At 42.0% G+C, this 144,179-nt stretch overlaps 7 protein-coding genes and 1 non-coding gene across 17 annotated transcripts; 5 read left to right on the top strand and 3 right to left on the bottom strand.

The window, feature by feature from the left end:
- Positions 1 to 5,190: 5,190 nt before the first annotated feature.
- Positions 5,191 to 30,532, top strand: lrrc2 (leucine rich repeat containing 2). Of its 5 annotated transcripts, none has more exons than XM_029722264.1 (10): positions 5,191 to 5,379; positions 7,767 to 7,802; positions 8,712 to 8,856; positions 13,949 to 14,079; positions 15,351 to 15,412; positions 15,529 to 15,685; positions 15,873 to 16,006; positions 23,639 to 23,784; positions 24,316 to 24,468; positions 28,791 to 30,532. In XM_029722264.1, exons 3-10 carry the CDS (start codon positions 8,723 to 8,725, stop codon positions 28,975 to 28,977), a joined length of 1,104 nt encoding a protein of 367 aa, XP_029578124.1. In that variant the 5' UTR covers positions 5,191 to 5,379; positions 7,767 to 7,802; positions 8,712 to 8,722; the 3' UTR covers positions 28,978 to 30,532. The 5 variants fall into 5 exon arrangements, with proteins under 5 accessions (XP_029578124.1, XP_029578125.1, XP_029578121.1 ...); XM_029722262.1 differs by lacking the exon at positions 5,191 to 5,379 and having other exon boundaries at positions 7,684 to 7,802; positions 28,791 to 28,915; positions 29,105 to 30,532; XM_029722265.1 differs by lacking the exon at positions 7,767 to 7,802 and having other exon boundaries at positions 5,192 to 5,379.
- A 3,403-nt stretch (positions 30,533 to 33,935) lies between these two features.
- Positions 33,936 to 52,334, bottom strand: mfsd14bb (major facilitator superfamily domain containing 14Bb). The gene is made up of 12 exons (XM_029722266.1): positions 52,101 to 52,334; positions 44,333 to 44,425; positions 40,419 to 40,481; positions 39,643 to 39,770; positions 39,067 to 39,181; positions 38,731 to 38,949; positions 38,004 to 38,117; positions 37,342 to 37,413; positions 37,078 to 37,190; positions 36,795 to 36,892; positions 36,350 to 36,504; positions 33,936 to 34,554 (listed from the first exon to the last, which is right to left on the bottom strand). The coding sequence occupies exons 1-12, from the start codon at positions 52,170 to 52,172 to the stop codon at positions 34,339 to 34,341; spliced, it is 1,458 nt and encodes a 485-aa protein (XP_029578126.1). The 5' UTR covers positions 52,173 to 52,334; the 3' UTR covers positions 33,936 to 34,338.
- A 17,625-nt stretch (positions 52,335 to 69,959) lies between these two features.
- Positions 69,960 to 74,984, top strand: spinb (spindlin b). 2 transcript variants are annotated; one of them, XM_029722267.1, is made up of 6 exons: positions 69,960 to 70,099; positions 71,199 to 71,404; positions 71,566 to 71,614; positions 71,746 to 71,996; positions 72,205 to 72,438; positions 73,147 to 74,984. In XM_029722267.1, exons 2-6 carry the CDS (start codon positions 71,353 to 71,355, stop codon positions 73,344 to 73,346), a joined length of 786 nt encoding a protein of 261 aa, XP_029578127.1. In that variant the 5' UTR covers positions 69,960 to 70,099; positions 71,199 to 71,352; the 3' UTR covers positions 73,347 to 74,984. The 2 variants fall into 2 exon arrangements, with proteins under 2 accessions (XP_029578127.1, XP_029578129.1); XM_029722269.1 differs by having other exon boundaries at positions 70,097 to 70,183.
- Positions 74,985 to 76,869: 1,885 nt separating this feature from the next.
- Positions 76,870 to 76,965, top strand: LOC115167772 (small nucleolar RNA U13). The gene has a single exon (XR_003870569.1). It is a non-coding gene; the product is annotated as a small nucleolar RNA U13 (small nucleolar RNA).
- Positions 76,966 to 83,011: 6,046 nt separating this feature from the next.
- On the top strand, positions 83,012 to 86,750 carry mak16 (MAK16 homolog (S. cerevisiae)). Its single transcript, XM_029722274.1, has 10 exons — positions 83,012 to 83,209; positions 83,794 to 83,843; positions 83,998 to 84,107; positions 84,242 to 84,306; positions 84,394 to 84,545; positions 84,725 to 84,779; positions 84,959 to 85,033; positions 85,178 to 85,282; positions 85,996 to 86,061; positions 86,160 to 86,750. Exons 1-10 carry the CDS (start codon positions 83,195 to 83,197, stop codon positions 86,364 to 86,366), a joined length of 900 nt encoding a protein of 299 aa, XP_029578134.1. The 5' UTR covers positions 83,012 to 83,194; the 3' UTR covers positions 86,367 to 86,750.
- On the bottom strand, positions 86,698 to 92,772 carry tti2 (TELO2 interacting protein 2). 4 transcript variants are annotated; one of them, XM_029722271.1, is made up of 8 exons: positions 92,683 to 92,772; positions 91,395 to 92,103; positions 90,998 to 91,184; positions 90,791 to 90,883; positions 90,437 to 90,621; positions 90,119 to 90,262; positions 89,868 to 90,024; positions 86,698 to 86,973 (listed from the first exon to the last, which is right to left on the bottom strand). In XM_029722271.1, the coding sequence occupies exons 2-8, from the start codon at positions 92,090 to 92,092 to the stop codon at positions 86,890 to 86,892; spliced, it is 1,548 nt and encodes a 515-aa protein (XP_029578131.1). In that variant the 5' UTR covers positions 92,093 to 92,103; positions 92,683 to 92,772; the 3' UTR covers positions 86,698 to 86,889. The 4 variants fall into 4 exon arrangements, with proteins under 4 accessions (XP_029578131.1, XP_029578132.1, XP_029578130.1 ...); XM_029722272.1 differs by lacking the exon at positions 92,683 to 92,772 and adding an exon at positions 92,210 to 92,638; XM_029722270.1 differs by lacking the exon at positions 92,683 to 92,772 and having other exon boundaries at positions 91,395 to 92,639.
- A 13,912-nt stretch (positions 92,773 to 106,684) lies between these two features.
- On the bottom strand, positions 106,685 to 115,691 carry slc18a1 (solute carrier family 18 member A1). The gene is made up of 16 exons (XM_029722275.1): positions 115,665 to 115,691; positions 114,476 to 114,644; positions 113,774 to 114,110; positions 113,571 to 113,629; positions 113,297 to 113,380; positions 113,076 to 113,168; positions 112,696 to 112,785; positions 112,169 to 112,212; positions 111,643 to 111,703; positions 111,333 to 111,428; positions 111,161 to 111,239; positions 109,240 to 109,291; positions 109,090 to 109,153; positions 108,883 to 109,002; positions 108,590 to 108,723; positions 106,685 to 108,106 (listed from the first exon to the last, which is right to left on the bottom strand). The coding sequence occupies exons 2-16, from the start codon at positions 114,600 to 114,602 to the stop codon at positions 107,999 to 108,001; spliced, it is 1,548 nt and encodes a 515-aa protein (XP_029578135.1). The 5' UTR covers positions 114,603 to 114,644; positions 115,665 to 115,691; the 3' UTR covers positions 106,685 to 107,998.
- A 14,775-nt stretch (positions 115,692 to 130,466) lies between these two features.
- Positions 130,467 to 135,161, top strand: LOC115167659 (dickkopf-related protein 4-like). 2 transcript variants are annotated; one of them, XM_029722277.1, is made up of 5 exons: positions 130,467 to 130,495; positions 130,806 to 130,860; positions 130,997 to 131,122; positions 133,769 to 133,850; positions 133,961 to 135,161. In XM_029722277.1, exons 1-5 carry the CDS (start codon positions 130,491 to 130,493, stop codon positions 134,260 to 134,262), a joined length of 570 nt encoding a protein of 189 aa, XP_029578137.1. In that variant the 5' UTR covers positions 130,467 to 130,490; the 3' UTR covers positions 134,263 to 135,161. The 2 variants fall into 2 exon arrangements, with proteins under 2 accessions (XP_029578137.1, XP_029578136.1); XM_029722276.1 differs by lacking the exon at positions 130,467 to 130,495 and having other exon boundaries at positions 130,690 to 130,860.
- Positions 135,162 to 144,179: the final 9,018 nt, after the last annotated feature.

Here is a 144,179-nt window from a genome sequence, read left to right on the forward strand (position 1 = left end):
AAAACCCTTGAATGAGTAGGTGTGTCTAAACTTTTGACTGACCTGACTAGTTTCCCAGTCCATGCCGATGAAAAAAATGTCCACAGCATGATATTGCCACCACCATGCTCCACTGTGGGGATGGTATTCTAGGGGTGATGAGAGGTATGGGGTTTGCGTCAGACATAGCGTTTTCCTTGATGGCCAAAAAGCTCAATTTTAGTCTCATCTGACCGGAGTACCTTCTTCCATATGTTTGGAGAGTCTCCCACATGCCTTTTGGTGAACACCAAACGTGTTTGCTTATTTTGTTATTTAATTAATGGCTTTTTTCTGGCCACTCTTCCATAACGCCCAGCTCTGTGGAGTGTACGGCTTAAAATGGTCCTACAGTATGTACAGATACTCCAATCTGCGCTGTGGAGATTTGCAGCTCCTTCAGGGTTATCTTTGGTCTCTTTGTTGCCTCTCTGATTAATGCCCTCCTTGCCTGGTCCATGAGTTTTGGTGGGCGGCCCTCTCTTGGCGGATTTGTTGTGGTGCCATATTCTTTCCATTTTTAATAATGGATTTAATGGTGCTCCGTAGGATGTTCAAAGTTTCGAATATTTTTTTATAACCCAACCCTGATCTGTACTTCTCCACAACTTTGTCCCTGACCTGTTTGGAGAGCTCGTTGGTCTTCATGGTGCCGCTTGCTTTGCGATGCCCCTTGCTTAGTGGTTTTGCAGACACTGGGGCCTTTCAGAACAGGTGTATATATTAACTGAGATCATGTGACACTTAGATTGCACACAGGATGACTTTATATAACTAATTATGTGACTTCTGAAGGCAATAGGTTGCATCAGATCTAATTTTGGGGTTCATAGCAAAGGGGGGGAATACATATGCATGCACCACTTTTCCGTCTACATCTTTTTAGCATTTTTTGCAACAAGTCCTTTTTTTCATTTCCCTTCACCAATTTGGACTATTTTGTGTATGTCCATTACATGAAATCCAAATAAAAATCTATTTAAATTACAGTTTGTAATGCAACAAAATAGGAACAACGGCAAGGGGGATGAATACTTTTGCAAGGTACTGTATACAGTAATAGAGTGGGGATTGGAACCAGGTGTGTGTAATGATGACGAGACAAGTCCGGGGTTGATGAGTGAAGGGCGTTTGCCAGCAGTAGGTTCAGCAGCAGCTAGAAAGCCGGCGGCGCCGAACGCCTGAGCTGGACAAGAGGGGGAGCCAAAGTGAAGGCTGGTGTGACAGTATCACTCTCCTTGGTCAAATAGCCCTCACACAGGCTGGAGGTGTGTTGGGTCATTGTCCTGTTGAAAAACAAATGATAGTCCCACTAAACGCAAACCAGATGGGATGGCGTATCGCCGCAGAATGCCGTGATAGCAATGCTGTGCCTTGAATTCTAAATAAATCACCAACAATGTCACCAGCAAAGCACCCCCACACCATCACACCTCCTCCTCCATGCTTCATTTAAGATGGCGCCGAAGAGGATGGCTGACGTTTTACATGCTCCTAACCAACTGTGCTATTTTTCTTTTGTGTTGTTTGTAACTTATGTTTTAACTTATTTTGTACATAATGTTGGTGCTACCGTTTCTTACGACCAAAAATAACTTCCAGACATCAGAACAGCGATTTCTCACCTCAAACAGGAAGAAGCTTTTTCTTTAACGAGTCCGACGAGAAGGATATACTGCTTTCCCGGGAACAGGCACAAATCCCTGTCATTTGCATGAAGAAACGACGGAGGAAAAGGGGGCACAGGTCAGGCTGCCTTCTGAGAATCTGTAGGCGAGCGAGTAAACTCCCACTGGCATCCGTTCTACTGGCTAACGTGCAATCATTGGAAAATAAAATTGATGACCTACGATTCCGATTATCCTACCAATGGGACATTAAAAATTGTAATATCTTATGTTTCACCGAGTCGTGGCTGAACGATGACACGGATAATAAAGAACTGACGGGATTTTCCTTGCACCGGCAGAACAGAGAAGAAGCTACGTCTGGTAACACGAAGGGTGGGGTGTGTGTCTATTTGTCAATAACAGCTGGTGCGCGATGTCTAATATTAAAGAAGTCTCGAGGTATTGCTTGCCTGAGGTAGAGTACCTTATGATAAGCTGTAGACCACACTACCTACACAGAAAGTTCTCATCTATTTTATTTGTAGCCATCTATTTACCACCACAGACCGATGCTGGCAATAAGACCGCACTCAACCAACGCTATAAGGCCATAAGCAAACCAGAAAATGCTCATCCAGAAGTGGCACTCCTAGTGGCCGGGGACTTTAATGCAGGCAAACTTAACTCAGTTTTACCAGCATGTCACAAGTGCAACCAGAGGGAAAAAAACTCTAGACCACCTTTACTCCACTCACAGAGACGCATACAAAGCTCTCCCTCGCCCTATATTTGGCAAATCTGACCATAATTCTATCCTCCTGATTCCAGCTTACAAGCAAAAACTAAAGCTGGAAGTACCAGTGACTCGCTCAATTGCGGAAGTGGTCAAATGACGTGGATGCTACACTACAGGACTGTTTTGCTAGCACAGACTGGAATATGTTCCGGGATTCATCCAATGGCAATGAGGAGTATACCACCTCATCAGTAAGTGCATCGATGACGTCGTCCCCACAGTGACCGTACGTACATATCCCAACCAGAAGCCATGGATTACAGGCAACATCTGCATTGAGCTAAAGGTTAGAGCTGCTGCTTTCAAGGAGCGGGACACTAATCTGGACGCTTATAAGAAATCCCGCTATGCCCTCAGACGAACCATCAAACAAGCAAAGCGTCAATACAGGATTAAGATCGAATCCTACTTCACCTGCTCTGATGCTCGTCAGATGTGGCAGGGCTATGACTACAAAGGGAAACCCAGACGCGAGCTGCCCAGTGACGCGAGCCTACCATACAAGCTAAATTCCTTTTATGCTCGCTTCGAGGCCAGCAACACTGAAGCATGCACGAGAGCACCAGTTGTTCTAGGTGACTGTGTGATAACACTCTATTGCCGATGTGAGCAAGACCATTAAACAGGTCAACATTCACAAAGTCGCGGGGCCAGATGGATTACCAGGATGTGTATTCAAAGCATGCGTGGACCAACTGGCAAGTGTCTTCACTGACATTTTCATCCTCTCCTGTCTGAGTCTGTAATACCAACATGTTTCAAGCAGACCACCATAGTCCCTGTGCCCAAGGAAGTGAAGGTAACCTGCTGTAACCTCAATGATTACTGCCCCGTAGCACTCATGTCGGTAGCCATGAAGTGCTTTGAAAGGCTGGTCATGGCTCACATCAACAGCATCCTCCCTGATACCCTAGACCCACTCCATTCGCATACCGCCCCAACAGATCGACAGATGACGCAATCTTAATCGCACTCCACACCGCCCTTTCTCACCTGGAAAAAACCTATGTGAGAATGCTATTCATTGACTACAGCTCAGCGTTCAACACCATAGTGCCCACGAAGCTCATCACTAATCTAAGGACCCTGGGAATAAACACCTCCCTCTGCAACTGGATCCTGGACTTCCTGACGGGCCGCCCACAGGTGGTAATGGTAGGCAACAACACGTCTGCCATGCTCAACTCAGGGGTGTGTACTTAGTCCCCTCCTGTACTCCCTGTTCACCCACGACTGCATGGCCAAACAAGACTCCAACACCATCATTAAGTTTGCTGACGAAACAACAGTGGTAGGCCTCATCACCAACAATGATGAGACAGCCTATAGGGAGGAGGTCAGATAACTGGGAGTGTGGTGCAAGGACAACAACCTCTCCCTCAATGTGAGCAAGACAAAGGAGCTGATTGTGGACTACAGGAAAAGGAGGGATGAACAGGCCCCCATTAACATCAACAGGGCTGTAGTGGAGCGGGTTGAGAGTCGAGAACTATCATGGTCCAAACACACCAAGACAGTCGTGAAGAGGGCACAACAAAACCTATTTCCCCTCAGGAGACTGAAAAGATTTGGCATTGGTCCCAAGATCCTCAAAAAGTTCTTCAGCTGCACCATCGAGAGCATCCTGACCGGTTGCATCACCGCCTGGTATGACAACTGCTCGGCATCTAACCGTAAGGCGCTACAGAGGGTAGTGCATACGGCCCAGTACATCGCTGGTGCCACCAAAGTCATAGACTGTTTTCTCTGCTACCGCACGGCAAGCGGTACCGGAGCGCCAAGTCTAGGACCAAAAGGCTCCTTAACAGCTTCTACCCTCAAGCCATAAGACTGCTGAACAATTAATCAAATGGCCACCGTACTATTTACATTGCCCCCCCCCCCATTTGTTTTGTACACTGCTGCTACTCGCTGTTCATTGTCTATGAGAGAATACCAAGAGTGTGCTAAGCTGTCATCAAGGCAAAGGGTGGCTACTTTGAAGAATCTCAAATATAAAATATATTTTGATTTGTTTAACACTTTTTTGGTTACTGCATGATTCCATATGTGTTACTTCATAGTTTTGATGTCTTTGCTATTATTCTACAATGGTGAAAATATTACAAATAAAGAAAAACCCTTGAATGAGTAGCTGTGTCCAAACTTTTGACTGGTACTGTAGGTCAGAGAAGGTAGGACAGAGGTCACAACATCCAATGTGAAATACCATTCATGCATGCATCCTGAGGGTTGAGTATTCATGCATGCAAGCACACACACATATTTGCACGCACGCACATGCCTATGTAGGTTTAACATTCCAACTGATTTCTTTACTGATGTAGAATGTATAGTTAAGCAATAAGGCACAAAGGGGTGTGGTATATGGCCAATATACCATGGCTAAGTGCTGTTCTTATGCGCAACGCAACAAAAAGTGCCTGGATACAGCCCTTAGGCTTGGTATATTAGGCTTGGTATATTGGCCAAATACCACAAACCCCCGAGGTACCTTATTTCTATTATAAACTGGTTACCAACATAAATAGATCAGTAAAAATACATGTTTTGTCATACCCGGTCTATACGGTCTGATATGCCACGGCTGTCAGCCAATCAGCATTCAAGGCTCGAACCACCCATTTTATACCTTGCAATGTATGACTTCTAATCACTTGTAACCACTGCAATATGAGAGCTTTTTGGTATCTTAACCACTGAAACTTGAGAGCAGTTTAGTAGAACAGTTTCCATAAGAGATTCCATAAGGTGACAGACGGTAGGGCTCATGCTGTAATGTTGGTACTCATGAGAGTGCCTCCATGTGACCCATGGAATCATATCTCCAGTGTAAAAATAGCACCTTGGTCACAGAGAGGCAGACAGTTGTTAGTCATCTGTATTTTAGCCTAACAACTTTGTAAACAACTAAACAAGCAGTTGAAGTTACACAGAAGCGGTCAATTTACACAGGTAAGAAAATGTATTTGTTGTACGCATTGTCTTATCAATAATCGTACCTATGGATGTCTTCATTGTTTTCATACAGGATTTATAGCTTAGATACATCTGGTTATTTTCACACAATAATAAATGTGTGTTGTGAAATTCAAGGTACAGACAAACTACAGCAAACAACTGTTTTGGATCTAAAAGTAGAGAGAAACCAATATGTTTCCAAGTGAGATTGATGAAGGACCATTCAGACTCTTGAGCTGAAAGTAATATATATGAAGACATACATTTATGAAAGCATTCAATCCTGTTCAAGTGCTTGCTACCATGACTTCAGTTTTTATATCAATAGTCAGTCACAGCAGTCTGTTCCTAAGTCTAAATATAAAGTAGAATTTTACAAAAATAGCACCTCATGGCATAACTCCACAATTACTAATGTTATTCTAATTTACATACTTATATAATTTTCTGACTTTTAAAGTGGATGTTCACCATTCTTTGGTTCCACACCCTCCTGTAGTCTATGGACCAGGATAAACTATCACCAATGGTTTGTTTTTCTTTAAAACCATCTAAACCATCTAACATCAAGTTGTACAATCCTGAACTTCCCCATTAATGATTATTCAGTTTAGACTATTCAACAGGGTTAAAGTCACGTCACAGTCTAGGTTTCAGTGTGGTATGACTGTGATCAGAAACCAAATGTGTCAGTGTGGTCAAAGGCATTAAAGAGCGAGGTGAACTTAGCAAAGCCGACTGCTGTGACTGTTCTCATCAAAATGCTGTGGTGATGATTGATGTGCTCCACATATAGGGAATGGTTACCTTTAGTGTATATAATATATAAACAGTTCCAGTCAAAAGTTTGGACACACCTACTCATTCAATTTTTTTATTTTTTGAGTGACTATGGAATGGAATCATGTAATCATGTAGAATCATGTAGTAACCAACAAAGTGTTAAACAAATCAAAATATATTTTAGATTTCAGATTCTTCAAAGTGGCCACCCTTTGCCTTGATGACAGCTTTGCACAATCTTGACATTCTCTCAACCAGCTTCACCTGGAATGCTTTTCCAACAGTTTTGAAGGAGTTTCCACATATGCTGAGCACTTGTTGGATGCTTTTCCTTCACTCTGTGGTCCAATTCATCCCAAACCATTTCAATTGGATTGAGGACGGGTGATTGTGGAGGCCAGGTCATCTGATGCACCACTCCATCACTCTCCTTCTTCGTCAAATAGCCCTTACACAGCCTGGATGTGTTTTGGGTCATTGTCATGTTGAAAAACATGATAGTGGGACTAAGTGCTAATCAGATGGGATGGCATATTGCTGCAGAATGCTGTGGTAGCCATGCTGGTTAAGTGTGCCTTGAATTCTAAATAAAGCACTGACAGTGTCACCAGCAAAGCACCCCCACACCATCACACCTCCTCCTCCATGCTCTGCGTCTCACAAAGACATGGCGGTTGGAACCAAAAATTGCATATTTGGACTCATCAGACCAAAGGACAGATTTCCACCGGTCTAATGTCCATTGCTCATGTTTCTTGGCCCTAGCAAGTGTCTTATTTTTATTATTGGTGTCCTTTAGTAATGCTTTCTTTGCAACAATTCAACCATGAAGGCCTGATTCACGCAGTCTCCTCTGAACAGTTGATGTTGACATGTGTCTATTACTTGAACTCTGTGAAGCATTTATTTGGGCTGCAATTTCTGAGGCTGGTAACTCTAATGAAATTATCCTCTGCAGCAGAGGTAACTCTTGGTCTTCCTTTCCTGTGGTGGTCCTCATAAGAGCCAGTTTCATCATAGCGCTTGATGGTTTTTGTGACTGCACTTGAAGAAACTTTCAAAGTTCTTGAAATTTTCCACATTCACTGACCTTCATGTCTCAAAGTAATGATGGACTGTAATTTCTCTTTGCTTATTTGAGCTGTTCTTGCCATAATATGGACTTGGTCTTTTACCAAATATGGCTATCTTCTGTATACCACCCCTACCTTATCACAGCAAAACTGATTGGCTCAGAAGCATTAAGAAGGAAAGAAATTCCACAAATTAACTTTTAAGAAGGCACAGCTGTTAATTGAAATGCATTCCAGTTAACTACCTCTTGAAGCTGGTTGAGAGAAAGCCAAGAGTGTGCAAAGCTGTCATCAAGGCAAAGGGTGGCTACTTGGAAGAATCTCAAATATAAAATATATTATGATTTGTTTAACACTTTTCTGGTTACTATATGATTCCATATGTGTTGTTTTATAGTTTTGATGTCTTCACTATTATTCTACAATGTAAAAAATTGTAAAAAATTATAATAAATGAAGCACTTACTGTATATAGCATGATCCTTTTTTTAATCAATATCATCTGCATCAAATGTTTTTTTACAGGAGAAATAGAGACTTTTCCTATTCAGCGCACTGAAAGTAAGCATGGCAAAGCATGTTTGTGCTTGTCCAATCTCGCTTGGGGAAGCCTGTGCTTCTGATGCTAATACATGTCTAAACAACTGTAGAGTAAATTATTTGTGTATGATTTTCTCCCAAAGCTCTAGAAAATACAAGTCAAGTCGCTCTGGATAAAAGTTTCTACTAATTGACTAAAATCTAACGTACACATAAAAGACAAAGGGCACAAAACCAAAGTTTGTTTTTCAAGGCACTTCCTGCACTATGGTATTAATTAATACATTTTTATTTAACTAGGAAAATCAGTTAAGAACAAATTATTTTTTACAATGGCGGCCTACCCTAATGGCCAAACCCTAACCCGGACGACGCTGGGCCAATTGTGCGCCGCCCTATCGGACTCCCAATCAAGGCCGGTTGTGATACAGCCTGGAATCGAACTAGGTTCTGTAGTGATGCCTGTAGCACTGAGATGCAATGCCTTAGACCGCTGCTCCACTCGGGAGCCCAAAAAAGGAGTGTCAATTGGTAACAATTTCAATATGGAATCAAAGATCTACAACTCTACATCTGAACTTGTACAGTGTCATTCATATTGGCAGACACATTTAAAACACATAACATGGAATCAACACTCAACTGTGAGATTCAACCTAACAGTTCCAGAGGTAAGATCGTGGGTCAAACGGTTAGATACAGTTTTTGGATTACCCTTGTTTTATGGTAGATTGTCATCTGATTTCTAACAAGATATTACATTTTACCCCCTTGATGCTGCTTATCTGTTAGCTAAACCCAATCCTTTTTTAAATATAATTTTATAACAGATTTTCTCAAAAGGATAGAGGCTTGTAGTGAAATACCTTTTTGTTTGTGGGTATAATGTCATGTTTTTTACTTACCCTCAATTTCTGTATTTTTCCAAAGGGGAAATCAACATGAGGGTGGACAGGGTTGATATACCAGTTTATGACATCTCACTGCTCAGGAACATTTGGGAAGGCAGAGAGAAAAAATACAAAAACAAGCAGAAGAAGGAACACGAGCGAGTACAGAAAAGCGCTCTGGCAAAGTATGTTTATTAATCAAAACTCAGAGGTTTGACAACCATATTCTAGATATATTCTCATATTATTTTTAACTTAAAGGAACATTAAACCCCAAAACTATATTTAAGGTATTTGTTTCAGTAGTCCATTGTTAATATAGTCCCATTTTTTTATGCATGACAGCAATCACGTTTATATACAACCATGTATATCCCTCCTCAAGCCGATACCATGACGGCCCTCAAGGAACTTCACTGGACTTTATGCAAACTGGAAACCACATATCCTGAGGCTGCATTTATTGTAGCTGGGGATTTTCACAAAGCAAATTTGAAAACAAGGCTACCTAAATTCAATCAGCATATTGACCGTAGTACTCACACTGATAAAACACTGGATCACTGCTACTCTAACTTCCGCGATGCATACAAGGCCCTCCCCCGCCCTCCTTTTGGCAAATCTGACCACGACTCCATTTTGCTCCGCCCTTCATATAGGCAGAAACTCAAACAGGATGTACCCATGCTAAGGGCTATTCAACGCTAGTCTGACCAATTGGAATCCACACTTCAAGATTGTTTTGATCACACGAACTGGGACATGTTCCGGGTAGTCTCCGAGAATAATATCAACGTATACGCTGATTCGATAAGCGAGTTTATAAGGAAGTGTATTGGAAATGCTGTACTTACTGTGGCTATTAAAACCTACCCTAACCAGAAAACGTGGATAGATGGCGGCATTCGCACAAAACTGAAAGCGCGAACCACCACATTTAACCATGGAATGGTGACTGGCAATACGGCCAATTACAAACAGTGTAGTCATTCCCTCCGCAAGGCAAACAAACAAGCAAAACGTCAGTATAGAGACAAAGTGGAGTGGCAATTCAACGGCTCAGACACAACACGTATGTGGCAGGGTCTACAGACAATCACAGACTACAAAAGGAAAACCAGCCACATCACAGACACCGACGTCTTGCTTCCAGACAAACTAAACACCTTCTTTGCCCACTTTGAGGATAATACAGTGCCACCGACACGGCCTGCTACCAAAGACTGTGGGCTCTCCTTCTCTGTGGCCGACGTGAGTAAGACATTTAAACGTGTTTACCCTCACAAGGCTGCCGGCCAAGGTGGCATCCCTAGCCGCGTGCTCCGAGCATGCGCAGACCAGCTGGCTGGTGTGTTTACGAACATATTCAATCTCTCCCTATCCCAGTCTGCTGTCCCCACATGCTTCAAGATGGCCACCATTGTTCCTGTACCCAAGTAGGAAAAGGTAACTGAACTAAATGACTATCGCCCTGTAGCACTCACTTCTGTCATCATGAAGTGCTTTGAGAGACTAGTCAAGGATCAGTCATATCACCACCACCTTACCTGTCACCCTAGACCCACTTCAATTTGCTTATCGCCCCAATATGTCCAGACGATGCTATCGCCATCACATTGCACACTGCCCTATCCCATCTGGACAAGAGGAATACCTATGTAAGAATGCTGTTCATTGACTGTAGCTCAGCATTAAACACCATAGTACCCTCCAAGCTCATCATTAAGCTTGAGGCCCTGGGTCTCAACCCCGCCCTGTGCAATAGGGTCCTGGACTTCCTGACGGGTCGTCCCCAGGTGGTGGCCACCACTTCACTGATCCTCAACACTGGGGCCCCACAAGGGTACGTGCTCAGCCCCCTCCTGTACTCCCTGTTCGTCCATGACTGCGTGGCCATGCACATCTCCAACTTAATCATCAAGTTTGCAGATGACACAACATTAGTGGGCTTGATTAGCAACAACGACAAGACATACATTTACATTTTAGTCATTTAGCAGACGCTCTTATCCAGAGCAACTTACAGTAGTGAATGCATACATTTCATAAATTTTTTCCCTGTACTGGTCCCCCGTGGGAATCGAACCCACAACCCTGGCGTTGCAAACACCATGCTCTACCAACTGAGCCACACGGGACCAGCCTACAGGGAGGAGGTGAGGGCACTCAGAGTGTGGTGTCAGGAAAACAACCTCTCACTCAACGTCAACAAAACAAAGTAGATGATTGTAGACTTCAGGAAACCTCAGAGGGAGCACCCCCCTATCCACATCAACGGGACAGCAGTGGAGAATGTGGAAAGTTTTAAGTTCCTCGGCGTACACATCATGGACAAACTGAAGTGGTCCACCCACACAGACAGTGTGGTGAAGAAGGCGCAACATCGCCTCTTCAAACTCAGGATGTTGAAGAAATTAGGCTTGTCACCTAAAACCCTCACAAACTTTCACAGATGCACAATTGAGAGCATCCTGTTGGGCTGTATCACCACCTGGTATGACAACTGCACCGCCACAACCGCAAGTCTCTCCAGAGGGTGGTGCGGTCTGCACAGCGCATCACCGGGGGAAGATTACCTGACCTCCAGGACACCTACAGCACCCAATGTCACAGGAAGGCCAAAAAGATCATCAAGGACAACAACCACCAGAGTCACTGCCTGTTCACCCCACTACCATCCAGAAGGTGATGTCAGTACAGGTGCATCAAAGCTGGGACCGAGAAACTGAAAAACAGCTTCTATTTCAAGGCCATCAGACTGTTAAACAGCCATAACTAACACAGAGAGGCTGCTGCCTACATACAGACTTGAAATCATTGTCCACTTTAATAAATGGATCATTAGTCACTTTAATAATGCCACATGAATAATGTTTACATATCTTTCATCACTCATCTCATATGTATGTACTGTATTTTATTCTATACGATCTATTGCATCTTGCCTATGCCGCTCCGTCATTGCTCATTCATATATTTATACAGTTGAAGTTGGAAGTTTACATACACCTAGGTTGGAATCATAAAAACCCGTTTTTCAACCACTCCACACATTTCTTGTTAACGAACTATAGTTTTGGCAAGTCGGTTAGGACATCTCCTTTACGCATGACACAAGTAATTTTTCCAACAATTGTTTACAGACAGATTATTTCACTTATAATTCACTGTATTACAATTCCAGTGGGTCAGAAATGTACATACACTAAGTTGACTGTGCCTTTAAACAGCTTGGAAAATTCCAGAAAATTATGTCATGGCTATATAAGCTTCTGATAGGCGAATTGACATCCTTTGAGTCAATTGGAGGTATACCTGTGGATGTATTTCAAGACCTACCTTCAAACTCAGTGCCTCTTTGCTTGACATTCAGCCAAGACCTCAGCCAAGACCTCAGAAATAAATTGTAGACCTCCACAAGTCTGGTTCATCCTTGGGAGCAATTGCCAAACGCCTGAAGGTACCATGTTCATCTGTACAAGCAATAGTACGCAAGTATAAACATCTTGGGACCACGCAGCCGTCATACCGCTTCTGTCTCCTGGAGATGAACGTACTTTGGTGCGAAAAGTGCAAATCAATCCCAGAACAACAGCAAAGGACCTTGTGAAGATGCTGGAGGACACATGTGCAAAAGTATCTATATCCACAGTAAAACGAGTCCTATATCGACATAAACCTGAAATGCCGCTCAACAAGGAAGAAGCCTCTGCTCCAAAATCGCCATAAAAAAGCCAGACTACGGTTTGCAACTGCACATGGGGACAAAGATCGTACTTCAAATGTCCTCTGGTCTGATGAAACAAAAATAGAACTGTTTGGCCACAATGACATCATTATGTTTGGAGGAAAAAGGGGGAGGCTTGCAAGCCGAATAACACCATCCCAACCGTGAAGCAAGGGGTTGGAAGCATCATGTTGTGGGGGTGCTTTGCTGCAGGAGGGACTGGTGCATTTCACAAAATAGATGGCATCATGAGGAAGAAAAATGATGTGGATATATTGAAGCAACATCTCAAGACATCAGTCAGGAAGTTAAAGCTTGGTCTCAAAGGGGTCTCCCAAATGGACAATGACCCCAAGCATACATCCAAAGTTGTGGCAAAATGGCTTAAGGACAACAAAGTCAAGGTATTGGAGTGGCCATCACAAAGCCGTGACCTCAATTATATAGAACATTTTTGGGCAGAACTGAAAAAGCGTGTGTGAGCAAGGAGGCCTACAAACCTGTCTCAGTTACACCAGCTCTGTCAGGAGGAATGGGCCAAAATTCACCCAACTTATTGTGGGAAGCTTGTGGAAGGCTACCCGAAAAGTTTGACCCAAGTTAAACAATTGAATGGCAATGCTACCAAATACTAATTCAGTGTATGTAAACTTCTGACCCACTGGGAATGTGATGAAAGAAATTAAAGCTGAAATAAATGATTCTCTCTTTTATTATTCTGACAATTCACATTCTTAAAATAAAGTGGTGATCCTAACTGACCTAAAACAGGGAATTTTTGCTAGGATTAAATGTCAGGAATTTTGAAAAACTGAGTTTAAATGTAGTTGGCTAAGGTGTATGTAAACTTCCGACTTCAACTGCATGTTTATATTCTTATTCCATTCCTTTACTTAGATGTGTGTGTATTAGGTAATTGTTATGGAATTATTAGATTACATGTTAGATATTGATGCACTGTCAGAACTAGAAGCACAAGCATTTCGCTACACTCGCAATAACATCAATCAATCAAATGTTTTCATAAAGCCCTTTTTACATCTGCTAACCATGTGTATGTGACCAATAAAATTCGATTTGAACGCAGCATTATTTGATGCAAAATGCATCATACCAGCTGTATTTTGAAAGTTACATATCTTGTGATTTCTGGCATGCAAAACATTTTGGGACTATACCAACAATGTTCTAATGAAACAAATACCAAAAGATAGTTTTTGGGTGGAGTTTTCCTTTAAGTCACCTGGATTACCAGTCTGTTTGTGCCATCATGCAACTCCTTGTTTGGAGCGGCAAAATATTTGGTATGACAAGAAGACGAGTAGCATGATGGCACAAAAAAAGACTGGTACCCCGGTAAACTAGATTCACCTCAGCTATGTGATAATAATGACATCCAACAGCAGTGTCTTTCTCGTTGCTCTCATCCAGACAATGTATTTTCAACAATTGATGTTGCTGTGATGATCTGGTCGAACCATGCCTTTTGTAAATAAGCTACTACACAAATGTCAACGTTTCCAGAAAAACGTGTAAATATTTTTCCCAAGGATCAATCAGCAATGGCAGTATCGCATAGCATGCAAGAAATTGAAGTCCAACGAGGTGGAAGTGCTCCAACACTACCTGACGAGAACAGCTCTGACTGAAATTCAGCCCCACCAGGATATACCAAACACAGGCAAGCTCAGCAAAACAATTAAATCATTAGGACAGCAATCCAACATGTCCCGTGAAAATGTTGTAAATATATACAAATATAAAACAAATATACATTTACAAAAGTATTCAGACCCTTTACTCAGTACTTTGTTGAAGCCCCTTCGGCAGTGATTACATCCTTGAGTCTTTTTGTGTATGACGCTACAAGCTTGGCACACCTGTATTTGGGGAGTTTCTCCAATTCTTCTCTGCAGATCCTCTCAAGCTCTGTCAGGTTGGATGGGGAGTGTCGCTGCACAGCTATTTTCAGGTTGCTCCAGAGGTGTTCGATCGGATTCAAGTCTGGGCTCTGGCTGGGCCACTCAAGGACATTCAGAGACTTGTCCTGAAGCCACTCCTGCATTGTCTTGGCTGTGTGCTTTAGGTCGTTGTCCTGTTGGAAGGTGAACCTTCGCCCCAGTCTGGCCACTCTACCATAAAGGCCTGATTGGTGCAGTCCTGCAGAGATGGTTGTCCTTCTGGAAGATTCTCCCATCTCCACTCTGGAGCTCTATCAGAGTGACCATCAGGTTCTTGGTCAACTTCCTGACCAAGGCCCTTCTCCCCCGATTGCTCAGTTTGGCCGGCGGCCAGCTGTAGGAAGATTCTTGGTGGTTCCAAACTTATTCCATTTAAGAATGATGGAGGCCACTGTGTTCTTCGGGACCTTCAATGCTGCAGACATTTTTTGGTACCCTTTCACAGATCTGTGCCTCGACACAATCCTGTCTCTGAGCTCTACAGATAATTCATTCGACCTCATGGCTTGGCTTTTGCTCTGACATGCACTATCAACTGTGGCACCTTATATAGACAGGTGTGTGCCTTTCCAAATTATGACCAATCAATTGAATTTACCACAGGTGGACTCCAATCAAGTTGTAGAAACATCTCAAGGATGATCAATGGAAACAAGATGCACCTGAGCTCAATTTCGAGTCTCATTAGCAAAGGGTCAGAATTCTTACTGTATGTATTTCTGTTTTTTATTTGTTATAACGTGCAAAAAAACCTGTTTTTGCTTCGTCAATATGCGGTATTGTGTGTAGAGTACATGTTATAATTTAATCCATTTTAGAGTAAGGCTGTAATGTAACAAAATGTGAAAAAGGGAAGGGGTCGGAATACTTTCCGAATGCACTGTATATTTATCTGAATAAGTACTTGTGCCATGGTTACTATGCTCTCTCTCTTCTCACTCTCAATCAATGCCATGCTCCACTCTTTAACTGACTTTTTTTTATCCTACAGATGAAAATCCCATAATTGAGGGCATCAAATTCATTTTTGAACTGGATGGTGATAAATGGATAGTAAGTTGGCTCATACCATCTCATTCTTTTTCATCATGATTGTTTTCAGATAAAATCACTACCATTGTATGTATCCACACTATCGTTGTTTTCATGTTGTATTACTTTCAATGCAGGAACTTCCTGATAATCTTCTTGATATGACATACCTTCGAGAATGGCACATAAGAAGAACTAAAATCTGCAAATTACCAGAGTGGATTGTGCAGTTTCCGGACCTCTGCGTATTGGATATACCCCAAAACGGAATTGACAAGCTGCCTGTTGAAATAGGTAATTATTATGTCTCGTGCATGTCCTCCTATTTGAAAATATGAAAGTTGAAGTCTCTCCTATGACTTTGTCTTTATTTGTTACATTAGCTCATTAAACATCCTTAATTTGAATTGAATGTAAATGGGATTTAGAACATATCTGTTTCTTCATTCCATTACATGTCTTCCCTATGTTTTTTTGTAAGGTCAATTAACAAAGCTGAGGGTGCTGAAAGTTAATTACAATAGGCTGTCCAGTATTCCTCCAGAACTTGGTGAATGTGAGAATCTGGAGAGATTGGAGCTAACTGGAAATTATCTTGAACAGTTGCCTTTTGAGGTAAGGGGTATTTGTGTGAAATGGCTTGTGTGGTATGATATCTTCAAAAGCTCAGTTTATACCTTGTTCTAACATGCATCCATTTTCCTGATTTCGTCCAGATTCTGATTGTGCCCAACATTTTTTGACAGGGGTAGACAATCAAAATATACATTGTGATCTGATTGTGATCAGATCGTCTTGCCCACCTCCGGAGTTAGTCAGGCACACATTGGATCTAGATATCTTACAATTGTAGACAGATCTGGGCCTCGTTTCCCAGTTTTGACACAAATTAAGCATTACGATGATAGTACCAGATGCAGTGCTTCCCAAGTTATTTACTTTAAAGTGTTTCCCAAACAAGCACGTAGAGTGAATCTGTAAGTGTGACAGCTAAGAGCATCATTGGGGCCATGTTCGGTTTTTCACGTGATCCCCTCTAGTTCTCTGGTGCTGAAATCGCAAACACAACTAATAGCCCACATTTCATGTGAAATGTAAGCTATGCCAATACATTTCACACATTAGTTTTTATGAATGAAAATAAATAACAAAAATAAATAACAAACAAACCATTGATTTCAAGATTTGAATATGTCGTCTTCTTTTCTATAGTGCTTAAGCTCTAGTGCTGAGCTAATTGAATTTTGGTATTATTTTTTTCTGTGAGCTCAATACGCACATTGCACAGTTTCTCTAGAGATCAATAAAATCAAGCAGATACACAGTGTAGTCGCAGCTTGTATGTGAGTGGGTGTGTGTAGAGTCAGTATAAATGTGTGTGCATATTATGTGTGAGTGAGAAGATTATGGAGTGAGTGTGTGTGTGTGAGTGTGTAGGGCCCTGTGAGAGTGCAGTGCAAAAATAAAAAATTAAAGGTCAATAAGGATACAAGGTTAACTCAGATAGCTATTCTGTTACAGTGAGGGAAAAAAGTGTTTGATCCCCTGCTGATTTTGTGCGTTTGCCCACTGACAAAGAAATGATCAGTCTATAATTGTAATGGTAGGTTTATTTGAACAGTGAGCGACAGAATAACAACAAAAAAATACAGAAAAACGCATATCAAAAATGTTATAAATTGATTTGCATTTTAATGAGGGAAATAAGTATTTGACCCCTCTGCAAAACATGACTTAGTACTTGGTGGCAAAACCCTTGTTGGAAATCACAGAGGTCAGACGTTTCTTGTAGTTGGCCACCAGGTTTGCACACAACTCAGGAGGGATTTTGTCCCTCTCCTCTTTGCAGATCTTCTCCAAGTCATTAAGGTTTCGAGGCTGACGTTTGGCAACTCGAACCTTCAGCTCCCTCCACAGATTTTCTATGGGATTAAGGTCTGGAGACTGGCTAGGCCACTCCGGGACCTTAATGTGCTTCTTCTTGAACCACTCCTTTGTTGCCTTGGCCGTGTGTTTTGGGTCATTGTCATTCTGGAATACCCATCCACGACCCAAGGAGGTTCTCACTCAAGATTTGACGGTACATGGCCCCGTCCATCGTCCCTTTGATGCGGTGAAGTTGTCCTGTCCCCTTAGCAGAAAAACACCTCCAAAGTATAGTGTTTCCACCTCCATGTTTGACGGTGGGGACGGTGTTCTTGGGGTCATAGGCAGCATTCCTCCTCTTCCAAACAGGGCGAGTTGAGTTGATGCCGAAGAGCTCCATTTTGGTCTCATCTGACCACAACACTTTCACCCAGTTGTCCTCTGAACCATTCAGATGTTCATTGGCAAACTTCAGACGGGCATGTGTATGTGCTTTCTTGAGCAGGGGGACCTTGCGGGCGCTGCAGGATTTCAGTCCTTCACGGCATAGTGTGCTACCAATTGTTTTCTTGGTGACTATGGTCCCAGCTGCCTTGAGATCATTGACAAGATCCACCCGTGTAGTTCTGGGCTGATTCCTCACCGTTCTCATGATCATTGCAACTCCACGAGGTGAGATCTTGCATGGAGCCCCAGGCTGAGGGAGATTGACAGTTCTTTTGTGCTTCTTCCATTTGCAAATAATCGCACCAACTGTTGTCACCTTCTCACCAAGCTGCTTGGCGATGGTCTTGTAGCCCATTCCAGCCTTGTGTAGGTCTACAATCTTGTCCCTGACATCCTTGGAGAGCTCTTTGGTCTTGGCCATGGTGGAGAGTTTGGAATCTGATTGATTGATTGCTTCTGTGGACAGGTGTCTTTTATACAGGTAGCAAGCTGAGATTAGGAGCACTCCCTTTAAGAGTGTGCTCCTAATCTCAGCTCGTTACCTGTATAAATGACACCTGGGAGCCAGAAATCTTTCGGATTGAGAGGGGGTCAAATACTTATTTCCCTCATTAAAATGCAAATCAATTTAGAACATTTTTGACACGCGTTTTTCTGGATTTTTTGTTGTTATTCTGTCTCTCACTGTTCAAATAAACCTACCATTAAAATTATAGACTGATCATTTCTTTGTCAGTGGGCAAACGCACAAAATCAGCAGGGGATCAAATACTTTTTTCCCTCACTGTATCTATTTATCAGTCGTATTGCTCGGGGATAGAAGCTGTCCAAGAGCCTGTTGGTGCAAGACTTGATGCACCAGTACCGCTTGACGTGCAGAAGCAGAGAGAATAGTCCTATGGCTTGGGTGGTTGGAGTCTTTAACAATTTTCCGGGCCTTCCTACTACATTGCCTGATAAAGATGTCCTGGATGTCAGGGAGCTCGGACACAGTGATGTACTGGGCTATCCGCACCAACCTCTGTAGCTCCATGCGATCAAGGGCGATGCTATTGTCAAACCATGCAGTGATGCAGCCAGTCAAAATGCTCTCAATGGTACAGCTGTAGAACTTTTTGAAGATTTGAAAGCCCATGCCAAACTTTTTCAATCTCCAGAGGGGAAAAGAGGCGCTGTCGCGCCTTCTTCACAACTGTGCTCGTGTTTGGACCATTTTAAGTCTTTAGTGATTTGGAAACCGAGGAACTTGAAGCTCTCAACCTGCTCCACTGCAGCCCCATCGAGGTGGGTGGGGCGTGCTCGCCCCCCCGCCCCCCCCCCCCCCCCGTTTCCTGTAGTCCATGATCAGCTCCTTGGTCTTACTGACATTAAGGGAGAAGTTGTTGTTCTGGCACCACACTGTCAGGTTACTGACCTCCTCGCTGTAGGCTGACTCATCGTTGCCGGTGATCAGGCCTACCACCGTCATGTCATCAGTAAACTTGATGATGGTATTGGAGTTGTGCGTGGCCACGCAGTTGTAGGTGAACAGGGAGAACAGGAAGGGACTAAGCACACACCCCTGTGGGGCCCCTGTGTTGAGGGTCAGCGTGGAGGAGGTGATGTTGCGTACCCTCACCACCTGGGCTCAGGCCGTCAGGAAGTCCAGGATCCAGTTGCAGAGGGAGGTGTTCAGACCCAGAGTCTTAAGCTTGGTGGAGAGCTTGGAGGGGACAATGGTGTTGAATGCTAAGCAGTAGTCAATGAACAGCATTCTGACATACAGTATGTATTCCTCTTATCTAGGTGGGTGAGGGCAGTGTGAAGAGCAATTGAGAATGCGTCATCTATGAATCTGTTGGGGCGGTATGCAAATTGGAGTGGGTCTTGGGTGTCTTGGTGTCAGCCTCAAATAATTTGATTAAGTCATACAAAAAAATAATTTCGTGTTTTTTCTTTATTTTGACTATTTTCTACATTGTAGAATAATTGTGAAGACACAAAAACTATTAAATAACATATGGAATCATGTAGTAACCAAAAATTGTTAAACAAATAAAATACATTTTATATTTGAGATTCTTCAAAGTAGCCACCCTTTGCCTTGATGACAGCTTTGCACACTCTTGGCATTCTCTCAACCAGCTTCATGAGGTAGTCACCTGGAATGCATTTCAATTAACAGGTGTGCCTTGTTAAAAGTTCATTTGTGGAATTTCTTTCCTTCTTATTGCGTTTGAGCCAATCAGTTGTGTTGTGACAAGGTAGGGGTGGTATGTAGATGATAGCCCTATTTGGTAAAAGACAAAGTCCATATTTATTATTTTTTTTATTTCACCTTTATTTAACCAGTCAGGCCAGTTGAGAACAAGTTCTCATTTACAACTGCGACCTGAACAAGATAAAGCAAAGCCGTGTGACAAAAACAACAACACAGAGTTAGACATGGGAGAAACAAACGTACAGTCAATAACACAATAGAAAAATCTGTATACAGTGTGTGCAAATTAAGTAAGGAGGTAAGGCAATAAATAGGCCATAGTGGCAAAGTAATTACAATTTAGCAATTAACACTGGAGTGATAGATGTGCAGATGAGGATGTGCAAGTAGAAATACTGGTGTGCAAAAGAGCAGAAAAAAACAAATATGGGGAGGAGGTAGGTAGTTGGTGAGAACAGCTCAAATAAGGCAAGAACAATATGGCAAGAACAGCTCAAAAGCAAAGAGAAATGACAATCCATCATTACTTTAAGACATGAAGATCAGTCAATACGGAACATTTGTGCAGTCACAAGAACCATCAAGCACTATGATGAAACTGGCTGTCATAAGGACCTCTACAGAAAAGGAAGGCCCAGAGTTACCTCTGCTGCAGAGGATAAGTTCATTAGAGATACCACAGAGTTCAAGTAACAGACACATCTCAACATCAACTGTTCAGAGGAGACTGCGTGAATCAGGCATTCAAGGTCAAATTTCTACGAAGAAACCACTACTAAAGGACACCAATAATAAGAAGAGACTTGCTTGGGCCAAGAAACACGAGCAATGGACATTAGACCGGTGGAAATCTGTCTGATGAGTCTAAATGTGAGATTTTGGTTCCAACAGCCATGTCTTTGTGAGACACAGAGCAGGAGAATGGATGATCTCCGCATGAGTGGTTCCCACCGTGAAGCATGGAGGAGGAGATGTGATGGTGTGGGTGTGCTTTGCTGGTGACACTGCCTGTGATTTATTTAGAATTCAAGGCACACTTAACCAGCATGGCTATCACAGCATTCTGCAGCGATACGCCATCCCATCTGGTTTGCGTTTAGTGGGACTATCATTTGTTTTTCAACAGGACAATGACCCATAACACACCTCCAGGCTGTGTAAGGGCTATTTGACGAAGAAGGAGAGTGATGGAGTGGTGCGTCAGATGACCTAGCCTCCACAATCAACTGACCTCAACCCAATTGAGATGATTTGGGATGAGTTGGACCGCAGAGTGAAGGAAAAGCAACCAACAAGTGCTCAGCATATGTAAGAACTCCTTCAAGACTGTTAGAAAAGCATTCCTCATGAAGCTGGTTGAGAGAATGTCAAGAGTGTGCAAAGCTGTCATCACTTTGAAGAATATAAAATATATTTTGATTTGTTTAAAACTTTTTTGGTTACTACATGATTCCATATGTGTTATGTCATAGTTTTGATGCCTTCACTATTATTCTACAATGTAGAAAATAGTCAAAATAAAGAAAAACCCTTGAATGTGTAGATGTCCAAACTTTTGACTGGTACTGTATGTATTTACACACAAAAACAGTTGAATAATAAAATATTTAATCAATTGTCTTCCTCAAACAAAGGGGGTGATGACACAATCTTTGCAAGAGGGAGGTATTCTGATTTCATTGGTCCTAAACTCGCAGCTCAAACACTTCATTCAGGATAAATGGAGTTAGCCCTGAGTTAGTCTGCCCCAGAGCAGATTAGATCTGAAGGATTTGTTGCCATAGAAATTGACCTGACTAAAAGGTAAGCCATATTCAAATGACTGGTTATCCCGAGTTGAACTCAGAGTTGAGTCACTTTCTCCTCAAACCTGATTTGTATGATACCACTCTGGTCTCATAGACTAGATGTAACATAGTAAATGAAAATCCAAAATTAACCCTAACCCTTTAACCTAATTTCTAACCTTATCCTTAACCCCTAGTCTAGCTAACGTTAGCCACCTAGCTAATGTTAGCATTAGCCACCTAGCAAACATTTGCCACAACAAATTGGAATTCGTAAAATATCTTATGTATTGCATATTTTGAACATATTGTACGAATTGCAATTTCTGACATAAACAGATTGTAATTTGAAACATATCATACTAATTGTAATTTGAAACATATCATACGAAATGGATGATGGACATCCACAAAGTAATGCATACAAACGTAACATATCATACTAATTAGAGTGTCCCGGATTTTTGTTTACTATGTTACATCTACCCCTAAGCCCAGGTTGCAGCACTCAGGCAAAGTTGCAGTATGTTGGTGTGCTGATTGAGGGAGACACAAGGTCAAGCAGTCTGATTATCTCCTCTCGTGGGACCCTGTATTTTCTAAGGAAAGCCCCATCATTGTGAGTCTGCAACGGGCTCAGGTTGTTGTGAATATGCACATTTATATACACCAACCAACTGCGCGGCCGTCGCTGCAAGCTATGTTACAGAGCAACAATCCTCTGAATAGCAGCCATGCTATATTACTGTTGTTCCGCTGATCTCTGACCTCTAGCTGGGTGTTTATAGTGTCCAAGGTCTTTCCAAAAGTGTCTGGGACTCTATTGGAGGGATGCGACAGCATTCTTTCTCGAGAAATGGCATAATTTGGTGTTTTGTTTATGGTGATGGAAAATGCTGTCTCAGGCGCCTCTCCAGAATCTCCAATAAGTGTTCAATTGGGTTGAGATCTGGTGACTGAAACTGCCATGGGATATGGTTTACATCATTTTCATGCTTATCAAACCATTGTGACCACTCGTGCCCTGTAGATGGGGGCATTGTCATCCTATGGGGGCATAGCCATGGTAGCCAAAATAATGGCCTATCCAGGATTTTTATATACGACTCTAAGCATGTTGGGATGTTTGTTGCTTAATTAACTCAGGAACCACACCTATGTGGAAGCACCTGCTTTCAATATACTTTGTATCCTTCATTTACTCAAGCTTTTCCATTATTTTGGCAGTTAACTGTATTAGAACCAGGTATTTCCACTGAGTGTACAAAACATTAAGAACACTCCTTCCATGATATAGACTGACCAGGTGAATGCAGTTGAATGCTATTATCCCTTATTGATGTCACTTGTTAAATCCACAGTGTAGATGTAGGGGAGGAGATCGGTTAAAGAAGGATTTTTAAGCCTTGAGACAATTGAGACATGGATTGTGTATGTGTGCCATTTTAAAGGGTGAATGGGCAAGACAAAAGATTTAAGTGTCTTTGAATGGGGTATGGTAGTAGGTGCCAGGAGCACTGGTTTGTGTCAAAAACTGCAACACTGCTGGATTTTACAAGCTCAACAGTTTCCCGTGTGTATCATGAATGGTCCACCCAAAGGACATCCAGCCAACTTGACACAACAGTGGGAAACATTGTAGTCAACATGGGCCAGCATCCCTGTGGAACGCTTTCGACACCTTAAAGTCTGTGCTCCTATGAATTGAGGCTGTTCTATGGGGGGTGCTACTCGATATTAGGAAGGTGTTCTTAATGTTTGTACACTCACTGTGTATACTGTACAACAAGCAACAATGGCGAACCACAACCATGCGAAAACTTAACGAAAATGCAAAAGGTCTCATTCTGTGATGATAATGTTTTATAAGGCCTTTATTGTAGGGATTTGTTTTCTTGCTACTGCTCTTCTATGTAAACACAGAATAAATCAGAGTCTTTGTTTCAGTTAAGCAATCTCAAGAAAGTCACACATCTGGATATAGCAGAAAACCAATTCGCCAGCATACCCATCTGTGCTCTTCGTATGACAAGCCTACAATTGTTGGATATGAGTATCAACATGTTGACGGATTTGCCTGAGGATATGGACAGGTATGTGAAGCATAGCATTAATGCTATAACAGATTACCATTTCATCATTCATCACTCGCACATTACCATCATTGATTATCATCATGATCATCTAATGATAAAAGTTTCATATTCATGAATGATATTAAAATGGTTATAATGAAGTACTACATGTTTCCACTCTGGGTGGGGGCAACCTTCTGCCTGGAGAGCTACTGAGTGTGCAGGTTTTTTCTCCAGCCCTGCTGAAGGCTCTGTTAATCAGCTGCTCATCAGGATCTTGATTAGCTGGGGTGTATTTGCTAGTGCACATCATAGCAAAGTATTTGGCAACGAAAAATGTTCTGCAAGGAAAACTAGTTAATTTTTGGACAAATTTAGGTAGGACCCTCCACGTTTTGTCACATTTGCTTTGGTTTAGTTCCTAGTGAATACACCCCTGAATTAGATGTGTGTTGGGTTGAGGTAAAAGCCTGTACCTTGTAGCTCTCTAAGAGGAGGGTTGGCCACAGCTTCTTTAACTATTCCCAATATCTCCTGTGTCCGATTCAGGTTGGAAGAATTGGAATCCTTGTTTGTTCATAAGAATAACATGTCATATTTGCCAAAGTGTTTGGTAAATATCACTACACTCAAGATGATTGTTGTTAGTGGAGACACATTGATCTGCTGGCCTTCAGGGCTTAAAGAAAATCCTGCCATCAAGTAAGTCTGACGAGATGACTGAGAGTGTATAGTATCATAATATCCCTGTATAACTATGCCTGTTGGTCACATATACACTATATATATAAAAGTATGTGGACACCCGTTCAAATTAGTGGATTTGGCTATTTCAGCCACACCCATTGCTGACAAGTGTATAAAATCGAGCATACCGCCATGCAATCTCCATAGACAAACATTGGCAGTAGAAGGGCCTTACTGAAGAGCTCAGTGACTTTCAACGTGGCACTGTCATAGGATAAAATTCTATTAAATTGTATTGGTCACATACACGTTCAGCAGATGTTACTATGGGAGTAGCGAAACGCTTGTGTTTCTAACTCCAACAGTGCAGAACTATCTAACAAGTAATATCAAACAATTTCACAAGAATACACACAATACACACAAATCCAAGTAAAGGAATGGAATTAAGAATATATAAATATAAGGATGAGCAATGTCAGAGCGGCATAGACTAAGATACAATAGAATAGAATACAGTATATACAAATGAGATGACTAATGCAAAATATGTAAACATTATTAAAGTGACTAGTGTTTCATTTATTAAAGTGGCCAGTGATTTCATGTCTATGTACACTACCGTTCAAAAGTTTGGGGTCACTTAGAAATGTCCTTGTTTTTGAAAGAAAAGCACATTTGTTGTCAATTAAAATAACATCAAATTGATCAGAAATACAGTGTAGACATTGTTAATGTTGTAAATGACTTTTGTTGCTGGAAACGGCAGATTTTTTTATGGAATATCTACATAGGCGTTCAGAGGCCCATTATCAGCAACCATCACTCCTGTGTTCCAATGGCACGTTGTGTTAGCTAATCCAAGTTTATCATTTTAAAAGGCTAATTGATCATAAGAAAACCATTTTGCAATTATGTTAGCACAGCTGAAAGCTGTTGTCCTGATTAAAGAAGCGATAAAACTGGCCTTCTTCAGACTAGTTGAGTATCTGGAGCATCAGCAAATGTAGGTTCGATTACGGGCTCAAAATGGCCAGAAACAAAGAACTTTCTTCTGAAACTCGTCAGTCTATTCTTGTTCTGAGAAATGAAGGCTATTCCATGCGGGAAATTGCCAAGAAACTGAAGATCTCGTACAACGCTGTGTACTACTCCCTTCACAGAACAGCGTAAACTGGCTCTAACCAGAATAGAAAGAGGAGAGGGAGGCCCCGGTGCACAACTGAGCAAGAGGACATGTACATTAGAGTGTCTAGTTTGAGAAACAGACGCCTCACAAGTCCTCAACTGGCAGCTTCATTAAATAGTGCCCGCAAAACCCCAGTCTCAATGTCAACAGTGAAGAAGTGACTCCGGGATGCTGGCCTTCTAGGCAGAGTTGCAAAGAAAAAGCCATATCTCAGACTGGCTAATATAAAGAAAAGATTAAGATGGGGAAAAGAACACTGGACAGAGGAACTCTGCCTGGAAGGCCAGCATCCCGGAGTCGCCTTTCACTGTTAATGCTGAGACTGGGGATCTTTTTGGCCTTACCGTGACATCGGATGCTGTAGGTGTCCTGGAGGGCAGGTAGTTTGCCCCCAGTGATGCGTTGGGAAGACTGCAACACCCTCTGGAGAACCCTGTGGTTGTGGTCAGTGCAGTTTCCATATCAGGCGGTGGTACAGCCTGACAGGATGCTCTCAGTTGTGCATCTGTAAAAGTTTGTGAGGGTTTTAGGTGCCAAGCCAAATCTCTTCAGCCTCCTGAGGTTGAAGAGGCGCTGTTGCGCCTTCTTCACCACACTGTCTGTGTGAGTGGACCATTTCAGTTTGTTAGTGATGTGTCTTTTCGATGTGGATAGGGGAGTGCTCCATCTGCTCTTTTCTGAAGTCCACAATAATCTCCTTTGTTTTGCTGACGTTGAGTGAGAGGTTGTTTTCCTGGCACCACACTCACAGAGCCCTCACCTCATCCCTGTAGGCTTTGTCACTGTTGGTAATCAAGCCTACTACTGTTGTGTCATCTGCAAGCTTGATGATTGAGTTGTAGGTGTGCGTGGCCACGCAGTCGTGTGAACAGGGAGTACAGGAGTGGGCTGAGCACACACCTTTGTGGGGCTCCAGTGTTGAGGATCAACGTGTTGTTTCCTACCTTCACCACCTGGGGGCGGCCCGTCAGGAAGTCCAGGACCCAGTTGCACAGGGCGGTGTTCAGATCCAGGGCCTCAAGCTTAATGATGAGCTTGGAGAGTACTATGGTGTTGAATGCTGAACTATAGTCAATGAACAGCATTCTTACATAGGTATTCCTCTTGTCCAGATGGGATAGGGCAGTGTGCGTGCAATGGCGATTGCATCATCTGTGGATCTGTTGGGGCAGTAAGCAAATTGAAGTGGGTCTAGGGTGTCAGGTAAGGTATAGGTGACATGATCCTTGACTAGTCTCTCAAAGCACTTGTGAGAAGTGAGTGCTACGGGGCGATAGTCATTTAGTTCAGTTACCTTTGCTTTCTTGGGTACAGGAACAATGGTGGCCATCTTGAAGCATGCGAGGACAGCAAACTGGGATAGGGAGAGATTGAATATGTCCATAAATACATCAGCCAGCTGGCCTACGCATGCTCTGAGGACGCGGCTAGAGATGCCATCTGGGTCGGCAGCCTTGCGAGGGTTAACACGTTTAAATGTCTTACTCTTGTTGGCCACAGAGAAGGAGAGCCAACAGCCCTCGGTAAGCGGGCCGTGTCGGTGGCGCTGTCTTATCCTCAAAGCAGGCAAAGAAGGCGTTTAGCTTGTCCAGAAGCAAGACGCCGGAGTCCGCGACATGGCTGATTTTCATTTTGTAGTCCGTGATTGTCTGTAGACCCTGCCACATACGTCTTGAGTCTGAGCCATTGAATTGCGACTCCACTTTGTCTCTATGCTGACGTTTTGCCTGTTTGAATGCCTTGCAGAGGGAATAACTACACTGTTTGTATTTTGCCATATTCACAGTCACCTTTCAATGGTTAAATGCAGTGGTTTGCACTTTCAGTTTTATGCGAATGCTGCCATCTAGCCACGGGTTCCTTTTTAGGGTAGGTTTTAATAGTCACAGTGGAAACAACATCTCCTATACACTTCCTGATAAACTCAGTCACCGTATCAGTATATTCATCAATGTTATTCTTGGAGGCTACCCGGAACATATTCCAGTCTGTGTGATCAAAACAATCTTGGAGCGTGGATTCCGATTGGTCAGACCAGTGTTGAATAGTCCATAGCACGGGTTCTTCCTGTTTGATTTTCTGGCTATAGGAAGGGCGGAGCAAAATGGAGTCATGATCAGATTTGCCGAATGGAGGGCGGGGGAGGGCCTTGCAGGCATCTTGGAAGTTGGAGTAGCAGTGGTCAAATGTTTTAGCAGCGCGAGTACTACAGTCGATGTGTTGATAGAATTTTGGTAGCACTTTCCTCAAATTTCCCTTGTTAGAAATCCAGCTACAATAAATGTGGCCTCAGGATATGTGGTTTCCAGTATGCATAAAGTCCAGTGAAGTTCTTTGAGGGCTGTCGTGGTATCGGCTTGAGGGAGAATATACACGGCTGTGACTATACCCGCATTTGATTGTGGGGTATTCTAGGTCAGATGAACAAAAAGACTTGAGTTCCTGTATGTTATCACAATCACACCATGAGTAGTAAATCAATTTAACATACACCCCCACCCTTCTTCTTCCTGGAGAGATATTTATTTCTGGCTGCGCGATGAACTGAGAACCCAACTGGCTGTACGGACTCAGACCGTAAATCCCAAGAGAGCCATGTTTCCGTGAAACAGAGTATGTTACAATCCCTGATGTATATCTGGAAGGAAATCCTCAGCTCATCAACTTTATTATCCAGAGACTAAACATTAGTGAATAATATACTCGGAAGCGGTTGGTGGTGTGCGCGCCTCCTGAGTCAGACTAGAAGTCCACTCCGAGTACCTCTTCTCCGCTGGTGATGTTTTGGGTCAGCCTCTGGAATCAGTTCAATTGCTCTGGGGGGTACAAACAAAGGATTTGATTTGTACCCGGCTCATGCTCTTGTGGTTGAATGGAAGCAAGTTCCCCGCAGCAATGTTCCAACATCTAGTGGAAAGCTTTCCCAGATCAAAATGAATCAAATCTGTAACATATCACATCATATACTACAACAAAGATCATGTTATATGATCCCATGACATTTGTTCTAATGAAGGGGGAACAAAATCAAATGGTGGAACAAGATTGGGACAACACAGGATAATTTTTTCTGTATTAAAAAAACTGGGTCCAGATGATAAATATTAAATTAAAATTGAAAATATGTGATATGCCTTTTTCTTTTCAGATTCATTAAGCTATATGACAACATGGCTGATGAGATAATGGAGGGGGATGATGAGATATTGGAAACAAGGCAAGACCATCACAAAGAATTTATGAAGACATACATTGACACAGTGAAGGACAGAGGTAAGACATCGCTTTCATATTTGTGGGTTGTTTCACTGTTGGACAAGTTAGCAATCACTTAGCAAGACATTAGATCCATCCACCACAGACTATTTATTTACCACTTAAGGCAGTCATATGTCTAATAATGTATTATTGTGTAGACTATAAATGCAGAGTTGGACATGTAAATGTATAATTTCTCTCCAGAAACTGCCCCAACATACACCACCAAAGTGTCATTCTCATGCTGTCTGTAATGGAGATTCAGATGACCAGAAGAAAACGGACAACCATGCTGCTGTGCATGCATTGCATGTCAATCCTCTGAACACTTGTAAACAGTGGCCGAGTTCCAGGCTGACTACATTGCAGATGCATGCCAAATCTCACATCACCTGGATAGATGTTTAACACTGGGGCGTAGACATGTAATGCTCTTTACTTGTCATTGTTCTAAACGGGATATTATTTACCTACATACAAACACTATCAGATAGAATTCATAGCAAGCAGTGCATTGGGTTAGTCAGATTTGAGTAAATATAACAGAAGAGATGAACTGGAATGACATTTACTCTCATGGGATGGGTTGCCAAAACTAACTGGAAGCCACACACCCAATAAGCCACGAATATGACTGCAATGAAGCTTATGTCCTTGTGCTTCTATGCCACTGCCTATTTCATTTGTTCATTTAGCAAACAAGACAGCTCATATTCCAGTGCCTTTATCACAGTCAACCACCTAAATTTGATCTTTAATTAGCTATAAAATTGCAGGAAATTAGCTTTAAAACAGCAACATTTTCTCTCAGCCTTACGGCAAAATGTATAGAATAGCATGAGATTAGCTATAAAACAGCAAATTTTTCTCTTTGCCCCATGAACATTTTTTGGGCCAAAAAACACAAAATTGGCCCACGCCACTGTTTTAACATATAAACTAATCCATCATATGATTTTGCAATCTGATGCCGACGCAGTCGATGACATGTCACGCAACCATTGGTTGATGCAATGCAATGTCTGCAATGAAGTCGACCTGGAACTCTCCCAGTAATTGCACCTGGTAATGTACTACTTTAACAGTTCAAGTTAGTTTTTTCAAGATCATGGATGGGTTAATGTGCCATGATTACTAGTCTCTGCTGGAGTGCAATATCATTTTAAAATGTTGCAATATAGTATGCTGTGTGATTTTTACTTGATATATCAGATGCCTTTTGTGGACCTTGCATTTTGCCATGGTCCCCCGCTTTTTAATCCATGATCAATAAGGCTTGTAAATGACATGACCATATCGATATACATTTGTTAAGTGTAAAATTTGTGCAGATTGGGCTAGCACTAGCTTCAATATTTACAAAATGGTCTCTCACATGTTATGGGAGACCATACGGTAGTTGTAATATGGTATATCTGTTCTGATGTGACCAAACACTTGTTGCAGTGCAATAGTGAAAGCCCTGAATGTAGGTAGGATTATATTTTTCTAACTTTTTCCTCAAAGACAATGATTGTCAATCAAGTTTACTGAATGAGTGTCTGGGATGCTGAGTGTTTTGCAAGTGAGCAGTTTGTATGATTTGTTATAGACAATGCTGTATGATTAAACACTTTCGAAGTCTGCATGATACCAAGAGCAAATATGAGGAATCCTTATCACATAATCAAATTTGATATAATACCCACATAATGGTCAATGTGTGGATTATAAAATCCATACATACTAGTATAAATTATGTAATGCAGACATCCAACAATTGCTATACATTTCTTTATTATTGTAGATATTATTCAGAATTATGATTTAAGATAAAACAAAGCTGTTACAAATGCACAACCCATGAAGAAATAATTCAACATCATTTAAAAAAGACCTCAAAATACATTGAGCAAAAATATAAAACGCAACATGTAAAGTGTTGGTCCCATGTTTCATGAGTTGAAATAAAAAATCCCAGAAATGTTCCATACGCACAAAGCGTATTTCTCTCAAATTTTGTGCACAAATTTGTTCACATCCCTGTTAGTGAGCATTTCTCCTTTACCAAGATAATCCATCCACCTGACAGGTGTGGCATATCAAGAAGCTGATTAAACCGCATGATCATTACACAGGTGCAACTAGTGATGGGGACCATTAAGACCACTTTAAAATGTGCAGTTTTGTCACACAACACAATGCCACAGATGTCTCAAGTTTGTTGGGAGCATGCTGACTGCAGGAATGTCCACCAGAGTTGTTGCCAGATAATTGAATGTTACTTTCTCTACCATAAGCTGCCTCCAACGTCATTTCAGAGAATTTGGCAGTGCGTCCAACTGGCCTCAAAACTGTAGGGGATTAGAAATATTACAGTCTGTAATAAAACATTTTGTGGAGAAAGTCATTTTGATTGCCTGGGTCTAGTTCCCCATTGGGTGGGCCTATCCCCTCCAAGGCCCATCCATGGCTGCACCGCTGCCCAGTCATATAGGGCCAAATGCATTCCTTTCAATTAAATTGACTAATTTCCTTACATGAACTGTAACTTAGTAAAATCTTTGAAATTGTTGCAAGTTGCGCTTATATTTTTGTTCAGTATATTAACATGTATATATATATTTTTAGGCACACATTTTCATTGAAATTAAGGTGCAGTACTCAGCAAATGAATGCATAATTTACACTGCAAGAGTTGAGTAAATGACTCGTTCATGTAGAAATAAGTATATTTTAACTGCAGAAGTGAATAGTTTTCTTTAGCAATAACAATGGCTAAATATATTAACCTTGTTCTTAAAATATACAAAGTGCTGCATTACGAAAGTCCAAAAGACTTGGGTCTTACATAAGTTATTGAGCAGATTCATACTGTTTCATCAACATGTTTGTAGAGATATGTCATAAGTTAGATTCAAACCTGCTGGCAAAATGAATACAGTACACAATACAGGGAAAATGTAACACTAAATTCCACTTTTACAGGTTAGTTATGATTGTATGCAAAAATATAGGTTGTATTGTGTTTATTTACACCAACTATCTTTGAGAAAGCAACATTTAAAAAAATCTTAAGATCTGACAGAGCAACATCTTGGTCTCAATTCAGTCTGTGGTCATAATAGATACAGGCAACCGCTAAAATAAAGGAAACACCAACAAAGTGTCTTAATAGGGCATTGGGTCACCACGAGCCGCCAGAACGGCTTCAGTGCACCTTGGCATACAATAGATTCTACAACTGTCTGGAACTATATGCGACACCATTCTTCCACGAGAAAATCCATAATTTGGTGCTTTGTTGGTGGTGGAAAACGTAGTCTCACGCGACGCTCCAAAATTTCCCATAAGTGTTCAATTGGGTTGAGATCTGGTAACAGACGGCCATGGTATATGGTTTAAATCGTTTTCATGCTCAGCAAAAAAATTCAGTGACCATTCGTGCCCTGTGGATGGGGGTATCGTCATCCTAGAAGAGACCACTTCCATCAGGACAGAAAGGATTCACTATAGGTTGAAGGTGATCACTCAATAGCTGTGTATTCATTGGTGTTTACCTAGTCCTCTAAGGGGTTGAGTGGAACTAAACCATGCCAGGAAAATGCACCATAAGAGCGGCCAGAGCCCTCATTTACTCAAGTGTATCCTTTATTTTGACAGTTACCTGTACCATACCACAAAAAAAAGCACTTTCCAACTAGTTGCAATAGTTATGAGGCCAAACAACTGTTCTCCGAAAATACATTTTTAAAGTACCACAATATGCCACTATCACGGTTTTAATTTCAATTCAGGATTGGCAGTTAAAATGTTAAAGTCTCAAGTTAAAAACTGAGGAGTACAACTGTACTGTGGGTCTCAAATTAATCCATTAATACTTCACTGGTAGCCACAATCCCACCAGACCTTTATGCAACACAAGAACTAACACTCAGATATAAAAGGTAACAGTTGCTGTAAAAGTGATGATTTAGTTTTTAAAGGTTATGAGAAGCTATACCAAATCAGGGGGCCTAGATTTGTCTAAATTTACATTTTATGAAGAGGTAAACATTTGAGGTAGCTGACAATATACTCAGGTTGGGATTTATAGGGTGGATAGGCATATTTGGAATGTCATGTTCAACTCTTTCAGCAACTATTTCTGTAACATTCAAGTCCAAGTCAAGTCTCACTCGGCTGATTCAACAATGCATGAAAAAAAGGCAAGAATAAAAAGAATATATGGCACAGCATTTATAATAAATTGCATCACCTTTAAGGTACATACACTATATATACGCAGACGCATGTGGACACCCCTTCAAATTAGTGGATTAGACTATTTCAGCCACACCCGTTGCTGATAGGTATATAAAATCAAGCACACAGCCATGCAATCTCCATAGACAAACATTGACTGTAGAATGTCCGTACTGAAGAGCTCAGTGACTTTCAACGTGGCACAGTCATAGGATGCCACCTTTCTAACAAGTTAGTTTGTCAAATTTCTGCCCTGCTAGAGCTGCCCAAGTCAACTGTAAGTGCTGTTATTGTGAAGTGGAAACGTCTTGGCGCAACAACGACTCAACATGACAACGCCCTCGTGCACAAAGTGAGGTCCATACAGAAATGGTTTATCGAGTTCGGTGTGGAAGAACTTGACTGGCCTGCACAGAGCCCTGACCTCAACCCCATCGAACACCTGCACTGTTGGAGCTAGAAACACAAGCATTTCGCTACACCCGCAATAACATCTGCTAAACACGTGTATGTGAAAAATAAAATTTGATTTGACACCTTTGGGATGAATCAGTGCTCTACCTCACTAATGCTCTTGTGGCTGAATGGAAGCAAGTCCCCGCAGCAATGTTCCAACATCTAGTAGAAAGCCTTCCCAGAAGAGTGGAGGTTGTTATAGCAGCAAAGGGGGGGACCAACTCCATATTAATGCCCATGATTTTGGAATGAGATGGTCTAAGAGCAGGTGTCTACATACTTTGTCAGGTAGTGTATTTACCTAACTATACACCAATCCGTTTACAATCTAGATTGCACAGTAACTGATGAGATACAGGTCAATATTTTATTAACATAAAGCTGGAGTGGGCATTGATTGGCCTTTAAAACCCATTAATAGGAGGGGGGTTCTTTAAGCATATGAGAAACCAGCAGAGCTTACGGTCATCTCTTCAACTCCACAAACACTGTCTAGGCCAATGTTAAACACCAAAACACATTCTCACTCAACCCGGTGCATTAAGAAGTGTTTCTGTCCTTGTCGCAATGTAAAATCACAGTAAACGATAAAACCATCTCGCTGGACAAAAGACCGTTCCCTAATCGTAGAAACAGAACTGTGTGTTTTCAATGTGGTTGAAGGATATACCCTGAATGGCTCCATGTCGGCTGCTGCTGGTTGAGGTTGTAGTTTGGGGGTCATTAGGGGGGCTCATGTTGGAGTCCCTTTCAGACAGTCACATGCTGCTGTCCTGCAGGAGAGGCTCTATGTCCTCTTCGCTGGCAGGCAGGGGGTTTAAACTCTGGAGGTTGTTGCTGGTGCTGATTTTGCGAGTGTCCGTGTAGGTCTTTACTGCCATACTGTGGTGGTCAGGGATGAAGATGGCCACAAGGAGAGCCAGCAACACTAAACAGGCTCCGAAAAGGAAGGGCGGCCCGGGAATGGTCGGTTTCTGAAAGGAAATTCACAGTAAATGTTACCAAAATGAACCGCTTGCATGTACAGTGCATTCGTTAAGTATTCAGACCCCTTGACCTTTTCCACATTGTATTACGTTACAGTGTTATTCTAAAGTGGATTGAACTGTCCCCCCACCCTCAATCTACACGCAACACCCCATAATGACAAAGCAAAAACAGGATTATATTTTTTTCAAATGTATCAAATAAAACGTAGACAATTTTACATAAGTATTCAGACCCTTTACTCAGTACTTTGTTGAAACACCTTTGGCAGCGATTACAGCTTCGAGTCTTCTTGGGTATGACGCAACAAGCTTGGCACACTGGTATTTGGGGACTTTCTCCCATTCTTCTCTGCAGATCCTCCTCTCAAGCTCTGTCAGGTTGGATGGGGAGCGTCGCTGCATAGTTATTTTCAGGTCTCTCCAGAGATGTTCGATCGAGTTCAAGTCCGGGCTCTGGCTGGGCCACCCAAGGACATTCAGAGACTTGTCCTCTAGCCACTCCTGCATTGTCTTGGCTGTGTGCTTAGGATCGTTGTCCTGTTGGAAGGTGAACCTTCACGCCAGTCTGAGGTCTGCAGCAGGTTTTCAAGGATCTCTCTGTACTTTGCCTCAATCCTGACTAGTCTCCCAGCGCCTGCCGCTGAAAATCATCTCCACAGCATGATGCTGCCACCACCATGCTTCACCGTAAGGGTGGTGCCAGGTTTCCTCCAGACGTGACGCTTGGCATTCAGGCCAAAGAGTTTAATCTTGGTTTCATCAGACCAGAGAATCTGTTTCTCATGTTCTGAGAGTCCTTTAGGTGTCTTTTGGCAAACTCCAAGCGGGCTGTCATGTATCTTTTACTGAGGAGTGGCTTCCGTCTGGCCACTCAACCATAAAAGGCCTGATTGATGCAGTGCTGCAGAGATGGGAGAACCTTCCAGAAGGACAACCATTTCCACAGAGAAACTCTGGAGTTCTGTCAGAGTGACCGTTGGGTTCTTGGTCACCTCTCTGCTCAGTTTGGCCAGGCAGCCAGCTCTAGGAAGAGTCTTGGTGGTTCCAAACTTTGCTGCAGAAATTGTTTGATACCCTTCCCCAGATCTGTGCCGACACAATCCTCTCGGAGCTCTATGGATAATTCCTTCGACCTCATGGCTTGGTTTTTGCTCTGACATGCACTGTCAACTGTGGGACCTTATATATAGACATGTGTGTGCCTTTCCAAATCATGTCCAATCATTTGAATTTGCCACAGGTAGACTCCAATCAAGTTGTAGAAACATCTCAAGGATGATCAATAGAAACAAGATGCACCTGAGCTCAACTTCGAGTCTCATAGCAAAGGGTTTGAATACTTGTGTAAATAAGGTATTTCTGTTTTTGCTTTTTCATTATGGGGTAGTGTGTGTAGATTGATCAGGATTTTTTATTTATTTAATCCATTCTAGAATAAGGCTTTTACATAACCAAATGTAGAAAAAGGGAAGGGGTCTGAATACTTTTGGAATGCACTGTATGTATTGATGATAGGTTTTACTTTGATAATGATTATTTTAACCATCATCAAAAAGTAGATGAAGCTTCTCTTAATGGGATAACTTTTTGTTGTACTAATCCAACGCCATAAAATAAAACTACTGTTTCTTAGCCAACAGAAGGGTTTTTTGTGCTCTTTGGGCCTAAAGCAAACTGACTATCACATTCACCATCACACGAACACAGCTGTACTCATATGATCTCATCAGAGTTACACAGCCATGAAATTAAAGATGTAAGCGTATTCTGGGCTCTGTACCTCGCTGGGCTCCTGAGGTGTGCTTTTGTTTCTTCCTGTCATAGGGTCAAGCTCGTTCAGCTCCACGTTGAACAGGAAGAATATGAAGCCGTACAGAGCTGGACCCAGGCCATTGCATAGGCCTCTGATACCCGTAATCATTCCCTGAACACATCCTGTAAACGTAACAAAGACAGATTTTACTCTGACGGCACAGATAAACTCACAATTCACCTCCTTTCAGACACCTCAGGTAGACAGGGTATAAAAAGCATAATGATTCCTGCCTGTTATGGTGAAAGGGAGGGCAAGGTAGAGATTACATAGACCAAGGCTTGAATCAGTTGTCACATGTCAGCTGTTGCTCTTTAGTTGGTCAGTGGCAGTGACCTCTGCAGCTCTGTGTAAGGGCAATGTGTGGAGGGGAAAAGGTAGAGCCACAGAGAGGAGACTGGTGTTGTCTTACCTTGCTGATCAGAGGCTGCTATCCGGGACACCAAAGCACTGACTGCAGGGAAGGTGATACTGGACATGGCTGCGACTGTGCCCGCAGCCCACATCATCCTGAAAGGCAGGAGGTCCCACAGTGGGGTTAGAGCTATTTCACACGGACAATGAACAAATCCCCTCCACACTCACGCGGTGCCAACACTTGGACAGCTGGACAACACTAAAGACTGAAAGACCAACCCTATGTATTCTAGCACGTATGAGATATCATTTTGGCTGTGGATCAAATACAAACTTACCATGGTTCTGATCCAAAGCCATACCAGGCTAGCTGGAACAGCTGAAACCCCAGTCCAAGTAACACTGTGTTTTTATTCCCGATAGTTCTCATAAAATAGGTTAAGAGCAATGTCTGTTAAAAGAAAAGGGAGAGAAAAATTACAGTAAATCCAAAATATTGTATTCTTCATTATCTTTTAATAGTTTACTGAGGTAAATATTGACGTGGAACATCGTAAATAGCGTCACTTCACAGTAGATAAATAGATATAGCAACACAATACCTGAGCGATAATAGAGAGGATCCCGACCATTGCTATAAAAGCAGCAATTGCTGCAGGTGAGAATTCAATAACCTGGTAAGGAACACAAAGCACAGTGTATCTCATATTACACAGTGTGGATAAAAGTGAAGTATACACGTCACCCTCAACATATCCAATTAATTTTGACAAGGCAGATGCAATGTTGCCAATTGAGTGACTTTGTTGCTATACTATGCAAGTTCAGACCCCTCCAGCGACTTTTATTGGTTCTAGTGACAAATTCAGCTACTTTTCAGGGTGCCTTTGGGAAGTTTTGACACGAGGGCTTTTCCCACTAAATTCTGCCGCAAACGAGAGTAGGATTCACAGCAACGGTGCACACACAGGTTGAGAAGCACACGGGGAGGGGATGTGCGGCGAGAGAGGGGGCAAAAACGCTACGTCAGGGACTGCAGCTATGCCGCAGCAAGGCAAATTTGTGCTGTGACGTCGTCGCAGCAATGGCAAAACATCTAGAGACATCTAGCGACAAATCAAGGAGCCAATAGCGAAACTCACCGCAAAATTGTTGGCAACACTGGTCAGATAACATTACATAATGATTGATAACAATGCTAGAATGACTTAAGACTTCCCATGATTCTTATAACCTGTTATAACTGACTTATAACCAGTCGCACCTGTCGCAGGTAGAGGAAGAAACTGGAATACTGGCCCGCCTCTGGCAAGTAGGACAGGAACACTGTGACACATATAAGCAGCACTGTCGGGTCCTTTCCCACTCGCCTAAGAGACTGTGGACAAATGACATGTGAGGAAGAAAAACCAAGTGGTCAACATTCAGTAGTATCACAGTGAAATTCTAAACATGTTTTTTATTTAACCTTTATTTAACCAGGTAGGCAAGTTGAGAACAAGTTCTCATTTACAATTGGGACCTGGCCAAGATAAAGCAAAGCAGTTCGACAACATACAAAAACACAGAGTTACACATGGAGTAAAACATACAATCGATGATACAGTAGACAAAAATAAGACTATATACAATGTGAGCAAATGATGTGAGATAAGGGAGGTAAAGGCAAAAAAGGCCATGGTGGCAAAGTAAATAAAGTATAGCAAGTAAAACACTGGAATGGTAGATTTATAATTTGAAGAAAGTTCAAAGTTAAAATATAAATAATATATATTGAACAGATGTAAGACTTGAGGCTAATTTGTACCCAACCAACATACGCAAGAATGCAAAATGACAATCCTGCGTAGCCCAAATACGCAGACGTATGCAGCCCTTCAATTTTCTACTTCGCAAAATCGCCATTTTACGGAGCTAATGGCCTTCTTGCATATGTACATAAGGTATAACATTTTATTCAATTTGAGTCAGGTCATGTCAATGTCACTCACAGCAAAGGGGTCAGCTTGCTCCCAAGAGATAGGCGACCCCCAGGACGTCAGTCTCATTTTGTCTGGGAGAGATTCTGGCACGACCAATAGGACAAAGGCGATATCCACCACTGCGATGATAGTGGCCACTAGCACCACCAAACTGTCGCCGTAATTTGCAGAAAGGTAGGCACCGATGGCGGGACTCGTGACCAAACTGGCAGCAAACGTTGCTGACACCTGAAGCAGAAGGTGGAACATCCTCAACATTTGTGTGTTCATTTATTTTATCCTCTTTAACATGTAAGTCATAAGGGTGGTGGGGGATAAGGCGTTAAGACAGACAAGAACCATTACCAGTCCATATGCTGTGCTTCTTTCATGTTCTTCAGTGATGTCTGCAACATATGCAAAGATTACAGAGAAAGTCACAGCGAAGACGCCCGAGACTGATATCATGGCAAAATACCACCTGCAGAGAAACATTCAAAAGTAAAAATCTTACTCAAAACAGAGGAAATGTCACAAATATTCAACACTGTAGAAATGTATATTGAAAACAAAGTTGCGTTTAAATTCAGCAGCAAAGATACCTTCTCTCACTGAGAGAAATGTAAGCATCAGCAGAAAACACATAGGGAGAATCTCAATTGCCTACTCCTCGCTTCCTCTCTTCTTGCCTCCTTCTCAAAACCCATTGGAGGAGAAGGTCAGAGGGGAGGGACCTATGGCTTTCTCATCCAATAGGTTTTGAGAAGGAGGCGAAGAGAGAGGACATGAGGAGTATGCAATTGGGATTTTCCCATTGCCCACATACGACCCTTGTTCCCAGCAGGTTCACAGTCAGAAGCCACGGAGAGCGCTGTAGAGATCACTCACATGAGAAGCATGTGACTGAGCACAAAGGGTGCTATGTCTACCGGTGCCTCTTACCATGGGCTTATCCTCATTAGGGGGATTGGGGCACAGGTGAAGAACACTGTAACCAGCAGGAAGGACTTCCTGCCCCAAACATCTGATAAGGCACCTATCAGAGGGGCACTCAGGAAAGACAGCAACCCCTACACACGACACAGGGGGGTTGGTAAAATGTAATCACAATGCTACGCCAAAAATGCATCAAGCACGAGACCTATATGGGCAGGCGTTTCACACAACTCAATGTAGGTGTGAAAGAGCTACATTACCAATGTTAAAATTGCTCACCTAAGCACATAAAGAGTGTGACATAGCTAACTGAAGTATAGTAACAGGGGGTCTTGCTTTGGGTAGTAAATGCAGCACAAAGACGATCATGACCAAGCCTTAGGCAGACCTGGGTTGCCAGGCAAGCTCAACCCTCTGTGATTCTGACTGACAACCATCTCTGTGTCATACATGACAATATGTTATATTACAATGCTGTAATTCTCAGCTCTTTTCACCATTGACGAATGCTGATCTGAACAAACCAGATAGGCGAAAAGACAATGCCTAGTAGAAACTTGACAAACAGTTTCCCCCCTGCACCTCTCACCTACACCAAAAAGCTAGATCACCTAAAAAGAATCCAGAAACATTAAAAGAACAAGGCTGTCCGAAATTAGAAAGTGAGCATAGTGACCAAATATCCTCTCATCTTTGAGATAAAAGTTCCTATTTAAAAAGAAAAAAAAATTATTAATTAAACATTGAATCTTAAAAGCAACCCAAATGGAAATGCCTCTTACCTTAACACCTTGAATCAGACCATTCATGAGAAATGTGTGCTGGGGGAACGTTTCATGAAGAACCTGGAGGACAGCAGAAGGAGACAATACAAATACCCTTGTTAGGTCATTTGCAAAGTGTCTACAGATAATGCAGTCATTCATTCATGACCTTTGGGGCACTGAGGAGGGCGCACGTCTTGCCGCTTCCTGCTTGACTATGCTTTTATTAATTAGTATTTTTGCATTAATTATGACTTTGTTTGCTCAGAATGTTTGTGCAATAATTTCCTACGAGCAACAAACACTTCTGGATCATGAATCAGAAGCTACAGACTTATCGCTCAGCCTCCCAGATCTGGAATAATAAATTTCTCGCACAGCTGGCTTACCTGTTGCTCCTGGCCGAGAGAGAAGGCAATGCCGGTGACGAAGAAGAAGAACGAAAGGGGGACTCCAAGCCAAGCTGAAAAGACAGGCTACATGGCCACCTCTTTATAGCATCCTGATGGCTAATGTCCGATCGCTGGAAAATGAATTTTGTGAACTCAGAACAAGGCTTCAATCGTAGAGGGACATCCTGGAATGCTGGGTCTTGGTTTTTACAGAGACATGGCGTATGGACAATTCACTTGACTCTGCTATTCAACCAGACGACTTTTCAATTTTCCGTATTGATTGAACACCGGCTTCTGGTAAGAGTAGGGGGAGGCGTATACTTCCTCGTCAACAGTTCATGGTGAACCGAAGTTAAAAACATCTCAAGCTCCTGTTCACCCTACCTGGAGTTTTTGGTGCTAAAATTTGGACCCCACGATATGCCGAGGGAATTCACGTGCGTTATTACCACAGCTGTGTACATACAGCTACAAGCAAACATCAAAGCGGCACTCAGCGAACTGTACAAGAAAATTGGCCAGCAAGAATCCTCTCACCCGGAAGAAGTCTTCATGGACGGGGGAGATTTTAACAAAGCAAGTTTATTTTTTATTATTTCAAAGTATCACCAAAATGGATCCGGGATCACGAGAGGAAACAACGTGCTGGACCATGTGTACAGAAACATCTGTGACGCATACAAAGCTGTCCCCCCCCTCCACAACGGCCAATCAGATCACGTCTCTCTGTTCCTACTCCCTGCCTAGAAGCAGCAACTCAAGAGGGAGCCACCAACACAAAGAATAGTGAAGTGCTGGATAGAGGCAGACTCAATGCTGTAAGACTGTTTAAGAATATTAATTGGAATATGTTCAAAGATTCATCCACCCAGGACTCATCCATCAATATTGAGGAATATACATTGTCAGTCACAGGCTTCATTATGAAATGTGTTGATGATGTACTTACAAAAACAATCCAGACATACCCCAACCAAAACCCTGGATGAACAGAGAAATCCGTACCATGCCGAGAGCCCATCGTGCAGCATTCAATGTCAGCAGCGCGAACCCCAACAATTCGGTGGCGTGTGACGTGAACAAGGCAAGCAGGAACGAGCTCTACAAATCCTTTAGGGATGCAAAAAGACACTACAAACGCAAACTTTAATCGATGTTTGACAACTCAGACTCGCAACACATGTGGCAAGGAATACAGGCTATCACAGACTACAAAGGCAAATCCAGCTGTGTGGTGCTCTCCCTCTCAGACAAGATTAACACAATCTATGCACTCTTCGAGGCAGACAATACTGAGCAATCCAGGAAGGCTTTTGCTGCTCCGGAACCAGATGTTTTCGCTCTCCGAGTCTGACGTGAGGAACTCTCATGAGTGAATACACAAAGCCACCGGCCCAGATGGCATCCCTGGCCGCGTCCTCAGAGTGTGCGATTTGAGCCAGTCACGTGTTTGTTTGTAAATAGCACAACTGGAGAAAGCGGAAGCAGATGAGTACAGCTGTTTATTGACAGCGGTTGCATTTTATATTGAAAGTCAGTGTTTTTTTTGCTTCAATAGAGAGTGTTCAGGGACGTGCAACTATAGTTTTCCATTACAGAAAATACTTTAGTGCAACACATTTGGCAGAAAATAGTCTGTTGTCATCTGATGAAAATGAAGTGCAACGCTATTTGGCTGGAAGTAGGCTAAATGAGCTTACAATGAAAAAGCAAGGTATTTTTTTGCTAAATCAATGCATGACCATCATATTTCAGTTGATCACAGAAAGAATATAGCCAGCTTGCATTTTACCAGAGAAAAGTTGGCTGGCCGATAGAACGCCCATTTTCTCATCCCAGTGGAGTAGTGCAACAAAGGACAAAATTTGTCTGATGCCGAGCAGAAAGATATTTATGCGTTTTATCTTTTTTTCCCAGTGTGAAAAACAAAGAATTCTACGTTAAAGCAACCCCTAAGTTTAACTTGCTAGTTATCTAAGTAAGTGGCTGAATTAATAAGGTGACGGGGCATCATATTGTGTTGGATTTCTGCCGTGTTTGAGAAGTCAAAGCCCTTTGGATGAATTATCTGTACAGCTGCCACTGTCTTTTGATTTCCTTGCATTTTTTCTCCTCTCCGTTCTCGGACTGTCTGCTCTTTCGCCATCTTCTCCAGGTAGGCCCATTGCCCTACCAACTCCAGACTCCACACAGACACAGGATGTACACATGCTGCTCCATAGCCAGTAATGTTCATTTGCACAATGTCTCTCGTTCACATGTAAATGTCCAAACTCACCAATAATGACATTCAGCAGAACCTACCTATTTACAGTGCATTCGGAAAGTATTCTGACCCCTTGACTTTTTCCACATTTTGTTTCGTTACAGTCATATTCTAAAAATATATATTTTTATTATCAATCTACACACAATACCCCATAATGTCAAAGCAAAACAGTTTGTTAGACATTTTTTTAACTGAAATATCACATGCACATATGTATTCAGACCCTTTGTCAGTACTTTGTTGAAACACCTTTGGCAGTGATTACTGCCGAGAGTCTTCTTGGGTATGACGTTAAAAGCTTGGCACACCTGTATTTGGGGAGTTTCTCCAATTGTTTTCTGCAGATCCTCTCAAGCTCTGTCAGGTTGGATGGGGAGCGTCACTACACAGCTATTTTCAGGTCACTTCAGAAATGTTCATTCGTGTTCAAGTCAGGGCTCTGGCTGGGCCACTCAAGGACATTCAGAGACTTGTCTAGAAGCCACTCCTATGTTGTCTAGGCTGTGTGCTTAGGGTCGTTGTTCTGTTGGAAGGTGAACCTCTTCCCCAGTCTGAGGTCCTGAGCAGGCTTTCATCAAGGATCTCTCTGTACTTTGCTCCATTCAACTTTCCCTCGATCCTGACAAGTCATCAGACTAGAAAATCTAGTTTCTCATGGTCCGAGAGTCCTTTAGGAAACTTTTGGCAAACTCCAAGTGGGCTGTCATAGGGAGTGGCTTCCGTCTGGCCACTCCACCATAAAGGCCTGATTGAGGGAGTGCTGCAGAGATGGTTGTCCTTCTGGAAGGTTCTCCCATCTCCACAAAGGAACTCTGGAGCTCTGTCAGAGTGACCATCGGGCTCTTGGTCCCCTCCTTGACCAAGGCCCTCCTCCCCCGATTGCTCAACTTGGCTGGGTGGCCAGCTCTAAGAGTCTTGGTGGTTCCAAACTTCTTCCATTTAAGAATGATGGAGGCCACTGTGTTCTTGGGGACCTTCAACGCTGCAGAAATGTTTTGGTACCCTTCCACAGATCTGTGCCTCGAAACAAACCTGTTTCGGAGCTATAGGGAAAATTCCTTTGACCTCATGGCTTGGTTTTGGCTGACATACACTGTCAATTGTGGGACGTTATATAGACAGGTGTGTGCCTTTCCAAATCATGGCCAATCAATTGAATTTACCACAGGTAGAAATATCTCAAGGATGAGTAATAAAACTGTCTCCTGTGTTAAAATGACTAATAAAATATCAAACTTAAAACTTGGGTGTCTGGTGTGTTTACTTACAGTCAGCATTGGTGTTGTAAGCAGCCCCCAAGCAAAGAACTCTAGAAAGATGACCACAACTGCATGGGACACCTTGGCACGGCCGGTGGTGTGCTGCAATGGGAAGATAGTGACAGGGGCTGTTTAGGACAGTACACGGTGCAAAATAGCAGTGTCTGATCTGTAGTAACAACATTGAGCAAGAACTTGCTACACCCATCCTTGTTGTTTTAAAAGTGAAAATATGTCAACGTGGGGAGATGCTACAGTAGGGATACTACTGCCGCGTTCAGGTCATGTCGGAAACTCGGGACCTCAGAATTAAAAAGAATGTAAGTTAGTTACATAGACTCTTAAAGCTTCCTATTGGTTAATTCTGATGAATATCAATGGAAGCAGTTACCTGCCGAAACTCAATTGGAAATGCAAATGGTGAAATGACAAATCATGCAATTCCTTTTCCTCAATGTATGCATTTTGTGACAAAATTCAAATTGAAATGCAAAATAAATTGCATTATCATTTTTCATGATTGAGTACGCATGTCTGCCAATTTGAAAAAGAAAAATGTCTGACATTTAATTCCCATGGTACTAACCAGTACAACACTGACACATTTAAAAATCTAATGTAAATGCATAAATGACAAATCATTTCTCATGTCTGCCATTTAATTGCATTGTTGTGATAACATGAATTGTGACAAATCTAATGAATTCTCAACTGGCAATTGACAATGCTTTTTTTAAGACGGTCAAAATTCAAATGATCAAATTCGATAAATCAATCGCAATTCTTAATTTTGCTATTTAGTTTAGGTTATCGTTTTCGGTTTTTGATAATCTATTATTGGAGAAGATAATTGTAATGGATTGGATTCACCGTTTGTGTACCATGTCTCCTAGAGGTCTGAACCAAGAGTTTGATATCTGACCATTTTTTACATGAATGTCACTTTAATTTGTCTCGTCTTCCAGGTCACCTACTTGGACATTTTGTAATTATCTGGAACTACTACATTGCTACCAAATTATTAACAGGTGTGCCTATTAAAAGGTGTGCCTTGTTAAAAGTGAATTTCTTTCCTTCTTAATGCTTTGAGCCAATCAGTGTTGTGACAAGGCAGGGGTGGTATACTGAAAATAACCCTATTTGGTAAAAGACCAAATCCATATTATGACAAGAACAGCTCAAATAAGCAAAGAGAAACGACCGTCCATCATATCTTTAACTTCTCAGGGCTGCGTGGGACGCTACCGTCCCACCCACGGTTCACACTATTCAACAGCCAGTGAAAAATCAGAGCGCCAAATTTAAAACAACAAAATGTCATAATTCAAAGTTCTCAAACATACAACTATTTTACACCATTTTAAAGATAATCCTCTCCTTAATCCAAACACATTGTCCAATTTCAAAAAGGCTTTACGGCGAAAGCATAAAGTTAGATTGTTAGGACAGTGCCAACACAAGAAAAACCACACAGCCATTTTCCAAGCAGGAGAGGGGTCACAAAAACCATAAATACAGCTAAAATTAAGCACTAACCTTTGATGATCTTCATCAGATGACACTCCTAGGACTCAATGTTACACAATACATGCATGTTTTGTTCGATAAAGTTCATATTTATATCCAAAAACCCCATTTTACATTGGCGCGTGATATTTTTCCTCCAAAACTGCCGGTGAATCAGCACAACAATTTACAAAAATACTCATCATAAACGTTGATAAAATATTAAACTGTTATTCAAAGAATTATAGATAAACATCTCCTGAATGCAACCGCTGTGACAGATTTCAAAAAAGCTTCACGGGGAAAGCACACTTTGCAATAACCGGAGTACGGCGCTCAGAAAAATACAACAGGCAATACAGATACCCGCCATTTTGGAGTCATCTAAAATCATAAATAGCATTATAAATATTCACTTACCTTTGATGATCTTCATCAGAAGGCACTTCTAGGAATCCCAGGTCCACAATAAATGTTGTTTTGTTCGATAAAGTCCATAATTCATGTCCAAATACCTCTTTGTTGTTAGCGCGTTCAGTAAGCTACACCAAATGTAGGAAGCGCGCCCAAAATTTCACGACGAAAAGTCAAAAAAAAGTTATATTTACATTCGTTGAAACATGTCAAACGTTGTATAGCATCAATCTTTAGGGCCTTTTTAACACAAAACTTGTCCAATGTCTTGAAAAACGTTATGGAACACAGCTACCTCATCACGTGAACGTGCGCCACAAAACTCATGTCATTTTCTGAGTCACCAACTTCCCGGCCTTCTTGTTCGCTCTGTGTTCACAGCAAAAGCCTGAAACTAGGTTCTAAAGACTTGACATCTAGTGGAAGCCTTAGGAAGTGCAAAATGAACCCTAAGTCACTGTGTGTTAGATAGGCAATGCCTTGAAAAGAATACAAGCATCAGATTTCGGAGTTTTTCCCAGCCACCGTGCTTCTTTCACATGCATTGCTTGCTGTTTGGGGTTTTAGGCTGGGTTTCTGTACAGCACTTTGAGATTTCAGCTGATGTACGAAGGGCTATATAAATAAATTTGATTTGATTTGATTTGATTTCCCACTTCCTGGTTGGACTTTTCCTCAGGTTTTTGCCTGCCATATGAGTTCTGTTACACTCACAGACATCATTCAAACAGTTTTAGAAACTTCAGAGTGTTTTCTATCCAAATCTACTAATAATATGCAAATATTTGACTCTGGGTCCAAGTATTAGGCAGTTTACTCTGGGCACGTTTTCATCCGAAATCGAAAATACTGCCCCCTATACCTTGACAAGTTAAGAAATGAAGGTCAGTCAATCCGGACAAATTCAAGAACTTTGAAAGTTTCTTCAAGTGCAGTGGCAAAAACCATCAAGTGCTAAGATGAAACTGTCTCTCATGAGGACCACCACAGGAAAGGAAGACCCAGAGTTACCTCTGCTGCAGAGGATAAGTTCATTAGAGTTAACTGCATTTCAGAAATTGCAGCCCAAATAAATGCTTCACAGAGTTCAAGTAACAGACACATCGCAACATCAGTTGTTCAGAGGAGACTGCATGAATAAGGCCTTCATGGTCAAATTGCTGCAAAGAAAACACTACTAAAAGGACACCAATAATAAGAAGATACTTGCTAGGGCCAAGAAACACAACCAATGGACATTAGACCGGTGGAAATCTCTTCTTTGGTCTGATGAGTCCAAATTGAAGATGTTTGGTTCTAACCCCTGTGTCTTCTTAGTAAGACGCAGAGCAGGTGAACGGATGATCTCTGCATGTGTGGCTCCCACCGTGAAGCATGGAGGAGGTGGTGTGATGGTGCTCCGCTTGTGACACTGTCAGTGACCTATTTAGAATTTAAGGCACACTTAACCAGCATGGCTACCACAGCATTCTGCAGCAGCACACCATCCCATCTGTTTTTCAACAGGACAATGACCCAACACACCTCCAGGCTGTGTAAGGGCTATTTGACCAAGAAGGAGAGTGATGGAGTGCTGCATCAGATGACCTGGCCTTCACAATCACCCAACCTCAACCCAATTGAGATGGTTTGGGATGAGTTGAACTGCAGAGTGAAGGAAAAGCAGTCAACAAGTGCTCAGCATATGTGGAAACTCCTTCAAGACTGTTGGAAAAGCATTCCAGGTGAAGCTGGTTGAGAGAAAGCCAAGAGTGTGCAAAGCTGTCAAGGCAAAGGATCTCAAAGATAAAATATACACTGCTCAAAAAAATAAAGGGAACACTTAACACAATGTAACTCCAAGTCAATTACACTTCTGTGAAATCAAACTGTCCACTTAGGAAGCAACACTGATTGACAATACATTTCACATGCTGTTGTGCAAATGGAATAGACAACAGGTGGAAATTATAGGCAATTAGCAATAAAGGAGTGGTTCTGCAGGTGGGGACCACAGACCACTTCTCAGTTCCTATGCTTCCTGGCTGATGTTTTGGTCACTTTTGAATGCTGACAGTGCTTTCACTCTAGTGGTAGCATGAGACGGAGTCTACAACCCACACAAGTGGCTCAGGTAGTGCAGCTCATCCAGGATGGCACATCAATGCGAGCTGTGGCAAGAAGGTTTGCTGTGTCTGTCAGCGTAGTGTCCAGAGCATGGAGGCGCTACCAGGAGACAGGCCAGTACATCAGGAGACATGGAGGAGGCCGTAGGAGGGCAACAACCCAGCAGCAGGACCGCTACCTCCGCCTTTGTGCAAGGAGGAGCAGGAGAAGCACTGCCAGAGCCCTGCAAAATGACCTCCAGCAGGCCACAAATGTGCATGTGTCTGCTCAAACAGTCAGAAACAGACTCCATGAGGGTAGTATGAGGGCCCGACGTCCACAGGTGGGGGTTGTGCTTACAGCCCAACACCGTGCAGGACGTTTGGCATTTGCCAGAAAACACCAAGATTGGCAAATTCGTCACTGGCGCCCTGTGCTTTTCACAGATGAAAGCAGATTCACACTGAGCACGTGACAGAGTCTGGAGACGCCGTGGAGAATGTTCTGCTGCCTGCAACATCCTCCAGCATGACCGGTTTGGCGGTGGGTCAGTCATGGTGTGGGGTGGCATTTCTTTGGGGGGCCGCACAGCCCTCCATGTGCTCGCCAGAGGTAGCCTGACTGCCATTAGGTACCGAGATGAGATCCTCAGACCCCTTGTGAGACCATATGCTGGTGCGGTTGGCCCTGGGTTCCTCCTAATGCAAGACAATGCTAGACCTCATGTGGCTGGAGTGGGTCAGCAGTTCCTGCAAGAGGAAGGAATTGATGCTATGGACTGGCCCGCCCGTTCCCCAGACCTGAATCCAATTGAGCACATCTGGGACATCATGTCTCGCTCCATCCACCAACGCCACGTTGCACCACAGACTGTCCAGGAGTTGGAGGATGCTTTAGTCCAGGTCTGGGAGGAGATCCCTCAGGAGACCATCCGCCACCTCATCAGGAGCATGCCCAGGCGTTGTAGGGAGGTCATACAGGCACGTGGAGGCCACACACACTACTGAGCCTCATTTTGACTTGTTTTAAGGACATTACATCAAAGTTGGATCAGCCTGTAGTGTGGTTTTCCACTCTAATTTTGAGTGTGACTCCAAATCCAGACCTCCATGGGTTGATAAATTGGATTTCCATTGATTATTTTTGTGTGATTTTGTTGTCAGCACATTCAACTATGTAAAGAAAAAAGTATTTAATAAGATTATTTATTTCATTCGGATCTAGGATGTGTTGTTTAAGTGTTCCCTTTATTTTTTTGAGCAGTATATTTAGATTTGTTTAAGACTTTTTTGGTAACTATATGATTCCATCTGTGTTATTTCATAGTTTTGATGTCTTCACTATGATTCTACAATGTAAAGAAAAATCCTTGAATAAGTAGAGGTGAGTCCAGATTTTTGACAGTACATATTTATTATCATGGTGAACAAGAAACCAGTCTGATTCCCGCCTCTGAGTGGACTAATCCACCGTGGAGGCTGTGGGGATGGCACAGTCCATCACAAGACATGTGCTACTGAAATTGTATGTTTATATTAAGTAAGAACACAGGTGCAAAACTTATAAAATATATATAATATATAAGTCCTTCTCCTCTCATCTTTTCCCTTCGCTTGTGGACATCAGCTGTGTGAAGATTAAGAAAAGTTCTCAAGTCAAACCTTAATATTATAACCACTACACACAGCCTACATTGATGTCACCATATTAGTTAACATTTTAGTGAGCATAGCTACCACAACTAACGTGGTAGTAAACCCGCTACAATCATGCAGTACAGCAAGCATTTTAGCAGTTACACTGGCGGGCCCCGGTGGCAATACATTTATAAAAGCTTGACTTGGAAGAGTACTAGTGTAGGACAGCCATTGCCAGCTAGCTAACATAAGATCCCAGTCTGTTTAAGTATGCTAAACTAGCTAACAGCCTTCGCAAGCTAAGTGGGAAAAAAATAGTTGAACAGTTCAACTATTGACTTTCTCTTTGAGTCAACTACTCAACCACATTTAATCCATTGCAGTGATGGCTACAGCTAGCTTATGCTTTCAGTACTAGATTAATTCTCTGAACCTTTGATTCGGTGGACAACATGTCAGTTCATGCTGCAAGAGCTCTGATCGGTTGGAAGACATCATCCGGGTGTTGTCATAATTACTGTGTAAATCTATGAAAGGTAAGGCTGGGCAATATGGCCTAAAAATCAAACTTATGGGCGATTCACAATAAATATCTTGATGGTTTTTATGTTCTCTCAAGTGTTGTTGTACAATTAAAGGTCAAATGTTTCCTCGTCTCCTTACTCCGCTGCTGCCTGCCTCCGCCGCGTTGTTCTCAACACATTTAAATCAAAATAGCCTGCTGTCTTCTAGAAATCGGGCTTTTTTCTGGTTAATTTCTGTGATGTCGGACTGGGGCTCAGGCTTCAACTCACCGGGCTTGGGTCGGACCATGATCTAATTTTCAGTTCTGATGAGAACTCTAAACCGCATTCGGTTCTCGTGTGCAGTCCGGCAGTGTCAATTATGCGTGCGCTTTGAAATTATTGCATCTTCGTGTGAAGGAAATACGCTAGGCTAAAGGCTTCCATGCAACAACCTGTTTGGATAATGTGCCATTTTACTTTTGGCCAATCTGCTGCTGCGCATGTTGTGTATTTTTTGGAATTGCATTAATGCAACATTGGGGGAAATGTTGTAATTTCCCGGGTCTTGTCATTACATTTTTTTCAAGAAATGTGAAGAGTGGTCCCAGGATCCTGGTGTTAATCACTATTGTGGAGTAACTACAATGTTGTTGATCCATCCTCAGTTTTCTCCCATCACAGCCTTTAAACTCTAACTGTTTTAAAGTCACCATTGGCCTCATGTCCTCTCAGGCAACTGCGTTAGGAAGGATGCCTGTATCTTTGTAGTGACTGGGTGTATTGATTCACCATCCAATGTGTAATTATTAACTTCACCATGCCCAAAGGGATATTCAATGTCATTTTTTATTAATTTGTAACATTTTCCAAAAACATCATCCCACTTTGACATTATGGGGTATTATGTGTAGGCCAGTGGCAAAGAAAATCTTGATTGTATCAATTAAAGATGCACTATGCAGAAATCGCGTCGCCATTTCCTGGTTGCTAAAGTTCGAATAGTTCGCCTATTTATTTCTTTATGTGACAAAACAAGCAAGTATAGTGTAGAGAATCATTGTAACACCTAAACACCTGCGAAATATATTTTCCATAACCAACAATGTTGTATTTTCAGCTGTCATATCAGTATAAAAGAAAATGATAAAGTCAAGGATTTGTTATTGTGGTAGCTATAGCCAATTACTGTCATGTGCACCCTGTTCATATGACCCCGACCTCGCCTAGCTAATCGTACCAGATTGGAATTCAAGAGCACGGACAGCAAACTTTATTGCTAACGAGTTCGCAAAATGTAGCGACAAAGCTATTTAACGTGTATGTGTCCGAATCATGTGAAAATACGTAGTTATATGGACACAATAACCTCGTGAAAATGAGATTGTCAAAATGGCAGAGATATTAGCTAGCGAAAACAGAAGAAATAGCTAACGTTAGCTAGAAAGCTAACGTACTTGCTAGTAGCTAATAACATGCTAACTTCGACTAACTGGTAGCAACAAAAGAGGGACTAAATAACGTTATTGACACTTCCGGCATAGCCGTACCTAACGCGTTACTAGCTAACTACAGTAGCTAGCTAAATATTTTGAAGGATGTCCAAACGTGGGTAACGTTAATTTCACTTACAGGGGTCCCATCTCTCATGTTTCGGACCAACATGATGTCGTTGGTCTCAGTCGGTATTTTCTCCTGGGTCATTTCACATCTTGCTGTAACGATATTTACATCAAGTCCATGCTGTGTAATATTCTTAGATACATCCGTCTCTTCCAGGTTGTCTTGATGATTATGACTATTAGCCGGTTGGAGTAAACTGTTGTGAGTTTTTCTGTCAGATTCTGAGTTTACGTCATGACGTTCTTCTTCTTTGGTATTATGTGACGTTCGCACATTTTGTTTGCGCATGAGCCCACCTACTGTGTGGTCGATCACGTTACATTTTGTGATACAAAAATTAAAAAGGGGGAAAAGGAAGAAAAATAATGCACTACCAACTAACCCTACACCTACTGTATATACCAATACTACAACAACAAAAATTGATCACCCCATTTCACTAACTTGATCTGAACTGATCCTACACCAGGCCTACTGCCTGGGAGTACAGGCCTCTTTCGTTCAACACACCAAGTAACCCTTCTGCAGTAAAACCCCATACACCTAAGTACTTCTCTGCAGCTGCCACTAAAACATCTATTTTCTCTGATTTACATGCAATTTCTGCAGTACAGTTGGCAATGAATGCAAAGAAGCCAACCTTAGTGAAGCATACATTCCTATCACTCTGTATTGGCCTAGGGCTACTACTAACCCTTGATCCATCATCCTCTACTCTCTTCACTTTCTCAGCATACGACACCTTCTGTTCTACTCTGACCCTGGCAACCTCATCCTGTCTCTCTCGCACCAGGCACTTCTGATCCCCAGCAACATGGACACCACCACAATTGACACCGTTTTTTCCACCAATACTACACATTCCTTTGTCCCATGCCCTACTGCACACTTCTCACATCTCAGAATCTCCCTCCTACACACTGATGCAACATGACCATGAGCTTGGCATCTGAAACACCTTAGTGGGTTTGGCACAAAAGCTTTCGCGGGATAACTGACATATCCTAACATTACTTTATCAGGTAAAGACTCAAAGGGACAGACAGTGTTTTCTCAGTTTCACCACGCTCACCAACTGGTCTGTGTCGCACGAAACAGCAGGTGTCACAGACGCAGGGAATCTTACATTTAATTTGCTTCACCTCAACACTTAACGCCACCCCAGTAATCACTCCTTTTAAAGGCGCCCTGCTCAGCTTAGTAAAGCAAATCACAGGTTTTGTCCCTAGGGGGGATGATGTGCAGCGCCCGCTCCCCATCATGACATTCACCCAAGGATAGTAGATAAATTAAGATAGTTTACTCAGGCTGTTTACCATTGACAAAAATGGTAAGTTCCCTGTCTACTTAGTGGCTCTCCCACAGACACCAATGCAATAACAACTGGGTCTGGTCTAGTTATTTCATTGACTTCCATTGACACAGAAAAAAATTAGGGAGTGGGATGTCTCGCTTCCTCTTCCATCCCTGATTCGGCTGTGTGAAGCAGTTTCCATCAGCTAGCACAGCTACAAAGTAAAAATTGGATATACCGTAAAAATTCATGAAAACAAAAATGAACTTTTTGGTCTTCATTTAAGGTTAGGGTTAGGCATTAGGTTAGCAGTGTAGTTAAGGTTTTAAAAATATAAATTGTAGAAATAGGTGGGGTTTATTACTTAGTGGCTGTGTTATCTAGTGACGACCTTGAGAAGCAGGCAAGAATAACTAAGCACTTCTGGGTCAAAGATTTTAATAACGGACACACGTTTGAGTGGTAAGGCGAAAGTAGCCGACGGTAGACGGAAGTCAACGCGTAAAGTGGAGGGAGGTACATCTGCCCGATAGCAAGTCGGACAACTTCTGCTGTTTCTAGGACAGACGAAAATGGCATACATTGGCATTCGTCTTTGTTATTGCCGATGAAGTTGATGGTATCAAAATTTCACCTTTCCTACACAAAGCAGAACATGATCAACATGTTCCAAGGAATGAATATCCTGATGATAAGGAAATTAAATACCAGCCCAAGCTCGTTCTAACATTCACAAGACTTGTTTTGTATTTTTGTGATGGTTTCCCAAAATATAACCTGGTAGTTAGTACATAGCCTACTAGAACGAGAACATATAGGTGTTTTGCAGGCTATGGGCTATGCTCTGTTGTTTGCCATTACTTCATGCCCTTGTACCTTCCTCATTATTATTTGTGATTGTGCAACATGGAATTGTAACAGATGTGATTAAATGCAGTCCACAAAGATTCTTACTGTATGGTAATTGATTGCATGTTAGCATCACTACAGCCTGCAGTGTATTTCTTTAATTCTCAACCTTTGTTGCTTTTGTCAGTAAGCATGTAAAGAACAGAATTTGATTCAATCACATGAAGGACAAAACACTCACTGTGCAGAAAAGTATTAGAAAATACATGTACATCAGTTCACATAAATTACTGGGTAAACAGTATTCCAAGCAATATGCTAAGCAGTCAAAAACGCTTGGTATTGACCCCACGACTGGTGTCTGGGGTACTTGCTCATTAAGGGACGGTTCCCCAGACACAGATTAATTCTCCAAAAATGCAAATGTAGAAATCCCCAGTGTAGAAATCCATTACAATAACACATGTAGCCTACAATATGTATTACAATTTATTCACATGTAATAAACAATCAACAAATTTGAATTTGTTTGGGGAACAATATTACAGAGAAGACAAAGTGTAGGCTATAACATGGGACAAAACATTACAGTAACATCTAGAGAAATACATTAGCTATGTTGTCGCAAACTGGATATTGTATTTATTTATGTTAGAAATTTGCAGCATATGTAGGCCAATGTAATTAGATCGTAAGGATAAATATGTATTTAAGCTCTACATAGTCATAGACCCAAAACAGTAAACGTGCATTGAATATAACCAATAATAGGTGGTGAAATCAACCATTTATGAGCTTGTAGTGCCTTTTGCTTTTAAAAAAAAAAACATTAGAAGGTTGTCTCCCACAATGCTTTGGTTCCAACTCAAGTTGGTGTTGGTGAGGGAGCAACTGCAGAAATTTCCAGTCAACTGCAGTCGAAAGTTCATGACCTTTGATCACATGCTTGTTATAAAGGTCATACGGTCAACATTGGCTGCAGTCCAAACTCAAAGTAGACAGCCCTCGGCCCTAAACCCTCAGCCCTCGAATGACGTTATACATCGTCACATCCAAGTGTACCTTAATTGTCTCTTGCCCATGTGAGGGAGAGTGATGATCGGAGAGGCAACATTCTTGGTAGAAATCTTGAAGTTCAGCTTAAATACAACCAACCTAAAGCTATTAATGTACTTAGCAAGCTAGCGTAGCTAGCTAGCACTCCTGTCAGGTAACTAGCTACAGTTACCCATAGCTGGCTAGCTAGTTTTACAGTTTGGTCATTTATTCCAATACATTTCAGAATTCCCAAAAATATGTTCATGAAGCTAGCTACATTTTACAGGCTCTTCACTACGAGACTAAGCCACTTTGCCAATGCTAAAATCAATGTCATCTACATGTAAATATATATTTTTTAGCACGCTAGCATCATAATTTTGTCTGACATGCCGAAAATGCAGCCGTGTTGATTAAATTTCACACTTCGCAGTCACCAGAGTTTGACAGGTGACTACAGTTGGCATTGAATTGTGGGTTATATCAACCCCACAAGTGATCAAAATTCTTAACTCGCTCTCTCGAGCTAAATCGAGGGACCGAGGGGGCAACATTTGTGAATTGGACCTCCAAACCGGATGCAATCAAACTGCATCCGGTTTCAACGGGGATTCCCCCGAGGGAATGTAGTCGCAAGTCGGCCAATTTTTATACCCATAATGCAACACACTTTGAAAGGCAGTGATCAACATTGGTCAACAATCTGCTCGAATGTGGCCACTCTTTTCAAGCCATTTCACCCGGTGGGCGGGTACTAGGAACCCTGTGGGTACTTGGCCTATCCACAGGAGGTACTTGAGAAGACTCATGTGACCATAGGCCTACAGGTACAATGTACATGAGGGGTTACTTCAGGGGTACTCCTGGCAGAGAAAAATTATTTGCCAGTGTGTATGTATGTGTGTGTGTTTGTAGGCTACCTGCCCCTCCCCCGTCCTCCGAAGCATGCATAGTTCACTATAGCTACTGACATTACATGCGTGATTCAGAAATGAGGGAATTAGATAACAATGGATTAACTTTTTCAACGCTAGTTATCATGTTTCATATTGTATTTATTAACTACAAAAAGATAATACGTGTTTTATTTTAACTCTGGTGCCACTCTGCACACACAAGATTGTTATCTAACTAGCTAGCTTGTTAGCTAACTTTAGTCTAGCTCTTGAAAACTCAAGGCATTATGTGTAATGTAATGGAACTGAGAGTCATGATCAAGGTCTAGATCTGGTCCAACGTTAGTTAAGCCAAGTCTCTTATGTTCAAAGACATTCATAGAAGCCACTCCTCCATAGTTATAATTCTGTGGGCCTAATTCAGATAATGCATGTCATAAAAACAAGATGACCAGAACTTCATGCTCAGCGCTCTCCTCACCCGCAAAAATGCAGTCACATGTTGCATCCTACACTACGCTTGTCTTTCTGATGCATGTACATAGCTTTCCCGCTCCATAGCAAGCCGCTCTATCCATTGGTAAAGTAATTTAATGTCGAGCTAAATGTTTAAAAAGGAACGATATAAACCGTAATATTTTTCTGGTTCAAACAGGTTCAGAAATGTATTTTTCTAGTCGAAACATTGGAACGTAACAAAAAATATATGGTTCTGTTCAGAACTAAATGACTGGAAAATAACTTCTGATATACAGTGTATTCGGAAAGTATTCAAACCCCTTGACTTTTTCCACATTTTGTTACGTTACAGCCTTAATCTAAAATTAATTAAATATTTAAATATCAATCTACACAAAATGCCCCATAATGGCAAAGTGAAAACAGTTTTTTTGAAATGTTTGCAAATTTATTTAAAAAAATATAAAACATGAATACCTTATTTACATAAGCATTCAGACCCTTTGATTTGAGACTCGAAAATTGAGCTCAGGTTCATCCTGTTTCCATTGATCATCCTTGAGATGTTCCTACAACTTTATTGGAGTTCACCTGTGGTAAATTCAATTGATTGGACATAATTTGGAAAGGCACACACCTGTCTATATAAGGTCCCACAGTTGACATTGCATGTCAGAGCAAAAACCAAGCCATGAGGTCAAAGGTATTGTCTGTAGAGCTCAGAGACAGGATTGTGTCGAGGCACAGATCTGGGGAAGGGTACCAAAAAATGTCTGCAGCATTTAAGGTTCCCAAGATCACAGTGGCCTCCATCAATCTTAAATGGAAGAAGTTTGGAACCACCAAGTCTCTTCCTAGATCTGGCCACCTGGCCAAACTGAGCAATTGGGGGAGAAGGGTCTTGGTCAGGGAGGTGACCAAGAACCCAATGGTCACTCTGAAAGAGCCCCAGAGTTCCTCTGTGGAGATGGGATAACCTTCCAGAAGGACAACCATCTCAGCAGCACTCCACCAATCAGGCCTTTTTGGTAGAGTGGCCAGACGGAAGCTACTCCTCAGTAAAAGGCACATGACAGCCTGCTTGGAGTTTGCCAAAAGGCACCTAAAGACTCTCAGACAATGAGAAACAAGATTCTCTGGTCTGATGAAACCAATATTGAACTATTTGCCTGAATGCCAAGCGTCACATCTTGAGGAAACCTGGCACCATCCATTTTGTTAGGGGCAGTTACTGGAAGACTAGTCAGGATCAAGGGAAAGATGAATGGAGCATAGTAGAGAGAGATCTTTGATGAAAACCTGCTCCAGAGCACTCAGAACTTCAGACTGGGGCGAACGTTCACCTTCCAACAAGACAACGACCCTAAGCACACAGCCAAGGCAATGCTGGAGTGACTAGAGGACAAGTCTCTGAATGTCCTTGAGTGGCCCAGCCAGAGTTCAGACTTGAACCCGATCAAACATCTCTGGAGAGATCTAAAAATAGCTGTGCAGTGACGCTCCCCATCCAACCTGACAGAGCTTGAGAGGGTCTGTAGAGAAGAATGGGAGAAACTCCCCAAATACTGGTGTCCGAAGCTTGTAGCGTCATACTCAAGAAGACTCGAGGCTGTAATCACTGCCAAAGGTGTGACATGACTGTCCTGTTGTCATCCAAATGATCAGATCAGATTTGCAATGAATAAACTTCCACCAGACCCCCTCTCACCCACAAAGGGGAGGATGGAACTGGTGGGGGGGTTTTGACACCTCACGCCCTGTTGTAAATTAATGTTGAAGAAGACTCTCTCCCTCCCTCTTCAAATGCACATAGGAATGTGCTTTTGTTTCACAGAAGTCTTCCTGCTAAAGTGAATAGTGGAACAATATTTCTAACATAAGAACGTGGGGAGTTGTCAGAGACGAGCTATAGAAAACTAATGTCATATTGGGTTTTATTTTGTGATGTCATTAAAAGGGTTGTGGGGGAAATACTGTAACTTGAAAAGTGTTTACACTACAGGCATGAAGTCTCCCTCAACGTTGTAAATGAAATATGAACAATTATGAAAGTATTTTTGTTAGGATAGAAATGTGATTTTAGGAGGTATAAGAGAATCTCCTATAAATCTCCAGTCTGAATCTCCAGTCTGACGGAACAGTCCCCTTCGGCCAGAGTGCATAAAATGATTTCCAACAGAGATAAACATTAGACCAGGAAACATGAGGCGGGAGCTACACGTTTGAAATGGTTGGAACTTTGAACCTCAACACGAGGTGAAGAAAATACCTCACCTCCCAGACTAGAACAGAAAGACGGCGAGGTTCAGCTCATGTCCAAAGTGGTCTGAATCCTGAATATCAACACGAGGAGGAAGACGCCAGAAGCTCACCTCTTAGACAATCATTGGTACAGCTGATTAGCTGTCTTTAGTCAAATATATAGGAAAGCAAACTCTTCAAACCATCCACGCTAGCTATCTTCCAGAGTAGACAACAGTAGAAGACGGGAAAGGGGAGACACCTTTCGGACAATCAGAGCCATACAGCTTGCCGCTGAAAGGCCAACAACCTTCCTAAGGAGGGCTGGTTCCAACAGATATAAACGGCGAACCAAGGTACTCACACATAAATACATTCATGATTTCTTATTCCAAACGGGCAGTGGTTCGTGTGCAAACTATATGATTACTGTGAGAATAGTTTTGAAATGTATCAACGATAAGTGTCTTTTTCTCCCTCTTTCTCTCTCCCTCTCCATGTCATTCTGTAAAAAGCCACAATATTGTAAAAGTTTGCTAGGGACCTTTATCTCATGTATTAAGTGTGTATGTTATCCTGTTATTATTTAGTTAGCTAGTAAATAATAAATTAAACCAATTTGTGTTGTACTGAATCATGAGTAAGGCTGGGTTTTTTGCAGATGCATGAGGTTATGACTGTTCAGAATGATGATATGATAAGAGGTAATGATTAATAAGATAACTGTTTATCGATGAAATAGAAATATACCTTATAGAGTTTAATTCGGGCGATGGTAACTCTTTAAACAACCTATTCCGTGGTGCCCCAAATTCTAATGCGTTAAATGTTACATGATTAATTTAATCGGGTAACAGTTAAACATAGTTAGTGGATTAAATAAATAACAGTCATCAGATGAATTAGTCATAACAGATGCTTCAACAAATTACTGAGTAAAGGGTATGAATACTTGTGTAAATGTGATATTACCATTTTGTTTTTATACATTTGCAAAAATTAGTAAATGTGATATTTACGGTTTTCCATACATTTGTAAAAATTTATAAAAAACAGTTTTTGCTTTGTCATTATGGTGTATTGTGTATATATTGATTAGGAGGGATAAACAATCAATACATTTTAGAATAAGGCTGTAAAAGTCAGGGGGTCTGAATACTTTCCGAATGCACTGTAAACCCTGGATTGCCGATGCCATCTACTGGCCAATGAGAGTGTAAGTGTGGACTTGGTGGACTGTATATTCTTTAGGTTAGCTTATACAGAGAGTCTTTGAAGCCACCGGTTGGCTGTATTAGCATTCCTCAGAAGGAGCAGTCCTCCATGGGAGATTAATGGAATTCTGCAGTATTTCAATTAAATCTTTCAAGGACAAAATTACATGTATTTATGTAGTTTGTTGCTGTAGTGGGGACAGTAACATGAGAACTTTCTAAAAATTCTACATTAAGGAAAATATTAAAAAATATTTTTTCATTTTTTATTTGTATGTTTAGCTAACATAATATAAGGTGGAAGTATGCATTAAGGCATCTGTAATAGAATAAACAGGTGAAAAACAAATGCATTTCTGTAGCTTCCAAAATATTTTCTTTACAATAATGGGGGTGCCAAGATGGAGGTGCGGTGGCTTCAAAACAGAGCTCCCTGATAGTCATCTAGTGTATATATAAATTATTGGTTCACACAGTGTAGAGAACGAGCCAAGCACTCTTGGCTCAAGTCCGGGTTGTGGATTCTATTCAACACACCGCTAAGCCATAGAGTACAGGGTCAGGTTTAATTTTTTATTTATTTTATTTCACCTTTATTTAACCAGGTAGGCTAGTTGAGAACAAGTTCTCATTTGCAACTGGGACCTGGCCAAGATAAAGCAAAGCAGTTTGACGCATACAACAACACAGAGTTACACATGGAATAAACAAACGTACAATCAATAATACAGTACAAAAATCTATATACAGCATGTGCAAATGAGGTAGGATAAGAGAGGTAAAGGCAATAAATAGGCCACGGTGGTGAAGTAATTACAATATAGCAATTAAACACTGGAATAGTAGAATGTGCAGAAGATGAATGTGCAAGTAGAGATACTGGGGTGCAAAGGAGCAAGATAAATAAATAAATACAGTATGGGGATGAGGTAGATTGGATGGGCTATTTACAGATGAGCTATGTACAGGTGCAGAGATCTGTGAGCTGCTCTGACAGCTGGTGCTTAAAGCTAGTGAGAGAGGTAAGAGTCTCCAGCTTTAGTGATTTTGCAGTTCGTTCCAGTCATTGGCAGCAGAGAACTGGAAGGAGAGGTGGCCAAAGGAAGAATTGGCTTTGGGGGTGACCAGTGAGATATACCTGCTGGAGCGCGTGCTATGGGTGGGTGCTGCTATGGTGACCAGTGAGCTGAGATAAGGCGGGGCTTTACCTAGCAGAGACTTGTAGATGACCTGGAGCCAGCGGGTTTGGCGACGAGTATGAAGCGAGGGCCAGCCAACGAGAGCGTACAGGTCGCAGTGGTGGGTAGTATATTGGGCTTTGGTGACAAAACGGATGGCATGTCACGATTCTCTAAGACAGAACCCAGAAGGAGACCAGGACAAGGTGAGTAAAATGAAGGTGAGTATTTATTGGTAGTCTTGATGTGTAATTTGAGTGGTCCAGGAGACGGAGCGGCAGCGGAGGTGAGTTGATGAGAGTAAATGGGTTGATCCAATGAAGTCACTGTATCCACCGATGGCCAGGCAAGGGAGTTGAATGTTCCGGGAGAATGACTGTAGACAGAGTAAACGGGAGTGAGTAACCAGTAACAAGCACAACACAACAAAACTAGCTCAGGAAACATGAGGCTGATACGCTGGCACAACATACTGTTCGTTGCTAACGATCCGGCAGGGAATGGATGTCAGCTCAGGGTTTAAGAAGAGGTGAAGATCAGGACCAGGTGTGCAGAAGGTTGATGAGATGCAGGTGCGGTAAATAACTAGATCTCCCGCCTAACCTCGTTGCCTGGCAACCAGACAGGGTGCGTTCAGGAACCTTAGACAACACTCAAACAAAAACAGTTATCTCAGGCAGAAACAGACTCAGGAAGCGGGATTCCTGACATGGCATTGTGATAGACTGCATCCAATTTGTTGATGAGTGTTGAAGGCTATTTTGTAAATGATATCGCCGAAGTCGAGGATCGGTAGGATGGTCAGTTTTACGAGGGTATGTTTGGCAGCATGAGTCACGGATGCTTTGTTGCGAAATAGGAAGCCGAATCTAGATTTAATTTTGGATTGGAGATGTTTAATGTGAGTCTGGAAGGAGAGTTTACAGTCTAACCAGACACCTAGGTATTTGTAGTTGTCCACATATTCTAAGTCAGAACCGTCCAGAGTAGTGATGCTGGACGGGTGGGCAGGTGCGGGCAGCGATCGGTTGAAGAGCATACATTTAGTTTTACTTGCATTTAAGAGCAGTCGGAGGCCACGGATGTTGTATGGCATTGAAGCTCATCTGGAGGTTTGTTAACACAGTGTCCAAAGAAGGGCCAGAGGTATACAGAATGGTGTCGTCTGCGTAGAGGTAGATCAAAGAATCACCAGCAGCAAAGAGTGACACCATTGATGTATACAGAGAAGAGAGTCGGCCCGAGAATTGAACCCTGTGGCACCCCCATAGAGACTGCCAGAGGTCTGGACAACAGGCCCTCCGATTTCACATACTGAACTCTATCAGAGAAGTAGTTGGTGAACCAGGCGAGGCAGTCATTTGAGAAACCAAGGCTGTTGAGTTAGAGTCAAAAGCCTTAGCCAGGTTGATGAATACGGCTGCACAGTAATGTCTCTTATCGATGGCGGTTATGATATCGTTTAGGACCTTGAGCGTTGCTGAGATGCACCCATGACCAGCTCTGAAACCAGATTGCATAGCGGAGAAGGTACGGTGTGATTCGAAATGGTCGGTAATCTGTTTGTTAACTTGGCTTTCGAAGACCTTAGAAAGGCAGGGTAGAATAGATATAGAACTGTAGCAGTTTGGGTCTAGAGTGTCTCCCCCTTTGAAGAGGGGGATGACCGCGGAAGCTTTCCAACCTATGGGAATCTCAGACGATACGAAGGAGAGGTTGAACAGGCTAGTAATAGGGGTTGCAACAATTTCGGCAGATAATTTTAGAAAGAGAGGGTCCAGATTGTCTAGCCCGCCTGATTTGTAGGGGTCCAGATTTTGCAGCTCTATCAGAACATCAGCTATCTGGATTTGGGTGAAGGTTACAGTATTGGTTGTTACTGTTTCATCATGGAGCCACAAAGATTAAGTAAACAAAGCTGAATTCACATTACGTTTCATGCAACCACAGAATAGAAAGAAGCAATTGAGTTTGTATTCGAATTTTGCATTGTTTAAAGTGGATAGATATCATTCATGCAAAGCAATGAGACTGGGGGTGTAAGTATGCCTCCAGAATAATATGATCGAGTTGGCATGTATATGCCCTCAAACAAATAAATAAGGACATCCAAAATCCATCATAATAACAGTTCTTAATGAAGCCAGAAATGCTGATACCAAATTCATTTTTTAGAATAAAAATAAATTATCACATTGGAAGAGAGAGAGAGAGAGAGAGAGAGAGAGAGAGAGAGAGAGAGAGAGCACTTCATACATTTTGGGATTGCATAGAACACCAGTAAATTAAAATATGCTAACAGTAACTAGAGCTTGGTTTGTTTGTTAGGTGTTCAGCAGCGAAGCTGGTGAAAACCTATTGTATTTGTTCCAGTTCATTATTGTTATGTTCCTTTTTCTCCCATTTTGGTGGAAAAATACAAATTTCCGAGAGATGAAAAGGCTCAGAGCTGTGTAACTTAGCAACATGGTAAAAGCCCAAGAGCCACACCTTCCTATGCAATACCATGCCAATTGACCACATGGTGGCGCTATAACAAGTGATTGAAAATGAAAACTTTGAAAGGTCAGACCCCACACCCCATGTGATCTAGACTCATTCAATTTAGTTCCTAGGTCCCTCTCCTCACAAGGAAGAAATTTGCCTCAAGAACCCATAAAGTCTGCCATGATGGATTTTCTGCCATTCAGAATTTTGTGAAAAACACTTAAAACGCTACTCCTCTAGCACCGTTTGACCGATCTGCGTGGCTGCTATTGACCAATGAACATTCACATGGGCGTGGTCTTGCACATAAATGCATACAAATCAGACAGTATCTTCGTGTTGTGCCAAAAAATTGGTACACATGTTCCAAACACTGTCAAGGCTCAACATATCAAAGCACATTTGGATCGACCACACATGGTCCAAAATATACTGAACAAAAATATGAACGCAACATGCAAACAATTTCAAAAATGTTACTGAGTTACAGTTCATATAAGGAAATCAGTCAATTTAGATTAATTAATTATGCCCTTATCTATGGATTTCACGACTGGGCATAATTTATTTATTTAAATTGACTGATTTCCTGATATGAACTTTTGCAGTTTTTGGTTCTGTTCCCTGAACCGGTTCCGGACCCTGGTTCTCTCCCATCACAGTCATTGAACTATTTAGCTGATTTAAAATCACCAATGGCCTTATAGTAACATCCTTGAGCAGTTTCATTCCTGTCCTGCAGCTCAGTTCAGAAGGACGACTGTATCTTTGAGGTGTCTGAGTGGTTTAATACATAATGCACAGCATAATTAATAACTAGACCATGCTTAAAGAGATATTCAATATCTGATTTGTTATTGTTACCCATCTATCAATCACTGTCCTTTTTATGAAGCTTTTGAAAAGCTCCCTGGTGCGAGCAGAGCGCTGATTGGTCAGCTCATCATCCTCAGGAGGAAGACATCATCCTCTATGAGGAAATAGCAAGCTTTTTTAAAATGGTCTGATTCAAGTTTGAGGTGGGTTTTTAAAAACATTTTTTTTCTCAAATGTATGCTTTGGCCACATGCGAGTATAAGATGAGTCAACAACATTATTTGGGTATGAGTTAACAGATTAATAACTTTTAAAAGTGAGATTTTCGCTGGACTGTTACTTTAAGGGCCGCAAAATGAACAGCAACTCTGGCCCTTTTGGAAAGTAAAGGTGCTCCTGAGTAGAATGGACCCCCTTTTACTGCGACACAATGTACAGGCAATTATGTACGGTGCAATATGAAAAGCATACTGAACATCATGCAATACTAATGGACTAAATAACAATGGGATTTAAATGTGTTTTCTAAAGTTGATTATTATAATATTAATATTAATATTGATATTACTATTATTATTAACAGTTGCATTATAAATAATGTTTTGTTATTTGGATGACTGTTGCTTCCATAATAACGATCTAGTAATCATTACTTTTAATGCTGTAAAAAATATCGTCAATGCTATATTCATTTTTTTCATATTGTTAAACAACATTCTAAGTCTTCTAACATTTCCTAATAAAATGTTACGAATTTCGAACATTTGTATTCTTTTTTACCATCTTCTTTGCAGGACTTTTATTTTGAAGAGAAATCGTTGAGGTCAAGGCCTTATTCTTGCTTGGTCTTGCTTATTCCTGCTGGCTTCTCAGAGGTATGACATTCTTCTTCCTCTTGCCCCCGCTTCCATCAAGAACGCACCGGAAATTAGATTTTCCAAAGATGACACTTGGTAGCATAATGACTAAATAAAATAAAAAACTGACTTTAGAACAGCTGCTACTTTTACAGCAGCTTTCTTTATCTTCCTCATTGGTTCAAATAATTGATTTCAAAATGTGCATACGCTGTCTAATGTCTTGTAGTGGAAATGAGAGGCCTACAATATTACATTTAGAAAATCTTTGTTGATTTTTAAAATAAATTTCAGAGTAACCAGAGCATAACTCTTAACTCAGCCCCTGCGACTGTTAGTCCAACATACACCAATACACCAAGTGGTCCGAATGTCTTGAGGAATTCACTTTACAGTCCTTACAACTGTCAGTCCAACAGTCCAACTAGGTTGTTGTGTTATACTCAGGTCGCTACATTATACACTGTCATTTGGGGGAAGGTATACTACAGTATACTAAAGTATAAATACTATAGAGTTCACTTCAGTGTTTTTGCTGATTTTACTGTTGTATTCACTGTAGTGCAAAAACACTACAGTGAATACTGTAATACTTTGTGTAGCATTGACTGTATTATACTGTAGTATGTACAGTTAACTTTAGTATAAAGACTGTAGTAAAATAACTGTAGTATACACTATAGTAATTAAATGTGTTTTTGCGGCTTGAAGTACACTATTATTTACTGCAGTGTTTTGCAGACTTTACTGTAGTATTTACTATATTGTTTTTGTTTTATTATCTTTGACATAGAAGTGGAAGCTTTCTCCTTCAGGAAACCTACTGGACAAAAACGAATAGAGCAAATTTTCCATATCCTGTAGGTAGGTCAGACTGGGGTCTGACTAGATAGTTCAGAGCTTCTGATCTGTTCTATAACTTTGGGGCGGCAGGTAGCCAAGTGGTGGCCACTGGGGCTAAGCTGCCTGCCATCCAGGACCTCTACACCAGACAGGGTGTCAGAGGAAGTCCCTAAAAATTGTCAAAGACCCCAGCCACCCCAGTCATAGACTGTTCTCTCTACTACCGCATGGCAAGCGGTACCGGAGTGCCAAGTCTAGGACAAAAAGGCTTCTCAACAGTTTTTATCCCCAAGCCTGAACATGTAATCAAATTGCTACCCGGGCTATTTGCATAGCCCGGGTAGCAACCCCTCTTTTACGCCCCCAACCCCTCTTTTACGCTGCTGTTACTCTCTGTTTATCATATATGCATAGTCACTTTAATTATACATTCATGTACATACTACCTCAATTAGCCCGACCAACCAGTGCCCCCGCACATTGGCTAACGGGGCTATCTGCATTGTGTCCCACCACCCGCCACCCACCACCCCCCAACCCCTCTTTTACGCTACTGCTACTCTCTGTTTATCATATATGCATAGTCACTTTAACCATATCTACATGTACATACTACCTAAATCAACCCGACTAACCGGTGCCTGTATATAGCCTCGCTACTGTATAAAGCCTCGCTACTGTTATTTTTCATTGTCTTTTTACTGTTGTTTTTATTTCTTTACTTACCTATTGTTCACCTAATAGAATTTTTAAAAGAAATTTCGCTGTTGGTTAGAGCCTGTAGGTAAGCATTTCACTGTAGGTAAGCATTTCACTGCGCACGTGACAAATAAACTTTGATTTGATTTGATTTGGTTAGAGCGTTGGGCCAGCAACCGAAAGGTTGCTAGATCGAATCCCTGAGCTGACAAGGTAAAAATCTGTCGTTCTGCCCGTGAACAAGGCAGTTAACCCACTGTTCCTAGGCCGTCATTGTAAATAAGAATTTGTTCTTAACTGACTTGCCAAGTTAAATCTATTTAGTCCTACCTCAGGCTAACAGCGGTGTCAGAGGAAGGCCCTAAAAATGGTCAAAGACCCCGGCCACCCCAGTCATAGACTGTTCTCTCTACTACCGCATGGCAAGCGGTACTGGAGTGCCAAGTCTAGGACAAAAAGGCTTCTCAACAGTTTTTATCCCCAAGCCATAAGATTCCTGAACAGGTAACCGAATGGTTACCAGGACTATTTGCATTGTGCCCCCCCCCCCCAACCCCTATTTTACGCTGCTGCTACTCTCTGTTTATCTTATATGCATAGTCACTTTAACTATACATTCATGTACATACTACCTCAATTGGCCCGACCAACCAGTGCTCCCGCACATTGGCTAACTGGGCTATCTGCATTGTGTCCCACCACCCACCAACCCCTCTTTTTACGCTACTGCTACTCTCTGTTCATCATATATGCATAGTCACTTTAACCATACCTACATGTACATACTACCTCAATAAGCCTGACTAATCGGTGTCTGTATATAACCTTGCTACTCTTATTTTCAAATGTCTTTTTACTGTGGTTTTATTTCTTTACTTACCTACACACACACACACACACACACACACACACACACACACACACATACCTTTTTTTCGCACTATTGGTTAGAGCCTGTAAGTAAGCATTTCACTGTTGTATTTGGCGCACGTGACAAATAAACTTTGATTTGATTTGAAAGGACAGGACAACACCACCCTGTAACTCTTCTGACGTCAAGTCTCGTATACCCAAATACCTCTCTGCAGCTGACACCGCAACCTACATTTTATACGACTTACGTTCCATCCCTTCAGTACAGTAGATAACAATTGCAATAAACGCTGAAAATCCAATCTTGCTGAAGCATATTTCACTTGTTGACCTATCCCTCTGTACTGGTACAGATCTACTACTCACATCACTCCTCTCAGGATCCCTCCCCCTTGACCCATCTTCATCTACTTTCTTCACTGCCTCAGAATACATCAACTTCTGCACTACTCTCACCCTGGAAACCTCAACCTGCCTCTCTCACACCAGACATTTCTGATCCACAGCCCCATGGGCACCCCTATAACTAACACATACCACTTTCCCCAATGCTATACATTCCTTTGTCTCATGACTTCTTCACACTTATCACACCTAGGAACCTCCCTCCTACACAGTGCTGCCACATGCCCATAAGCTTGACAGCTGTAACAACGTAATGTATTCGGCACAAAACCTTGTACAGGACAACTTATACACAATAGCATCACTTTGTCGGGAAAAGACTCAACATCACAACTCAAAAGAACAGACAACGACTCTTCTGTTTCACCACTCACACCACCCTGTCTGCGTCGCACCAAACGACGAGCATCACAAACACCGGGAATCTTCCCTTTCAGTTGATCAACTTTCACATTTATCACTACCCCAGTAATCACTCCTTTCAATGGCGCCCTTTACTTGAGAGCAAAACAATTCACATCGCTTGTCCCCATTTATTTAACCCGGAACGCCTGCTCCCTCTGCAGAAATACAAACAATTATCACAATACCACTTCTGGTAACCCACATCGATTCCACTGCACCCAACTCTGTTTTCACCCACAAATGGATCAGCCAAAAGGCAAGGGTCCACTTTTTCCAAAAATGTCACTCCTACCGCCACAGACTCATATTTATCCTGACCCTCGGTGTCTAGGGCTCCGAGAACTTCACCACACCTACCCCCTCCAATACTTCGCCCTCCTCCTGTCTTCGATCCGGCGGACAGCTCACTCTGCTTACACTTTCTGCCATTCTTCTTTAACAAACCAACAAGCCATTTTTAACCGATTCAAGCTCACCCTCTTCCTCCTTCGCTCTTTTTGACCTCCTCTGCCTCTCTTCTTCCCCCCATTCCTCCTCCGTATTCCAAGTATACATCTCCTTATGATAACACTGCACTTCTCCTGACATACCTCTTGTTCATGCCTTCTCAAGGGACCATTTTTCTTCTATAACTGTAGGGAACACAATATATAGTATGTACTTGGCATATAAGTTTCTCACTTATGGGTGGCACAAATTGTGATATGGGGGAATGGGCAGGGTATATGCAAATTAAATACTGTAATATTTACTATAGTTTAATTGTAGTGTTTTTGCGGACTGCAGTGTTTTTGCGGACGTTACTGTAATATTTACTACATTCGTTTTTTTCAGATAATACTGTAGTATTTACTATAGTATTCTACAGTATACTACAACATTCTATAGCAAGTACTACACATGATCGAGGGATACTACAGTGTGTAGTATATTATTCTACAATATACTACAACATTCTAAAGTAAGAACTACACCATCGAGGGGTACTACAGTGTGTAGTATAGCATACTACAGTTTACTACAGAATTCTATAGTAAGTAATGTGGTAACTTTTCTATAGTAAACTGTGGTATTTTTTCATATCGGTACTACAATAAGTAATAACAACTGTTTACTTGTTTATATTCATGTACCTGTATTCATATTTCATGTTCATCACAAAGTTGCAAGTGGTTGCCAATCACAATTTCTTGTATTAAACAGAAATACAGATGATTTAAAATATGTGTAGGCTTCTACGAATGGTGTTGTATTGTCCGCGCATGCGCAATCTGCGGTCGAAGAACCCACTATTTGGCAGGAAGACCGAGCTTCCCGCGTCCCCCATCCACATTTCCAGATCACTATTTGGTAGAAAGCGGGATAGGTGGGACTCGGCCATAGGATTTGGGTTGTATGCAAACGGAGCCAGAGGAAAAGCGAGATGGGATCAATTTAGATGTAAAATTCATCGGGTAAGCAACCCTCTAACTAATCACTCGATTGGTAATCAAATGCATGGACTCAGACGACCACTAACTACAGTAGTTCATTGGGAGGTATGCATGTGCATGAGCAATTTGTGTATAAACCTGCTTTGTTGTTTGCATTTCAAATGCATGTCAGACAGACCCAAACCTTCCCCTCCTTTGTTCGCTTGCGCTGGTTTTGATGCGGGGTTTGTATATACTGGTGCAACATGGCTGACATTGAGGTACCATACCTCCTCAGTTAAAATCCAGTCAATCCGCCTATTTGACAATCAAGCGAATCGGTGCTTTAGGATGCACATGTATGCAACGTCAAGCAACATATTTCCTCCCTTTGACTTTATTAATTGTAAACAAAATGACAATCCTATACTTTCTTGGGTCACTCTAGAGCATCTTGAGTAGTTTTACTTAGCTTGAACTGCTTGACATTTCTGTTAAATAAAAGTATACAATAGTGAGTTCGAGGCAATGAGACGAACGTTATTTCAATGTTACCTGTAGGTAAGTAATGTTTGAAAAAACATGTCTGAAGGGGGCGGGTCTAATCCTAGTCTACTAAAAAGTCATTTCTGCTGTCTGGATTTTTTTTTAAATCGGGGGTGTAAATCACTATTGTTAATACATTTTCAGGAAAGACAGCCAATGTTGTCTATTTTCATAAGTTTACATTATTCTATTACACCTAACGTTGTAGAAATGACATCAGAATTGTGACAAATTGATCCAAGATGGGCCTACTTTCTCTATGGACCACTAATAGTTAATTGAGTCTGATTGACCTGTGTTGGTAGGCCTACTTGGTCTCTACTGTAATTATGACTCATTGAACATGGTGTGTAAGACTAAGTCACCCTGCAACAACAAACAATTATATACTGTTCTGCAATTGTTTTTAGGCAGCTACTGGTGCTATATATGATTGTATAAAAGGACAGGTCTTTAGCACACGAGTCAGCATGACTGATTAGGTTCATATCAGTTACATTTGCAATGACATACTTGCTAGTTATGACATTTTCTACCCCAAAGTCATTCTACATCATAATGTTGCCATGTTTAACACATGCTCATTTTTCAACAGTCTGAACTGCCACATTAAGTGTTCCTGCCCTGGAGGGGAGTGATCCTCCCACCTGGGGCCACCACCTGCACGCTGTCCTTCTTTCTCCTGATTACCTAGTAGAGACATTGTCACCCTAGTCTGGCAGCCTGGCTGCTTACCTACATGTATATCAATGAAGACCCCATTTGGGAAGAGGCCAGGCCAGCGCCCCAGAGCTGATGGGGGTGAGACACATTCTCGCCTTGTGTACATGAAGGCAGCAGGAACATTACACATTACATATAGCCTACTACACTATATGGCTGTAATTTTTAAGATATAAGTATGATACAGGAATAAATACTGATTGGAGAGATTTCATGCACACGTTTCTTTGTCATTTTAGGGAATATTGGGGTATCTGCAAATATGATGAAGAAGAAAAATTCCCACAAGTAAGTTCTCTCATTTTGTAGACACAGCATAAGACCAAAAGCAGGTTGGTTTACAAACTGATACTACATAGATTGATTTGACATTCATTTCCATATTGCTGTCCTTGACTCTCAAATTGGGATCTCTATAGGAAGCAAAAGAATAATGTTGGTCCAAGCAAGCCTATTGCCCAACCCAGACGAAACATAGTGGGTTGCAGGATAACGCACCAGTGGAAGGAAGACTCCAAGGTTTCCCAGTGGAAAGGAACAGTTCTCGACCAAGTCCCTGTTAACCCCTCTCTCTACCTGATCAAGTATGATGGATTTGACTGCATCTATGGACTTGAGCTTCACAAAGATGAGAGGGTGCAAGGCCTGGAGGTTTTACCAGACCGAGTTGGTATGTGTTGTGAAGACATGACAAAAATGGGCTTTGCTCTGCCATAAAAAGCATTACACTTATGTCTGTTCAGTATGAGTATGGTATAACCAATGTACTTATGTGCTTGATGTGTGTTTGATCATGCATACCTTATATCACTGATTAGTAAATGTGTCTTTTCATAGCCATATTAGCTATCCATTTGAAAGTGCTCTCTGTATTGCAGCTCCAGCTCGTGTAAGCGATTCCCAGCTAGCAGAAACCATGATAGGCAAAGCAGTGGAGCACATGTTTGAGCAAGATGAAGGACCAAAGGAGGAGTGGAGGGGCATGGTGCTAGCACAGGCTCCCATTATGAACACATGGTTCTACATCACTTACGAAAAGGACCCTGTTTTGTACATGTACCAGCTCTTGGATGACTACAAAGAGGGGGATCTCCGGATAATGCCTGATTCAAGTGAGAGTCCATCAGAAATGATCTTCAGTGTTTAAAATGTAGACATTGAGTATGTTTACATGCACAGTAATAGTTTGATATTAAACTGATTATGGCAGTAGGCAGATTATGCAATAGTCATGTAAACACCTTACTCTGCTTATTTTAATCAGCATAAGCTCAAAATTGAAGTAAGCATACACCGATTAGAACACACAGTTTTCTGAGCAATCTTTAGAATTATTAGGACATGTAAACGGCTTAATAGGTGTTCAGGTGGTGTATTTGATCTGTGCCTGTGCTAGCACCAGGTAGTGCGAGTGAAGTGAGTTCGGGAAAAACTGAAAGTATGCATCTTATAAATAGTTTTCACATACAAACTTTGTCTGAACACAGAATCAAATATATTTTTATTGCTGATTTTCTGCACTTATCAAAAGGCCTATCAGTAGCCTGATTTCAGATGTGTCCATGTAAACAGGATTATTAGGGAAATCGTTCTTCTTGCAAAGCATGTAAACATTTTAAACAAACTATTATATTAACCTATCCACAATAATCACATTATTGTGTGCATGTAACCATGCTCATTGTTTAATGTCTCTATCTTTCTCTCTTTAAAAAAACAACATGTAATTCTAAATTGTTTTACTGTAGATACAATCATACTACATAGATGTAGTCAACCAATTATCTCACTAAAGCTGGTAATATTCTATGCTTTTGCAGATGACTCACCTCCAGCAGAGAGAGAGCCTGGAGAAGTGGTGGATAGCCTTGTTGGCAAACAAGTGGAGTATGCCAAAGAGGATGGCGGCAAAAGGACTGGCATGGTTATCCATCAGGTTGAAGCCAAACCCTCTGTTTATTTCATCAAGTTTGATGACGACTTTCACATCTACGTCTATGATTTAGTAAAAACGTCTTAGGGCATAGGCATTGAGAAAATCATTGATTCACAGACCATGGCAAATGTTCTGACGCTTTCTTTGAAACAACATACATTTCCATTCAAAATGGACAATTCCTTCACAGTCTGCAAATGTGGAACTTGTCGTTTCCTGTGTCACTGCTTCCAATGCGAAAGCTTTTAGTGTACTTTGTTTCAAGTCCACTTTGTTTCTAAAAGAAGGGAGACCTCTGCAGAATTCGGCATGTCTGAACATTTACACCGTTCAATTGGGCCAGACGCCATGTGCAACATGGTTTATGAATGTAAAATGCGGGAAGAAAAAAATCATTGCGCTGGTAATATGGGTCAGGTCTTTTTAACTGTTTTGGTTAGAAACAAGCAGTTTTCACTGTATTAATGGTGCAAGCATGACGCTAACTCATCTGCACTCTGGAAACAATGTTACAGTGACACTTTATCATTACAGCAATTATTAAAAATATATATATATATTGGATTATAATTTTTACGCACAGTGCTCCCAAATTAAAACTCCAGGTCACACAGCAAAATATGTAATTGCATACCTTAGAACCCTGCTTGCAGCATTTTGAATTTTAACTAATTCTCACCTAAAATAACCATGTCATTGTTCTTTTACGTGAGAATTGTTGTATTGTTAACACATGATTAAATTGTTCACCTCGTGTTACTGAAGCCTGCCACTGTTGTCCTATGCAGCTGTTCTGATGCTGCTGCAGGTTTACTTACCGCTACTACAGTCACTCTTGTGTACAAAGATCAGCTCCTGCTAACCTCAATGTAGTATTATTGATAAGACATCTTGAAGGTCTGCAACAGGTCTCTGAACCATGTGCACCTGGATATACTTTGGTCAAAATGCTAGATCCTTGATGACCCCTTCATGATTTCCAAGGTGTGGAAATCATCATATGCTGCCAATGGCTGTGGGAGGCATCAAGGCATTTAACATTTTACATTACTGTTGTGCTGTATTGTGTGCAATGTCAGTTCCACTTCTGAAAAGCAGACTTGTGTTTTCATGTTTATAGCTAAATGTAAGTTGATGTGAGTTGCATGTCAGTTTGTTCTTTTCAAGGTTATGAGCGTATGTAAATTGTGACATTTATTTTGTTGTTTTTGTACCATGCATTACAGAAACCAGTTGACTGATAATGCCAAGTGAGTGCCAACTAATGGTGCCAGTGTTGTACAGCATTTAATGGGTAACATTTCTAAATAAATCAGTTGTCTGTTTTTGTTTTTTCCACAAACATGGCTTATTTGTATGTATCAACAAAGAGCTTGCCTTATTTGTTTGGGAGAAATGTGTGTGTGTGCATGTAAGGATGGAGCTTGTGTGTACATATTCACTCACAGTGGTTGTATGTCATATAGGACTAACATATTTTGAGTTGAAATGGAAGAGAATTTAGATATAGCTAAGGGACAGTAGTGAAGTCCTGTTTATACATCAATATAGAGGTAAAATGTGTTCTTAAAGGCATTGTGTGTTCTACATTCAGTTAATATACCTAATGCATTATTTTTGAATAATGAAAATGGTTACAGTTTGTCATTTGGCACAAACACTTTAACGTTACATAATTCTGTAAGGACATTTTATAATTAAAGACTACTCTGAATATTAAAACAAGTATGTCATATGTTTTTAAATGTTATTTAAGAATGTTGTGTTTCATTTTAACACAACCCTGGAGGATTGTCGATTGTTTGTGTAGCGGGGTGTAGTAGTCCAAATGGGGTCCGTGGAAAAGCTCTCATAATATTGAGTGTTGCAAAACACAAATACTAGCTAGCCATTCCTTCTGTTATGCTAACTCTGAGAAATACTTAGCAATAGAATTACATATAGAATATGAATTATAGGATCACTGTGTATTTAGCTGCAAGATATTGTCAAACTTGTATAATTTATTAGATAATTACTTTATCAATACTTTAGCACATCATGAGCGGAAACAATATAGTCAAGGAGCTAGGCCCTCAGATCCGGTTCTGCCACTTGTCAACTTTACGTGTGCCATCGTAAGGTAAGGCTGAGAGGAAGGACATCATGTTTCTTGTTTTTCAGATCCTAATCTTGTCTCACTTGAGTTTTCTTAGGCACTAATGCTGTGTTCATAAAAAAGTGAGAAGGTGGCATTTACCACATACGACTGGGGGAAAAAACACTTGAACGCCCCTCCAACTGGTAATTACTAGTGGGAAACTCATCTGCCAACCCTGAGCACTGACTTCTCCCACATGCTGACCTCTGACATCACCTACTATGGAAATTGCAACAAAACTTTATTTATGAAAAGCAATCTATTAATTTGTTTTTTTGAGCACCATCATTTCTTTACAAGCATGATAATTGTACTTTTGGTTATGGTTGACGCTAGGTTGTTGGCCATTAGCCAATCAGCGTTTCTCAACGAGTTCAGAGCATGTGAATGCATCCAACTGGTATTTACAACTTCCCAACTGTAATTACCCCAATCCCACTTGGTTATGAACGAGCAAGAAAAACAAGTAAATAAGAAACCTCTTTCTTCCATAGCATGAGGCCTTATAATGTAAAGAAGACGTGTCACTGATTTACACCTCTCTAACCCCTTCAGATCTAGGGAGGAGGGGCTATTGGTCGATTGGATGTCAAGGGACAGAGCAACTACACATATTATCCATTATATTGACCAGATACTCTAGTAGCCACTCTAACAATGAAAATACATGTCTTAAAAACTAGAGGCAGTCAGGAGGAGGCAAGATCAGGTGGGCACATTCTAGCCAATGAGCGAGCATATACTCCGCGTGAAAAACAGGCTCAACTGTGCCCATTAGTTACTACAGCCACAAAGTCAAAATAATCTGTAAAATTCATGAAAACGAAAATGTGATTTTTATTTGAGGTTAGTGTTAGGCATAAGGTTAACAGTGTGGTTAAGGTTTAAAATCACAATTTAAGAAGATAAATTGTGAAAATAGGCGAGGTGTATGACTTTATGACTGTGGTAACTAATGACGACGAGGCACAACTCCGATAAATGTTTGCTCCTCAAAGTTTACGAGTCCTAGATTTATCAGTAAACTCTAAACAACCTAATCATTACGAAACGTATATTCGATCAAATAAGCCACACATAGCAAATAGGCCATTACATGTTTCTTTTGTTAACCAAATTCACTTTCATTGACCTCCATACAAAAACTAAAAAACGGCACCTGCTGGAGAAGACAGATTTCTGGCCGAGTTATCGCTCTCGCTTCGCCTCTTCCTCTCTGCTAACTACATCAAATGTCCCAGAATGCAACAGTTGTGAATATATTATAACGCGAACTACTGACGGTTTGCTGTACTTTATTGGAAATTCACAAACATTTTAGTTTTTTTCATGTTGAGAAATTGTGATTATATGTTTGTACTGTTCATTGAATGTAATTCTACAAGAAAACGTGGACTTTGTTTCCAAACCAGTTTCTAAAAGACTATGAACATTCCTCTAATACTTTTGTAACCTTAACCATCGTTGATCCTTCGGTTCATAAATGTGATGATCGGGAGCGTCATAGTGTTTCTGTGACAGGTGTGACCTCATTGTTACGCAATGCACCTCAACCGTCTGATCATGAACCGAGGTTTCATTAAATGGTTGAAATAATGTGCTCGATATACGAAACATTGAAAGGTATTTCTTTTTTCGCTAACCTCTTGTACAGATGCAGGTTTAGTTGAAGGGTAAATGCAACTAATTGCTCGAGGATGTAGCAGAGGCTTTTATTCGTTTTTGGGGTTCCCAAGCGTTTGGCTTCGTGAACAGTGCACTAAAACAACGTGCCTGAGTTGTAAACCCACTGGAGAATAGCGGTATAAAAACATGGACCAAATAATAAGTACAAAATAAAACCCCTCTGCTTCAGAACATCTAACTTTATAAAGATCTTAAACTCTGGTCAGTTTTACGGGGCTGACTGACACTATAATGGATTCAGTTTTTCGATATGCCAAAAAATGTCAACCTCCGACCCACATGAATCCCTCCCACGACCCAATCCCGAATGATGTAGGCCTATATGCTAGGTCGAACATACAACTCAAGTCGGAAGTTTACATACACCTTAGCTAAATACAATTAAACTCAGTTTTTCACAATTCCCGACATTTAATCCTAGTAAAAATTCCCTGTCTTAGGTCAGTTAAGATCACCACTTTATTTTAAGAATGTGAAATGTCAGAATAATAGTAGAGAGGATGATTTATTTCAGCTTTTATTTATTTCATCACATTCCCAGTGGGTCAGAAGTTTACATACACTGAATTAGTATTTGGTAGCATTGCCTTTAAATTGTTTAACTTGGATCAAACGTTTTGGGTATTCTTCCACAAGCTTCCCACAATAAATTGGGTGAATTTTGGCCCATTCCTCCTGACAGAGCTGGTGTCACTGAGTCAGGTTTGTAGGCTTCCTTGCCCGCACATACTTTTTCAGTTCTGCCCACACATTTTCAATGAAAATGAGGTCAGGGCTTTGTGATGGCCACTCCAATACCTTGACTTCGTTGTCCTTAAGCCATTTTGCCACAACTTTGGGAGTATGCTTGGGGTCATTGTCCATTTGGAAGAACCCTTTGCGACCAAGCTTTAACTTCCTGACTGATGTCTTGAGATGTTGCTTCAATATATTCACATAATTTTCCTACCTCATGATGTCATCTATTTTGTGAAGTGCACCAGTCCCTCCTGCAGCAAAGCACCCCCACAACATGATGCTGCCACTCCCATGCTTCACAGTTCGGATGGTGTTCTTCGACTTGTTCTTCGGCTTGCAAGCCTCCCCCTTTTTCCTCCAAACATAACGATGGTCATTATGGCCAAACAGTTCTATTTTTGTTTCATCAGACCAGAAGACAATTCTCCAAAAAGTACGATTTTGTCCCCATGTGTAGTTGCAAACCGTAGTCTGGCTTTTTTTATGGCGGTTTTGGAGCAGTGGCTTCTTCCTTGCTGAGCGGCCTTTCAGGTTATGTCGATATAGGACTCGTTTTACTGTGGATATAGATACTTTTGTACCTGTTTCCTCCAGCATCTTCACAAGGCCCTTTGCTGTTGTTCTGGGATTGATTTGCACTTTTCGCACCAAAGTACGTTCATCTCTAGGAGACAGAACGCGTCTCCTTCCTGAGTGGTATGACGGCTGCGTGGTTGCATGGTTTTTATACTTGCGTACTATTGTTTGTACAGATGAACGTGGTACCTTCAGGCATTTCGAAATTGCTCCCAAGGATGAACCAGACTTGTGGAGGTCTACAATCTTTTTTCTGAGGACTTGGCTGATTTCTTTTAATTTTCCCATGATGTCAAGATAAGAGGCACTGAGTTTGAAGGTAGGACTTGAAATACATCCACAGGTACACCTCCAATTGACTCAAAGGATGTCAATTAACCTATCAGAAGCTTCTAAAGCCATGACTTGTGTCATGCACAAAGTAGATGTCCTGACCGACTTGCCAAAACTATAGTTTGTTAACAAGACATTTGTGGAGTGGTTGAAAAATGAGTTTTAATGACTCCAATCTTAGTGTATGTAAACTTCCGACTTCAACTGTACGTTCGGTCACAAGCATTTTAGCTTTCAGTTTATTTCAAGTAATACTTTAAGACTACAAAAATCTATAGGACAAGTAGCAGTGGTGGAAAAAGTACTCCATTGTCATACTTGAGTAAAAGTAAAGATACCTTAATAGAAAATAACTCAAGTAAAAGTGAAAGTCACCCAGTAAAATATTACTTGAGTAAAAGTCTAATAGTATTTGGTTTTGAATATACTTAAGGATTAAAAGTAAATGGAACTGCGAAAATGTACTTAAGTATCAAAAGTAAAAGTATAAGCCATTTCAAATTCCTTATATTAAGCAAACCAGACGGCACAATTTTCCAGTTATTTTTTTATTGTCGGATAGCCAGCGGCACACTCCAACACTCAGACATAATTAACCAACAAAGCATTTGTGTTTAGTGAGTCCGCCAGATGAGAGGCAGTAGGGATGACCAGGGATGTTCTCTTGATAAGTGTGAATTGGACCATTTTCCTGTCAAAATGTAATGAATACTTTTGGCTGTCAGGGAAAATGTATTGGTAAAAAGTACATTATTTTATTTAGGAATGTAGTAAAGTAAAAGTAGGCAAAAATATAAATAGTAAAGTACAGATACTCCAAAAAACTACTTAAGTAGTACTTTAAAGTATTTTTACTTAAGTACTTAGACCACTGACAACTAGTGTAAATCTAATAGTGATCAAGGCAGGACCCACTAATTTAATTCATACTGACATACATTGATTGGTTGGTTACACAATATTTAGATACTTCAAATTCTGCCTGACACCTTTGCAATTTGTCTTCTTACTGAATAAATGGTGAAACATTAGTTGATGGTGTTCTTTGTATATAAAGTACCAGTCAAAAGTTTGGACACACCTACTCATTCCAGGGTTTTTCTTTATTTTATTTTTTACTGTTTTCTACATTGTAGAATAATAGTGAAGACATCAAAACAAAGAAATAACATATATGGAATCACGTAGTAACCAAAAAAGTGTGAAACAAATCAAAATATATTTTATATTTGAGATTCTTCAAAGTAGCCACCCTTTGCCTTGATGGCAGCTTTGCACACTCTTGGCATTCTCTCAACCAGCTTCATGAGGTAGTCACCTGGAATGTATTTCAATTAACAGGTGCGCCTTGTTAAAAGTTAATTTGTGGAATTTCTTTCCTTCTTAATGCGTTTGAGCCAATCAGTTGTTATATGACTAGGTAAGGGTGGTATACAGAATATTGCCCAATTTGGTAAAAGACCAAGTCCATATTATGGCAAGAACAGCTCAAATAAGCAAAGAGAAATGTTAGTCAATCCGGAAAATGTCAAGAACTTTTAAAGTTTCTTCAAGTGCAGTCACAAAAAACATCAAATGCTATGATGAAACTGGCTTTCATGAGGACCACCACAGGAAAGGAAGATCCAGAGTTACCTCTGCTGCAGCGGATAAGTTCAGAAATTGCAGCCCAAATAAATGCTTGACAGAGTTCAAGTAACAGACACATCTCAACATCAACTGTTCAGAGGAGTCTGCGTGAATAAGGCCTTCATGGTTGTAGCTCCCTCCAGTAACCACGAGCACAACCGTTCCTTGATTTTAACTGGCGGCTTTATTCTGTAGTTTAGTCAGAATTATCACCTTCCGTGAGAACTATAAAGTAAATGAAAATACAGTTTAAGCACACTCTTACACCTTCTTGTCTTATGAGTGACTTATTAGCTTGGTACAACTCTGAAGTAATTACATACATAAACAGTGACTTATTAGCTTGGTATAACTCTGAAGTAATTACATACATAAACAGTTTAGCCGGAGCTATAACAGTATCAGATTGAGCACACGAATAAAGGAAAAAATACCTCATTGGCTGCTTATTACAGAAGGGAGGAAATCAAACTTCACACTTATATTCCTGGCATGAATTCACGCTTCATCCTGACATACACATTTCACCTTTACGAACTACACCCGGTAACATGAAAGCTTAGCTAACATCGCGCGGGAAAGCCTTCACCCCCAAAGATGTGTTGCTACGATAATGATCCCCGTTACAACAGTTGTTAGCCACGTAGTTCCACCTGTCTTATCATTTCCCCATATAGCGAACACGTAAACAATTCAAACAAAAAACAACGACATAGACTTACAGATTAACTGTCAGTTACAATGGTCGAATTGCTGCAAAGAAACTACTACTAAAGGACACCAACGAGAAGAAGAGACTTGCTTGGGCCAAGAAACACGAGCAATGGACATTAGACCGGTGGAAATCTGTCCTTTGGTCTGATGAGTCCAAATTTGAGATTTCTGGTTCCAGGTCTTTGTGAGACGCAGAGTAGGTGAACAGATGATCTCCGCATGTGTGGTTCCCACCGTGAAGCATGGAGGAGGAGGTGTGATGGTGCTTTGCTGGTGACACTGTCTGTGATTAATTTAGAATTCAAGGCACACTTAACCAGCATGGCTACCACAGCATTCTGCAGCAATACGCCACCCCATCTGGTTTGCGCTTAGTGGGACTATCATTTGTTTTTCAACAGGACAATGACCCAACACACCTCCAGGTTGTGTAAGGGCTATTTGACCAAGAAGGAGAGTAATAGAGTGCTGCATCAAATGACCTGGCCTCCATAATCACCTGACCTCAACCCAATTGAGATGGTTTGGGATGAGTTGGACAGCTGAGTGAAGGAAAAGCAGCCAACAAGTGTTCAGCATATGTGGGAACTACATCAAGACTGTTGGAAAAGCATTCCAGGTGGTTGACAGAATGCCAAGAGTGTGCGAAGCTGTCATCAAGGCAAAGGGTGGCTACTTTGAAGAATCTCAAATATAAAATACATTTTAAATAGTTTAACACTATTTTGGTTACTACATGATACCATATGTGTTATTTCATAGTTGTGATGTCTTCACTACTATTCTACAGTGTAGAAAATAGTAAAAGAAACACTGGATTGAGTCAGTGTGTCCAAACTTTTGACTGGTACTGTATATGTTCGAAACAAGTCTCACTCAGTCATAGCAGAATAACAAATGGATTGGCAAGATTTTCTTTAAAGGTTAGTAGGAAAGTTAATAATTTAAACCACCTAAATACACTGAACATGTAGTATTTGAAACGCAAACATTCATTTCCCAACTGCTTTTTATATAATCCTACAGGCTCTTTATCATTCCCCATTTTATATTCCAATGCATGCCCACCTTGGTATTGGGCAGCTGCTATTTGAGATAACCAATCAAACTGGTTATCTTATTGCAGAGCACAATGCTATATGTGTAGGCTATGCCATATGTATTGATTAATATGCATATGCAGTTGTCGTTTTTAAACCTTCATTCTGGCATACATGACACATCTGTCTATCTACATGCTTTTATTTGGGTTTCTATGCAAAGTATATGATTGAATGTTTCTTTAAGCCTGCAGCGAGCTACTTGAAATGAGACAAAAATAATCGTGCCAAAACATGATTCAGCAATTGAATTTACTAACAGAGATAGCTAATGAAACAGAAATTGACATTTAATGTAGCGGGCTAGGCTAGTCTAACATTGGCTATTTTTTCATAAATTGGCTAAATGGTCAACGGAGTTACCTCTTCATACAATCATGACAATTAGTATTGCATGCGACATATTTCTAGTCCACTCGAAAACAGATACGTATCGTACTTCATTCTGGGAGCTAGCTAGCAATATCTGTTCTTCTTCATCAGACAGCAGCTCGCGTTTTCACAAGAGGCTGTGTTTACATCGTAGATATAAGCAGGCCATTGGTTGACTTCCTCATGACGGGTTGGTACGGGAGTTCTGATTGGTTCCATGTTTAGGCGTTCGGCAAATTTGCCTGAGCGGCCGAGTGTTGAATTATACTTTTTATAAACAAAAATTGCAATAATTGAAGGTGCCAACATATTTTATAGTCATAATATGTTAATGTCACACAAACAAATCAGCTCCTCCATTGACGGAGATCGATCAACTTCATGTTTTAAGGCTTCGGCCCACCACCCTGTGAATGTCCTCACACTCCAGTACAGTAGGTGGCGGTGTATGCACTTCACGTTTGCGATCCGGCAATACAAATGTAAAGAAGAAGAATAACGTCCGTTTCCTATTGTTCCATGTGGTTGTACTGAGATAAAACCTAACTACACCTTGCCTGTAAAGTTGTACTATTTGGAGCTTGTAAAAAAATATATATTTGAAACAATCGGAGAATTCACAACACTCGTGTGGGGAACTAAAAATGCAGCACGACGATGTAAGTGAAGAGATACTAGCTAGCTGATGTCCGAGACACGACTGTGTCGACGCCACGCGTTATATAGCGCGCTCTGGACATCAGTTTATTTTACACTTGTAGCTACAATATTGACTTGTGATTATGCATTCACATAGATTATCTAATCTTTCAATGACACAAAATGTCAGCTTGTTGGTTGGTTTGCCAGCTAGCTTGATCAATGTGTATTCTCCCATATACCTAGCAAACAGGCTAAATTTGCTAGCTGGGTCAATTCCATGGTGAGTGATTGATGCTGAGACTCAAGATTATTTTCCTTTAAAATGTATGTCAAGTAAAAACCGACGATTGCAAAGTAAAACAAACCATAAAAATATACACAAGGACTGCTGTGAAAAAATTCCACTGAACATTTTGCAAAAATATATTTACTTGAGTAACAGGACAGATGCAAATGATGGCACAAACTGCACATGTACATTTTAAAGTTAAAAATCAGAGTCTAAGCATCACTGTTACCGTAGAATTGCCCCTAGTTAGATATTTGGTAGATGGTTTTGGAGGAAAGTGACCAGGTAACTAATCTAACACTTAATTTCTAGGTTATCTGGGATGTTATAGGAAACAGAGCGTTCTGTTCCTTCAAAGTCAAGTAAGTTACCCACTGTTGATGTTTCGTCTTTTCACAAGTGTGTGGATGTGGAACCCATTCAGTGCTTTTAACGCCAGCTCATTTGTTGTAGCTATCAAGATAAGGTCATTGGTGGTTTACTTACAAAATACTGTTTCTGTTGGTCTTTTAACAGGACAAAGGTTCAGAACTTCTGCCGGAATGAATACAATATAACTGGACTTTGTAATAGGTCATCCTGTCCACTAGCAAACAGTCAGTATGCAACTATAAGAGAGGAGAAAGGTAAGTTGTCTCCTGTGAAATAAGTATCAGAAATATTAAGCTACACATAGGAAGTGTGTTTTTAGTATTTGATAAGGGTATTGAGATTACAATGCAAATTGAGGTTTAATGTGTCTGCTTACCTTTTTTCTTAGGTCAATGTTTCTTATATATGAAGGTTATTGAGAGGGCAGCCTTCCCTGCCCGAATGTGGGAGAAGGTAAGTGACAATAGAACTAAAGAACTGTCTGTTAATAGACATTTGTTTATATTTGATGTCTTTTCTTTAACTTCAACTGTCTCGTAGGTGAAACTTAGTAAGAACTATGAGAAGGCTCTGGAACAGATTGACCAGAACCTGATCTATTGGCCCCGTTTCATCAGACACAAATGTAAACAGCGCTTCACCAAGATCACACAGTACCTCATCCGTATCCGCAAGCTCACGCTCAAACGACAGTAAGCATCCAACCTATATACACCATTCCTTTCACACACTCATAAACTGATCTTTCCGGAAATGAGTTTGGTTTCCTTTAACTTGTATAGTAAACGTCAAATTGTCTTTTTTTTGCTATTGAATTTGTTTTTTTATTTTATTCAAATGACGTGTGAACTGTAAATGTATGATCTTTCAGGAGGAAACTGGTCCCCCTTAGCAGAAAGGTGGAGGCAAGAGAGAAAAGGAAAGAGGTAAGTACTTGGTTAAACAGTTCAGTAGTGTTTGGCCCTGGCATTCAACTGTTCTGCTCCAAGGAGTGTTGGTGAATAGACCGTAAGGCATTGGCGACTCAAAAGTTCCTGTCAAAGGGTATGATTTACAAAAATGTCATGTGATCTAAGCATGAGATTCATATTCTATTGTTTTACAGGAAAAGGCCCTGATTGCTGCACAGCTTGATAATGCAATAGAGAAAGAACTGCTGGAGAGACTGAAACAAGGAACGGTAAATACATGATTATGTACAGTGTCAATCACTCCACAATTTGTCACCACCTGAAGAATACTTTCAGACAAAGTAAAACTGCATGAGACAAATATGGTATGTTCATAACAGGAGATTTGAGTATTAATGTTCAATTTCTTTCAGTATGGCGACATCTACAACTTCCCCATCCATGCCTTTGATAAGGCACTGGAGCACCAGGATGAGGAGAGTGAGACCGACTCAGAGGAGGAGGAGGAGGATGATGAGGTGACAACTGCTCCTTAATTGAGTTTCTATTGAGCAGGGCCCAGATTCACAAAATCTTAAGAAGAAATGTCTTAACTACCATTTGTTCCTTAACTATAGACTTACGAAGAAAGTTAATGCAAAGTTGCTATTCCTCAAAAGTTATTGGAAATGTTCTTGCATTATTTCTTATGTTTCTCTTTAAGCAACAAGTTAAGAAATTAGATTCTTGAGAATAGTTATTGGATATGTTCTTAATTCCAAGGTTGATAAACCCTTGTCTTAAACTCAGGGGAGTGAGAGAATAAGCGCATGAAAGCAATTGAACATGTTTAATACACTCAAACTTCATCTGAAAGTTTCAGTATTGATTATTTCAAACCCAAGAACATGTTTTAGAACAGTAATCTCAGTAGGACATATGCTAACATGATTGCCATTGCTTGCTAGATAGGTTGACTAGCAACAAACACAAGATAGTTAAGACATTTTTAAGAAGGTATTTGAGAAGTTAAGAAAATCATTAAATCTTAAGATATTGAGTAATTGCACTTAAGAACTATCTTATTAAGTTACGTTTTTGGACTGCAGGTGTTCCTTTCAGCACAACCAATAAGATGGCTCTTATATATTGGGCAGGGTCTGGTGCGGGACATTAGCACTGATCAAAATTAAACCCAAGTGGGAGGCCCAATGCCATCTTATGTATTTTAATCAAGTGACTGTGTTTGCAGGATGTTGGAAGGAAAGAATTTGTCGCTGAGGATGAAATAGAAGAGAGCGATCTCAGTGACTTTGAGGTAACTTACAATATAGCATGATCACATCTAAAGATCACTCACATTGACTAATATAGGGTGTGATATTGCTTGAAGACTAAACATGTCTCCTTTGAAAGGACATGGACAATCTGAAGGCAGGCAGCGATGAACAGGAAGAATCCAGTGAAGAGGATGAGTCTGAAGAGATGGAAGAGGAGACTGAGGCCTCAGGCTCCAAAGGAAAGATGCCCCTCAAAGGCGCTGTATTCAGGAAGAAAAGGGCCTACGTGGAGATTGAGTATGAACAGGAGACGGAGCCTGTCCCCAAAAGCAAGGCAACATAGTCAGACTTCCTCTGACATGGACTCTAGGCATTACTGGAATGCATCAAGCCTTTTGGTTCTTTGAGCTGTCAAGAATGTTTTGCCTAACGGGACTGTACTTCCAGTAATTTGTCAATGTATCACTCCTGGGTGGATTCAAATTTAGACCCATCATGAATGCCATTTCAAATGATTTGCTGTCTTAGATTAAGTTTTTCCACCTACAGGTCCTTTTCTGCCCATTTGTTCAAATTAATTAATCTCAATGCTGAGTAGCCTGACAATAGTGTAATGTCTTGAACCTGGCGGAAAAAAATTGTCTCTGCTGTTTGAAAAAGAATGACTTGCCAACTCTCAACCAGTGATGTTTTAATAAATACAGTGGGATCCACTGACATACAGAATGGAACATGTCAGTTTACTGTATAATAGCACTTGGGTCAGTCCTGCTCAATTAACCACATTCATCTTCATCATATCACTGTTCCAGATATCCATAGATGTGGGCTTAATTTCCAATGGAGGAATGAACACTGTAGATATGTCATCTTTGGGCAATTGTGACTGTCTCTATGCATCTCAGCACATAGGTGCTGGTGCAGCTGCTGTCGACATCCTTTAGAAGCATCTGAAGAAAGAATAGTTACCATTAATATACTGAACAAAAATACAACCATTTCAAAGTTTGACTGATTTCCTTATGAACTCAATTGAAATTAAGTAGGCCTTAATCTGTTGGTCACATATACCTTACATGCTTTTTTATCAGTAAACCAGTCAGTATCTGATGTGACCATCAGCTTTCAGGAATTGTGTACAGATCCTTGCGACATGGGGCCTTGCATTATCATGCTGAAACGTGAGATGACTGGCACAACAGTGGGCCTCGCTCTCGTCACAGTATCTGAGCACTCAAATTGTCATCGGCAAATACAATTGTGTTCCTTGTCAGCTTATATCATAACCGCACCATGGGGCACTCTGTTCACAACGTTGACATCAAGTGGTAAGACTGGTTGGACGTACTGCCAAATTTTCTAAAACTTCGGAGGTGGCTTAAGGTAGAAAAATTAATAAAATGTTATGGCAACAGCTCTGGTGGACATTCCTGCGGTCAGCATGCCAGTTGCACACTCCCTCAACTTGAGACATCTGTGACATTGTGTTGTGACAAAACTACACATTTTAGAGTACTGTTTTGTCACTAGCACAAGGTGTACCTGTGTAATGATCATGCTGTTTAATCAGCTTCTTGATATGCCACACCTGTCAGGTGGATGGATTATCTCTTGGTGAAGGACAAATGCTCACGAACAGGGATGTAAACTAATTGTGCACAACATTAAGAGAAGTAATCTTTTTCTGTGATCGTTTATTTCAGCTGATGAAACATGGGACCAACACAAATTGCGTTTCTGTTCAGTGTAAGTGGCAATAACTTGCCTCTTTATCTCAGAAGTTCTGAGCTCAGATTTATATTATACACAACTTGAAATACATCAATTTATTACTAGTTACCTTAGAGGATGGGTACTTAACTACAATTTGAGAAGGTCCAGTCCTAGGTGGCAAAGGTGCAGCTGGATAGTCATTCTTTGGCAAAGTAACAAACCCCCATCTCGCAACACATTTAACCCCAAAATGTTCACACCCTTCTTGTTGGCAGAGAAAATGTATACATTTTAAAGCAAATTTCTTTGGACATTTGACAGGTTATGAATATCTCTAAGATCTGTCAGTGAATGACATAACGAGGTAAACTGCCCATGCACTACCAAATTTCAAAATTGCACCTTTTACGACTACAACAGCAGCTAAAAGCCAGACTGTCGTATGTATGTATGTATGTATGTATGTATGTATGTATGTATGTATGTATACACAAAGTATTCAGACCCCTTGACTTTTTCCACATTTTGTTATGTTACAGCCTTATTCTAAAATGGACTACATTTTTTCCCTCAATCTATACACAATACTCCATAATGACAAATCAGAAACAGGTTTGTAGAAAGATTTGCTAATTTATTAAACATAAAACAGATTCCTTATTTATCATAATAAGCTATCCATTAGCTATGAGACTTGAAGTTCAGCTCAGGTGCATCCTGCTTCCATTGATCATCTTTGAGATGTTTCTACAACTTGATTGGAGTCCACCTGTGGTAAATTCAATTGATTGGACATGATTTGGAAGACTCTTCCTAGAGCTGGCCGCTCGTCCAAACTGAGCAATTGGGGGAGAAGGGCCTTGGTCAGGGAGGTGACCAAGAACCCAATGTTCACTGACAGAGTTCCTCTGTGGAGATGGTTCAACCATCTCTGCAGCACTCTACCAATCAGGCCTTTATGGTTGATAGGCCAGGCGGAAGTCACTCCTCAGTAAAAGGCACATGACAGCCCGCTTGGAGTTTGCCAAAAGACACCTAAAGACTCTTAGACCATGAGAAACAAGATTCTCTAGTGTGATGAAACCAAGATTGAACTCTTTGGCCTGAATGCCAAGCGTCACGTCTGGAAGAAACCTAGCACCATCTCTACGGTGAAGCATGGTGGTCGAAGCATCGTGCTGTGGGGATATTTTTCAGCGGCAGAGACTAGTCAGGATCAAGGAAAGATGAACGGAGCAAAGTAGAGAGAGATCCTTGATGAAAACCTACTCCAGAGGGCTCAGGACCTCAGACTGGGGCGAAGGTTCACCTTCCAACAGAACAACGACCCTAAGCACACAGTCAAGACAACGCATTAGTGGCTTCAGGACAAGTCTCTGAATGTCCTTGAGTGGCCCAGCCAGAACATCTCTGGCTGGGCCACTCTCCATCCAACCTGACAGAGCTTGAGAGGATCTGCAGAAAAGAATGGGAGAAACTCCCCAAATACAGGTGTGCCAAGCTTGTAGTGTCATACCCAATAAGACTCGATGCTGTAATTGCTGCCAAAGGTGCTTCAACAAAGTACTGAGTGAAGGGTCTGAATACTTACGTAAATGTGATGTTTTTTATTACAAACTTGCAAAAATAATAAAACAGTTTCTGCTTTGTCATTATAGGGTAGTGTGTACATTGCGGGGGTTAAAAGCAATTTAATCCATTTTAGAAAAAGGCTATAACATAACAATTTTGAAAAAGGGGTCTGAATACTTAACGAATGCACTGTATATGCTGGACTCGTGGTCCATATTGACCAAGTTCTGAGTCCGGATCTGTTGAATATGGCTGCTCTAGGGGCTCAAATCAATCCGTATCGCTGAAAATCAGCTTTATAGCTTGATTGAAATGTAAAGGTAATTTTAGGATTGAGCTGACGTATGTAGCGTTTACCGTGAATGCCGTCTCCGCTAGCGCTGAAACGTTGCCTTTAAATACCTAATGCACTTTAGTGCAGCTCTTCAGCACAATGCATTGAATCGAGCCCTAAATCAATTTCTGATTATTGCCAAGTTGTATTCAACAGGTAATATACTTGGAGGTTAAAAGCCAACCCAAGACCCTGAGTGGTACAGTGATACTGTTTTATGCCTACCTTGACCTTGCCCTGGGTGCAGTGGTCCAGCAGCAGCAGACAATGAGTGGCCTTGGTGACAAGCTCCTCTCTCACTGCTGGGGGTATGGACTCTGTGGACAGGTCACACAGTAGCCTCAACAGACTCTGCACCAGGGCGGAAAGACGGCACTCCATTCTGCAAGTCCAGAGGACACAAACACTCAGCATGACACCAAAAACAGAGATGGGATTTCCATTAGTCGCATTTATTTGCTGGGTGTAATGACAACCTTGGCCAGGCGATGAGCAGGGTCTTTTCTAAAGCATCCAGGATAGCCAGTCTAGTCTGTTCTTCAGGACCGTCTGAAATCTCTAGATACCCAATGATTACTCTTTCCAAACGTTTCAGATGGCGAACAATGACGATACCCATCCTAACAAAAGAAAAGTACAATCCAAAAGTGAATTTCCTAAATATGTCTTAAATTTAAAAAAAATGGCATTTACCAGAACCAGGAGATCACAAATGCAATTTCTCACAGATACTCAGTGTAATAATAGTGTAATGAAAATCCATTAAAATGTTAGCAAGAGGAGATAGACCTCACTTTTCAATTAAGTGTTCCAGAAACTTGGAATAGACACTCCGAAGTGCAAGTTTATGCTCCATCTCCATATGGGTGAGGGTCAGCCGCAGCACCTCGTCATAACGGTTAGGCTTCCTGGGGAGCCCAGTGCAAGCAGGGTCTTTCTCCAACACAGGCAGAAGGTCTATCAGGCATGGAAGGACCACCTGAGACACAGAGGGGAAGATACAGTATATGGAACAATAGAATACCATGATGTGAATGAGGCTACATTGTCACCTAGTACGACTAGTACAAACAAAGTGTATTATGAGATGTTGGTCGGTGCATTGCACATACAAAAGCTGTTAATGCCATTGAAAGCCACAGCATTACCTCAATAAGCTGAGGCTCAGATGTGTAGAGGTGGTTAAAGAGGGCATGGTAGAGCACCTGGGCCCTGTTGTACTGACAGAGATCGGCAGCAGGCTGAAAGGGGGAGATGTTAATTGAACAGACACACAAAACACCACACATAGTTTTACAACCCATTACTGTAGATAACGGCATTATCTGGAAATTCAGAGATATAGTACATCTCACCACATTGAGGACAATGTGATTCAGGCAGCGTACTCCCAGCACTTGGTTGTCAATGCAGTAATCATCCGACATCAGCAGTGAAGGGGGGAAAACCTTCTCCAGATAGTCGGTCAGCCACGGCCGGCCCACCTGCATGAGGATCCAGGCAAATACATGCTTAGTGGCCTGGTTTCGCTTCCAGCTGTCCCTGCAAAACATTATAAACAACAACAATTATAAACAACACATTTAGAACATGGTGCACTGATTTAAAAAATAATGCAAAGGATGTTCAGTTTTGAGGTTGGGAATGTTGATGAAATATGGTCAACAACGCAGAGGAGGTTAAAGTGTTTGAAATGTTCTGAATAATTTCAACTTGCTCTATTTACTAGCAAGTCATTTTGACGGAATTCACCTTTTTAAATCCGACTGCAGGATCTCCAAGATGGAACCAAGGACTCCTGGTTGGCGTTCTGTGTTGTGCTTCCCAAACAGAAGCTGTGAAGTGGTCTCCCAGTCCCCTGCCTGGACCACTGAGTCCAGGAGGTTAGATGCAGCTTTTCTGGAGGCCTCACTGGTCCATGCCTGCTCTTGCATATGAGTCAATGCAAACACACACAAGAGGGGGGCAAGTGGACCTGTGAGGAAGACCCAGGTGGTGGCTTGGCAGTGGCTGGAAACAGCCTCTCCTCCATTCCCAAGTCTTTGTACCAGGGCTAAGACTACTGAACTCACGACACAGGCTCTGGCCGGGGTGGCCTCAAAGGAACTCTCTGGTAGTGTGCCACTGTCATTGTCACACAATGGCAAAGCAGCATACAGTGTCAGGGAGCTCACAAAGTCTACATACTCCCTTGTCAAATCTGTGCTCTGATTGCTGCAACACTCAGAAAAAAGCCAGTGTCTGTCCCCTAGTCTGAATAGCTGCTCCACAATATGAAGGATTGCTCCACTTTGTTCTGTGGTGAGCCCTGGTGCCTTGAGTTTCTCCTGGACATGAAGCAGGACCTCAGCCACTGGACGGGAGAGCAGCGTATCAGGTTCTGCTGGGGAATGTCCCTCTTCAGGAGCCTTACCTTGTTGTAGGTCTTGCAGCATATGGGACAAGTCCATCTTTTAAATATCTGTTTGGTGATGGAATGATGTTGTTTTTGTAACAATAAAACATAGAAGACATGCATGCAATATTAATGGCACAGCTCACAATTCTGACCCAGCACAAAAGCATACCTTATTGTAGATGTGTACTAAGTAAAAAAAAAAAATAGCACGCTTATCCGTAAAAGTTATGGTTGAACCTATCAACTAGCTAGCTAAAGTTAGCCGTTTACGATGGGACCCCATGGACTAACAAGCTAGCTACCTAGACATACTATAAAACCTGCGTTAAACTAAAGCTAGCCACCGTTGAGTGATACTTTATATAACCATTCGTATTCATAGCTGTAGTATTGATAGCAGAGGGACTCTTATTTGCAGTTTATGATTTGACGAAGGGCGAGACCGCGGCAATATACTTCCTGGAATGAGAGAAGTAGGCGGAGCTTCTCTGGCTCATGCTATAACGGATATGTGCACCCCATACAGAAACAAACAGTCGATATAATCGAGAACAATTATCAGAAATGACGCGATATTAATCAGACAGTGGTGCGCCGTCTGATCCACTAGTTGGTCAGAAGGTTAAAATCAACGTTTCATACCATAATTTGCGAGTAGACAAAAAGCATCAACCACGCAGTGTTGCCAAGAAATTTTCAGGGGAAGTTGCTCGAGGCAGGTCAATTTGTTGCTAAATGACGTTGTGACGTCTCTGCATGATGACGTCATTATGTAAACGTAAACTCGCGTCATTACGTAGAATACGCAATAATGCAATAATGTTACTCAAATCAAATCAAATCAAGTTTATTTATATAGCCCTTCGTATATCAGCTGAAATCTCAAAGTGCTGTACAGAAACTCAGCCTAAAACCCCAAACAGCAAGCAATGCATGTGAAAGAAGCACGGTGGCTAGGAAAAACTCCCTAGGAAAAACTCCCTAGAAAGGCCAAAAACCTAGGAAGAAACCTAGAGAGGAACCAGGCTATGAGGGGTGGCCAGTCCTCTTCTGGCTGTGCCGGGTGGATATTATAACAGAACATGGTCAAGATGTTAAAATGTTCATAAATGACCAGCATGGTCAAATAATAATAATCATTGTAGTTGTCGAGGGTGCAACAAGCACGTCCGGTGAACAAACTGGAGCAGCAGCATGGCCAGGTGGACTGGGGACAGCAAGGAGTCATCATGCCAGGTAGTCCCGAGGCATGGTCCTAGGGCTCAGGTCCTCCGAGAGAAAGAAAGAAAGAGAGAAATAGAGAATTAGAGAGAGCATATTTAAATTCACACAGGACACCGGATAAGACAAGAGAATACTCCAGATGTAACAGACTGACCCTAGCCCCCCGACACATAAACTACTGCAGCATAAATACTGGAGGCTGAGACAGGAGGGATCAGAAGACACTGTGGCCCCATCCGATGATACTCCCTGACAGGGCCAAACAGGCAGGATATAACCCCACCCACTTTGCCAAAGCACAGCCCCCACACCACTAGAGGGATGTCTACAACCACCAACTTACCGTCCGAAGACAAGGCCGAGTATAGCCCCCAGTACTCAAATTGACTGGCCATCTCTGGAAAAATATGCTAGTTTAGATTTGTTTGTTTATTATCACATTTTTATTTGTAAAAGTAATACAAACACAACACATTTTATATGATCAGATATTTTTATTTTATTGAACAGTTACACATTACACAATATTGAACAATTGCATTTAATTTATTTTCTTTTAAACTAGTAAACCTACACATTCTGAACAATTATAAACTCAGCAAAAAAAGAAACGTCCCTTTTTCAGGACCCTGTCTTTCAAAGATAATCCAAATAACTTCACAGATCTTCATTGTTAAGGGTTTTAACACTGTTTCCCATGCTTGTTCAATGAACCATAAACAATTCATGAACATGCACCTGTGGAACGGTCATTAAGACACTAACAGCTTGCAGACGGTAGGCAATTAAGGTCACAGTTATCAAAACTTAGGACACTAAAGAGGCCTTTCTGCTGACTCTGAAAAACACCAAACGAAAGATGCCCAGGGTCCCTGCTCATCTGCGTGAATGTGCCTTAGGCATGCTGCAAGGAGGCATGAGGACTGCAGATGTGGCCAGGGCAATAAATTGCAATGTCCGTACTGTAAGACGCCTAAGACAGCGCTACAGGGAGACAGGACAGACAGTTGATTGTCCTCGCAGTGACAGACCACGTGTAACAACACCTGTACAGGATCGGTACATCCGAACATCACACCTGTGGGACAGGTACAGGATGGCAACAACAACTGACCGAGTTACACCAGGAACTCACAATCCCTCCATCAGTGCTCAGACTGTACGCAATAGTCTGAGAGAGGCTAGACTGAGGGCTTGTAGGCCTGTTGTAAGGCAGGTCCTCACCAGACATCACCGGCAACAACGTTGCCTATGGGCTCAAACCCACTGTCGCTGGACCAGACAGGACTGGCAAAAAGTGCTCTTCACTGACGAGTCGCGGTTTTGTCTCACCAGGGGTGATGGATGGATTCGCATCTATCGTCGAAGGAATGAGCGTTACACCGAGGCCTGTACTCTGGAGCGGGATCAATTTGGAGGTGGAGGGTCCGTCATGGTCTGGGGCGGTGTGTCACAGCATAATCAGACTGAGCTTGTTGTCATTGCAGGCAATCTCAACGCTGTGCGTTACAGGGAAGACATCCTCCTCCCTCATGTGGTACCCTTCCTGCAGGCTCATCCTGACATGACCCTCCAGCTTGACAATGCCACCAGCCATACTGCTCATTCTGTGCGTGATTTCCTGCAAGACAGGAATATCAGTGTTCTGCCATGGCCAGTGAAGAGCCCGGATCTCAATCCTATTGAGCATGTCTGGGACCTGTTGGATCGGAGGGTGAGGGCTAGGGCCATTCCCCCCAGAAATGTCCGGGAACTTGCAGATGCCTTGGTGGAAGAGTGGGGTAACATCTCACAGCAAGAACTGGCAAATATGGTGCAGTCCATGAGGAGGAGATGCACTGCAGTACTTAATGCAGCTGGTGGCCACACCAGATACTGACTGTGACTTTTGAATTTCACTCCCCTTTTGTTCAGGGACACATTATTCAATTTCTGTTAGTCACATGTCTGTGGAACTTGTTCAGTTTATGTCTCAGTTGTTGAATCTTGTTATGTTCATACAAATATTTACACATGTTAAGTTTGCTGAAAATAAACGCAGTTGACAGTGGAAGGACGTTACTTTTTTGCTGAGATTAGTTTTAAGCAGTGTATTTGTAGTTAGTTAACATGCTACCTAACTGATCAACAATTCTAGGTACATGCTAATAACAAGGTATATATGCTATCTTATTGAACAAGCAACTTAACTCAAATAATGATGTGTGCGCTAGGCATCTCTCTCCAGCTCTCTCCAGGTTGTTGTGCTGCTTGGCTGGCTAGCTGCTCAATGTGTTCCTCCAGATATTGCCACTGTTTTCCCCTACACTGCAGTGCACACTGCCACTATCAGCTGTGTGTCTCCACCAGTTCCAGAAAGTCCACTCCTTGCATGCGTACTAAATATCATGAATCATAGATTCAAGGAAATTCTCTTCATCTTCACTGTCCAACTGCATTGTCACGGAGCTGGAACCAGCAGAAGAGGATGGAGTGGCCTTAAAGCTGTATGCTGCTGTGGTGCCAAACTGCTGCAGAACTTCACTTGGTAGTTTATACTGGTAACAGGTATCACTAGCCAGCTTCAGTCCATACCGCACCAGGAGTATGGAGTTGAGAGTGTGCAGTGACATTCTATTTCTTAACTTTGAGTTGACCACACTCATTTGGCTGAACAGCCGTTCAACCTCCGCATTTGAGTGTGGCAAGGAGAGGGCAGTGAATGCAGCTTTGCACAGTTTTTCAAATGGATTTGACCCGGAAGAGTCAGTGTAGGTATTCACTTCACTCCAAAACTCGACTCTATTTTCAGTTGAATCCCGCCTAAACAGATGGATGTTTCTCCATTGGGAAACACTTTTATCAACTGTTTGGGGCTGGTACCCCAGTAGCTCAGCTATTTAAAAAATTTCAGTGGTGCCTTTATTGTGCTCTGGCATTCCCTTAACACTGAAAAATGCCATGTTTCGCAAGGTTTCTAGGTTGTCTGGGAGCCTTGCTTGCAGCTCCTTGCTTAAAGCAACAATGTAGTTGATGTACTTTCTCCGAATGACCTTTTCATCCTCTGGTGCAAGACTGAGTTGGTACACCGTGCTCTCGAAAAGGTACCCAAGGTACGGTGATGTACTGAGATGTCCATCAATGGCATCCTTCGGGACATCAATTTTTGCCATAGGGTTGACTACTCTGCTGCAAATTTATGTTAAGAGGTGTACCAGATTGTCCAAAAGCTTGACAGAATCTGTTTGCTCTCCCTCAAATGACTTCACTGCAATTTTTACGTTGGACAGTATTGATTTCAAGAATGTCAGGTAGACGTAGATGGTCTTGTCCATGTACATGGAGTGGAGCACATCCGCTATGTAACAACGCTCACTGGCGTTGGTCAACTCAAAGTGGAGTTTCAGTTCTTCCCACTGGCTCAATTTACGAGTTACCGCAGGCTCAATCGATAGCCAACATGTGGGACACACTTTGGTGATCTGCAGGGGTTTCTGGACACAATTAATGGTGGCATATACTGCTTTGTACGCCTCGCACCGTTTTGGGGAAATTGAAAACCAGTTGTAGGTTTCTTTGATTAAGTACTCAACACTCCTAGTAATGGTTTCTTTGGATGCTGCACTGACAGCCAATTGTAAAGAATGGCACACACAGCAGATGAGTATCAAATTGGGAAATGCACATTCCTCCTTTAAAATCTTGTGCACCCCGTTGTGCACCCCAGTAAGCACGGACACATTATCTGGTTTCCGAGCTGGTCATGGGTGGCCCTCAGCCACGCTCAAGGTCCTAAACAATATCATAACCGCCATCGATAATATTCAGTACTGTACAGCCGTCTTCATCGACCTAGCCAAGGCTTTGACTCTGTCAATCACCGCATTATCGGCAGACTCAACAGCCTTGGTTTCTCAAATTACTGCCTCGCTTGGTTTACCAACTACTTCTCAGATAGAGTTCAGTGTGTCAAATAGGAGAGCCTGTTGTCCGGACCTCTGGCAGTCTCTATGGGGGTGCCACAGGGTTCAATTCTCGGGCCAACTCTTTTCTCTGTATACATCAATGATGTTGCTCTTGCTGCTGGTGATTCTCTGATTCCCCTCTACGCAGACGACACCATTCTGTATACTTCTGGCACTTCTTTGAACATTGTGTTAACAAACCTCCAGACGAGCTTCAATACAACTCTCCTTCCGTGGCCTCCAACTGCTCTTAAATGCAAGTAAAACTAAATGAATGCTCTTCAACCGATCGCTGCCTGCACCTGCCCGCCCGTCCAGCATCACGACTCTGGACGGTTCTGACTTAGAATATGTGGACAACTACAAATACCTAGGTGTCTGGTTAGACTGTAAACTCTCCTTCCAGACTCACATTAAACATCTCCAATCCAAAATTAAATCTAGATTCGGCTTCCTATTTCACAACAAAGCATCCGTGACTCATGCTGCCAAACATACCCTCGTAAAACTGACCATCCTACCGATCCTCGACTTCGGCGATGTCATTTACAAAATAGCCTTCAACACTCATCAACAAATTGGATGCAGTCTATCACAGTGCCTTCCGTTTTGTCACCAAAGCCCAATATACTACCCACCACTGCGACCTGTATGCTCTCGTTGGCTGGCCCTCGCTTCATATTCATCGCCAAACCCACTGGCTCCAGGTCATCTATAAGTCTTTGCTAGGTAAAGCCCCGCCTTAGCTCAGCTCACTGGTCACCATAGCAGCACCCATCCGTAGCATGCGCTCCAGCAGGTATATTTCACTGGTCACCCCCAAAGCCAATTCTTCCTTTGGCTGCCTTTCCTTCCAGTTCTCTGCTGCCAATGACTGGAACGAATTGCAAAAGTCACTGAAGCAGGAGACCCATATCTCCCTCACTAACTTTAAGCACCAGCTGTCAGAGCAGCTCACAGATCACTGCACCTGTACATAGCCCGTCTGTAAATAGCCCATCCAACTACCTCATCCCCATATTGTTATTTATAATTAAAAAAAGCTCCTTTGCACCCCATTATCTGTAATTATTTCACCACTTTGACCTATTTATGGTCTACCTCCCTTATCTTACCTCATTTGCACATGCTGTATATAGACTTTTTCTCTAGTGTGTTATTGACTGTATGTTTTTTTTATCTCATGTGTAACTCTGTGTTGTTGTTTGTGTCGCCCTGCTTTGCTTAATCTTGGCCAGTTCGCAGTTGTAAATGAGAACTTGTTCTCAACTAGCCTACCTGGGTAAATAAAGGTGAAATAAAAAGATATGAGAAACATATTTAAGATACAGAGAACAGTGTAATGAACACGAGGGGAGATAGAAAGCTGGTTTCAAGCGCAGTGCACAGCAGGTGTTTATTGCAATGGACCACAGGAGGAGGCAGGTAGCTGGGTCCAGGGGCAGGCAGAAGGTCATACACAGGGGGTCTAAAAGGGCAACAGTACAGGCAGGGAAAAGGCTAGTAACGTAGTCCGGGAGATCAGGCAATAGGTAGATAACAGGAAATCCGGTAGGCTAAAGTACAGGCAGGGAATAGGCAAAATGAGTCATTAGTGAGGCAGGCAAAAACTATCATACACGGGAGGAGGCACGCTCTGAAAGACGTGTCACAAAACAAACAATACCTCACAGTGATGGGGTGCAAAGAACTGAACCAAATAGCTTCCCTGTGGCTCAGTTTGCAATGCCAGCATGGTGTGTGCAACACCAGGGTTGTGGGTTTGATTCCCACGGGAGGACAGTACAAAAAAAACAACAACAAAAAAATGTGTGAAATGAAATGTATGTATTCGCTACTGTAAGTTGCTCTGGATAAGAGTGTCTGCTAAATGACGTGAAGTGTGTGATAATGACAAACAGGTGATTAGAATTCAGGCGATTGGGATCTAGAGAGTGAGCTGCATTCAGGGGATCTAGGTGTTTGAGAGCGTGGGCTAGAAAGTGAGCTGTGTTCAGGTTATCTATGTGTTTGAGGGTGTGAGTTGGAAGCAGATGTTACAGACAGGCATTTTTCTTATGGAAGGATTTCAGTCTTTTCGCCAACTCTTTTCCAATAAGGATTTTTAGGTATTGTTTTTTTTTACATTTGATATAATTTATTATTCATCTTGTCTATTTCTACAAAATGTTTTGCTAGGTTATCGAGTTGGAGTGTATGGGAGTCGAAACAGAATTCCTTATCCACAACGCCGATGACCCCATACCAGTCAGCACAACCTCATCTGGGACGGCAAAGGAATTTATTGAGGGCCAGTTTTCTGTACACTTTTCTGGTACACATATTTTAAAAAATCTATCAGACTTGATTTTCCTTTGCGAAAAATGTATCAACCCCCGATCAACCCCTGTCAATTCATTATAATCCACAGAACAATTCACATTTCCTGTTACTGCACGATTATTTTCCTGTTGTAGCAAACTGACTCAAATTAAGATCCTACATCTGTACATCTATAATGCCTTTAAATACACTCATACAGTACTGTGCCTCTTTTATTGTTACACCTAGGCAAACCTGCAGCTTCACAGTCAAAGGGGTTTGACAAGGCTAGGATGCAAGGAGTACAAGCCTTATTCAACCAGAAGTCTAGTATGTATCTTTTTATTTGAAGTAACTATTAAAATGTACTGTATATATGTGATTCAACAATTAAATAACGGTCCTGCCCCGCTTTTAAGCAAGCTTAAAAAATGTAACCTCTAAAAGTCACAGGTAGAGTTCTGGATACAAGAGTTGACATTTGATTTATAAAAACATATGTGGTAACTGTGCCTTGTTGGTTTACATTGCTGATATTGCAGATTTCTTGATTTCTGTATCATTGGTAGAAGCTTGAAATAATGTGTACACTTGATCTTCCTTCACTAAAGCCTAAATTCTGTTTAGGTTTAGATGAAGCAGGTGGACTTGGCAGAGTTCCATACATGGCTGTGGCTGCTAAGAAGGTGGTCATTGAGGTAAAGGGCATGCCAGGTGGGATAGTTAAAAAAAAAAAGCCCTCCCACTATGGCATGGACCAACTATCTACCATTTTGGAGGCAGGCCGTGGCATCAAGTTCACAATAAGTAAGATGCAATGCTTTCTACAATGTTTCAATGCAGAATTGTAATGTCTTGGTCATTGAGATTAACAACTTTGACATGTACAGTACAGGCAGTGGCTTGACCCATTACTTTAGAAAATCAGGACATTCCCTTTGAACAGATACCCATTGTGGCCATTGCTCTCATTAGAGGCAACGGTGGGCTTTGCTATATATGGCCATCCACCACTTGTTGTTGATTTCCCTTTGGGCCAATGTGTCTGCTGATTTTGAAAATAGAAAGAGTCATTTCAGAATTAGAAAATGGGTACATTTGTGTAAGCTCATTTATCACACTACGTAATGGATGAGGTGTTTCAGTGCAGACGCTAAATTAAAAACACATCTGTTTGATGTTATTTGTTCAAAGTGTACTGTAAATGTAGTCAGCAAGTCAACCTGTATTTTGTCTTTGATTATGGACAACATACTTTATTACCTTACAATTTATCACGTAATTGTGTCTGTATTTTTTTCCAGTCATACACCGGCATCCTTGCAGTTGCAATGAACTCCATTATTACTTATCCATAATGAATTGTTTTTTAATAAAAAATGTTTTTAAACATTGTGTTGGGTGTAATTACATTGATAGATCTAGTGAACATTGGATAAGCAACTCTGAACTGCACTGGTTGGGCATGACGGAGAGAAATTGTCAATACAAGCCTAACATCAGAGTTGCCTGAAGCAGAATGGAAATTCTTATGCCCTGACCTGTTATTCAGAAGACAATCCTTGTATCTAATTTATATAAGGTTGGTTAACTTACCGGCGTGGACCCAAAACACACACATTCTACACATTTATAAACTACCTTTATAAAGTTTTATTGCAACCATGGTGTTATTTTTACTGAATCTTATACAGTATATCAAATAACATGACAATGATCCACATCATATGGGTCAGCCGGTCCTAAACGACTTTGGCCAACCTGTTATACCCCAGAAGTTGTAAGTCAAACTTTTAAAGGTTGGTATTACTTGTATTATTATGATAGGGCTCTGAAACCCAGAGCCGAATGACTTCAGACTGAGCATTTCACACTTGAAACGGCTAACGACAGTGAACTCAAGTTAGGGTTAGGGGTTATATTTACTGTCAGAAGGTCCTATACCACTTTGCTCAACACGTTATACCCCAGAGGTTGTAAATCAAACCTTTAAAGTTTGGTTTGACTTGTATTATTATGACAGGGCTCTGAAACCCATAGCTGAATGGCTTCAGACTGAGCATTTCATACTGTAAACGGCTATCGACAGTGAACTCAAGTTAGGGGTAGGGGTTATATTTCACGTTATATTTTTACTAAAAGCTATTAGCCAAATGGCTTGAAACTATGCTTGAAACGGAGCAAGCCATTCGGCTATATGGAGAAATCATGTGGCACAATGGAACGAGACACAATTGAAAGTTATGGTGTATTTTACAATGCACTGCTAGAACGGGTTAAGTGTATATTCGATTCATTAAATAATTTTTAATCAATACACTGGGTCACATTTATTTGGATAGTCTGGATTTTCCATCTGTAGATGCACTACAGATAGTCATACTATTAATAAACTATGTGTTGATAAGCAACTGTTTGCTACGGTTACGGTTAGAGTTAGGTTTAGAATAAGGGTTAGGGTAAGAGTAAGGGTTAAGTATAGGGTAAGGGCTAGTAGTTAGTTGAAATGTTACTGTCCATCTGTCAATGCTCTACAGACTATCAAAATAGGTGTTACCATACACTGTAAACTGATTCGTTTTGGCAAACAGAGAGAAGTTATACTGTAGTAGGATGTCAATGGGATTGAGTAACATACAAAAGCATTCTCCTGCTCTCCCAGGTTTTTTTTTTTTTTACAGTTTTCTTCAATCACTGGTGCAATTATGTGGTACATTTTCACAACTATTAGCACATAAATCAACAGATCATCAAAATGGGACGTGTTTCAAAACAAGTACATTTTCAATTGACTGAGTACAACAAACATATTCACAAAGTCACTTGTTCACTGCACCAAATCAATCATGCAATTGGCATACATATTACATCTAAGTATCTGCTTTTTACAATGCATTATTCACATAAGTTTTGATATGATTTTCTTGTCATTTGTTAAAATACATACTAAATATGACTCAATCAATTAGCTCAAAACTGATAACTAGTAAAACAAATTGTATAGTGTATTTCAAAAGTAAAGCGTATAGTTTACATATACACAGTGTACAAAACATTATGAACACCTGGGCCCAAATTCACAAAACACTTATTATGGAAAAACTTAAGCTTCTAAAAAAGTTAATAAGATAGTTCTTAAGTGCAATTCCTCAACACTATCTTAATGATTTTAATGGTTTAAAATAATTAATGAGTGAATTAAACATCTTCTATTGCTTTCATGATCTTATTCTCTCACTGCCCAGAGTTCAGGACCAGGGTTTAGCCATCTTGGAGACAAGGGTTTAGCTATCTTGGCATTAAGAACAAATCCAATAACTTTATTTTCAAGAATCTAATTTTGTCTTAACGTTTTGCTTAAGGAGAAACATAAGAAATAGCACAATAACATTTCCAATAACCTTTTTGACGAATAGCAACTTTGCTTAACTTTCTTCATAAGTCTATAGTTAAGGAAAAAAATGGCAGTTAAGAAGAAATTCTAAGGTTTTGTGAATCTCGGCCCTGCTCTTTCCATAAGATAGGTGACTGACCTGGTGAATCTAGGTGATGGGTTCTGACTTCTAAACTTGTAATATTGTTCATCATCAGGTATCCTATGGAAAGGAAGGGCCACAGTCTGGTTGCTACACCAGAAGTTAATGGTTATCTGTAGGAAGAATGTATATGGTGGAGTCAATTAAGGTCGGATATGAGCCAGGGGCTTGGAATGTACTGAGTAAAGGAAAGGCAATTGCTTGTTTGCGGTCACTGATAAGGGTGGAGAGCTGTGGATTAGTGAGGAATGGGGGCCGAGGTCAGGTAAGGTCAGGTCATATTAAGGGAGAAGGAACAGTTTATTACCCATATCACTTAACTTCCTTTCTAGCAATGACGATGTAATGTTTAGAGCGAAGGAGGAGTTCACCTAAATTGGAGTATGTATACTGTATTTGTGCTGGTGGGAACATGTCTTTGTTCAGCTGTCTGACCCACTGGGTGAATAAACTTGGTTTGAGCTTTTATAGTTGTCCTTAATTTTTTACCTTGTTATGTAGAACCTAACATAGGTGAAAGCTATGATCCCTTATCGATGTCACTTGTTAAATCCACTTAAATCATTGTAGATGAAGGGGAGGAGACAGGTTAAAGAAGGATTTCTAAGCCTTGAGACAATTGAGACTTGAATTGTGTATGTGTGCCATTCAGAGAGTGAATGGGCAAGACAAATGATTTAAGTGCATTTGAACAGGTTATGGTAGTAGGTGCCAGGCGCACCGTTTTGTGTCAAGAACGGCAACGCTGCTGGATTTTTCACACTCAACAGTTTCACATGTGTATCAAGAATGGTCCACCACCCAAAGGACATCCAACCAACTTGACACAACCGTGGGAAGCATTGGAGTTAACATAGGCCAGCATCCCTGTTGGATGCTTTCGACACGTTGTAGAGTTAAATCAAATCAAATTGTATTTGTCACATGCGCCAAATACAACAGGTATACAACTGGGCCACCCAGAGTTGTCCCGAAGCCACTCCTGTGTTGTCTTGCCTGTGTGCTTAGGGTCATTGTCTTGTTGGAAAGTGAACCTTCGCCCCAGTCTGAGGTTCTGAGTGCTCTGGAGCAGATTTTCATAAAGGATATCTCTTTACTTTGCTCCGTTCATTTTCCCCTTGATCCTGACTAGTCTCCCAGTCCCTGCAGCTGATGGTGTCATGTTTCCTCCAGACGTGACGTTTGGCATTCAGGCCAAAGAGTTCAATCTTGGTTTCATCAGACCAGAGAATCTTGTTTCTCATGGTCTGAGAATCCTTTAGGTGCCTTTTGGCAAACTCCAAGCGGTCTGTCATGTGCTGAGGAGTGGTTTCTGTCTGGCCACTTTACCATAAAGGCCTGATTGGAGTGGTACAGAGATGGTTGTCCTTCTGGAAGGTTATCCCATCTCCACAGAGGAACTCTGGAGCTCTGTCAGAGTCCCCACTGGGTTCAAGGTCACCTCCCAGACCAAGGCCCTTCTCCCCCGATGGTTCATTTTAGCTGGGCGGCCAGCTCTAGGAATAGTCTTGTTGGTTCCAAACTTCTTCCATTTAAGAATGATGGAGGCCACTGTGTTCTTGGGGACCTTCAATGCTGCAGAAATGTTTTTGTACCCTTCCCCAGTTCTGTGCCTCGACACAATCCTGTCTCGGAGCTCTACGGACAATTCCTTCGACCTCATGGCTTCGGTTTTGCTTTGACATGCACTGTCAACTCTGGGACCTTATATAGACAGGAGTGTGCCTTTCCAAATCATGTCCAATCAATTGAATTTAGCACAGGTGGACTCCAATGAGGCTCCCGAGTGGCGCAGCGGTCTAAGCTGCTGGAGGCGTCACTACAGACCATGGTTCAATTCCAGGCTGTATCACAACCAGCTGTGATTGGGCGTCACATAGGGTGGCGCACATTTGGCCCATCGTTGTTAGGGGTAGGCTGTCATTGTAAATAAGAATTGACTTGCCTAGTTAAATAAAAAATCTAGTTGTAAAAACATCTCAAGGATAGTCAATGGAAACAGGATGCACCTGAGCTCAATTTCAAGTCTCATAGCAAAAGGTCTGAATACTTATGTAAATAAGGCATTTCTGTTTTTTGTTTTTAATACATTTGTAAACATTCTAAAAGCCTAAAAACGACCCAACCAAGCCACACTGCTTCTTGACACAATGCCCGCCAGCCACACCAATGTGTCAGAGGAAACACCGTACACCTGGCGACCGTGTCAGCGTGCATGAGCCCGGCCCACCACAGGAGTCGCTAGAGCGCGATGGGACAAGGACATCCCTGCCTGCCAAACCCTCTCCTAACCCGGACGACGCTGGGCCAATTGTGCGCCACCCCATAGGTCTCCCGGTCGCAGCCGGCTGTGACAGAGCTTGGACTCCAACCAGGATCTGTAGTGGCACAGCTTGCAAATGTGATGCAGTGCCTTAGACCGCTGTGCCACTCGGGAGGCCCCCGACCCCCACTTTTTATTATCTATGCATAATCACTTTACCCCTACCTACATGTACATATAACCTCAACTAACCTGCACCCCTGCACATTGACTCGGTACCGGTGACCCGTGTATATAGCCTCGTTATTGTTATTTTATTGTTGCTCTTTAATTTTTTTACTTTCGTTTATTTTGTCAATATTTTATTAACTCTTATTTTTTTTAAAACCTCATTGTTGGTTAAGGGCTTGCAAATAAGCATTTCACGGTAAGGTTTACACCTGTTGTATTCGGCGCTTGTGACAAATATATATATTTTTTGAGCTTACCAACCAAAATTTCAGGGTCAGGCTGTTGAAATTACAGATAGTCCCTTTAAGGCAAAGCTATGTTTATTTCTACACTCAAACAGTAAAATCCCTTTGTAAAATAATCTAAAAGAAGTAATGTCGTCTGGCAATGCATGATTAAGTTTGGTTATAATTCCAAAATATGTCAATGCAGTTGATGAGGACTTTCATAGCATCTACTGGTAAATTTAATGGAAATCTTCATATCCCAATGCCTTTTTTATTTGTGTTCTATTGGTTTGACCACAAGTAAAGACAATGACAGATTTTACTCATTTGGGTAGTGACGATGTCCAGGATAGGTGACTTCACATGTGATATCTCCATCCTTGTACCAGTCTATGAATGACGCAGTTCTGTTTAATTATCACACACATTTATCTGGAAAGCCAAACAGGTTCCTATTCCGTCATCTCAGAGTAACAGCCTAGGAGTTGCCTGTTGGCCAAGCTTACAGCCTAAGAGGAGGGGAAAGGACCATCATTGATGGGAAAACACAATATGAAAACATGCATATATTGATTGAGTGAGGAAATAATGTGAAAAATAATATACTGTTTAGACAAACAGGTAGGTAGCCTAGTGGTTAGCGCGTTGGACTTATAACCAAAAGGTTGCAAGATTGAATCCCTGAGCTGACAAGGTTGTTCTCCCCCTGAACAAGGCAGTTAACACACTGTTCCTAGGCAGTCATTGAAAATAAGAATTTGTTCTTAACTGACTTGCCTAGTTAAATAAAGGTAAAATAAAATGTGGTGTCTCAAATAAAACTTCCACCATTTTGAAATAGCCTCTCATTTGAGTCTTCTGGTGAAACTTTCCTTTATTCAAACTACAGTATAAAGCTGGAGTGTTCCACTTGATTCATTGTAGTTGACTTTTTATTTTGTTTTCAAGATACATTTAATAAGACTTCATTTAGCATTTATAATGTGCAATCAAATATACACTTTGGCTTTGACAATTTGCTTTGCATCACATGCACTTGTTTTGCATCGCATCACATCACATGCACTTGCAATATGTTATTTATGTGGGCCAAGAAGATTTGAGGCATTTGAGCCACAATGATGCCAATCTTGCTCTCTTTATCTCATCTTTGCCTCTTTGTGTTCATAATTTCCACTCCTTGGTTAGAAGTAAACCGACCCAACACAGCGGTTGTGTCCCAAATGGGACCCTAGGCTATTCCCTATATAGTGCACTACTTTAGACGAGAGCCCTATGGGTCCTGGTCAAAGTAGTGCACTACATAGTGAATAGGGTGCCATTTGAGACAGAGACAGAGCCTTGCTACAGCCAAAGAGGAAATTAAAGGTGAGGCGAGATAGCTCTTGCACTATACCAGACAGCAGCCGATTGGTTGATACAGGGAGACACACTAGAAGAGAGGATATTACATGTTACAGCATTTGAACTAAAAGCTGTGAGCTTTTATGATCTCTGAACAAGCATTGTTCTCTAGTCGAGCATTGTGAATTAAATAATCTGCTTTCATGATCGTGGATAGGTAATATTCAGCAATTAGGAATAGGCCTAGGAATAAGCATTGATCTAGATCTAGACCAATTAGTTACCTGGATACACATTGAACATATCTTGACGTTCATATTTCAAACATTGAAAGCTACTGATTCATACGGTAGGCTCAACAAATGAACATAAACGTAGCTACAATCAAATGCCAAATGCATGTAAAGACATCATTTTCAAGCTTATAGTAGGTTTCAATGTTTGTTGAGCCTGCACAAGTGTTCCTTTTACCTCTTAGTACATTAAGCAAAATTATTCACAGAAATCTGACAGAGAGTAACTGAAAGTAACCAAGTTCATGCATACACACACAAACACACACACACACACACACACACACACACACACACACACACACACACACACACACACACACACACACACACACACACACACACACACACACACACACAATAAATAAATTGCAAACACTTCTGTCACTATACATGCCATATTAAAAACACAGGTGCCATTGTTTGTTATTTCCAGTAATAAACTAAGTACAGAGGTCATTAGGAAACTTTGAACACAGATAAGTGCTAACGAAATGCATCTTCTAGACATCATGTCAATTCAAAGGCATTATGAACAATGCCTCTGCTCTTTCACTGTAAAAAAAATGTGTGTGTTGGGTTGACAAGGAGCATGTTACTCCTCTGTTTCCTCCTCGCTCTCGTCACTCAAAGGGAACTCTCGACACTCCTTCTGTGTGTTGTAGCTCTTCCTGTGCAGAGGGCATTCCTGGTCTATGATGGCCTACAAGACACATAAGACATTTGTAAAACATTGTCATGGGCCCTGATTTCGGGGCATACAATTATTTTACAAGAGTAGGAAATCATCTTTGTTTTCATATTTGACTCTTATACTCCTATTTGTATTATTAAATAATTAATTGGATTTCATAATAATATTATTACTTTCTAATAATTTATTCCTTATTTTCTGTTATGACTGTATCTTTGAAGTGCATGACCATCATCTTTAAAACCATGATCATAATTATTCGGTAAAGACCCACATCAATAAGAGGCACTATCTTTTCTACAATTATACCTTTGGCTAATACACCTTCCCACTATATGTGAGGGCTGATTCTCTGTTAGCTGGCACTGATACAAACACATTGGATTGCAAACCTCACCTCCTAGGATGTGTTAGAACACGTTGGTCCAGACATTCTGGTGGGTCTGGATTATGACTGGAGCCAGGGGATAGCAAATAGGAAATACCACTCACCATCTTCTCCTCCCTGATGGCAGGATTACGCAGGAAGAAGCACAGGGGAGCGTAGAAGATGTTGATGATGCCGATGAATACCATGAGGTAAGGAAATCCAATGGCCCTGACCAAGGAGCCCCCTATCGAAGGACCTGGATCACAACAACACGGGAGACAGAGGATGCTGCTGGGTCAGACAAGCTAGGAAAAGTTGAATCGCTGGGACCACCTGGCTGGGTCATACAATTCAAGTGATTTACTGTATTTGCTGTATTTGTGTAGAAGCAGACAACAAAGGAATTATCACTCACCAATGGCAAAACCCATACACAATGCGACATCAGCTATGGCGTAAACACTGCCGTAGACCGAGGCATGGCGAATATCCACCAGGTATCCCATTATGGCCATCATAGAGGAGTCCACCATTCCTAATACACACAGCAGACAGTTCATAGTTGTAATGGTGATTCAGACCATCATTCATATGTGTTTCTATATAACACATTAGCACCCACCAATAGCAAACCCCAGGCCTGCATTTGGACCAATAAGACCATAGATGTTCTTTGCAAAAGGAACCTATAGGACAAGAAATATGATGGTTATTCATTGAACTACTTTGTGATCTTGCAGAGCCAAAAAAGTGCATAGGAAATAATACTCACGCAAAGGAGACTGATGCCAACAATAAACATCCCAATCATGGAGCACAGCCACCTGAGGAGAGAAAAATACCTTCTCCTTACTGCGAATCATCAACTTCATCACACACACGCACACGCACACGCACACGCACACGCACACGCACACACACACACACACACACACACACACACACACACACACACACACACACACACACACACACACACACACACACACACACACACACTAACACACCGATTCACACAACCCCCATAGGCTTGCATGAGATCTCCTTTACTGAGTGACTAGCATTAAAGAGATGGAGAAATGCTTTATATATTGATCATTGATACAGTACCAGTCAAAAGTTTGGACACACCTACTCATTAAAGGGTTTTTCTTTATTTTTACTATTTTCTACATTGTAGAATAGTAGTGAATACATCAAAACTGTGAAATAACACATATGGAATCATGTAGTAACTGAAAAATTGTTAAACAAATCATAATATATTTGATATTTGATATTCTTCAAAGTATCCACCCTTTGCCTTGATGACAGTTTTGCACACTCTTGGCATTCTCTCAACAAGCTTCATGAGGTAGTCACCTGGATTGCATTTCAATTAACAGGCGTGCCTTGTTAAAATTTCATTTGTGCAATTTCTTTCCTTCATAATGCGTTTGAGCCAATCAGTTGTTAAAAAAAGTTCATATTAAGGCAAGAACAGCTCAAATAAGCTAAGAAAAATGACAGTCCTTCATTACTTTAAGACATGAAGGTCAGTCAATCCGGAAAATGTCAAGAACTTTGAAAGTTTCTTCAAGTGCAGTTGCAAAAAACATCAATCGATATGATGAAACTAGCTCTCATGAGGACCGCCACAGGAAAGGAAAAGCTAGAGTTACCTCTGCTGCAGAGGATAAGTTCATTAGAGTTACCAGCCTCAGAAATTGCAGCCCAAATAAATGCTTCACAGAGTTCAAGTAACAGACACATCTCAACATCAACTGTTCAGAAGAGACTGCGTGAATCAGGCCTTCATGGTCAAATTGCTGCAAAGAAACCACTACTAAAGGACACCACTAATAAGAAGAGACTTGCTTGGGCCAAGAAACACAAGCAATGGACATTAGACCTGTGGAAATCTGTCCTTTGGTCTGATGAATCCAAATGTAAGATTTTTGGTTCCAACCGCCATGTCTTTGTGAGATGCTGAGTAGGTGAACGAATGATCTCTGCGTGTGTGGTTCCCATTGGGAAGCATGGAAGAGGAGGTCTGATGGTGTGGGGGTGCTTCGCTGGTGACACTGTCTGTGATGAATTTAGAATTCAAGGCACACTTAACCAGCATGGCTACCACAGCATTCTACAGTGATACGCCATCCCATCTGGTTTGTGCTTAGTGGGACTATCATTTGTTTTTCAACAGGACAATGACCCAACACACCTCTAGGCTGTGTAAGGGCTATTTGACCAAGAAGGAGAGTGACGGAGTGCTGCATCAGATAACCTGGCCTCCACAATCACCCAACCTCTTGAGATGGTTTTGGATAAGTTGGACCGCAGATTGAAGGAAAAGCAACCAACAAGTGCTCAGCATATGTGGGAACTACTTCAAGACTTTTGAAAAAGCATTCCAGGTGAAGCTGGTTGAGAAAATGCCAAGAGTGTGCAAATCTGTCAACATGTCATAAGGTGGCAACTTGGAAGAATCTAAAATCTAAAATATATTTTGCTTTGTTTAACACTTTTTTAGTTACTACATGATTCCATATGTGTTATTTCATAGTTTTGATGTCTTCACTACTATTTTAAAATGTAGATAATTGTAAAAAATTAAGAAAAACCCTTGAATGAGTAGGTGTGTCCAAACTTTTGACTGGTACTGTATGCAGGAACAAATAGAAGCTAATGGGAGAAGATCAACGAAAACCTACCTTCCCATTTTGTTAGCCAACAAACCAAATAAATTGGTGCCAATAAGGTAAGAAATGCTTGCTGGTAGGAAAGCCATACCTATAAATCAAATGCAAAACACTGTCAGGCACAGGGAGGACTATTGCAATCTAAAATATTAATTGTTAAGAAAAAGACAACGCAGGAACGTACCAAGCTGCCATTTGGGAGAGCACATGGTCTGCATCATCCAGATGGGAAGTGTGGGTTCCAGAATGGCGACTCCCATGTTGGCGAAGCACAGAGAGCCTGAAACCAAAGCACCAAGGTCAGCTCACTTCTGTTTTATGACTATGTCTACGTCCCAAAAGGCAACGTAATCCCTATTTAGTGCACTACTTCACCCATAGGGCCTGGTCAAAAGTAGTGCACTAATAGGGAATAGGGTGACATTAGGGACACTTCCTCTGTGTTTAGCGTTCTTCTCTGGTTTGTTATTCTGACAGTCAAGGCCCAGTCTCACCTGCGCTTATGAGAATGTAGGGGTCCTTCAGTAGGGTCAGCAAAGGAGTGCCCTCCACACTCTGTAAGTTAATGTGAAATGTTAAGCCAGAGGAGACAGAAAGACAGAAAAAATGTCAATTTTTTCTAATGTGAGGGAGTTGTGAAACGTCAACATTCTAAAATAAGACAGCATGTGTAACTTAATGCAATGATGGCTTCTGTTCGGTGCATCTTGAACTACATTGATTTGTACACACTTTGGCTCAATCTGAATATGTCTTTCCAAGGTTCCTCACATCCTAGCTCCTCACCTCCTACTCTACAGTATTGGAACAGAAGTTCCAACGTCCCTCGCCTCAGGCTTTCTTCTCTAATGGTTTGTGGAGGTGGGAGGTGGGACATAGCATTTGAGAAATCAAGGAAAGATGAATTGAGATGAAGCCCCACTATTTTCAGTGATTGGGATTTGATCAAGTCAGTTATGTTCATTTTGAGAGTGTATTACATTTTTTTTATCTTGAAAGAGATGGTAAAAGTATACTCACTCCTGGTGAAATCTTTGATGGCTGAAGTATACAAAGCTGTAACGCTGTGTGTTTAGAGAGTCAGTCAGTTGCCATTAAGGAACATTCCTAGAATATATTTTGTCCTCTCTGAACAATACAAACACAAGAGATAATCTGGTAACACTTTACGTTACAGTGCCCTTATTACTGTGTAACTACTCCTGTAATTACAGTGTAACAACAAATATAGTAATTCCTCATATTACACTGAACTAAGCATAACTCTAACCTTAGCACCGACCCTAAGCCTAAGTAACCTTAAGTACATTGTAAGTACAGACCGTACTGTACAAGTGCAACGAGAATTGTAATTACTCATTATTACACTGTACTGAGTGATTACGATACTCGTTACACTGTAATTACAGGATTAATTACAATGTAATACGGTCACTGTAATGTAAAGTGTAACAGATAAACGGTATTGAAACAGTCAATGCAGTCATAGCACTGAGATTAAATCAGTTCTTGATGTAATATTATAAGAAATATTTTAATTTGATTACCTCCATCAAATACTGCAAGAAAAGCCAAGATTAAGAAAGGAGCAGTCTTCCCCACAAATTCATACATCACACTGCCAAATGGCGCTCCAACTGTCAAAGACATTTTCAAGAAGAAATAACTGATTTTACATATATTCCACTTGATGATTTCAAGTTTGTCATGTTGTAGCATAAGACACATTTCACCATAACCATTTGCTATTTAGCAGAGGATTTTATCCAAAGCAACTTACAGTAGTAGTGCATACATACATTTTCGTATGGGTGGCCACAGTGGGAATTGAACCCAAAACTTGGGCATTACAAGTGTTCTGCTCTACCAACTGAGCCACACTGGAACACTAGGATCTTAGAAAGGGGGAGGAAGGGGAGTAACTCACTGAGGACACCCATGGCCAGTCCACCCAGAGCGATCCCCATGGCTACGCCTCTCTCCTCATCATTTGTGTACGCACTGGCCAACATTCCCAGCCCTGCAGGAGAAGACATGCTTTTCACTTAGACATTAAGATGCTAGGACAAAATGGTTCATATTCTATTGCAACACTGGGGAGTTAGGATATTATTGTGAAACACAAAACACAACACCCACACACAGTACCTGCCACAGAGGAGAAAGAGGAACCAATTCCCTGAAGAGAGCGAGCAAAAAACAACAAGGCGTATGTACCTGAAAAGGCAAACACTGACAACCACCAGACACAACCAGCATTATTATGACTGCACTGTGGAAAGATAAAATCAAATCTAAAGATGACACATGGGAGTTGTGAAACAGTCATGGTATGTATATTAGAGATCACTACCTCAATTATATCTCATTATCAACTGTGTGTAACAAGTTAGAAGTGTGTGTCAGTGTCAGACACGCATACTTATTGTTGAAACAAACATGATGATGAAGCCAGCAAACATTGGTATGTGATATCCAACCCTTGGGGAAAAAGAGAAGGATATGATTAGAACTAGTGTGTATTGTATTTCTTCATTTTCAATAAATGAGAAATTGAACACCGTCCTAGCTAGCTGTGATTTTGTCACACACAGAAAACACTTGCTGTGTAGCCGGAACATGTACCTGTTGGTCAGGGGACCCACGAAGGGGTTGATTAGAAGCTGCACCAGAGCCTTGGAAGCAAAGAGGAGTCCCACACGAACATTCTCCTTGTCCAAGAAGGCACTGTCCTCCTGGCATGTGCTGCCTTTCACCTGGCTGGAGTTTTTGGAGATGTTGAAGAGGAGGGCCTCAGACAGGTTGCTCTCAGAGCCTCTGAGGCTGTAGGAAGTGTTGTCATAGAAGGAGTGGACCGAGGCCAATGTGAAGCCCTCCTCAGATGGCCTCTGTGTGCTGGGCTGGATGAAGGGGTCTTGTGTCGGGTGGTCAAGGGCATATAAAAAGGTTGGGATGATGGGCACTGCGAGAGAGGAGAGACGACACATTTGGGTTTGGAGGAGACTGTGGACTTTAAAAGGCAGAAGGAAGGAAGAGAGGTCAACCCTTTTGTCTCAGTACCGGGGAGGCACAGTGGATCTACTCCATGAGGGGTAATGTGGTCGCACTGCTCTCTGTCGCGCCAAGTTATTCTCTGTGTGCTCTAGAAGTCAGGCCAGGTAAAGGCAATTGCCATGGTCACGCTAGCTGCACTGTTGGCCCTGCAGCTAAATATTAAAACGTGTGATGTCCCTTTTTCAATGCAGATGTCACTGCCCGATCTAAGGTACACGCCACGTGCACTTTTGAAAGTGTGTGTATGTGTGTGTGTGGGTTGTCTGGACTCACCGACAACAGTAAGCAGCATGTTATCCAGTAGCAGGGCTACACACACGACCACCAGCACCAGTCTGGAGGAGCCTCTGCTCTGTCGCAGCCACTCCCGCACCCACGCCAAGGGGTTGAATAGTGGCATAGCTCTCCACGTTCCCTGGGCCAATAGCTACAGAACAGTTCTCTTTTTCGGATGAGAAACAGATATGCTGATTATTAAAACATATTTGACAACATCAACATTCGTTTACCAATTTAGTCACAAGAATATGTCCCCACAACCGTGTCTATACATTATCGTTACACCACTACATTTGAGTTAGTCCTCAACTAACTACACATAACCTACTCCAGGTATACTCTTTTCATCTGAAAATATAAAACCGTAATAGTAAATGATCTGAAGGGGTCTCATCTCTCTGTGAGTGTACTACCTCCAACGTTACCTATCCCTGCCCTGCAGCCACCACTCATGCACCATCCATTTCAATTTAATAAGCTGGGATGTGGTAGCTAATGGAGTGAACTGGTGGCTGCTGCCTGGATGGTCGGGCATGGTATTTCTGGAGAGACATTTGGCTCCGAGGATGTTTTTTTTCTTCTCAGCAATAGGATTAGACTTCCTCCAGGGCCCTCTCCAAACCCTGCCTGCTGTGTTCTGTTCTGATCAAGGTAAAGTGCAGCCTGCTTGCCTGCCGTGGTGCTCACACACTGTAAATAAGGACTGGTCCATATGTTAAACAAACGTCTGATCGCACAGCTCCATCATGTCTCGTTTTACCACGTGCTAGTCAAGAACAAATGTGCAAAGGGCTCAGTACACATAGTACCAATCTTCTATGAAAATCACGATGTCTTTCAGTAACAGAGGTGATTATGGATTAAGTTTATAATTTCTGCAAATTAGGTTTGCAGAGAAATCTAAATAGCTTACTTTTATCTTCAGACATCTTACATTACTATATTGACACATCATATAGCCCATGGTTACCATGCGTAACTGGTGGGAACAAACCAATGGATAACATTACAATTCATGTTGAGTCATATTCCATGCATTATTTGCATCTTTAATGATTACAGAACAAACTATAATTAACATTTCTAAAATTGATTAGCCTCATCCTCATCAATTTCAGTTAGGTCTATAGTAAAGTATTGAGGATCCCTTAAGTCCAATTCGACCTGAGTCAAGACCTCTTACCTTCAGATACATCCTGCAGATCCACATCGGATACAAGTGGTCATCTCATCCTCCTGTTGCTCTATTTAAGTCCTCTTGTGGCTGCCCTTTTTTCATAGGGTAGTCACAGCCCCCTCACAAACACATGCACGTACGCACACATACTGTACACACTCCCTGACCTGAGCTCACTCTGCGTCACAGGGGGAAGTAATTGTCTACATCTGCTGCTCTTTATTGAGAGGGGTGGGTGGGTGAGGGGGGGCTGTATAACCTGAGGCTGGTGTTGTTCACAATAAGCTTTATCTGCCATCTCAGCCACATTAACCCTTTTCAAACTGTGGAACAACCTGGTCTTTTCCCCTGGCCTGTTTACATTGCACCTTTGTCCAATTGGCTCTGTCAACAGGTTCCTGTGATGCTAGCGTACCAGGAAGAGAGTCTTGTAAACTGTAAACAAAAGGCAGCACACCTCCAAACCGGCTGCTGGAAAACCTGGAGCCACTGTTGGTTCACTGGTTGATATGCAATTATCATATTATCAAAGTGTAAAATTGGTCCAATTAGAAAATGAAGGATTTTGAGAATTCCTGAAATCCACACCACTCGCCCATCTAAAGAATTGTTCACACTGCAGGCCTTAATGCTCAAATCAGTTTTGTTTTTTCAAATCCATTTTGAAATACTTACTGTCCAAATAGCAAGTTACAAGTGACCAAATAGGATTTGTCATTTGCTGACATGGCTATGCTAGTCATAGTAACGACAGGTGTGTGCACAGTGGTGTTGGCTAATTGGTGGTGGTGCTCATGCTTCCCATCACTCAGAAGTTATGTAGCAAGCTAAGATGACAACAATTTCTGCCATGGACGTTTCCCAGTTGCTTTGAATGCTCAAAGAACACTTTTAAAGCGTCAAAGGATAAGATGATCCAACTGTCAAAATGAGTCAGTTTTGGCCAGCCAAGGCAGTCAACTAGCTTGCTAGGTAGCTGTTAAGCTTCCTTGAACATTCACTAATTTGTTTGTAAGCAATTAACAAGATAATTAGCTACCATATGGTCTTGTCAAACTCTCAACAGAGTAGCTAGCAAGCAACAATATATGCCAAATAAAAGTTAATAAACCACTTGAGGGCAAATAAATCTGATTTTACCATTCAGACACAAATCACCTGGCCAGGAATCAGATTTGTATCTGACAAAGGACCTTTGAAGGTGGTTTGAAATGTGAATTGAAACATCTGATTCCATGTGCATGGGCTGTATAGACTTCAGGAAAAATAACAGATTCTAATAGGATTTGCAAAAAAAATGGATTTGAGTCAATTCAAACTGCCAATGTGAACATGGCTTAAAAGTACCATGTGAATCTAAGAGGGATAACTCCTCTATAGCTTGAATTCTTTTCTTTGCATAAATGATAGTCATGTACTGTTACTATATTTCTGTCAGCTTGGAATGAATTAGTGGTGTGCATGGTTTTTAGTGGGGTAGGGAGTACTGTGTTTTGATAGCTGAAATTCACCTGGAACTGAGCAGGTGCCATTGCCTACTAGCTCGAGGGTAGGATTTAAAAAAGGCAGACCTGAATCAAACAGCCCTAGGTGAGCTGCCTGGACCAATGCAAGTTCACTCTCCCTGTGTGCACATGTGTACACATCATGTAAAAAGAGAGAAGAGACAAAAAAATTGAATCAAAATCACATTTAATTTGTCAGATGCGCCGAATACAGCGTGTGTAGACTTTGCCGTGAAATGCTTGCTTACGAGCTTTTCCCAACAATGCAGAGTTAAAAAGAACAAGGCAACTGTAAGCAAAAACAGTAAACATTGTCCCCCAAGAATGATGCAGCACCCTCCCCTTTGGACGAATTAGTGACAACAATTCAAACTAGACTATAATGAAAGTAACAAAACATGTGCCCGTTATAGCGCCACCGTGTGGTCGATGTGAATGTTCTTGCATATGTTGAGTCTTGACAGTGTTTGCAATATCTGTACCAAATTTTGACCATGACTATGCCCCGGTGAATGTTTATTGCTTAATGATCATGTTGTTTTAGGTAGTAGTCTGGAAAATATTGCATTGAGAGACCTTTGTCCATATAAGCCACATATCAAGGTTTGTGCAGATCGGTCATTCAGTGCCAGAGGAGTAGCATTTTAAGTGTTTTTCACAAAATTCAAAATGGCAAAGAATCCATCATGTCGGACCTTATGGATCTCTGAAGCAAATGTGTTCCTTGTGAGGAGAGGGACCAATGTACCACATTTCATGACTTTAGGTAAAATGGGGTGAGGGGCATGACATTTAAAAGTTAGAATTTTCAATCACTTGTTATAGCGCCACCATCTGGCCAATCCGTGTAATTTTGTAAATGCTGGATCTCTATGGCAAGACACATCATTCATCCAAGTTGAGTCAAAATCAGGCTAGTGCTGACTAAGATATCTCATGTGACAAACGTACTAACAGACGGAGAATGCGCCGGAGAAGATGGCTGACGTTTTACGTGCTCCTAACCAAATGTGTTTTTTTTCGTTTTTTGCATTATTTGTAATTTATTTTTTTACTTATTCTGTACATAATGTTGCTCCTACCATCTCTTATGACCGAAAATAACTTCTGGACATCAGAACAGCGATTACTCACCACGAACTGGCAGAAGCTTTTTTTTTCCATTAACGAGTCCGACGAGCCCGACGTGAAGGACATACTGCTTTCCCGGGAACAGGTCCAAATCCCCATCATTTGCGTGAAGAGAAGACACAGAAAAAGAGGACGGAGGTCGGGATGCCTTCTGAGAATTCGTAGGCAATCGAATAAACACCCACTGCCTTCCGTTCTACTAGCTAACATGCAATAATTGGAAAATAAAATCGATGACCTACGAGGAAGATTAAACTACCAACGGGACATTAAAAACTGTAACATCTTATGCTTCACGGAGTCGTGGCTGAATGACGACATTATCAACACACAGCTGGCTGGTTATACACTGTATCAGCAGGATAAAACAACATCATCGTCTGGTAAGACAAGGGGGGGGGTCGGACTATGTATATTTGTAAACAACAGCTGGTGCACAATATCTGAGGAAGTCTCGAGGTTTTGCTCGCCTGAGATAGAGTATCTTATGATAATTTGTGGACTACATTATTTACCTAGAGTGTTTTTATCTGTATTTTTCGTAGCTGTCTACATACCACCACAGACTGATGCTGGCACTAAGACCGCACTCAATGAGCTGTATTCCGCCATAAGCAAACAGGAAAACGCTCATGCAGAGGTGGCGCTCCTAATGGCCGTGGACTTTAATTCAGGGAAACTTAAATCTGTTTTACCAAATTTCTATCAGCACCTTAAATGTGCAACAAGAGGGAAAAAAACTCTGGACCACCTTTACTCCACACACAGAGACGCGTACAAAGCTCTCCCTCGCCCTCCATTTGGCAAATCTGACCACAATTCTATCCTCCTGATTCCTGCTTACAAGCAAAAATTAAAGCAGGAAGCAACAGTGAAATGGTCAATAAAAAAGTGGTCAGATGAAGCAGATGCTAAGCTACAGGACTGTTTTGCTAGCACAGACTGGAATATGTTCCGGGATTCTTCCGATGGCATTGAGGAGTACACCACATCAGTCATTGGCTTCATCAATAAGTGCATCGATGACGTCATCCCCACAGTGACCGTATGTACATACCCCAACCAGAAGCCATGGATTATAGGCAACATCCGAAATTAGCTTAAGGCTAGAGCAGCGGGACTCTAACCCGGAAGCTTATAAGAAATCCCGCTATGCCCTCCGACGAACCATCAAACAAGCAAAGCCTCAATACAGGACTAAGATCGAATCGTACTACACCGGCTCCAACACTTGTCAGATGTGGCAGGGCTTGCAAACCATTAAAGACTACAAAGGGAAGCACAGCCGAGAGTTGCCCAGTGACACGAGCCTACCAGAAGAGCTAAACTACTTGTATACCCGCTTCGAGGCATGTTTCACTGAAACATGCATGAGAGCACCAGCTGTTTCGGACGACTGTGTGATCACGCTCTCCGCAGCCGATGTGAGTAAGACCTTTAAACAGGTCAACATTCACAAGGCCGCAGGGCCAGACGGATTACCAGGACGTGCACTGCGAGCATGCGCTGACCAACTGGCAAGTGTCTTCACTGACATTTTCAACCTCTCCCTGTCTGAGTCCGTAATACCAACATGTTTTAAGCAGACCACCAAAGTCCCTGTGCCTAAGAACACTAAGGTAACCTGCCTAAATGACTACCGACCCGTAGCACTCACGTCTGTAGCCATGAAGTGCTTTGAAAGGCTGGTCATGGCTTACATCAACACCATTATCCCAGAAACCCTAGACCCACTTCAATTTGCATACCACCCTAACAGATCCACAGATGATGCAATCTCTATTGCACTCCACACTGCCCTTTCCCACCTGGACAAAATGAACACCTATGTGAGAATGCTGTTCATTGACTACAGCTCCACTTTCAACACCATAGTGTCCTCAAAGCTCATCAATAAGCTAAGGACCCTGGAACTAAACACCTCCCTCTGCATTTGGATTCTGGACTTCCTGCCGGCCGCTCCCAGGTGGTAAGGGTAGTTAACAACACATCCGCCATGCTGATCCTCAACACAGGGGCCCCTCAGAGGTGCGTACTCAGTCCCGTCCTGTAAATCAAATCAAATCAAATCAAATTTATTTATATAGCCCTTCGTACATCAGCTGAAATCTCAAAGTGCTGTACAGAAACCCAGCCTAAAACCCCAAACAGCAAGCAATGCATGTGAAAGAAGCACGGTGGCTGGGAAAAACTCCCTAGGAAAAACTCCTGAGAAAGGCCAAAAACCTAGGAAGAAACCTAGAGAGGAACCAGGCTATGAGGGGTGGCCAGTCCTCTTCTGGCTGTGCCGGGTGGATATTATAACAGAACATAGTCAAGATGTTAAAATGTTCGTAAATGACCAGCATGGTCAAATAATAATAATCATAGTAATTGTCGAGGGTGCAACAAGCACGTCCGGTGAACAGGTCAGGGTTCCGTAGCCGCAGGCAGAACAGTTGAAACTGGAGCAGCAGCATGGCCAGGTGGACTGGGGACAGCAAGGAGTCATCATGCCAGGTAGTCCTAGGGCTCAGGTCCTCCGAGAGAAAGAAAGAAAGAAAGAAAGAGAGAATTAGAGAGAGCATATTTACATTCACACAGGACACCGGATAAGACAAGAGAATACTCCAGATGTAACAGACTGACCCTAGCCCCCCGACACATAAACTACTGCAGCATAAATACTGGAGGCTGAGACAGGAGGGATCAGAAGACACTGTGGCCCCATCCGATGATACCCCCGGACAGGGCCAAACAGGCAGGATATAACCCCACCCACTTTGCCAAAGCACAGCCCCCCACACCACTAGAGGGATATCTACAACCACCAACTTACCGTCCGAAGACAAGGCCGAGTATAGCCCACAAAGATGTCCGCCACGGCACAACCCAAGGGGGGGCGCCAACCCAGACAGGAAGACCACGTCAGTGGCTCAACCTACTCAAGTGACGCACCCCTCCCATGGACGGCATGGAAGAACACCAGTAAGTCAGTGACTCAGCCCCTGTAAAAGGGTTAGAGGCAGAGAATCCCAGTGGGAAGAGGGGAACCGACAAGGCAGAGACAGCAAGGGCGGTTCGTTGCTCCAGCCTTTCCGTTCACCTTCACACTCCTGGGCCAGACTATACTTAATCATAGGACCTACTGAAGAGATAAGTCTTCAGTAAAGACTTAAAGGTTGAGACTGAGTCTGCGTCTCTCACATGGGTAGGCAGACCATTCCATAAAAATGGAGCTCTATAGGAGAAAGCCCTACCTCCAGCCGTTTGCTTAGAAATTCTAGGGACAATTAGGAGGCCTGCGTCTTGTGACCGTAGCGTACGTGTAGGTATGTACGGCAGGACCAAATCGGAAAGATAGGTAGGAGCAAGCCCATGTAATGCTTTGTAGGTTAGCAGTAAAACCTTGAAATCAGCCCTTGCCTTAACAGGAAGCCAGTGTAGGGAAGCTAGCACTGGAGTAATATGATCAAATTTTTTGGTTCTAGTCAGGATTCTAGCAGCCGTATTTAGCACTAACTGAAGTTTGTTTAGTGCTTTATCCGGGTAGCCGGAAAGTAGAGCATTGCAGTAGTCGAGCCTAGAAGTAACAAAAGCATGGATTAATTTTTCTGCGTCATTTTTGGACAGAAAGTTTCTGATTTTTGCAATGTTACGTAGATGGAAAAAAGCTGTCCTTGAAGCAGTCTTGATATGTTCTTCAAAAGAGAGATCAGGGTCCAGAGTAACGCCGAGGTCCTTCACAGTTTTATTTGAGACGACTGTACAACCATCCAGATTAATTGTCAGATTCAACAGAAGATCTCTTTGTTTCTTGGGACCTAGGACAAGCATCTCTGTTTTGTCCGAGTTTAAAAGTAGAAAATTTGCAGCCATCCACTTCCTTATGTCTGAAACACAGGCTTCTAGCGAGAGCAATTTTGGGGCTTCACCATGTTTCATTGAAATGTACAGCTGTGTGTCGTCCGCATAGCAGTGAAATTTAATATTATGTTTTCGAATGACATCCCCAAGAGGTAAAATATATAGTGAAAACAATAGTGGTCCTAAAACAGAACCTTGAGGAACACCGAAATTTACAATTGATTTGTCAGAGGACAAACCATTCACAGAGACAAACTTTCCGACAGATAAGATCTAAACCAGGCCAGAACTTGTCCATGTAGACCAATTTGGGTTTCCAATCTCTCCAAAAGAATGTGGTGATCGATGGTATCAAAAGCGGCACTAAGATCTAGGAGCATGAGGACAGATGCAGAGCCTCGGTCTGACGTCATTAAAAGGTCATTTACCACCTTCACAAGTGCAGTCTCAGTGCTATGATGGGGTCTAAAACCAGACTGAAGCGTTTCGTATACATTGTTTGTCTTCAGGAAGGCAGTGAGTTGCTGCGCAACAACTTTTTCTAAAATTTTTGAGAGGAATGGAAGATTCGATATAGGCCGATAGTTTTTTATAATTTCTGGGTCAAGATTCGGCTTTTTCAAGAGAGGCTTTATTACTGCCACTTTTAGTGAGCTTGGTACACATCCGGTGGATAGAGAGCCGTTTATTATGTTCAACATAGGAGGGCCAAGCACAGGAAGCAGCTCTTTCAGTAGTTTAGTTGGAATAGGGTCCAGTATGCAGCTTGAGGGTTTGGAGGCCATGATTATTTTCATCATTGTGTCAAGAGATATAGTACTAAAACACTTTAGTATCTCCCTTGAGCCAAGGTCCTGGCAGAGTTGTGCAGACTCTGGACAATGAAGCCCTGGAGGAATACCCAGATTTAAAGAGGAGTCCGTCATTTGCTTTCTAATGATCATGATCTTTTCCTCAAAAAAGTTCATAAATTTATTACTGCTGAAGTGAAAGCCATCCTCCATTTGCGAATGCTGCTTTTTAGTTAGCTTTGCGACAGTGTCAAAAAGAAATTTCGGATTGTTCTTATTTTCCTCAATTAAGTTGGAAAAATAGGATGATCGTGCAGCAGTGAGGGCTCTTCGATACTGCACGGTACTGTCTTTCCAAGCTAGTCGGAAGACTTCCAGTTTAGTGTGGCGCCATTTCCGTTCCAATTTTCTGGAAGCTTGCTTCAGAGCTCGTGTATTTTCTGTATACCAGGGAGCTAGTTTCTTATGACAGATGTTTTTAATTTTTAGGGGTGCAACTGCATCTAGGGTATTGCGCAAGGTTGAATTGAGTTCCTCGGTTAGGTGGTTAACTGATTCTTGTCCTCTGACGTCCTTGGGTAGGCAGAGGGAGTCTGGAAGGGCATCAAGGAATCTTTGGGTTGTCTGAGAATTTATAGCACGACTTTTAATCTTCCTTGGTTGGGGTCTGAGCAGATTATTTGTTGCAATTGTAAACGCAATAAAATGGTGGTCCGATTATCCAGGATTATGAGGAAAAACATTAAGATCCACAACATTTATTCCATGGGACAAAACTAGGTCCAGAGTATGACTGTGGCAGTGAGTAGGTCCAGAAACATGTTGGACAAAACCCACTGAGTCGATGATGGCTCCGAAAGCCTTTTGGAGTGGGTCTGTGGACTTTTCCATGTGAATGTTAAAGTCACCAAAAATTAGAATATTATCTGCTATGACTACAAGATCCGATAGGAATTCAGGGAACTCAGTAAGGAACACTGCATATGGCCCAGGAGGCCTGTAAACAGTAGCTATAAAAAGTGATTGAGTAGGCTGCATAGATTTCATGACTAGAAGCTCAAAAGACGAAAACGTCATTGTTTTTTTTTTTGTAAATTGAAATTTGCTATCGTAAATGTTAGCAACACCTCCGCCTTTGCCGGATGCACGGGGGGTTTGGTCACTAGTGTAACCAGGGGGTGAGGCCTCATTTAACACAGTAAATTCATCAGGCTTAAGCCATGTTTCAGTCAGGCCAATCACATCAAGATTATGATCAGTGATTAGTTCATTGACTATAACTGCCTTGGAAGTGAGGGATCTAACATTAAGTAACCCAATTTTGAGATGTGAAGTATCACAATCTCTTTCAATAATGGCAGGAATGGAGGAGGTCTTTATACTAGTAAGATTACTGAAGCGAACACCGCCATTTTTAATTTTGCCCAACCAAGATCGAGGCACAGACACGGTCTCAATGGGGAAAGCTGAGCTGACTACGCTAACTGTGCTAGTGGCAGACTCCACTAAGCTGGCAGGCTGGCTGTACTCCCTGTTCACTCATGACTGCACAGCCAGGCACATCTCCAACACCATCATTAAGTTTGTCGATGACACAACAGTGGTAGGCCTGATCACCGGCAATGCCGAGATAGCCTATAGGGAGGAGGTCAGAGACCTGGCCATGTGGTGCAAGGACAGCAACCTCTCCCTCAACGTGATCAAAACTAAGGTGATGATTGTGGACTACAGGAAAAGGAGGACCAAGCACGCCCCATTCTCATTGACGGGGCTGTAGTGAAGCAAGTTGAGAGCTTCAAGTTCCTTGGTGTCCACATCACCAAGAAACTATCATGGTTCTAGCACACTAAGGCAGTTGTGAAGAGGGCACGACAAAACCTATTCCCCCTCAGGAGATTGAAAAGATTTGGCATGGGTCCTCAGATCCTCAAAAGGTTCTACAGCTGCACCATTGAGAGCATCCTGACTGGTTGCATCACTACCTAGTATGGCAACTGCTTGGTCTCCGACCGCGAGGCACTACAGAGGGTAGTGCACACAGCCCAGTGCATCACTGGGGCTAAGCTTCCTGCCATCCAGGACCTCTCTACCAGGCGATGTCAGAGGAAGGCCCTAACAATTGTCAAAGACTCCAGCCACCCTAGTCATAGACTGTCCTCTCTGGTACAGCACGGCAAGTGGTACTGGAGCGCCAAGTCTAGGTGCAAGAGGCTTCTAAACAGCTTCTACCCCCAAACCATAAGACTCCTGAACATCTCATCAAATGGCTACCCAGACTATTTGCATTGCCCCCCCAACCCCCTCTTTTACGCCGCTGCTACTCTCTGTTATTAGCTACAGTGGGGGGAAAAAAGTATTTGATCCCCTGCTGATTTTGTACATTTTCCCACTGATAAAGAAAGGATCAGTCCATAATTTTAATGGTAGGTTTATTTGAACAGTGAGAGACAGAATAACAACAAAAATATCCAGGAAAACGCATGTCAAAAATGTTATAAATTGATTAGCATTTTAATGAGGGAAATAAGTATTTGACTCCCTCTCAATCAGAAAGATTTCTGGCTCCCAGGTGTCTTTTATACAGGTAACGAGCTGAGATTAGGAGCACACACTTAAAGGGAGTGCTCCTAACCGCAGCTTGTTACCTGTAAAAAAGACACATGTCCACAGAAGCAATCAATCAATCAGATTCCAAACTCTCCATCATGGCCAAGACCAACGAGCTCTCCAAGGATGTCAGGGACAAGATTGTAGACCTACACAAGGCTGGAATGGGCTACAAGACCATCGCCAAGCAGCTTGGTGAGAAGGTGACAACATTTGGTGCGATTATTCGCAAATGGAAGAAGCACAAAAGAACTGTCAAAATCCCTCGGCCTGGGGATCCATGCAAGATCTCACCTCGTGGGGTTGCAATGATCATGAGAACGGTGAGGAATCAGCCCAGAACTACACGGGAGGATCTTGTCAATGATCTCAAGGCAGCTGGGACCATTGTCACCAAGAAAACAATTGGTAACACACTACGCCGTGAAGGACTGAAATCCTTGAGCAAGGTCCCCCTGCTCAAGAATACATATACATGCCCGTCTGAATTTTGCCAATGAACATCTGAATGATTCAGAGGACAACTGGTGAAAGTGTTGTGGTTAGATGAGACCAAAATGGAGCTCTTTGGCATCAACTCAACTCGCCGTGTTTGGAGGAGGAGGAATGCTGCCTATGACCCCAAGAGCACCATCTCCACCGTCAAACATGGAGGTGGAAACATTATGCTTTAAGGGGTGTTTTTCTGCTAAGGGGACAGGACAACTTCACCGCATCATTTGACGGGGCCATGTACTGTCAAATCTTGGGTGAGAACCTCCTTCCCTCAGCCAGGGCATTGAAAATGGGTTGTGGATGGGTATTCCAGCATGACAATGACCCAAAACACACGGCCAAGGCAACAAAGGAGTAGCTCAAGAAGAAGCACATTAAGGTCCTGGAGTGGCCTAGCCAGTCTCCAGACCTTAATCCCATAGAAAATCTGTGGAGGGAGCTGAAGGTTCGAGTTGCCAAACGTCAGCCTCGAAACCTTAATGACTTGGAGAAGATCTGCAAAGAGGAGTGGGACAAAATCCCTCCTGAGATGTGGGCAAACCTGGTGGCCAACTACAAGAAACGTCTGGCCTCTGTGATTGCCAACAATGGTTTTGCCACCAAGTACTAAGTCATGTTTTGCAGAGGGGTCAAATAATTATTTCCCTCATTAAAATGGAAATCATTTTATAACATTTTTGACATGCATTTTTCTGGATTCTTTTGTTGTTATTCTGTCTCTCACTGTTCATATAAACCTACCATTAAAATTATAGACTGATCATTTCTTTGTCAGTGGGCAAACGTACAAAATCAGCAGGGGATCAAATATTTTTTTCCCCCACTGTATGCATAGTCACTTTAATAACTCTACCTACACGTACATATTACCTCAATTACCTCAACTAACCGGTGCCCCCGCACATTGACTCTGTACCGGTACCCCCTGTATAGAGTCTCGCTACTGTTATTTTACTGCTGCTCTTTAATTACTTGTTCCTTTTATTTCTTATTCTTATTCATATTTTCTAAACTGCATTGTTGGTTAGGGATTTGTAAGTAAGAATTTCACTAAGGTCTACACCTGTTGTATTCGGTGCATGTTACTAATAAAATTTGATTTGATTTGAGACAGATCCACAGTCCTCCCCACAATTCAATTTAACAAAAGAGGAATAAAATGCACAATAATTAAGCTATATACATGGACTACCAGTACCATATCACTGTGCAGAGTACTAGGTATTTGAGGTAAACATTTACATAAAGGCACGACCGGCTGTAACACAGCCTGGGGTTGCCCTAGAGCACTGCACCACTCGGCAAAAATAAAATAAATGCAGGCCTTCCTCCGTAACCGCCTGATATAGAGGTCCTGGATGGCAGGGAGGTTGACCCCAGTGATGTACTGGGCTGTCCGCAACAACCTCTGTAGCGCTTTTAGGTCGTGGTGTTGTATTTGCCATACCAAGCGGTGATGCAGCCAGTCAAGATGTTCTCGATGGTTCAGCTGTAGAACATTTTGAGTATCCAATTACCAATGCCAAATCTTTCCAGCCTCCAGAGGTCGAAGAAGCACTGTTGTGCCTTCTTCATGACTCTGAGGGTGTGTGTGGACCATGTTAAGTCCTTAGTGATGTGGACACCAAGGAACTTCAAGCTCTCAACCTGCTCCACTACAGCTCCGTCAATGTGGATGTGCTCTTCTCTTTTTTTCCTGCAGTCCACAATCAGCTCCTTGGCTGTTGTCCTGGCACCACACTGCCAAGTCTCTGAACTCCTCCCTGTAGGCTGTCTCATCACCATCTGTGATCAGGCCTACCACCATTGAGTCATCAGCAAATTTGTTGATGGTGTCGGAGTCGTGCATGGCTACGCAATTGTGGGTGAACAGGAAGTACAGGAGGGGACTAAGCACAAACACCTTAGGAGCCCCCGTGTTGAGGGTCAGCGTGGCAGAGGGGTTGTTGCCTAACGTTACCACCTGGGGATGTCCCATCAAGAAGTCCAGATCCAGTTGCAGAGGGAGGTGTTCAGTCCCAGGATTGTGTCAAAGCACAGACATGGGGAAGGGTACCAAAACATTTCTGCAGCATTGAAGGTCCCCAAGAACACAGTGGCCTCCATCATTCTTAAATGGAAGATGTTTTGAACCACTACGACTCTTCTTAGAACTGGCCTCCCGGCCAAACAGAGCAATCAGGGGAGAAGGGCCTTGGTCCAGAGTTTCTCTGTGGAGATGCGAGAACCTTCCAGAAGGACAATCATCTCTGCAGCACTCCACCAATCAGGTGTTTATGGTAGAGTGGCCAGACGGAAGCCACTCCTCAGTAAAAGGCACATGACAGCCCGATTTCCGTTTGCCAAAAGGCACCTTAAGGTCTCTCAAGATTCTCTGGTCTGATGAAACCAAGATTGATCTCTTTGGCCTGAAGGCCAAGCATCACGTCTGGAGGAAACCTGGCACCATGCCTACGGTGAAGCATCGTGGCGGCAGCATCGTGCTGTGGGAATGTTTTTCAGCAGCAGGGACTGGGAGACTAGTCAGGATCGAGGGAAAGATGAACGGAGAAAAGTACAGAGAGATCCATTGATTAAAACCTTCTCCAGAGTGCTCAGGACCTCAGACTTGGGCGAAGGTTCACTTTCCAACAGGACAACGACACTAAGGACATAGCCAAGACAACGCAGGAGTGGCTTTGGGACAAGTCTATGAATATCCTTGAGAGGCCCAGCCAGAGCCCGGACTTGAACCCGATTGAACATCTCTAGAGAGACCTGAAAATAGCTGTGCAGCGACGCTCCCCATCCAACCTTACAGAGCTTGAGAGGATCTGTAGAGAAGAATGGGAGAAACTCCCCAAATACAGGTGTGCCGAGCTTGTATCATCATACCCAAGAAGACTCGAGACTGTAATCAATGTCAAAGGTGCTTCAACAAAGTACCGAGTAAAGGGTCTGAATACTAATATAAATCTGATATTTCATTATTTTATTTTTTTAAAGAAATTTGCTAAAGTAATTAAAAACTTGTTTTTGCTTTGTCATTATGGGCAATTGTGTGTAGATTGATGAGGGGTGAAAAAGAATGTAATCCATTTTAGAATAAGGTTGTAACCTAACAAAATGTGGAAAAATTCCAGGGGTCAGACCACATGGACACCTGATCCAGCACTTATGGCAACTAAACTTGAAGCAGCAAGAATGATGACAGCGGACACTTGCAATTTCTATTGAGCTATGTTTTGCATAAAGAATAAAGTATAACTTTTAGAAGTACTATTTGCAGACAGAGAGAAATGAAGGGGTGAATCAATATTTATTGAAATAGAATAGGCGCAATGCTCGCTCACCATGGTTGCCTATGCTTGTTGCGTCTTTTCCTTTTCAATGATTGTCATTTTTTGATTGCACCATCACTCAATGGTTGCACCTCCCTCCACTTCTTTCCATTATCAATATTTATTTACAGACACTGACTGTAGGTAACTATAGTCTAATCATATTTAATTTCCTTAGAACGATAACTGCCACGTGATTATACGCCAATGCATTGACAACCTACTCTATTTATTGAGACCACACATATACTACTCGCACCTGATCTCAGACGCCCAACTATAGGAGAGGAGAGGTAAGCTACATCACTCGAAGCAGCAAATTCTGATAGTTTGTGAAAAATACACAAAGGTAGGCCTAAACTAACGCAAACAAAAAAAGTTGGCCGTTTCCAAATAATCTGCGAGACAAAACAAAGTTATCTGTCTGACCGCCCGCTCCCAACCGCAGCATGAAAAATGCCTACCGCGCCGCAATGATCTCTGTCGGACTCTGGACCCGCAGCTCCCAAATGCATCCCTCTTGCTCGAGCCTTTGAAATAAGGCAATTTGTGCGGGGAGGAGATTCCCAATGGGTGCAGTAATAGTGTCATATATGATTCAATATATCGCCTGATGATATAGATTATTCAATATATTAATTTAACATCATGAAAAGTAGACTAATATATCATGTATTGACTGCTGGGTAAGCATTAATAGACAAAATGGACAGAATCAACCCCTCATATCAGTCCTCTGATCTCGTAAATACCTGCCCTCACTTTGACATGTTTGATCTGTATCTAACAAAAAAAATGAAGCAATTGGGCAAGGGAAAGGTGAACAGGACGAAAGTGTTTGACACCCTTATTTTTAAAATTCATTTCAGAGTCAAGTAGCCTACTTAGAGAATAGGAAAATATCAAAATAAGGTGGAGGTAACACATTTATTATAGCCTACTACATTATTTTAGACAGTTAATATCCTAATTATTATTATTACAGGAGTGATAGATAGGGATCTCAGACCATCAAACGGTTGACAATTCTTCATTTTACGACATTTCCCCCTATAGCCTAAACTAGTCTAGTTCTAAAGAGAGCAGCTTACCATATGTTCCGGTCGGCCAGGATGTAGCTCTCATCCATGTCGACTGATGCGGTTTGTTCAAAGAATATTTCTTATTTATTAAAAATACGTTTCAAAGAGCCTCTGTGTGTTGGGAGGAGGGATTGGTGTGGGTTTTGGTGTGCAATGAAAGAAGTAGAAGCTTTACAATGTGCGGGTGGGCCGGTATAGGGTTATAAATACCAGGATACACCTGCTCTGCTCAGAGAAAGTGGGTTCGCCTTCTGTATTAGAGATTTTGCTATTTACAACGGCTGGATATTATGTGTAATTTTATTTGGTCAACAATGTGGACACCTACGATCGCTTTGCTTTTCATGTGTTCTCATTGTTTTGTGCGCAGCCTCGACTCCAATTCAATCCGATCCTCTAAAGAAGCGGTGGATCTATTGGAACAGGTGAGAGCACCTGCAGTGGAGTGACCAGTGACGCTTAGGCTACGTTTTGCATCTGTGTGGATTCAAGTTATTCAAGTGTCATTCAAGTGTCTCTTTTTCAGATTGAATTAGGCCAATGCTTTTCTTCGTAATACAGGTGGACCCGCACAGTGGAACGGTGGGTGTACAGAATAATGTGAACACACGTCGCAGGGCAGATACATCTTCTACTCGCCATCACATCAGGCCATCTTGTCCTGATCAAGAATGCAATCCGTCAACGGTGAGTGCTGTAGTGTGTGTGTGAGAGAGAGATAAGAACGAAGGGATCTGAGACAGTTATCACTGGGTAGTCAAATTAATTCTTAAATAATAGAATATGTTTCTGAACACTTCTACATAAATATGGATACTACCATGATTACGGGTAGTCCTGAATGAATCGTGAGTAATGATAAGTGAGCAAGTTACAGAGGCATAAATATCATACCACCCCAAAAAAGGATAACTCACAAACTTGATGTAATAGTTGAAAGCTAGTAATATGGGACCAAATACTATCTTTTGAATACTGCAATACACAAAGGTGAATTTGTCCCTATACTTTTGGTACCCTAAAATGAATATGTACAAAAACAATTTGGAATTTCTAAATGGTTCACCAGATATGGATGAAAATACCCTCAAATGAAAGCTGACAGTCTGCACTTTAACATCATAACCATTGTATCATTTCAAAAGGGCTGGAGCACAGAGCCACAACAACAAAACATTTCAATAGCTAGTTTTCCTTCCAAGCTTTTTATGCGAGTAAAGAACATGTCAAATATAACATGTGATGACATGCCTGATGGAAAAATAACATTTACGCTAGACAATGAGTCCTTTTTGTGTCAGTGAAATAAATTATGCCAGAAATGTTTGTGGAAATGATTTTATAAGCAAATATTGATATAATAAACATCATGTCGAAGTAAACTTGGAGTCACATGATGACATGTGGTCCTCCCACTACGACTCGTCGGGGAAGTATGCAGTTTATTAGGCTACAGATGAAAAGTTATGATGAAATTCACAGGGTGGTGAAAGTGCAAGGTGATGAGCTTGATGCTCTATTCCAATAAATAACAAGGGTGTTATTCTGGTGCCATTTTTTCTTCTATATATTTTTTTACAAGCTATATTTAATTAGGCAAGTCAGTTAAGAACAAATTCTTATTTACAATGACGGCCTAATAACAGTGGGTTAACTGCCTTGTTCAGGGGCAAAACAACAGATTTGACCTTGTCAGCTCAAGGATACAGTCAGGTAACCTTTCGGTTACTGGCACAACGCTCTAACCACTAGGCTACCTGCTGCCCCATGATGATCATTGATGCTTGGCTGCCATTCGACAAATAAAACGAATCAGCTCTTTTGTCCATAATAATCTCATCATGTAGTCTATACGTGTATCTGCGCGCTGTTGGCTAGAGCGCACGTGCCAATACCAGAGTTGGCACACTCGCTATATGACATCATTTTTTTGTGAGGAAACCATCAGTAGAGTTGAAGATGCAATGGAAACCCCTTTAACTTGTATTTTTAATTCGGTACATGGGATTTTAACCGCAAAAGGTATTTATATGTGCACTACGTCATCACGCACAGCATTTTAGCAGGATCAAGTCAATTTGATGGGAGAACATCTCTGGAAGGAAAATTAGCATATTGTTTTTATGCAGATTTTAGAATATTCACATGAAAATCTGTCACCAATTGGATGGAAACCTAGCTACTGTCCTAATACTTTTGGAGCTCACTGTTTATCGTGTGACCTTGTGCCAAATTACCTCTTAATTAATAACAGAAAGCGGCAATCTGCAGTTGAAAGAGAAATGTAACTACTCTCAAATTCATAGACAAAGCTATATGCAAATACTGACATCCATGAGATGAAAATTCTCTCTCTCTCTCTCTCTCTCTCTCTCTAGCTCTCTCTCTCTCTATATATATATATATTTATATTTATTTATTTACTTACCTCTTTTGCTCCCCAATTCCGTGGAAACCAATTGGTAGTTACAGTCTTGTCCCATCACTGCAACTCCCGTACGGACTCGGGAGAGGCGAAGATCAAGAGCCATGCATCCTCCAAAACACGACCCCGCCAAGCCGCAATGCTTCTTGACACACTGCCCACTTAACACCGAAGCCAGCCCACCAATGTGTCAGAGGAAACGCCGAAGTCAGCGTTTATGCGCCCAGCCACCACAAGGAGTCGCTAGAGCGCGATGGGACAAGGACATCCCAGCCGGCCAAACCCTCCCCTATCTCGGACGACGCTGGGTCAATTGTGCGCCGCCTCATGGGTCTCCTGGTTGCGGCTGGTTGCAACACAGCCTGGGATTGAACCTGGATCTGTAGGGACACCTCTAGCACTGCTATGCAGTGCCTTAGACCGCTGCGCCAAATTTATAGTTTTAACCATGTTGAGGCTTCACAGTGTTTGTTTACAATTACATTGTTTACAAACAATAGAATAAATGAAACAAGCTTACAGGTTGGGTTCTGATGGGGTATGACAGTTGAACTAAATTCAGGACGCATTTATGTTATATTCTTCTAGCACAGGAGGTTGGTGGCACCTTAATTGGGGAAGACGGGTTTGTGGTAATGGCTTGAGTGGAATTAGTGGAATGTATCTAACACATGGTTTCTATGTGTTTGATGCCATTCCCTTAGCGCCGTTCCAGGTATTATTATGAGCCGTCCTCCCCTCAGCAGCCTCCACTGTCTTCAAGAATAAATGATTATTTCATGAATTCAAAAGACCAAAATGTACCAATCACAGATTGCCCTTTTAAACTGAAATGCTAACATTACATACTTTAATTTTGCTGCTGACTGTCATGTGTAAGTGGTAATGTAGTTCCTATATCTACACAGAGAAATACCTGCAATGGATCTCAGAAAAATAACCAGAGTAAAGAAAAACTTGCTCATGATGATGACGACAACATAAGGAAAGGTAAGAAAGCTTGGAAAAGGATAGCCTGGTCCCAAACTGTGTGTGCTGCCTCCAACTCTTGCAGCTCTGCATATCTGAGTGTGGTATTAACTGTCCTGTTCCCTCTCCAGTTGCAGAGATGGCCACATGCGTGCGCTCTGGAGACTGTGAGGCAGGACTGTGCTGCGTTCGCTATTTAAAAGGGAAAAGATGTCAACGCATCCCAAAGGAGGGAGAGACCTGCTTCCTGCGAGGAGGACGCTCTAAACTGCGGAGAAATCTTGACCGCTGCGACTGTGCACTCGGGCTAACCTGTCGTGCCCAGGCTGAAAGCCCCAAAAACCAAGGAGTTTGTCTACCCAAACCGAGAGAGAACACGAGGAGTGCTAGACACTCAGGCAAGAGGCGTAATGCCGAGAGAAGATGTGGATGACTTAAGCCTTTCTTTCACTCAAAACTTTTGACTCAATAAACTACTTTTGTGCCATTCTTTGTTTAAAATGTTATAGGCTAAATGCAAGTTAGGCTTTTGTAAATGTATATTTAATTCCATACAAGCTCCGGTGGTCTACTCTTTGTTTTTATTTGAGCCCCTCACCTAATCTTATTCATCTTTAAAAGACAAATCTGCACATTTCATAACTTCCTTGAGTTTAATGGAATCTGGTACCATCTCTCAAATGGTCCAGACCTCATCATCACAATGTCCACTTGTGCCATCTATTGGATGAAGATTATAAGCAACAAATTGACAATATTTGAAAAGGGTTTTGGGTTTTGTAGCCTGGAATCCACACTGACCGTTTCAATATTGTTTCATGTCATTGATTCAGTCTAGACCTGCTCCAAGAGGGACACTTGGGCCTAAATTGAAAATAGCCAGTCCAGTCAGTGACCGATCAGAATCTAAAAGTGGGGTTAGCACAAAACCCCATGTGGCAAAATGCTGCACTTTAATGGCCAGGCAGCACATAATGGGCCCTGTCAGATATTGATGTAGTTGGTGCTGTATTTTACCTAATATACATGAGTTCTAACTAGAAATAAATCTTTGTTAGTTTACAATTATACAACTTATGTTCTCGCATATAAAAACCACGAAGACTGCCGGAAAGGCCCGAACGCAAGATCGTAATTTCTATGACTCACACGGTGAAGAACATAACATTTTATAGCCTGTAGCCTACTGTTCATGGAGAGCTGGTGTGCATGAGTGGCACTTCACTTTTTAGTATGGAAAACAGCTGTGACATTATTGATCCTAAGATCAAAATGTTATTTGTGTAATGAAAATGAATAGTGAAATAAAAAATAAACTGCAATTTCCTCAAATGATTGTGATTGTGCTTTCAATATAACCTTCAATGGTACAGCTATAAGATAGCTTTGGAAAATCATATTTATTTTTATCAAATTGGATGATATTTGGATGAAACCAGTTGAAAGTAGGTTGACTCAAGTATAAAATAATTACAGTAGTTAGCACATTGATAAAGTTTGATCATAAAGTTGCAGGTCCTCTCTCCCCTAGCTGAGGAACGCTCAACTCTGTTCCCTTATTTCAAGGTGGAGTTGAGTTTTGATAACTGGTCGTGGGATTTGCAAGTAACAGCATTGAGCCACCATCAGTTGATTCTTCTAAAAATGTAAATTCTCAAAACGCTGGGTGCTGAAATTCATACTACATAAGGTGAGATTAAATTGGGTCCGTGCTCTCCGGAATCCTTGTGTCGTCCCTACCCTAAACCCTTCGCCTTACCCTAATCTTAACACTAACCATAACCCTAACCATAACCAATGAAAATGTCAACTTCAATGGGGTAGGGGCGTCCCAACGATCCCGGATAGCACGGAGCCAATTGAATCTCAGTTTACGTAGTACGAGCAACGAGGAAAAAGTCAGGTCTTGTATTTGCTAAAAGTTTTTATTAAAAGTATGAATTTCAGCACCCTGCGGAAGGACCGTAGTTGTACAAGACAAACATAGGTACCGGTAAGCGTTTTCAACACTGATGGCTCAATGTTGCTAGCAAATCCCGCGACACGTTATCAAAACTCAACTCCGCCTCAATGTAAGAGAACAAAGTTTAGCGTTAATCAGCTATCGCCCAGTGTGATGCCGTGTTCACATGCTAGCCCGAACTAGGAAACTCTGAAATTTCTGACTTGTTAACTGGTTGTAGTTACACACATGGCATGTTCAACCAGTTAGCAAATCTGAAATGTCTGAGTTTCTTTGTTCCGACTAACACGTGAACACGGCATCAAACACTGGGATTCAGGAAGCAGGCAATACCAAGGATTTACTTCTGGCTTTATGCAACGTCACATGAAGCCGAAAATGTTATGCACCAATGGTTGTGTCTTATCATCTTAACTAATTGAAATATGTACCGCCTTAAAACCGTCATCATGTACACCTATGCCTTTGTTTATAAAACGCAACTAGCTTCTAGAGAGAAGCAGGTTGAGGTTTCCATGGTTAGAGTAGTGCAGCAGTTGTCATAAGCTGTGAAGTGAAGAAAGTAGAGGAAGATGGGTCAAGGGGGAGGGATGCTGAGAGGAGTGGTGTGCGTAGAAGATCTGTACCAGTACAGAGGGATAGGGCAACAAGTGAAATATGTTTCAGTGAGATTGGATTTGTAGCATTTATACCAATGGGGCGGTCTGCATATTTGTAAACATTTGTAAACAACAGCTGGTGTACGAAATCTAAGAAAGTCTCTAGATTTTGCTCGCCTGAAGTAGAATATCTTATGATAAGAGACTTTAATGCAGGGAAACTTACATCAGTTTTACTTAATCTATATAAACATGTTATAATACAGAATTGTACAGCACAGACAGTAATGGCACTTAAGTCATCTAGCAAAAGAGGTTAGCTTTAGATGGCTATTTCATTTATTTCTATACAGATAATGTTTTTGCACCAATAATGTTTTTTTTCCTAAACAGGTTAAATGCAAAAGTTAAATGTAAAGCCAACTCCAAGATGGCATAGCAGTCAGACATCCTTTGTACTCGTCTTGTCATGTCCCGTGTATATATATTTACATATTTTCTTCGCATATCTTTTTATATATTTTTTTCTTCTAAAAACTCAAGGCTCTGATCAGGCCCTACACCCAAACAAGGGCACTGCGTTCATCCACCTCTGGCCTGCTCGCCTCCCTACCTCTGAGGAAGCACAGTTCCCGCTCAGCCCAGTCAAAACTGTTCGCTGCTCTGGCACCCCAATGGTGGAACAAGCTCCCTCACGACGCCAGGACAGCGGAGTCAATCACCACCTTCCGGAGACACCTGAAACCCCACCTCTTTAAGGAATACCTGGGATAGGATAAAGTAATCCTTCTACCCCCCCCCCCCTTAAAAGATTTAGATGCACTATTGTAAAGTGGTTGTTCCACTGGATATCATAAGGTGAATGCACCAATTTGTAAGTCGCTCTGGATACGAGCGTCTGCTAAATGACTTAAATGTAAATGTAAATGTAACTTCAAAACACTCTCCTGCAACCCACCTCACCAATGAAAAAAAAAGTATTATTCACCTCAAATCTGAAATCCACAATAGAAGCTAGCCAGAAGTTAGCCAGTTCACTGGCTAACGTTAGTATTCAGCTAACCACGGTTGGCGGTCATCAGCTATCCTTTAGCTCGAAAAGCTATCAACACTTTTGTACAACGCGACTCAGACCAGAGCATACCGGACCTATTTTCTCTCCATATCCCCGGATTTCTACCACAAGCTCTGGAAATTTACACCTGGATCTTGCAGCTAGCTAGCTGCTATCCGAGTGTTTATTGGCTAACGTCGGTCCCGGAGCAAACATCAATTATTCCGGAGCTAGCCAGCTGAAGAGTTCCATCAGCCACTCCTGGGCTACAATCACCTATCTGGACCCGTTTTACTGCCGATGCGGAGCCCCACCGGGCCTTCACGACTGGACTACCGAAGTTATCTGCCCGAGGGAGTTATCCAATTGGCCCCTCCGTCGCGACGTAACCTGAACGACCATCTGCGGCCCGCTAATTGTTAGCTGTCTTATCGGCTGCTATCTGAATAGGTCTATCGGACAATTTTCTTGGGCCACTATAACTATAACTATTTTGCCAATTGAATTGGTCCCCTCTACCACACGGAACCCCACTAATCTACCGACGGAAACGCACGTGGTGGCAAAAAACAGTCCATCTTCTGCTAGCTTGCTACCCATGGCCCGGCTAGCTGTCTGAATCGCCGTGACCCCAACCAACCTCACTACTCACTGGACCCTTATGATCACTCGGCTAAGCATGCCTCTCCTTAATGTCAATATGCCTTGTCCATTGCTGTTCTGGTTAGTGTTTATTGGCTTATTTCACTGTAGAGCCTCTAGCCCTACTCATTATACCTTATCCAACCTTTCAGTTCCACCATCCACACATGCGATGACATCACCTGGTTTCAATGATGTTTCTAAAGACAATATCTCTCTCATCATCACTCAATGTCTAGGTTTACCTCCACTGTATTCACATCCTACCATACCTTTGTCTACACATGCGATGACATCACCTGGTTTCAATGATGTTTCTAGAGACAATATCTCTCTCATCATCACTCAATGTCTAGGTTTACCTCCACTGTATTCACATCCTACCATACCTTTGTCTGTACATTATACCTTGAAGCTATTTTATCGCCCACAGAAACCTGCTCCTTTTACTCTCTGTTCCGGATGTCCTAGGCGACCAATTCTCATAGCTTTTAGCCGTACCCTTATCCTACTCCTCCTCTGTTCCTCTGGCGATGTAGAGGTGAATCCAGGCCCTGCAGTGCCAAGCTCCACTCCTATTCCCCAGGTGCTCTCTTTTGATGACTTCTGTAACCGTAATAGCCTTGGTTTCATGCATGTTAACATTAGAAGCCTCCTCCCTAAGTTTGTTTTATTCACTGCTTTAGCACACTCTGCCAACCCGGATGTCCTAGCCATGTCTGAATCGTGGCTTAGAAAGACCACCAAAAGCTCTGAAATCTCCATCCCTAACTACAACATTTTCAGTCAAGATAGAACGGCCAAAGGGGGCGGTGTTGCAATCTACTGCAGAGATAGCCTGCAGAGTTCTGTCCTACTATCCAGGTCTGTACCCAAACAATTTGAACTTCTACTTTTAAAAATCCACCTCTCTAAAAACAAGTCTCTCACCGTTGCCGCCTGCTATAGACCACCCTCTGCCCCCAGCAGTGCTCTGGACACCATATGTGAACTGATTGCCCCCCATCTATCTTCAGAGCTCGTGCTGCTAGGTGACCTAAACAGGGACATGCTTAACACCCCAGCCATCCTACAATCTAAGCTTGATGCCCTCAATCTCACAAATTAACAATGAACCTACCAGGTACCACCCCAAAGCCGTAAACACGGGCACCCTCATAGATATCATCCTAACCAACTTGCCCTCTAAATACACCTCTGCTGTTTTCAACCAAGATCTCAGCGATCACTGCCTCATTGCCTGCATCCGTAATGGGTCAGCGGTCAAATGACCTCCACTCATCACTGTCAAACGCTCCATGAAACACTTCAGCGAGCAGGCCTTTCTATATCCTGGAAGGATATTGACCGCATCCCGTCAGTAGAGGATGCCTGGTTATTTTTTTTAAATGCCTTCCTCACCATCTTAAATAAGCATTCCCCATTCAAGAAATTTAGAAGCAGGAACAGATATAGCCCTTGGTTCTCTCCAGACCTGACTGCCCTTAACCAACACAAAAACATCCTGTGGCGTTCTGCATTAGCATCAAACAGCCCCCGTGATATGCAACTTTTCAGGGAAGTTAGAAACCAATATACACAGGCAATTAGAAAAGCCAAGGCTAGATTTTTCAAGCAGAAATTTGCTTCCTGCAACACAAACTCAAAAAAGTTCTGGGACACTGTAAAGTCCATAGAGAATAAGAGCACCTCCTCCCACCTGCCCAGTGCACTGAGGATAGGAAACTCTGTCACCACTGATAAATCCACTATAATTGAGAATTTCAATAAGCATTTTTCTACGGCTGGCCATGCTTTCCACCTGGCTACCCCTAGCCCGGTCAACAGCACTGCACCCCCCACAGCAACTTGCCCAAGCCTTCCCCATTTCTCCTTCTCCCAAATCCAGTCAGCTGATGTTCTGAAAGAGCTATAAAATCTGGACCCCTACAAATCAGCCGGGCTAGACAATCTGGAACCTTTCTTTCTAAAATTATCTGCCGAAATTGTTTCAACCCCTATTACTAGGCTGTTCAACTTCTCTTTTGTGTCGTCTGAGATTCCCAAAGATTGGAAAGCAGCTGCAGTCATCCCCCTCTTCAAAGGGGGGGACACTCTTGACCCAAACTGCTACAGACCTATATCTATCCTACCCTGCCTTTCTAAGGTCTTCGACAGCCAAGTCAACAAACAGATTACCGACCATTTCGAATCCCACCGCACCTTCTCCGCTATGCAATCTGGTTTCAGAGCTGGTCATGGGTGCACCTCAGCCACTTACAAGGTCCTAAACGATATCTTAACCGCCATCGATAAGAGACAATACTGTGCACCCGTATTCATTGACCTGGCCAAGGCTTTAGACTCTGTCAATCACCACATCCTCATCGGCTGACTCAATAGCCTTGGTTTCTCAAATTATTGCCTCGCCTGGTTCACCAACTACTTCTCTGATAGAGTTCAGTGTGTCAAATCGGAGGGCCTGTTGTCCGGACCTCTGGCACTCTCTATGGGGGTGCCACAGGGTTCAATTCTTGGGCCGACTCTCTTCTCTGCATACATCAATGATGTCGTCTTGCTGCTGGTGAGTCTCTGATCCACCTCTACGCAGACGACACCATTCTGTATTCTTCTGGCCCTTCTTTGGACACTGTATTAACAACCCTCCAGACGAGCTTCAATGCCATATAACTCTCCTTCCGTGGCCTCCAACTGCTCTTAAATACAAGTAAAACTAAATGCATGCTCTTCAACCGATCACCGCCTGCACCTGCCCTCCTGTCCAGCATCAGTACTCTGGACAGTTCTGACTTAGAATATGTGGACAACTACAAATACCTAGGTGTTTGGTTAGACTGTAAACTCTCCTTCCAGACTCGCATCAAACATCTCCAATCCAAAGTTAAATCTACAATTGGCTTCCTATTTTGCAACAAAGCATCCTTCACTCATGCTGCCAAACATACCCTTGTAAAACTGACCATCCTACTGATCCTTGACTTCGGCGATGCCATTTAGAGCCTCCAATACCCTACTCAATAAATTGGATGCAGTCTATCGCAGTGCCATCCGTTTTGTCACCAAAGCCCCATATACTACCCACCACTGCGACCTGTATGCTCTCGTTGGCTGGCCCTCGCTTCATACTCGTCTCCAAACCCACTGGCTCCAGGTCATCTACAAGACACTGCTAGGTAAAGTCCCCCCTTAGCTCAGCTCGCTGGTCATCACAGCAGCACCCACCATAGAAGCACGCGCTCCAGCAGGTATATCTCTCTGGTCACCCCCAAAGCCAAGTTCTCCTTCGGCTGCCTCTCCTTCCAGTTCTCTGCTGCCAATGACTGGAACGAACTACAAAAATCTCTGAAACTGGAAACACTTATCTCCCTCACTAGCTTTAAGCACCAGCTGTCAGAGCAGCTCACAGATTACTGCACCTGTACATAGCTCATCTATAATTTAGCCCAAACAACTACCTCTTCCACTACTGCATTTATTTATTTTGCTCCTTTGCACCCCATTATTTCTATTTCTAACCTTTAAGTCTTTACTGAAGACTTATCTCTTCAGTAGGTCCTATGATTAAGTATAGTCTGGCCCAGGAGTGTGAAGGTGAACGGAAAGGCTGGAGCAACGAACCGCCCTTGCTGTCTCTGTCTTGTCGGTTCCCCTCTTCCCACTGGGATTCTCTGCCTCTAACCCTTTTACAGGGGCTGAGTCACTGACTTACTGGTGTTCTTCCATGCCGTCCATGGGAGGGGTGCGTCACTTGAGTAGGTTGAGCCACTGACGTGGTCTTCCTGTCTGGGTTGGCGCCCCCCCCTTGGGTTGTGCCGTGGCAGACATCTTTGTGGGCTATACTCGGCCTTGTCTTCGGACGGTAAGTTGGTGGTTGTAGATATCCCTCTAGTGGTGTGGGGGCTGTGCTTTGGCAAAGTGGGTGGGGTTATATCCTGCCTGTTTGGCCCTGTCCGGGGGTATCATCGGATGGGGCCACAGTGTCTTCTGATCCCTCCTGTCTCAGCCTCCAGTATTTATGCTGCAGTAGTTTATGTGTCGGGGGGCTAGGGTCAGTCTGTTACATCTGGAGTATTCTCTTGTCTTATCCAGTGTCCTGTGTGAATGTAAATATGCTCTCTCTAATTCTCTCTTTCTTTCTTTCTTTCTTTCTTTCTTTCTCTCGGAGGACCTGAGCCCTAGGACTACCTGGCATGATGACTCCTTGCTGACCCCAGTCCACCTGGCCATGCTGCTGCTCCAGTTTCAACTGTTCTGCCTGCGGCTACGGAACCCTGACCTGTTCACCGGACGTGCTTGTTGCACCCTCGACAATTACTATGATTATTATTATTTGACCATGCTGGTCATTTACGAACATTTTAACATCTTGACCATGTTCTGTTATAATATCCACCCGGCACAGCCAGAAGAGGACTGGCCACCCCTCATAGCCTGGTTCCTCTCTAGGTTTCTTCCTAGGTTTTTGGCCTTTCTCAGGAGTTTTTCCTAGGGAGTTTTTCCCAGCCACCGTGCTTCTTTCACATGCATTGCTTGCTGTTTGGGGTTTTAGGCTGGGTTTCTGTACAGCACTTTGAGATTTCAGCTGATGTACGAAGGGCTATATAAATAAATTTGATTTGATTTGATTTGATTTGATATTTCTACTTTGCACTTTCTTCCACTACAAATCTACCATTCCAGTGTTTTACTTGCTATATTGTATTTACTTCGCCACCATGGCCTTTTTTTGCCTTTACCTCCCTTATTTCACCTTATTTGCGCACATTGTATATAGACTTATTTTTCTACTGTATTATTGACTGTATGTTTGTTTTACTCCATGTGTAACTCTGTGTTGTTGTATGTTGTCGAACTGCTTTGCTTTATCTTGGCCAGGTCGCAATTGTACATGAGAACTTGTTCTCAACCTGCCTACCTGGTTAAATAAAGGTGAAATAAAAAATAAAATAAAAACATAAAAATGCGCAAACAGAGGGAAAGAAATTCTAGATCACCTGTACTGCACACACAGAAACGCGAACAAAGCTCTCCCTCGCCCTCCATTTGACGACAATTCTATCCTCCTGATTCCTGCTTACAAGTAAAAATTAAATCACAAGCACCATTGACTCGTCTATTGAAATGTGGTCAGATGAAGCAGATGCTAAATTTACAGGACTGTTTTGTTATCACAGACTGGAACATGTTCCGGGATTCTTCAGATTGAATTGAGGAATACACCACATCAGTCACTGGCTTTATCAATAAGTGCATCGAGGACGTCGTCCCCACAGTGACTGTACGTACATACCCCAACCAGAGACCATGGATTACAGGCAACATTCGCACTGAGCTAAAAGGTAGAGCTGCCGCTTTCAAGGTACAGGATCTAACCCGGAAGCTTATGAGAAATCCCGCTATGCCCTCCGACGAACCATCAAACAGGCAAAGCACCAAATCTGGGCTAAGATGGAATCGTACTACACAGGCTCCGACGCTCATCTTATGTGGCTGGGCTTGCAAACTATTACCGACTACAAAGGGAAGCACAGCCGTGAGCTGCCTAGTGACACAAACCTACCAGACGAGCTAAATCACTTCTATGCTCGCTTCGAGGCAAGCAACACTGAGGCATGCATGACAGCATCAGCTGTTCCGGATGACTGTGTGATCTCGCTCTCTGTAGCCGACGTGAGTAAGACCTTTAAACAGGTCAACATTCACATGGCCGCGGGGCCAGACGGATTACCAGGACGTCTGCACCGGGCATGTGCTGACCAACTGGCAGCTGTCTTCACTGACATTTTCAACATGTCCCTGATTGAGTCTGTAATACCAACATGTTTCAAGCAGACCACCATAGTCCATGTGCCCAAGAACACTAAGGCAACCTGCCTAAATGACAACAGACCTTTAGCACTCGCTTTGAAAGGCTGGTCATGGCTCACATCAACACCATTATCCCAGAAACCCTAGACCCATTCCAATTTGCATACCGCATCAAACAGATCCACAGATGATGCAATCTCTATTGCACTCAACATTGCCCTTTCCCACCTGGACAAAAGGAACACCTACATGAGAATGCTATTCAATCACTGCAGCTCAGCGTT

Source organism: Salmo trutta, chromosome 29 (assembly GCF_901001165.1).
Source record: "Salmo trutta chromosome 29, fSalTru1.1, whole genome shotgun sequence".
Classification (NCBI taxonomy): domain Eukaryota; kingdom Metazoa; phylum Chordata; class Actinopteri; order Salmoniformes; family Salmonidae; genus Salmo; species Salmo trutta.

What these genes read in the sequence shown, in the direction of transcription:
- lrrc2 (XM_029722261.1), top strand. Translation starts at nt 7,718, where the DNA reads ATGATCCTTTTTTTAATCAATATCATCTGCATCAAATGTTTTTTTACA. An exon ending in CAAGCTGCCTGTTGAAATAG is followed by an intron (nt 15,686 to 15,872) that starts GTAATTATTATG and finishes TTTTTTTGTAAG; the next exon opens with GTCAATTAACAAAGCTGAGG. An exon ending in AAAGAAAATCCTGCCATCAA is followed by an intron (nt 24,469 to 28,790) that starts GTAAGTCTGACG and finishes TTTTCTTTTCAG; the next exon opens with ATTCATTAAGCTATATGACA.
- mfsd14bb (XM_029722266.1), bottom strand. Translation starts at nt 52,172, where the DNA reads ATGACCCAGGAGAAAATACCGACTGAGACCAACGACATCATGTTGGTC. An exon ending in GTCTGATTCAAGGTGTTAAG is followed by an intron (nt 39,771 to 40,418) that starts GTAAGAGGCATT and finishes TGTCGTGTGTAG; the next exon opens with GGGTTGCTGTCTTTCCTGAG. An exon ending in AGCAGCCTCTGATCAGCAAG is followed by an intron (nt 36,505 to 36,794) that starts GTAAGACAACAC and finishes TTACGTTTACAG; the next exon opens with GATGTGTTCAGGGAATGATT.
- spinb (XM_029722267.1), top strand. Translation starts at nt 71,353, where the DNA reads ATGAAGACCCCATTTGGGAAGAGGCCAGGCCAGCGCCCCAGAGCTGAT. An exon ending in GCGCCCCAGAGCTGATGGGG is followed by an intron (nt 71,405 to 71,565) that starts GTGAGACACATT and finishes TTGTCATTTTAG; the next exon opens with GGAATATTGGGGTATCTGCA. An exon ending in GGTTTTACCAGACCGAGTTG is followed by an intron (nt 71,997 to 72,204) that starts GTATGTGTTGTG and finishes TCTGTATTGCAG; the next exon opens with CTCCAGCTCGTGTAAGCGAT.
- mak16 (XM_029722274.1), top strand. An exon ending in AACTATAAGAGAGGAGAAAG is followed by an intron (nt 84,108 to 84,241) that starts GTAAGTTGTCTC and finishes CTTTTTTCTTAG; the next exon opens with GTCAATGTTTCTTATATATG. An exon ending in CAAGAGAGAAAAGGAAAGAG is followed by an intron (nt 84,780 to 84,958) that starts GTAAGTACTTGG and finishes ATTGTTTTACAG; the next exon opens with GAAAAGGCCCTGATTGCTGC.
- tti2 (XM_029722271.1), bottom strand. Translation starts at nt 92,092, where the DNA reads ATGGACTTGTCCCATATGCTGCAAGACCTACAACAAGGTAAGGCTCCT. An exon ending in CTGGAACACTTAATTGAAAA is followed by an intron (nt 90,263 to 90,436) that starts GTGAGGTCTATC and finishes TTCTTTTGTTAG; the next exon opens with GATGGGTATCGTCATTGTTC. An exon ending in CTGCTCATCGCCTGGCCAAG is followed by an intron (nt 90,025 to 90,118) that starts GTTGTCATTACA and finishes CTGGACTTGCAG; the next exon opens with AATGGAGTGCCGTCTTTCCG.
- slc18a1 (XM_029722275.1), bottom strand. Translation starts at nt 114,602, where the DNA reads ATGCCACTATTCAACCCCTTGGCGTGGGTGCGGGAGTGGCTGCGACAG. An exon ending in GTGGGTCCCCTGACCAACAG is followed by an intron (nt 113,630 to 113,773) that starts GTACATGTTCCG and finishes TTTTTCCCCAAG; the next exon opens with GGTTGGATATCACATACCAA. An exon ending in TTGGCATCAGTCTCCTTTGC is followed by an intron (nt 109,154 to 109,239) that starts GTGAGTATTATT and finishes CTTGTCCTATAG; the next exon opens with GTTCCTTTTGCAAAGAACAT.
- LOC115167659 (XM_029722276.1), top strand. Translation starts at nt 130,726, where the DNA reads ATGTGTAATTTTATTTGGTCAACAATGTGGACACCTACGATCGCTTTG. An exon ending in CGGTGGATCTATTGGAACAG is followed by an intron (nt 130,861 to 130,996) that starts GTGAGAGCACCT and finishes TTCGTAATACAG; the next exon opens with GTGGACCCGCACAGTGGAAC. An exon ending in TGACGACAACATAAGGAAAG is followed by an intron (nt 133,851 to 133,960) that starts GTAAGAAAGCTT and finishes TTCCCTCTCCAG; the next exon opens with TTGCAGAGATGGCCACATGC.